Source organism: Panthera tigris, chromosome A2, assembly GCF_018350195.1.
Source record: "Panthera tigris isolate Pti1 chromosome A2, P.tigris_Pti1_mat1.1, whole genome shotgun sequence".
NCBI lineage: Eukaryota > Metazoa > Chordata > Mammalia > Carnivora > Felidae > Panthera > Panthera tigris.
This window is the reverse complement of record NC_056661.1, coordinates 148,396,278-148,540,456: the sequence shown is the minus strand read 5'-3', so window position 1 is coordinate 148,540,456 and position 144,179 is coordinate 148,396,278. Positions and strand designations below refer to the sequence as shown.

The following is a 144,179-nucleotide window of genomic DNA, read 5'->3' as shown; positions in this document are numbered from 1 at the left end:
TAATCAGACTTCTTTCTTAGGATACATGCCTTGAAGCAGATGTATTGGTTCACAGCCTATGAACGGTTTTAGATTCTAAAAGATAAATGGCCAAATTTTTGTGGCTCTAGACTGCACATAGTTGATTAGGCAAGGATTTTATAAACCAGCTATTATGTGCTGCAGCACGAGGAATACATTAGTGAAAAAAATCAACAGGGTCTCTCTCCTTAGAGAATTTATAGTTCACTGAAAGAGAGTTTAGATCTAACCTGAGAACTGAAAACAAGAATCTTTGTAGATTTCATGTTAAATTTCATGCAGAATTAAGAACTTGTCAGAAGGAAAAATAAGAACAAAATGAAAACCTTGACGCTCAGAATGCCACTTATGCAAATGACTCTAACAAATGTTATTAAAATTTGCTAAGCATTATACAGCTGTCAAATTGCCCAAAAATTATGCAATCACCCATAAGTTATGTGTTCAGTTAGTTAAGGTTTTAGAGGAGTATTAGAAATTGGTTTAATCCCAAATGGTACTCAGCGAAATAAAAAAATAATTATTTTACTTCCACAATTTAAGAATGAAAATGAATAACTCACACACGTCCAATAAGTTGTCTAGTTTTCCAAAACGTTATCTAGGAAAGGCTGCCCAAAATGCTAGGAATGGGAAAATTTAAGAGGCAGAGTCTACTGGGAATTTCTGTATAATGTGATGGGTTGAGCTGACATGGACTGTTTCCCCTCTTGTTCCAAACCCATAGATATTTTGGGGAACAGTAACAAGGAAGGAAGGGAGGGAGGGAGGAAAGAGGAAAAGGAGAAAAAGTAGGGTAGAAACGAGGAGGACATGTTTGTAATATATTTAACCGATAATGGATTAATATCCAGCATTTATAAAGAGCTCTTGAAATCCGTAAGGAAAACACAAACAACTGAATAGAAGAACAGATGACATGAACGGTATTTCACAGAATAAAAAACACCCAGTGGCCCCTAGACATGAAAGGATGCTCAATCTCATTCCTAATTAGGGTAATGCATCCTAAAAGCAGACTGATATATCATGTTACATTTATCAGACTGACATTGAAAAGTCAGAAAAAAGCCAGTGTAGACAAGGGTTGGTACAGCTGCAAATTGGTACAGCTGACTTGGAAGATAATTTGGCATTCTCTTTTAAATCTGAAAACGTGTCTATACTAGGACCAGAAATCACTCCTGGCTATACCTATAGAGAAACAGAATAGCTTTCCCTGCCTTTACTGTGTTTCTTTTTCTTTCTTTTATCTGGCTTTCTAAATCAAATATTGATTGGGTTTTTAAGAACCTGCCTCAATTACAAGCGAGCAGAGTTCTTATTGAGGTAAAATTAGTGGCCCAAGCAAAACCTTTATTTAGCAAAACTCATGGTTAGATCAAGAATTTTGCCACAATTTACAAGGACTGCAATTTCAGGAAAAATTAGATTGGATCTCGGCACCTAATCTCAAAGATCCAGTAAATATAGAACTTAAATATTCCACAGTGGCAATTGAGGATATTTTTGACTTTGCATTTGGTAGGAATTGCTATTTCTTATAGGAGTTAGAGAATTAGAGGTATGCATTAGGATAACAGAATTTTCAAGAGAACCCTATAAACTAGGGTGAAATTAGATTTGGGGCTTTAATGTCTCGGATTCTAATTTAACATGCTGCAGAATTCACGTCATCAAATTGCTGAACTAATCTCTCATGCCAACAACTGCTTGGGTTAATAAAAAACCGAGAGCTTTTCACATGTTAAGAAATAAGAGAAAATATAAAATCGGAGACCTTTCTCCTCCTTAAATGCAACCAAGTGGTACGTGACCTTAGCTGAGCCACTGTGATTTGATGGAGGCATTCTAATTAGTGGATCAAATTGCTCTCATTTTACATAGTTCTTGTTCAACAAAACTTGCTGCGTATGCTTTTTTTTTTAAAAAGCAGTGATACACCATAGACTCTGTCTGGTGCTAGGCTGATTATTATACTGAGGAGTTTTTCTTTATGTGTCAATTTCACCATCTTTGTAAACAACTTCATTATCAACACAGTTTGGGATTGGAATGCTTGCATTAATCAGACACTTTAGGTTTTTACACACGACCACTTTTCAAAAAAGTCTGAAAACAAAACCATACGATACCTATGCATTTGGAGATCAAAGCAACATATATGCAAATATGCAGTGTCTCACCAACACCGTTATGAGAAATCTTTAAGATGTTTAATGGGATTGGGGAGAAGAGACCATTTGATTCATGTACAGCCAGGGAATTTTATTCTGCCGACTATGCCAACTGGTGAGGAGGAAGAATTTCCTCTGCCCTTCAAGGTCCTTCCAGCTGGATTAAGTATCAGATTGACATGAGACAGATTAACAGAAGAAAATCAAATTTAATTTCCTAAGTGCAGGGACTCCACACCGACATGAGATTCCAAAGGCAGTCAGACAGAATGAGGTATATGTGTCATTGTGAACTAAGGAGAAGGGGGCAGAGGTCTGGGACTTTAAAGGGAAGGAATATAATACATACACAGGAAGATGAAAAAGAATAAATGTTTGATAAACACATGTTTTCTGGGGCATAGAAGACTTTGACCAGACAGGCCTTGCTAGGTTCCTCCCTGTCTGCCATAACCTAGTTTTATATCATAATGTAGTTATCTATGGTAATGGCTGTCTTCCTTGAGCCAGTCCTTTTTTTTTTTAATGTTTATTTATCTTAGAGAGAGACAGAGTGCAAGCGGGGTAGGGGCAGAGAAAGAGGGAGACACGGAATCCAAAGCAGGCTCCAGGCTCTGAGCTGTCAGTGCAGAGCCACTCGGGGTGGAACCCATGAACCATGACACCATGACCTGCGCTGAAGTTGGACGTTTAACCCACTGAGCCACCCGGGTGCCCCAGAGCAGGTCCCTTACCTAAGTTATTTTTAGGCAGTTGAGGGAGAGGTAAAGAGCTTTTGCTGAATCTTCTGGGTTTTGATTGTTTTTAACTCAAAAATAATCTTCATGCCAAAGTGGCCCATCTTGGGGCAGCCTTTCCTTGACCCCTACAAGAGCCAGGTCATTCTCTGGGTGCCCTTATGCTACTTCTCCCCCACCAGGGACTCTGCTTGGCCCCTGCACTGTGAGAGAGCCCCCCTGACCACAGAGTTGTTTGCTGTTTGCTGACTTCCAGTAATGCCCTAGTTTTTATTTTTTCCCCATTCTCTTTTAGTTTTTGGCTTATTCTACTAAAGAGAAAAATATGATGTATATATAAATATATTATAAATATAAATACATATGTGTGTGTTATGTACCAAGATATGTATTACTTTAGTGACTTTTTCTGGACCTATTTTTATTGTTTTGTTTTCTATTTATATTCTTACCCTGTTTTACAACTTATTTAATCCTTGGGTACTTTGTCTTTTAATATTTATCATTACATGTCTTAATGTAACACTTTAAAAACACTTATTTTGAAATCTTATTAAAATTTTTTTCTTTTAGTGTCTCAAATGCTTTTCATTTAACAAGTGCAATGTGAAAATTTGTCTACTATGGTATTTCTTATTTATTCTTTTCTTTTCAATTTGTTTTTCTTATTCCCAATTTCCTGGTTTTGAAATTCTTGTTCTTAAACTTTTAAGTATCTTCCTAATTTAATTTTTATCCTTCTATATTTAAATTATTTTATTTCTCACCTTGTATTAATGGAAGTGGAAAAACTGACCCCACATAACCCACAGGTAGAGTGATCATTTAAATTAGTATCTACACTAGGATGATTTGAGAGTGAAAGTGTGCCCCACTTATAATTTTGCTGGGACAATAGGCATAAAGTGAGACTGCCCCAAGCTGAGACACTTGATCACTCAACCCACAAGGGAATTTTTAGGTCTTCCCCTACCCCAGCACTCCCAGGCACCATGAAACAGAACAGTATTTCTGGTTTTCCATAATAGAGCCTTCCTATCTTCCAAACTGTCTTACCAAAAATACTTCTAGAAGTAAAAATAGCTATGTTTATAGAGCATTTATCATTCGATAGACATTTTACGTGGACAATTCTGGAGGGAACAGGGTGTAAACGTCCCCTGAAGGTAGATATAGCCTCTTTCCAAACTGAGACGTATAGCTATTCAGTCTGCCCTTCCCCTGCAATGTGGGGTTTTGTGTGCTCCAACACAGTAGTCTCTGATATTCTTCCTGTTCGACTTGGGGCCAGCCTTGCCAACAATGTGATACCACACAAGAGGGAAAAGTCAGAAGAAAAGTCTACTGGCAATGACTTCTCAATAGTCCTGGCTGACTATATATATATAAATACACACACACACACACACACCCCACCATAGGGAAGTGACATTGGAGAGGACCCAAACAGGCTGTCCACTTGCTCTCTACCTTCCTCTAATCACATATTCTTGTGTTTATTTGTGGGTTGACTCTCCTCCCTTGTTGACAAAAGGAGTTTCCTGGTACATGCAATTCCTTCCCTTCATTATGAGGGGCTTGGAAAAGATGGACAACACACGACTTAGCCCCAGCAGGGCTTCTTCATAAAATGGGAGAGCTATGTTTCTGAACACCTTCTCTGACAGAATCCTAACTGGACAGCTGCAGCCCTCTTAGATTGCCAGAAGTGCAGAGGGATCCATTCTACCTCCCCAAACAGATCTTGGCTGCCTCTGAGGAAAAGCTGGTCTCTTACAATAATTATTACTACCATATTTTATTGACTCTAAGATGTTATAAATTATAATATATAACATCATTTTATATTCCACCAAGAAAGAAAAATAATGCTGCCAATTCAACAATGGCATGCCATCAATTTTAAAATGTGCTTTATTTTAAAGATATTAAAATGCAAAAAATGTGCCTCCTAGAATCAATACTTTTTTTTCCTCCAATTTTCCACCACCTGATTATTAATTGTCTTCTAAAACCCACCATGGGGGATTGGGGACTTGAGGCTGGAAACCTGCAGAGTTTTGTACAACTGATTCATTACATCCCTTCACCCTGCCCCCATGCCACTCTCAGTTCTGTGAAGTGACATTTCCCTCAGTCCCTCCATGACTGAGCCTAGCAGTTGAAGAAACAGAGTTGAGTAAATTGTCTAAGGTCAAGATGACTTCACAGGTGAAAAGAAGAGTTAATACCTTTTCCTCTCAAAGTATTCCAAAAAATAGAAAGAAAGGAAGCCTTCCAAATTCATTCTATAAGACCGGCAGGACCCTGATACTAAAACCAGACAAAGATACTACAAAAAAGAAAACTACAGGGCAATATCTCTGAATATAGATGCAAAAACCCTCAATAAATTATTAGCAAACTGAATCCAACAATACATTCAAAAAATCATTCACCACAATCAAGTGGGATTTATTCCAGGGTAGCAATGGTGGTTCAAAATTTGCAAAATTAATCAATACAATATATCACATTACAAGAAAAAGGATAAAAACCATATGATCATCCTAATAGATGCAGACAAAACACTTGACAAGTTACAACATCCATTCATGACAAAAACTCTCAACAAAATAGGTTTTGAGGAAACATATCTCCATTCATACCTACATCCCTTTTCTACAAAAAGAAATACAGAAGTCATCCAAACTGGAAAGGAAGATGTAAAACTTTAACTATTTGCAGATGACATGATACTATATATTGAAAACCCTAAGAACTTTACTAAAAAATACTAGAGTAATAAATGAATTCCATGAAGTAGTGGGATACAAAATTAAAATATATAAATGTATTGTATTTCTATACAGTAAAAATGAGATGGCAGAAAGAGAAATTAAGAAAACAATCCCAATTACAATTGAGCCAAAAATAATAAAATACCTAAGAATAAACTTAACCAAGGAAGTGAAATACCTGTACTCCAAAAACTAGAAAGCATTGATGAAATAAATTGAAAATGACACAAATGGGTATTCCTTATTCATGAATTATAAGAATCAATATTGGTAAAATGTCCATACCACCCAAAAGAATACACAGATTTAATGAAATCCCTATGAAAATAACATTTTTTACAGAGCTAGACCAAATAATAGTAAAATTTGTACCAAAGCAATAAAGGAGAACAAAGCTGGAGATATCATTATCCCAAATTTCAATATATCCTACAAAGCAGTAGCAATCAAAACAGTATAGTACTGTCACAAAAACAGACACATAGATCAATGGAACATAATAGAAAGTCTACAAATAAACCTATGCTTTTATGGTCAATTCATCTATGACCACGGAGGCAAGAATATGCAATGGGGAGAAGACAGTCTCTTCAACAAATGGTGTTGGGAAAAGTGCTCAGTTATATGCAGAAGAATGAAAATGGACCACTTTCTTACATTGTACACAAAAATAAACTCAAAATGGATTAAAAATCTAAGCATGAGACCTGAAACATAGAAATATTTTCCTACATATGTCTCCTTAGGCAAGGGAAACAAAAGCAAAGTTAAACTATTGAGACAACACCAAAATAAAAAGCTTTGTACAGTGAAGGAAACCATCAACAACACCAAGAGATGCCTACTGAATGGGAGAGGATATTTGCAAATGATATATCTGACAAGGGGTTAATATCCAAAAAATATAAAGAGTTTATACAACACTACACCAAAAAGACAATCTGATTAAGAAATGGGCAAAGGACCTGAATAGATATTTTTCTGAGGAAGACATACAGATGACCAACAGACACGTGAAAAGACACTTGACATCACTAATCACTAGGGAAATGCAAACCAAAATCGCAATGAGATATCACTTTACACCTGCCAGAATAAAAAAAAAAAATCATTAAAAAAAAAAAACTGTTGATGAGGATGAGAAGGAAAAGGAACCTTTGTGCACTGTTGGTGGGAATGCAAATTGGTGCAGCCACTTGGAAAACAACATAGAGGTTCTTCAAAACATTAAAAATAGAATCATCGTATGACCTAGTAATTTCACTACTGGGTATTTACACAAAGTAAATGAAAGCAAGAAATCAAAAAGATACAGGTGCCCTATGTTTATTGCAGCATTATTCACGACAGCCAAGATACGGAAGCAGCACAAATATCCACTGATAGATGAATGAAGAAAATGTGGTAATATACATACATCTATATGTATATGCATATACATACACACACATGTATTACACACACACAACACTCAAATACAGAGCATAGAGAACAAACTGGTGGTTGCCTGAGGGGAGCTAGGTGAGGGAATGGGTGAAATAGATTAAAGGAGATTAAGAGTACACTTATCATGATGAGCACTGAAAAATGTATAGAATTGTTGAATGATTATATTGTACACCTGAAACTAATATAATGCTGTATGGTAATTGTAATACAGTAAAAATATTGCCTAAGGTCAGAACCTAGCAAATGGCCGAATCAGAATTTGAACTCAGGAATTCTGACCGCAGTCTCACATCACTGTGCCAGAGTGCTTCCCTACATATTTAGACAACGCTTCTAAAAATATGTTTTTGTTTGAAGGGGAGGGTGGCACGCGGGCTTTATGATTCTGTATTACATAGTCTACACTGGAGGATATCACAAGAAATAGCTGCGTCACATTCAAGACTATTTAATGCCTGGAAACCTGGAGGATGTGGCCCATGTTTACACAGTGCCCCCTTTGGGAGAAGTGGGGAGAAATGTCTCTGAAGTCTCACTACAGAAAAGCTGTGCTCCCCCAGGCAACCATTTGACTTCATCTTAAGGTCACTGCGAATCCTGACACTATGGAGGTGATCAGGCTCCCGTTTTCACAGTGACTACTGGGAAGCTTACTTTTGTGACCCATCTCTAATAATGTGGGCTTGCATTTGATACGTTAAACACGGTCTCTTTTTCTCTTTGCCCTAATATCCTTACTTTTTCATGTTCTGTTGATGGAGTTGCATGTACCACAATTTTCGTGGCCTCAAACCTTTTTGGAATGCAGTGGTATACAATACCGACAGACATTCTCATGAGCTCTTGAAAAAGGTAATGCTTTCTAGAAATGGAGGTGCAGGTGTCCAGGTTAATATGGTAGCATATAAGCAGCTACCTATTCTAACTTCACATTCAATGGATTCTGAAAGACGACCCCCTTATAAAATCCAAACAAAACAACAATAACAGAAGTAACTGGCACTAGGAATAAAATCTAAAGGTAAGCCCACATGCCCAAGTCCTGTTCTTATCCACTGCATGCAGCATCCTGGGGAGACCAGAAAGAAAAGAGAAAAGAAAATATACCCCGGGAATAGAATAAATGTTAGCAAAATGTTAACAGGTTCAGTCACCTGTCACCTCTCATTTCTTCTACTGGAATACAGAAATCAAGCAGATTCTTCCATTACTGGAGGACTATTTTCCGAAATATCCCCCTTCCCTCACTTTCCCTTTGGGCTTTAAGAATTCGACAAGGAGAAAATCATCATATACAACAACTGGTAGTAAATACCGAAACCACTGAAAAATCCAGAGAGGAATAAAAGAACATAAATACTGAATATAAGGCCGAAACAGCTCTTGAAGATTTATTTGGCAGAAAGAGGGGTCATCGCCTGTAAACTGAGTCCTAATTAAATTTATAATTATGGGGATAGTAAAGGACGGGGCGAGGGGAATACAAACATTTTAAATTCCACGAATCACGTCAGAGTAGTGGAAAACATACCTTCCAAATCAGTGTAAACGTAAAGAGCAAAATAAAGAGCAAAAGACATAAACCCACAAGTGAAACAGCAAAAACACACAGTCTCAAACTCACCATAAAACATATAAAATGAAGTGACAGAAATAGGACTGCATTTATCTGCATTCAAAAGAAATAAAAATAGCTTTGCTTCATAACTGAAGAGTCAGAGACTCCGAATGAGTTAAAGAACACCCAACTGTGTGGTTCTTACAACAGTGAGACTAAAATCAAATTACATAGAAAAAAATTAAAAAGTGGAATAAAATGTATCAGGCCAACAAAAATAAGAGGTGGCACCAATATTGTCAAAGGAAAGTTCAAAGCAAAAAGGATTCAATGAAACAAACAAGGATCCCTTTATATTGTAACAAGTTGAAACCCGTAATAACATAATAATCCTGAGCATTTATGAGTTGATTAACGTAACCTCAAAATTTACGTAGCAAAAAACTATTTGCTAAGAAGAGACAGAAATAAAACTACAATGACATGCTAAAATGCCAGTATCATCTATGACAGAGCAAGTTAATAAAGAAGATATATCTTAGTATAAATAATGTAATTAGTAAAATTGAATGTGTAAAGGTAGCAATATTTTATACCACATTTGGGCTCTTTCCATACTTTGGCTATTGTCGATAGTGCTGCTATAAACATTGGGGTGCATGTGCCCCTTCGAAACAGCACACCTGTATCCTTTGAATAAATACCTGGTAGTGTAATTGCTGGGTCATAGGGTAGTCCTAGTTTTAATTTTTTGAGGAACTTCCATACTGTTTTCCAGAGTGGCTGCACCAGTGTGCATTCCCACCAGCCGTGCAAAAGAGATCCTCTTTCTCTGCATCCTCGCCAACATCTGTTGTTGCCTGAGTTTAATTTTAGCCATTCTGACTGGTGTGAGGTGGTATCTCATTGTGGTTTTGATTTGTATGTCCCTGATGATGAGTGATGTGGAGCATTTTTTCATGTGTCTGTCAGCCATCTGGATGTCCTCTTTTGAAAACTGTCTACTCATGTCTTTTGCCCACTTCTTCACTGGATTATTTGTTTTTTGGGTGTTGAGTTTGATAAGTTCTTTGTAAATTTTGGATACTAGCCCTTTATCTGATATGTCATTTGCAAATATCTTCTCCCATTCCGTTGATTGCCTTTTAGTTTTGCGATTGTTTCCTTCACTGTGCAGAAGGTTTTTATCTTGATGAGGTCTCAATAGTTCATTTTTGCTTTTGTTTCCCTTGCCTCTGGAGATGGAGATATGTGTTGAGTAACAAGTTGCTGCGGCCAAGGTCAAAGTGGTTTTGGCCTGCTTTCTCCTCGGGGATTTTGATGGCTTCCTGTCTTACGTTTAGGTCTTTCGTCCATTTTGAGTTTATTTTTGTGTATGGTGTAAGGAAGTGGTCCGGGTTCATTTTTCTGCATGTCGCTGTCCAGTTTTCCCAACACCATTTGCTGAAGAGACTGTCTTTATTCCAGTGGATATTCTTTCCTGCTTTGTCAAAGATTAGTTGGCCATACGTTTGTGGGCCCATTTCTGGGTTCTCTATTCTGTTCCATTGATCTGAGTGTGTTTTTGTGCCAGTACCATACTGTCTTGATGATTACAGCTTTGTAATACAGCTTGAAGTCCGGGACTGTGATGCCTCCAGCTTTTTCTTTTTCAGGATTGCTTTGGCTATTTGGGGGCTTTTCTGGTTCTATACAAATTTTAGGATTGTTTGTTCTGGCTCTGTGAAGAACGTTGGTGTTATTTGATAGGGATTGCATTGAATATGTAGATTGCTTTGGGTAGCATCGGCATTTTAACAATATTTGTTCTTCCTATCCAGGAGCATAGAATCTTTTTCCATTTTTTGTGTCTCCTTCAATTTCTTTCATAAGCTTTCTATACTTGTCAGTATGTAGGTTTTTTACCTCTTTGGTTAGGTTTGTTCCTAGGTATTTTATGGCTTCTGATGCAGTTGTAAATGGGATCAATTCCTTGATTTCTCTTTCTGCTGCTTCATTATTGGTGTATAGAAATGCAACGGATTTCTGTGCACTGATTTTATATCCTGCAACTTTGCTGAATTCATGGATCGGTTCTAGAAGTTTTTTGGTGGAATCTTTTGGGTTTTCCATATAGAGTATCATGTCATCTGCAAAGAGTGAAAGTTTGACTTCTTTCTTGCTTATTTGGATACCTTTTATTTCTTTGTGTTTTCTGATTGCTGAGGCTAGGACTTCCAATACTATGGTGAATAACAGTGGCGAGAGTGGATATCCCTGTTGTGTTCCTAACCTTAGTAGGGGGAAAGCTCTCAGTTTTTACCCATTGAGGATAATATTAGCGGTGAGTCTTTCATGTATGGCTTTTATGAACTTGAGGTGTGATCTTTCTATCCCTACTTTTTTTGAGGGTTTTTATCAAGAAAGGATGCTGCATTTTGTAAAATGCTTTCTGTGTCTACTGAGAGGATCATGTGGTTCTTGTCCTTTCTTTTATCAATGTGATGTATTACACTAATTGATTTGTGGATATTGAACCAGCCATGCATCCCAGGTATAAATCCCAATTGATCACAGTGAATAATTCTTTTAATTCATTGTTGGATCTGGTTGGCTATTATCTTGTTGAGAATTTTTCATCCATGCTCATCAGGTAAATTGGACTATAGTTCTCCTTCTTAGTGGGGACTTTGTCTGGTTTTGGAATCAAGGTAATGCTGGCCTCATAGAATGAGTTTGAAAGTTTTCTTCCATTTCTATTTTTTAGAACAGCTTCAAAAGAATAGGAGTTAACTCTTTTTTAAATGTTTAGTAGAATTCCCCTGGAAAGCCATCTGGCCCTGGACTCTTGTTTTTTTGGGAGATTTTTGATTACTAATTCAATTTCTTTACTGGTTATGGGTCTGTTAAAATTCTCTATCTCTACCTGTTTCAGTTTTGGTAGTTTATATGTTTCTAGGAATTTGTCCATTTCTTCCAGATTGCCCAATTTATTGGCATATAGTTGCTCATAATATTCTCTTATTATTTTTGTATTTCTGCAGTGGTGGTTGTGATCTCCCCTCTTTCATTCTTGATTTTATTTATTTGGGTCCTTTCCTTTTTCTTTTTCATCAAACTGGCTAGGGATTTATCGATTTCGTTAATTCTTTCAAAGAACCAGCTCCTGGTTTCATTGGTCTGTTCTACTGTGTGTGTGTGTGTGTGTGTGTGTGTGTGTGTGTGTGTGTGTGTGTGTGTTTTATTTCGATATCATTGATTTCTGCTCTACTCTTTATTATTTCCTGTCTTCTGGTTTTGGGTTTTATTTGCTGTTCATTTTCAAGTTCTTTAAGGTTCTGTAAGGTTAGGTTGTGTGTCTGAGACCTTTCTTCCTTCTGAAGGAAGGCCTGTATTGCTATATACTTCCCTCTTATGACTGCCTTTGCTGCGTCCCAGAGGTTTTGGGCTGCCGTGTTATCATCTTCATTGGCTTCCATGTACTTTTTAATTTCCTCTTTAATTTCTTGGTTAACCCATTCATTCTTTAGTAGGATATTCTTTAAGTTCCAAGTGTTTGTTGTTTTTCCAAATTTTTTCTTGTGGTTGATTTTCAGTTTCATAGCATCTAAAAATACACATGGTATGATCTTGATCTTTTTGAACCTGTTGAGGGTTGATTGGTGACCCAGTATGTGATCTATTCTGGAGAATGTTCCATGTGCACTCGAGAAGAATGTGTATTCTGCTGCTTTAGGATGAAATGTTCTGAATATATCTGTTAAGTCCATCTGGTCCAGTGTGTCATTCAAAGTCATTGTTTCCTTATTGATTTTCTGTTTAGATGATCTGTCCATTGCTGTAAGTGGGGTGTTGAAGTCCTATACTATTATGGTATCATTATCAATGAGTTTCTTTATGTTTGTGATTAATTGATTTATATATTTGGACGTTTCACATTGGGAGCATAAATGTTTATAACTGTTAGATTTTCTTGGTGGACAGACCCCTCAATTATGATACAATGCCCTTCTTCATCTCGTTAGTCTTTATTTTAAAATCTAGATTGTCTGATACAAGTATGACTACTCCGGCTTTCTTTTGGTAACCGTTAGCATGATAGTTCTCCATCCCCTTACTTTCAATCTTAAGGTGACTTGAGGTCTAAAATGGGTCCCTTATGAACAGCATATAGACAGATCTTGTTTTATTATCCATTCTGTTAACCTATGCCTTTTGATTGGAACATTTAGATCATTGATATTTATAGTGAGTATTGAAAGGTATGAATTTATTGCCATTGTGTTGCCTGTAGAGTTGGAGCTTCTGGTAGTGTTCTCTGGTCCTTGCTTTTGGTCTTTTTTGTTTTGTTTCATCTTTTCTCCTCTCAGAGAGTCCCCCTTAAAATTTCTTGCAGGGCTGACTTAGTGGTCACAAATTCCTTTAGTTTTTGTCTGGGAAACTTTATTTCTCCTTCTAGTCTTAATGACAGTCTTGCTGGATAAAGAATTCTTGGCTGCATATTTTTCCATTTCAGCACATTGAATATATCCCGCCACTCCTTTCTGGCTGGCCAAGTTTCTGTGGATAGGTCTGCTGCAAACCTGATCTGTCTTCCCTTATAGGTTAAGGACTTTTTTTCCCTTGCTGCTTTCATAATTCTTTCCTTGTATGTGTATTTTGTGAATTTGACTATGATATGCCTTGTTGATGGTTGGTTTTGGTGAATCTAATAGAAGTTCTCTGTGCTTCTTGGATTTTGATGTCTGTGTCTTTCCCCAGGTTAGGAAAGTTTTTCACTATGATTTGCTCACATAAACCTTCCACTCCTTTTCCTTTCTCTTCATCTCCTGGTAGTCCTATGCTTTGGATGTTATCTCTTTTTAGTGAGTCACTGAGTTCTCTAATTCTTATATTGTGCTCTTTGCCTTAGTTTCCCTCTTTTTTTCTGCTTCTTTATTCCCCATAATTTTGTCTTCCATATCACTGATTTGCTGCTCTGCTTCATCTATCCTTGCCACTGTGGCATTGATTGAAGATTGCATTTCAGTTATGGCATTTTTAATTTTGTCCTGACTAGATTTTACTTTTTTTTTTACTTCTGCATAAAGGGATTCTATGCATTTTTAAACCCCAGCTAGTATTCTTATTATGATTCTGAATTCTAGTTTAGACATCTTGTTTATATCTGTGTTGATTAAGTCCCTGGCTGTCATTTCTTCTGTTCTTTCTTTTGGGGAGAAGTTCTTCATTTTGTCATTTTGGAGGAAGAAAAATAATTAATAAAATAAAAAATGAAATTTAAAAAGATTAAAAACAACACAAAAAATCAAATCAAATACCTAGATCCTAGGTATATTTTGGTCTGGTTGTTAGAAGAAGTTCAACTGAATAGAGAAAAAAGGCAAAGAAAAGAAAAAGAAAAAAAGGTAAGAAAACATTTAAGAAAATGTATACAATAAAACAGAATGAAATGAATTGGAGAAGGTAAAATAACATAAAAAATAAATTTCCAAAAAATAATAAAAAATGTAGTAAAAACATTTTTTAAAAATTTTTATATAAAAAAAGAAAGTAAAAATTTTTCTCTTTCTATATCAAAAAATAAGAAAAGAAAAAAAAAACACAAAACAAACAAAAAACCCCAAATAGATGGCCCAGTGAACAGAATGAAATCTGAATGAAATTACATCCAGTCTTCCCTAGAAGTCAAACTATGAAGCACTTTATAGTCTATACACTAAGCAGACGGAGAGACTTGTGGTGGTCCTCTAGGGCTTGGTTGGTGCAGGTGGATGGCGCTTGGCGTAATGGCTCTGTTCTCCATTAGGTGGTGCTGCTTAGCTTGCTGGGACAGATGGGTGTGGTACACATGTACATGTGTGCACATCTGCAGTAGAGGTGAAAATGGCGTCTCCCAGCTTCTCAGTCTCTAGCATCAGAACTCTGTGGTCTCTCCCACAGCAATCAAGCACCCCTTCTGTTTATCTGGCTTCCGTCCACTCCCCACTTTTACACTGTCTGCCTCTAAGCAGTCAGCCTGTCAGGTGGCACCTCCCTTCTGAATTTTATCTCAGATGGGGCTGTGTTTCCAAACTCCTCACTTCTGAGGGCTGTGCAACTTGGGCTCGCTCCAACCCTCTTGGGAAGGGACTCGCTGAGTAATGATGGGACAGGATGCTGCTGGCTTGCCCCCAGGAACATTCCTGCAATCATGCTGCTGTAGAGGCTCAGAGGTTGTGGCTGGATGCTTGCCCCAGAATAAGTTCATGAGATCGTGTAGTGGCAGAATTTCAGGGATTAGGGTAAATCACAACACACAACTCAGGTTAAGTTTCACTGCACCCTGGCGTTTTTGTTCCAATACCAGCAATGGTGTTCTCAAGGGACCACTGAGACCTTTGCCTGTGGGGAGGCCATAGGGCCTCCACTATCTGCCCTCCTAGCAGAGTAGCAGGGGAACTGCTTCTCCCTGTGTGGCCAGTGGGCCCCTCAGACCTCACTTTCAGCTCCTGGGGATTTGCCTCTCCCACCAGAGCCCTGCCAGGTATTGGGCTGTGGATTTTCTGATGATCTGCCCTGTTCATAGAATCCTAATGATATTGAAACCCTCTCCTTTCTCCTTTCTCCCTTTCTTGTTCAGGCACTTGTGGGTGCTTCCACTCTTTCTCTCCAGCTACTTTTGGGGGGAGTACTTTGCCTGTACTCTCCCCCCTTCTCTGTCCTCCTTCTGCAAATACTGCTCCCTACCCTCCGCAGTTTCTCTCTCTCCCCATTTCTGTGCCATGTACCTGCCGAGTTCTGGGGCTCAAGTTGTGCACATTATTGTGTTAATCCTCAGATCAATTTTCCAGGTGTGCAATCTGGTTTGATGCTGATCTAGCTGCATTTCAGGGATGAGAGAATCAGAGAACTTCCATGCTTCTCTGCCATCTTGCCCTCCCCCCACCCCCAGGCTCATTGATGATTTTTAAAAATTGAGTACACGCCAGGGCATAATGAACATGGATAAAGTTTGTAAAATATAGTAACATAAAACATATTTTCATTTCTTCATTATAATTCACTGAAACTACAACTTCTAAGGGAAAAAAAACCTCTCAAAATAACTGTCAGGCCAATAAAACCCCAAACTGTGATGATAGACCCTTTTGAACTGTACTATTCCATATGATAACCACTAGTCACATGTAGTTATTTACATCTAGATGAACTAAAAGTAAAATTAAAAATTCAGTTCCTTAATCACACTAGCCACATTTTAGTCTTTAACCATATCTTAGTCACTCCATAGCCACACGGAGCAGTGGCTACCATATGGGACAATGTATACATTTCTGGGCCTTTCCATCATCACAGAAATGCTTTTAGAAAACAGAATTTATGATAATTAATGGGGACCAAATAGTTAATATTTAATAGACATAGCTCTCACAAGAATATAAAACACTAACATCTCAGGATAAAAATGTAACAAAGCCATGAACAATAATTCATAACAAGGAAATACTAACCAAAAATAAGCATACGAAAAATATTAAACATAATCCAAATAACAAATCATTTGGCAATTATCCAATGAGTAGTGATAAAAAATTATAACACACTTTATACTAATTAGAGTGTGGTAAAACAGTCACTTGTAAATGGATGAAGGCAAATAAAAACTTTTGAGAAAATCATTCCAGAAAGCACCCCCCCACCATACTCCTCAGTCATTCTAGAAATTATCACTCTAGGAGCAGTGGTTCTGAAATCTGGCTCCACCTTAGAACCACTCTGGGGACTAAAAAAAAAAAAAAAAAAAAAAAAAAAAAAAAAAAAAAAATACAATGCCTGAGCTTCCATACCCACAAATCCCTATTTAAATGACTTGAGATGGAGCCTGGGCATGAGAGGTTTTCAAGCTTATGGCAAGTAAGCAGACCATGGTGTAGAGTTATAGAGATATAGAGTAATATAGAGATATAACCTCAGGGTCTGGGATGTAATAAAAATCTCATTTGAGTGCGAGGCACTTATGCCCACTGTTTGGTTTCCCATTATGAGCTGTACCAGGTAGCCTGTCCATGGAGTCTCTAGTATCCCCATGTGGTGGGAGCTCATCAGGAAAAAAAGACTGTGTGACTGTCAAGGCAGAGAAGGCCTGAGACAGTCCTCTAGCCCCGGAATGACACAAGGAAGAAGCTGGTTTATTACGTGCTTTCATGAACACAACAAAGTTACATAAAAAAAAGATGGCTGACATACCTGGAGCGGCCAGAATGAAGGGTTCCAGCAGGAGATACAGGCGTGGACGCTGGAGAGCAGGTAACAACCAAGGCTTTCATATTAATGCAGGAAACAGATGCCTCCTCCCATGTCTTGAAACTCTGTAACGTCTGGAAGTGGGATGCAATCCCAGGTTAAAAAAGTAAATAAAGGGGCGCCTGGGTGGCTCAGTCAGTTAAGCGACAGACTTCAGCTCATTATCTCATAGTTCGTGGGTTCAAGCCCCACGTCAGGCTCCGTGCTGGTGGCTCAGAGCCTGGAGCCTGCTTCAGATTCTGTGTCTCCCTCTCTCTCTGCCCCTCCCCTGCTCATGCTCTCTCTCTGTCTCAAAAATAAATAAAAAAACATTAAAGAAAAATTTAAAATGTTTTAAAATAAATAAATTTTAAAGAAGCAAAAGAGGAGAAATGGAAGTGGTTGACAGTGTTCTGATCTGACTGAGAATAAAATAAAATTTCTTTCGCTTTGGATGTGGGCTTAAAATGAAAAGTTTATGGTCTGAGATATTCTTACTCAGTACACATTATCTAGTTTACTCATCACAAGAATCCCAAACAGGCACTCCTGCTTTAAGATGATAATGGTTTGATTCAGATAGAAAATAACTTACATTTCTAACACTTTTTGCTTTATATACTTTGATGTTATGTGATTCAGTTCATAAGGACTCCTGACTGTTATATCTTAGTAATGGGATGCACTTGGTTTAATGTAAAGGGTGTTTTATGTATCATTTAATGATTTTTATCCTGACTTCTTACTTTGATTATAATATATATATATTCTGATTATTTTTTTATTTGTGGGATGTTACTTTTGATGCTTCTATAAGCATTTCTTTTATGTACCACTAATTTTTTTTTTTTTATAGTCAGCAGATAATCCAGGAAGGGAAGGAGGGAGGGAAGGAAGCGACAGAAACCCAATCACTGTAGGTTTTTTTTTTTTTTAAACATCTCAGTAGGAGTAGAAAAAAACTAAAAGGAAATAAATGGTTTGAATAATTAATATCATTAAATCATTAAATCATTAAATCAATAAATGGTTTGAATAATTAATATCATTAAATTAATACATTTCTCATTTTTTATACTCTAAAAAGAAAACTTCTTTCCTATACTTCTTCATGGTAAAATTCATAGTAAACCAGGAATTAAATGAGGAATTAAATGAAACATTTTTTCCAAAAAAGTTTATCTGCCAAAAATCTAAAGCAAATCTCATACTTAATTGTGAAGCATTAGAAATATACATATTTTAAAACCAGAAGTGAGATTAGAATGCTCACTATCAATGTCTTGTATTCAACATTGTATTGAAGATCCTCTCCAGTGCAGTTTTTTAGAAGAAAAAAGAAAAAGGAAGAAGAGGATTATAATAGGAATAGAAAGAAAAGGGGGACAAACGTCATTTTTGATGATGCTATGTGGATGGAAATCCTAAAATAATCTACAAAAGTGTTGTTAGAATAAATACCCATGATTTCTATACACCGTTCACAGAAAATATAATCAAAGGATATTCGAATTACAATAACCAGGAAAAAAAAAAAGGTACCTAGGAATAAATCTCAATCTCACTAAAGATACATGTGTCCTTTAAAGAGAAAATGATACAACTTAAAGAAATTAAAGAAAACCTACACAAATGGAGCATGTTTATAGACAGAGATATCCAATATCATAAAGAAGACAAGCTTCCTCAAATTTATGAATGAAGTGTAATCAACTCCAAGCCAGGGCATTTGCAGACTTTGAAAAACAAATTCTAAAATTACTTGGAAAAGCAAAATGCGAAGAACAGCCAAGATAATTTTAAAGAATATGAATATTCTTATTGTCCTACCATGTTGTAAGCCTTATTACAAATACATAGTAAATACAAGAGTAAGTTAGAGCAGAGAGCCCAAAAAGAGACCCAAGCATTTATGAAAACAATATATGAAAGAAATGGTTTTACAGATTAGAGAGAAAAAGGGATGGGACAACTGGGAAAAAAAAATTCAATCCTACCTCATATCATACACAAAAATTCACTCCATGGAAAGTATAGACCTAAATGGGAAAAGCAAAATTAAAACAAAAAGAATTTAGAAGAATATCTGGGAGATTATGACTATGGGATTGGGAAGGAATCCATAAGATATAAAAATTAAACATGCAAGCCATATAGAAAAACACTGACAAATTCAACCATATTAAAAACCTTTATTCATTAAAAGATACTATTTTAAAATGAAAAGACAAGACATAGCTTTGGAGAAAGACACCTGTAATACACATAGTTAACAAAGAATGAATAACCAGAATTCTGAAATAAATAAATCTTGCAAATTGATAAGAAAAATATAGTAATCCAATATAAAACAGGCAAAACATAAATAGGCAATTCACAGAAGAGGAGCCATATGGGGCCACTAAACTTACAAAAAAATATTCAACTTCATTAGTAATTGGAGAAATTCAAATTATATACAAAAATGAGTTAACATTAACAGTCAATGGACTAGCAATAAAAAGACTGTAAGTTCCACTTACTAGTGAAGATGCAGGAAAATAGGAACTCTCTTAGATGTTGGGGAAGGTGCATTAGAGTAACCAACATGGGAATATCTGGTAAAGTTAAAGATTTGCATGCCATCATTCAGCAACTCACCTCCTAGACAAGAATGTTTTTAGCAGCATCTTTTGTAATACGGGGGAAAAAAAGAAAAGAAAAGGAAGCAAATTTAGCATTAACAGGGAAATGGATAAACTGGTGTAGTCTTACAGTAGGAAAAAATAAAAGTCTTACAGTCAGAAAAAAATTAAAACTAAAACAATACAATCTACATGGATTAATTCCACACATATAACGTTGAGTAAGAAGTTAATTGCTGAATATATACAGTATAATATGAAGTGTAAAATCTTAGTGAACAAAAGTATATATTGTTCAGGATAGATACATATGTACAAAAGTCTTTATCAAGTTGAGGAAGGCCTCCTCGATTTCTAGATTTTTACCATAAGAAGGTGCTAGACTTCGTGAAATTTGATTTTTCTCATTTAGCCTCTTATTACAGTGGATTCCATTGGTTGCTTTCAACTACTGAACCAAGCTTGCATTCTTGGGATAAACCCCACTTGGTCACGGTGTATAATTCCTTTTATGAATTGCTGAATTTTATTTGCTAATATTTTGCTAAGGATTTTTTCATCTATATTCATGAATGTTAGTCTGTGGTTTTCTTTCTTTGTACTGCCTGTCTGATTTGGTACCAGGGTAATAATAGCCTCATAAGATAAGTTGGAAGCCTCCCTTCCTTTTCTTTTTTCTAGAAAAGACTGCAAAGAATTTGTATGAATTCTTCTGTAAATATTCGGTGGAATTCTCCAATGAAACCCATCTCCAATGAAGCCTGGAGATTTCTCTTTCAAAATTTAATTATAATTCCTCAATTCAGATTAATTCTTCAATTTCTTTAATGTATTTTTAGGATTATTCAAATAATCTATCTCCTAGTGTGTGAGCTGTGGTTTGAGGAATTGGTCTGTTTCATTTAAGTTGTCAAATTTATGTTTGTAGAGTTGTTTGTAGTATTATCCTTTTGATGTCTGCAAAGTCTGTGGTTTCATCCCATTTTACTTCCAATGTTGGTAATCGTGTGTGTGTGTGTGTTTTGTCAGTTTGACAAGAGTGGGGCTGTCAATTTTACTAATCTTTTCAAAGAACCACCTTTTTATTTTACTAATTTTCCTCTATTGTTTTCTGCTTTCATTTTCAATTATTTCTGCTCTTATCTTCGTTATTTTCTCCTGCTTACTTTGGGTTTATTTTGCTCTTTTTCTAGATTCTTGAGGTAGGATATTCTTGATTTGAAAATCTTCCTCTTTTCTAATGGATGCATTCAGTGTCATCAATTTCCCTTTCAGCACTCTCTTAGCTGCATCCCACACATCTTGGTATGGTGTATTTTCATTTAGTTTGAGGCAGTTTTAAATTTCCTTGAGAGGTTCTCATAGACCCACGGGTTAAAAAGGAGTATGCTGTTTAGTTTCCAGATGTGGGAGATTTTTCTGTTATCTTTCTCTTATTCTAGTTTGATTCTATTGTGATCAGAGAACATACGTTGTAGGATTTCAATTCTTTAAGTTTGTTAAGGTTTCTCTCATTGTTAGGTAATAGACCTCTCTGTCTCTGGTAGAAATCTTTGCTCTGAAGCCTACTTTATGGGATACTAATATCACCACTCCTGCTTCCTTCTGATTAATACTTGCATGATATACACAAACATCCTTTTACTTTTGACTGACTTACCTTGTTAAGTTTCAAGTGAGTTTTTTGTATAGCATATAATGGGGTGATGTTTTTTTAAATCTATTCTGTCAATCTCTACCTTTAACTGGTTTATTTAGACCATTTACTCTAAAGTTAATTGTTATTATATAAGGGCTTAAGGCTGCTTTTGGTTTTTTGTTTTTGGTTCTCTATTTTCTTTTTCCCACCTTTGTGTTACTAAAATGTCTTAAATTCCATTTTATTTATCTATGGTGCTTCTTGAATGTAACTCACAAAGTAGCTTTATTAGGTAAGTATTAAGTATTACATTATTCATATGACTTACACAGTCTATCAGTGTTAACATTTTAGGAGTTCCAGAGAAATGTAGAATGCTTACCTCCATAGGTCCCTTTACTCCTGTTTACAGTTGCCTTAAATTACACATAACTTCTACATATACTGGGAACCACATCAGATGTTATCATTTTTCCTCAATCATCAAACCTAATTTAGAATACTCAAGATGAGAAGAAACTTCTATTGCATCTATCCTTATTTTTACTCTTTCTATTGTTCCTTTTTCCTTCCTGGTGTTCCAACTTTCCTTTTATCATTTTCATTGTTTCAAGAATTTTCTTTAGCTTTTCTTTTAGGATAGGTCTGCTGGCAACATAGTCTCTTCATTTTTCTTCACCTGAGAATGTCTTGATTTCTCTTTCTTCCTAAAGGACATTTTCACTAAATATAGAATTTTAGATTGATGGGTTTTTCCCTTTTAGCACTAGCAAATGTTGATCCACTTCCATGGTTTCTGGTGGTACTGTGATTTCTAATGAGAAATCCACTATTATTTGACTTGTTATTTCCCTATAAGTAAGATATGTTTTCTCTCTCATTGCTTTAAGATATTTTCCTTTGTCCTTAGTTTTCAAAAGTTTTATTATGATGTGCCTTGTTGCAAATTTATTTGGGTTATCCTGTCTGGGTTTCATCATCTTCTAGAATTTGTAGATTTTTAGCTCTTGCCAAATTTGGGGAATTTTCAGTCATTATTTGTTTGAATACTTTTTTAGCCCCATACACTTTTTTGCTCCTGGATCTCTAATGACATAAACATTAGATCTTTTCATGTAGTCCTACAGGTCCCTGGGGTTCATTGTATCTTTTAGTCTATTTTCTTCCTGTTGTGCAGATCAGGTAACTTCAATTGCTCTGTCTTCAAGTTCACTGAATGTTTTTCACCTCCATCCTTTCAATTTTACTGTTGAGTCCATCCAGTGAGTTACTGTGTTGTTCAGGTATAAAATTTCCGTTTGGTTCTTCTTTATACCTTCCATTTATTTGTTAAGATTTTCTATTTCTTTGCTGAAATAGTCTTTTTCATTTTTTCCAATGTTTATAAGTGCTTCCTTCTTGAAGCAGTTACATGGTAGCTGCTTGAAAATCCACCAGATCATTCCAGCGTCTGTTTCACCTTGGCATTCACATATGTTGATTCTATTTTCTCATTCAGGTTGAAGTTTTCTTGATTCTTGGACATTTGGGACAGTATGTTATGAGAGTCTGCATCCTATTTAAATCTGTCTCAGCAGACCTTCTCTGACACCATGACTCATTCCTGCCAAGTGGACGTGGAAGTCTAAACTCTCTACTTGGCCTCTCTTGACACTTAGGGTGGAAAAGGGGGAATTATGCCTTATTGATACTGGGGGGCGGGGGTAGAAGTTTAGGGTCCCCACTAGGCCTCCAGTGACACCACCTTGGCTTAGAGGAGGAGGGCACTCTTTACTGTTCTCCACATAGCCTCCTCCACTGATGGTGCAAGAAGACAGATCAGTGGTAAAAGTCCTGGATATCCACAGGACCTTCTCTGATACTATCCTCCTGGGAAGGGAAAGAAGTGCCTCATTACTATAATGTAGGGAATGGAAGTCCAGGTCCCTATATGACCTTCAATGACACTGTGGGAGGTGGCTCTCATTAATATTGGGTAGTCATGCAAGGGCTGGCTGCCCAAAAGAACTTCTCTGACATTATCACAGCAGGGAGGAGAGGAGCCTCATTATAGCCAGAGAAGCCTTTGCTTACAGGGTAGGGAGTAAGGGTGGGGCCACAGTTTTATCCAGGGTGTTAGACTAAAGTAGGCAGTTACTGTCTAAAAGTTTTCTGTCTTGCTAGGCTACCTGTGTCCTAGTCCTTTAGCTAGAGAGAGGGAGCTTTTTGCTGGAGCTTTTGTTGTCTTTACCATTAATGTTTTGGGATTGTAGCTTCTCCAGCACCCAGTTCAGGATATTTGAGCTTAAAAAAAAAAAAGAAAAAGAAAAAAAGAAAAGAAAAAGAAACCCAAGGAACTTACCACTGTGTGTTACTCAGGCCCCAGGCTCCGCAGCTCATCTGCCTTCTTCCATCCACCTCTCCATCTCCTAATGTTTGTTTTAGATACAATTTCTAGGATTTGACTGTACTTTGTGGAAGAAATAGGGACAAGTACATCTCCTCCATGTTGTCTGAAATTGGAACTATTATTTTTATATCTTCTGGTATGTCTAAAATATTTCATAATAACTTTTTAAAAGATTAGATGATCCTGGTGAACATTAAAATATCCCACGCTCTCCCTCCTTACTTCTTCAGAGAGGATTGACTCCCTTTTCCTGCTCAGCCTGTCCTTTTCTTCACGTTCTGCCCTTCCCTCCCACCCCACTCCTGTCCCTTCCCACCAAGCCAGAAAAGAACTTCAAGCGGCTTCTGTTGAGACTGCTTAGGGCTAGGTGGAAGACAGATGCCAACAGCAAATCATGTCACATCCAAATGTGATAATGGGAGAAAGGGTTATTAAAGGGGGTTTTGATATTTTTAAAAGGGAAGTCATTAGAGGGTTTTTGGTATTTTAAGTATGTAACAAATAGTATAGTACTATATGAAAGCTCCTGTTCCCATGAATCATCATGTACAGAGGATTCAGAGAGGAGACAATATACCAATCCAAAGATATGTTTCAATGTTTTATGAACCAGGATAATCTTACTGGCACATATCAGCTGAATACTAGCCTTATCTATAAGTACCCAGTGTTTTGTTGTTGTTGTTGTTTTTCTTTTTTTTTCTTTCTTTCTTTTTGCTGCAAACAGTAGGTAGTGAAACTATACATATGATGAAAATTGTTTAGAAATATGTCTAATGACGAGAAGCACATAATCAGAGTAAGGAAAGGGTGAACTAAAATAAATATATGATAGTTCTTATTCCTTCATATTGCTAAAGCAAGTCAAGAACCATGAACCATGAAAAAGACATGAATTAATTCCCTTTGAGAGATGCAGTCGATATCCTATTGGTCATAAGTTAAATGGAACTCTACAACACTTTCATAATCAGAAGAACAAAATATTTCAATCCCCCTAGAGTATACACTAATGTTCTAAATGGGCGCATTGAAATTTCAAAAGCAGAATCCCAGTTGGATATATCCAAAAATCACTATGTACATAGCAATGCAGAGATCTTGGGAGATTTTGCCACCTGATGTTTCAGAGCAGGAAGCAGCTGGAGAAATCATTAACAGCTTAGGAGAAAAACTGAAATTACATTTCTAAAAGCTAAGAATAAATAATTTACATGAAAAAAAAGACACTACTCAGAGAATCACAAAAGAAATTGATTGAGAGAATTAAGGCATACAGAACATTCTTTTGTAGGTAATTGGTTGAGTGGGAAACAGGATCCATGGCCAGGTAAGACAAAGGGACTGGACATGATCAGAACAAGTTTTACGTGTTAAGATCAAATGTCAACCACTGGTCCACTTGCAGCCCTGAGGGATTGGAGGGAGGATGAGTTTGGTGTTGAGACCTGGTTGACTGACAACTGAGGTCATCATGTGTCTTCTGTGTTCGACAGACGCTTTTTCATGTGGAAATGACTGTTTACGTAGCACTGTAAAACATTAAGAAAAAAAGACAGTACATGTAGTTAACCTCTTGGTACACTAAACAAAAGAAAATAAACATTGCAATGTTGTAAGCACCACAATATTGTTTAGAGTTAATTCAAAACAAACTACAGGGAACAAATGATATCCAAGCAATAAAAAATCAGAGTTTTAACATATACCCTGTGCATGGTTAGACGAGACTGAGGTTGTGTAGACTTGCCCAATGATCAGAAGGTTGCCAAAGCAAGTAATTCCTATGCTACTCTTGTATCCTGCTCATACCCTCTGTAACACTGCCTGGCATCATATTCTTTTACAATCATTCTTAACCAGACTTGGCACAGACATACAAATGCAGACATGCACCTATATACCCTGAAGTCCTTCCTAGTAAAATCTCATATACTGTGCTCTAAGGTTGGTCTGTTCACCAAGGATGAAGACACCAAGGATGGGCCACGGAGCTAGGTTCCACTGGAGACTGTGGGAAGCAAGAGGACTTTGGAAGATAGAGACTGAAGGTTGAGCATGGTGGCTGCTGGCCGAGGAAGCTGAATTTTCACTGGGGAGAAGCAGCATAGTGGGGATTGAGAAAGTGAAGCACGGTATTCTACAGAGTGAGAAAAATGGTGTGATCTATACCAAAAGATCAAGAAGACTATCTATGGGGCATATGGAAGCAATCTGAATCACTGAAGGGAAATGGGCCTTTTTAAGGTATATTCACAGCAAGAATGTCATGCTCTCTGAGATATTATGTTAGCAGAGGACCAAAAAAAAAACAAAAAAAACCCCGGAAACCTCCCTCCTTGTTTGCTGTTTCTTCTTCTTCCCCACATACCGCCGCCCCCTCTCCGCCTATGTGGAGGTATTTTTTTAAACTGGAAAGGGTGACAAAAACATCTCAAGAGAAGAAAGGCCCTGAAGAAGAAAGAAGACAGTAGAAGAAGCCTCCTTTCTAAATCAGTTCACATTTCTACACGCAGGTAAGTTGTATCCCACGGTGCTGAAATAACTCCAGAAGTGCTTTTGGAGTGTTTGGTCTCAAAGAATGCAGGAATAGTGAGAAAAGTATTGGAGACAAATAACATTGCCATTTTTAAAATGGGAAGGAACCAGGATTTATAAACCAGTACACTTGACTTTAAACCTTAAGCATAACCTCAAGTTTATGCAAGAAATGGTTGGTGCATTTAGAAAATACCAGAGTGAGTAGTAAGTGCTGGAAGGGATTTGCAAAAAAAACCAATTATTTCAAATTAACTTAATTTCCCTTTTACTTGGGCAGGGGTCAATATATTTATAGCCCATAGATCTGCAGTATGTTTTAGCAAATAAAGTTATTGGAACCCAGCCCATGACCATTAGTTTGGTCCATACTGTCCATGGCTGCTCTCACACCACAACGGGAGGGTTTAGTGCTTGCAGAAAAGTCTGATCCTTTACAGAAAACTTGCTGACCTCTGAGTTAGAAAACACCACTGAGATAGTCTGTCTTAATTTCTGCAAGGCATATATCAAAGTTTCTCACATAAAGACACTAGAGAGATATGATTAGGAATCACATGCCAAGTAGAATTGAGTCTCCAGACACTTGTCACAGGGCACTACCCTTGGCCAAGTCCTGGATCCTATTGTTGACAGAGACTATGACAAAGGCATAGAGAGCAAACATGCTGGTTTTACAGAAACCCATGAAGTAATAAATATGGAAGATGAATCAATATCCAAAATGATCTAATTAAACTAAAATGTGGGACTGAGACCAAGATTATAAAAAGATGAAAATAGAAGTTGCATCCACGTAAGAAAAAAATAGATTAGATAGATAGATTGATTAGATGATGGAAACCTGGTTTGGCAGTTTGTGTGGAAAAGATATGAGAGCTTAAGTGACCCAGAACCAGTCGTGTGATGTATTGCTAAGAAGACCACCCCAGAGAGACAATGGCAAGATGGCAGGCTGGGAAGCTCCAGGCCCTTGTTCTCCCGTGCAAACACTGACCGACAAGACGAACGAAAACAACCCTGTAGGAGCTCTGGAAATCAGTGGAAGAGCCATAGCAAGCAAGTGAATGCCCAGCCAAGAAAAAAGCCGCATTAAAAGCAGGAGGGGGGCACCTAGGTGGCTTATTCGGTTAAGTGTCTGACTCTTACTTTCAGCTCAGGTCATGATCTCAAGTTTTGTGGGATTCTGCTCCGACTTGGGTTCCGTGTTGACACCACAGAGCCTGCTTGGGATTCTCTCTCTCCCCCTCTCTTTCTCTCTGCCTGCCCCCACCAACACACACACACACACACACACACACACACACACACACACCCCAGTAGGAAATTTCAAGGTTGGTCTGTTTGTTTTAATTCACCTTTGTCCCACCCTCCTCCTGCGAAAAAGAGAGAGTAGACCAATGTTCTGACCTGTCTGGGTCACCTAACTCGGGTTTCAGAGGGCCAAAAGTGGCACAGCTTTTTGGCAGATCTCACACAGGTGAAGCTTCAGGAAGCAGTGGGCATGGCTAGTTAAAACCCACAAGGTGGTCGTGGGGAAGACAGACCCACGTACGCCTAGCGTAAGAAATTACTACTTGAAGAATATAATAGAACATCTTCATTAGGCCCAAGAAGAAGCTGGGGTGAGACTCTTAAGGGGCGAGGGAAATTAAGACTTGAAACAGTACCTGTGTACAGCGGAGAATTGGAAAAAAAGTACACACACTGGTCCGGGAAAGGTACATGCCCGGAAAAGGACTGGAAAGACCATAAGCCTTCACACTGGGCTGACCCCGGGCTCAGAACACGCCCTGCTAATTAGTGACGGTCTTCTCCGGCCCTCAGTGCCATGTGCGGAGTTGGAGAGGTGGCTGTTTTTTCAAATGCTCAGTTTTCAACCGAAGATCACGTGGCACATAAAGAAAGAGGAAAACATGGCCCATTCAAAGGAACAAAAGAAATCTCCAGACACCATCCCGCAGAAAATTACCACAATCTTCTGCTCGTGTGCGTACAACGTTATAATCATAATGCCTGGTATCTAGCACTTCACTTCTTTCTCACACCACATCCAGAGGGCTTTCTTCTGGGCTCAGGCAGAACTTGGCCACCTACCCCGGGCTACAAAGGGCGGCCCCGTGCCAGCTTGCAGGTCCTCCAGAATCCCCCAGTGTACTCACGGCCCTATCTGCTGCTCACAGAGTATAGCCTTCTATCCCAACCCTGGGTTACTCTCTCCCTTTTTCACATCCCCTCTAGCCCTTCAGTCTCCTCGCACCGTTCAGGGTCTTTACTCGCTGTCATTCACGAACACTGCTGCTATGCCCACAGACGAAAAGGCAACGCCCGTCTTGTTGGTGCCTGGAGATACCCGTTCACATGTGTGTTGAGGAGGAAGGGGCACAGACGGGGTGACGTGGGTAGGCCAGAGCCTTAAAATCTAAAACCATCGGGATTCTGCCAGGTTCCCAGAGCAGGAGATGGGCCGGCAATCTGAAATCTTCCAGGTTTTTCTTCACCTTCGCTGAAAGAGGCCTAAGTCATCAAAGCCCTGCCGCAGAGAGCACAGGCCCCTTGGCCCCAGAAGACCCTTGCGGGCAGTGTATTCTAAGCCCATTGTGAGTAGCCTAAGTGACCCTGGACATATTCCCGACCTTTCTGAACTTTGTTTCTCATCTCTAACAATGGGAGACAAAAACCCAGTCCACCTCAGAGGAGAGATTCTGACTTAAAACACTCACTTAATTAAAAAAAAAAGCAGGAAACAATGGGAAATAGATATAATTATAACATTAATATTTATATGAGAACCATATGTAAAATACCTTTTAGGGTCTCATCTGCCTCACTTTCGCTTATTCCTGATCCTACGTATGAACAAATGCTGCCCTCTGGAGGCTGAAAAGACATTTCTTTGGACCACGGATAGGCACGAAATAATGTAGAATAGCTCTTGATGATGTGGGACTCCTTGCCACTGAAAAATGAAAAGTGAATGATATCTTTGAGATGAGAAACTACCAAGGGCCATACAATCTATGCCTGTGGCTTCACTGGGTTACCGTTACTGGGTCCTTTCAGTAGTCGGTGTACGTCCCTGTCGAGCTAAAATTTTCAGCGGTACCTGTAGTAGGAGGAACTAGATGGCAGCGGACAGAGGAAACACTGCGCATATTAGCATAAACTTCTACAATCTACAAACATAACCGAACACCTGTTAAGAGCAAGGCATCGTGGTGGATGCTGGGGTGTTCACAAGATGAGCAAGACACAGATACTAATTGCTAGGGCTTCGGAATCAAGTGCAGTTTGTATATGGCGGCTCCTGCTACTTCAAGGATAGAGGAAATGAAAGTGTATTAGGGGGCCTGATCTGGATCACGCAATGGGCACACCCAATGCTAGTTTTGGGGGGCTGTGATTTTGTTGCCCTTTCCAGGATAAGGTTGGGTGGGATTGGGGTGTCCGATGTTCCTGTCTTTGGGCCAGTGCACATCCTGCCACCAGGTTACCCCCATTTGGGGTTCGCCTGCTTCTTGGCTTCCTCCCAGGGGAGGCAGGTCCATGGAGGGGAGGGGAGGGGCTCAACATGCAGAGCACTGGGACGTAGCTGGGCTTTGCTGCTTTGTTCCCACCAAGATTCAACAGTCTTTCTGAATTTTAAAATTTATCCATTTGTGAATTAGTTTGTCTCCTGTCATTTGTAAACTGTCTTCTCCTCATTGATCTTTGGATGATCTATCTTCCTGTTTGCCATATCAATTTGCGTGAATTCTACAGATTGAATGTTAACACTTGTGTTATATTTTAAAGAGTTTGCTGTTTCCCTTTTACATTTGTTTTGGACCTAGAGAAACTTGAAATGCTTATAAAGTCAAAATGTACTCATCTTGTCCTCATTTTTTTCCTTATTTCTCCAAAAACATTTCCTTAACATTTTAAGCAACTTACTACAGCTGACCCTTGAACAATGTGAGGGTTAGGGGTGCTGACCCTCAGTGCGGTCGAAAATCCATGCATAACTTTTAACTCCACAAAAACTTAACTACTCACAGCTTACTATTGACTGGAAACCTTACTGATAACACCAACAGTTGATGAGCACATAATTTGTAGGTTTTATGTATTATGAACTGCATTCTTACTCTTCCAATAAAGGAACATAGAGTAAAGGTTATTAAGAAAATTATGGGGTGCCCGGGGTGGCTCGGTCGGTTAAACGTCCGACTTCGGCTCAGGTCATGATCCGTGGTCTGTGAGTTCAAGCCCCACGTCCGGCTCTGTGATGACAGCTCAGAGCCTGAAGCCCGCTTCAAATTCTGTGTCTCCCTCTCTTTCTACCTCTCCCCTGCTCACGTTCTCTCTTAAAAATAAATATTGAAAAAAATTAAAAAGAAGCTAGTAAGAAAGAGAAAACACTTTTACAGTGCAGTATACTGTACTGCAAATAATCCATATATAAATGGGCCCATGTAGTTCAAACCTGTGTTGTTCATGGGTCAACTGTATATACATATAATTAAAACTAAGTGATATCATACAGAAGGACTTATAATAAAAAGCGACAATCCAAGCCCTACCTCTCCCGATATCACTTTTACTCTCCTGAGAGCCAACCATTTCTAACCATGTCTGTTTTTAGATATTCTGACAATAATCTTATTGCTAAATGTTACTGACCTCTTTTGACTTACTGGTTTTAAACTTATCTTTGGCAGATACGGATTTCTGCTATGATCGGAAAGGATTCATCCTTTCCCCTATTTTCCCCCCAAATAGCTCTACCACTATTTTCACTTCTCCCGTCTGTCAGAACTACATCTCCATGTACTGAATTTAAAATCTCCATTTTCTTGTTCCATCAACAACAGATGATGCATATTAACTTTCCACCCCACCTCCTCAACTGTCATTAGAGCTCTACGTTTCACTGCCAATGTTAATGAGATGAAGTTTTATACTCATAGTTTTGTATTTTTATGATTTAGCCAAAGAACAATTTAAAATGTTGAGGGGAGCCTGGGTGGCTCAGTCGGTTAAGCTTCAGATTCTTGATTTCGGCTCAGGTCACGAGTTCATGGTTTGTGGGTTCAAGCCCTGAGTCGATCTCCATGCCAAAAGCATAAGCCTGCTTGGGATTCTCCCTCTCTCTGCCCCTCCCCAGCTCATGCTCGCTCACACACACACACACACACACACACACACACACACACACACACACACACACACTCTCTCTCTCTCTCTCTCTCTCAAAATAAAATAAACTTAAAAAAAACCCTAAAAAATAAATAAAATGTTGAAAACTAGTAGGTAATTATTTACTGCAGAGCCTGGTAATTGGCCATGATTATGCTTTCTTCTCTGCAGTTCCAATGTGATAACTACTATCTTAGCACAGAAGTACATTTCTAGGATCAAATGTCAAATTCAGGGTGACCTCCACTCATTCACACGTCACATTTAACTTACGTTCACATCTGGTAGTAGCAAAGGCTGACGCAAATTGGGTCTATTCAGGACAAAGCTTGTCATTTAATGAGGGTGTCTCTGTCTACCAGGGTGATATTATGATAGTAGCAGAGATCAAAAGTGTAGAAGCGAGTTTTAATGAGGTGTCCCCAGGAGTTCAAGGCCCCCTTCCTAGGAAGCGCAGTCCAATTAGTTGCCTGGGTGTGTCCTTGACCCAGGAGGAAATGTAGTGGGTGACGTAGGCATACTGAGGGACACGTCCAATGTGAGGACACTCATGCTGTCTGTGTTATGTTTGAATGGCAAGCAGAGGCTGTAGCACTTGGGTGGTAGTCCACGGCTGGAATCCAAAATCAGCTTTCCCACCCTGGGCACAGACACCGGCCTTCTGCTTAACCTTTCAAACCACAGCTGGGGCTAGATGGCCCCAACGTTCCCAGGCAGAGACAGTCCAGGATGAAGCAATGTACCTGCAGCCAGAGTTCTGCTTAGAAGTGTTGGGTACTTGTTATCAACAGATAGAAAAGTTGAACTCTTTGTTTGAAGGAGCAGGTCTCTCTTATCAGCTTGGACTGAGTTCTTGGGTTTGTCTTTTTTTGTTAGACAACAGTTTTTGGAATCCCTTCACAGAATACTAGTCCCCCTTCAGGTAGATACCCATGCTCCTACAAGACTTTGTTTTCCAATCTCTTGCTCCCACATAAGGTAACTGAGCTTATCTAAGAAGCACTCCCTAAAGAATTGAGATCAATATTTTTGGATTTCCCAGTGACTGAGCAGTTCTTTCCTCTTGCAGTGGGCAAGTGCCATTATTAACCCTGTTTGGGCGCTTCTGTCTAGAAGTATAATAAACTGAGTATTGTTCTCCTAAACACAATGTTAGATGCATTTATGTTTTATAGGCTAGATCTTCTACTCCAAACTATAGAAGCATAAAGATATTCTTCCTTCTTTTAGGAAAAAACACAATAATCCATAGATCTTATGGCCAAATCTCTAAAGTAATACAAATGTAGTAAGTTGAAGGAAGCACAGAAAGAAAATATCAAGAAACACATCACATGGATTTTTAATACATATCATATTAGTTTGTTAGGGCTGTTGTAACAACATACTGTGAACTGAGTGGCTGAAATGCATTGTCTCACAGTCCTAGAGTCTAAAAGTCTCAAGATCAAGGTATCAATAGGACTGGTTCCTTCTGAGGGCTGTGACAAAGAATTCTAGGCCTTTCTTCTAGCTTCTGGTGGTTTTCTGGCAATCTGGTGTTCCTGGGCTTCTACATCACCCAAGCACTCTTCTGTGTGTATGTCTGTGTCAAATTTCTCCTTTTTATGTGGCCATATTGCATTAGGGGTCTACCTTACTCCAGTATGACCTTATCTTAACAAATTACATCTTCAACAACCATATTTCCAAGTAAGGTCACATTCTGAGGGGGTTAGGAATCCAGCAGGTAAATTTGGTGGGAGGCAGGACACAATTCAACCCATAACACATGTTTTGGTCTCTTATTTTTGAAAAAGAGTATGTGTGCATTTAAAGCACACACCAGGGGCACCTGGGTGGCTCAGTTGGTTAAGCGTCTGACTCTTGATCTCAGCTCAGGTCTTGAGTTGTAAGTTCAACTTACAGGGTTGTAAGTTCAAGCCCCACATTGGGCTCCATGCTGGGCTCCATGTTGGCCATGGAGCTTAAACACAAGTAAACCTTTAAAAAAAAAAGGGGGGGGGGTTACAGAGCAAGTTCTGTCTCTCAACAATTACTCTTCCTTTGTATCAAAGAAAGCATTAAATGAAAATGCTTTGAAAGACAGATGTAAAAGAAGTATAAAGAAATATCAGAGTTGAAAGACACACGTCTATTACCACAAGTGAACATTCAGACTTGAGGGTAGGCCTGACCCACCCTTTTCACCTGGGGGACAGACGATGAATAAGCCCAGTGCAGCCTGTTAAGTACTCTTTTTCTCTCTCTGTCATGGTCTGAACGTGTCCACTCCCCTCCCTTCAATTCATATGTTGAAATCCTAATGCCAATAAGATGATTTTGGGGTGGGGTGGGGGTGGGACCTGCCGGAGTTTGTGAGGAATTGGATCAGAGCCCTAAATAAGAAGAGACACAAGAGCTCTTGCTTCCTCTCTCTGCTCTCCACCACGTAAGGAAGAGGCAAGACGGTGGCCATCTGCAAACCAGGAAGAGGACCCTTCCCAGAATGTGACGATGCTGGTCCCCGATCTCAGACTGCTTAGCACCCAGAAGCGTGAGAAATGAATATCTGTTGTTCAAGCAACCCAGTCTACAGTAATTTGTTACAGCCGCCTGAACTAAGACCTTCTCTTTCTCACTGGATTCTCATCAACCTAGTGCACTAAAACTTCAGAGCTTGAATAAATCCTCACAGATCCACAGTTTCAACACTATCAAAGAAAAGTTAACTTGCTAATCATAATACTAGGTCCCCAGTATCTAGCGAAATGTATAGGCTTGGAGGAACCATTTAGAAGGGATGGTTGTTTTTCATCATCAAGCTTATGAAAGGACATCCAAATGGTACAACAATAGAACTCAGAAATAAAGGAAAACATCACTCATTCTTTAAACTGTCATTCTTATCATGATACATGCCCTTATAAAATATCCTTTGCTGTGGGCAGAGTTTTAAAATAACTTTTTAAAGTTATATTAATACTTCAAAATTGATTAAGTGTTCACCATTGAAAATAAGGGAGAAGAACAAAGAAAATAAAAATTGGTCATAATCTCATCACCAGAAGATACTGTTCGGATATTTTCAGTATTTTTTTTCCTATACATACGCATGAATATCTTTAAACCTAATTATGTTGGATATACATATGCATTTCAATTTCAACACTTATTATATCATAGGCATTGATTTGTATTTAACTCCTTATACCTTAACTAACATTTGTTTTAACATGTGAGAAACTTAATCGTGTGTAATGGGCCAATTTTTTCCACTGACGAAATACTTCATCAAATCATCATGGATTCTTAATAGTCTTTTTAGGATATAAATATAAAATACATATCCAGTGCACACAATTTAGAAGGTACAGAAAAAGGATAAGAAGAAAATAAAAATAACTGATAATCTTAGAGAAATACCCACTGTTAATGTTTTAGTGCACTTCGTTCCCATCACATTTCTTGTCTATACATTGCATGTACTCAGACACTCCAGAGAGACTGCCAAACCCACACACCCCGTCTGAAGAGTTCTCTACTTGGTTCTCTGTCATTGGTCTGTCTGGCCCAGCCACAGATAATCGGATAAAGGGTGGGTGCTTGATATAGGTGCAACCAATGTGTAGACCAGCTTATTTCCTACAGATCTCTATTCAAGAGTGGTACCCCTGCCAGGTGGTTATTGACCCAACCAGCCAGATCTTTGCTTGGGAAGTTTGGATTCAAGACCTATGGAGAGATGGTCAATTGTAGAAATAGACGTGGCTGAAGAAGCAGCTTTATTCTGTCTATTACAGAATATTAAATAGAATGCTTGCTAAGGCCAAGCATTGAATTCAGTGGGGGAGTGTCTGCTGTGGTCTATATGTAGTCTTCACCTTAACACATATTCAGCTTTTGAACCACACTTTGACACATTAAGCAATGGAACCCTGAAATGCCCCCCTTTTCCTTTAATGTTAGACGTCGGCTGGTAAACATTTAGAAACACAGCACTACATTAATCAGAGATGTTGATTGCAGATTACAAACACCAACTCTGGCTAATTTTAATATTTAAAAGAGAGTTATTGAAAAGCTATTGCATAGTTTATAGACTTAATGGAAAATGGAGAAATCACACCTAAAACCCAGGCAGGAACCAAGGTAAGCCAGGTACCAAGTTCACAGCCAGGTCTCAATATGGGAAGAGATTGGTAGATCATCACTGCTTGCACTCCACCATGGATGCTTGATCTTCCACGACTGGTGTCTTGAATGATCTCTAACTGCCCTGCATCTTTGTGTCACTCCCTTAAGATTCAAAATCCCAGAAAGAAGCTTTTAACCGTATGAACACAGGTTATATGCCTGTATCCTCCCTAGAGGGCCAGGATCTACTCCTCTGAAATTCCAGAGTGGACGGTGGGGCCCTGCTTCCCAGTTTTAGGATTTCTCTGAGGCTTAGGGATGAGTGCCATGATTTTAACTAATCATCAGAAAAGAGCCAATTATATCCAACAAAACTCAACTCACCTCTTTTCAGAATATGGTCCAAAGGGGGTTTTAAAATAATCTTCAGAAAGGTCAAAATTTTTCTGTAATTCAAAAGCTGTAAAATAATGTAGACTATTGATAATAGGTGCTGGTACCAGACCCCTGAAATCAGAAAAAGAAAACCCGCAAGAATTTTGTAATGATACCAAACATATACACATGTAATACCTAAATACTGACCAATGTTATCCACATAAATGCAAATGCTAATAAAATCTATTTGGAACAACGTACTATACCAACTGCAACATTTACTCCAGAGCTTGTCTTAAAACACTAGCGTTATTATTCTAATTTGTAGATTAAGCAAATTTGTATTGTTTTGAATCTTCCTTATCCATTAAGTCACTAATATAAGCAAATTATCTTCCTACTGATAGGACGTATTCTACGCATTCTATTATAAATCCTAGTCCATTTGTTATGTGAGGCCCAGCAATGTATCAACTGCTATTAAAACTGAAATAGATATTTTTGAATTTTGTTTACAATCCAATGCTTTGAAATGATACCAGAATAAAATATCTCTAAAAATGCTAATGTTATAATCTCAACTGAACTTTAGCGGAAATATTTTTTCATCTCTACTAGCCTGTTTCCCCAGAGTGACTTGAAAGAATCATTAACCATTTTCAGCGAAAAAAATCCCATCTCTATTCCCCTCAGACTTGCTAAATAGAGTTGCTGTGTGCAAAGTAGGCCAATTGCACATAAATGCATGCAAATTCAAAGCATCTCTCTGTCCTAGTATGACCCATTTGGAGCTCATATTTCAAACTGCTTAGTTGTCTATCCCCAGTGTTTTCATAAGCATGGTCCTGCTGCTGGTCAGAGGTCACACAGACCCCAGTTTTGATGCTCTGGAGGACACTGCCTACCTCCTGGCCATCACCCCCCTGGCCCTTCAGTAGAACTCCATATATACGGCACAGCCAATCTTTTGAACCAGATTATCCAAAGATAGCCTACTAAGATGGAGAAAATTCATCACACTTTTTGGATAGGTAACAAATAGACAAAACTTGGTTTCATTTATATTGGTTGAAGACTTTCCACAGCTTAAAATTATAGACAATGAAAAGAACTGAAATTGAAAAAAAATTTTTTTAATGGCTTCTTTATTCTGCTTCCTTGAATCACTGCATTCTAAAAAGCTTTTTTAAATGCTATAATTAAGGTCTTGTCAATGTTCTTCCTAACTTTCTGAAAACAGGGACTTCACTTTATTTCTCAAATTTTCTAAAATGACATAGAAAAGAGAATTCAGAATATCAAAACCTGTAACATTAAGGGGCACCTGGTAGCTCAGTAGGTCAAGTGTCGGACTTTGGCTCAGGTCATGATCTCAGGTTTGTGAGTTTGAGTTCCTCGTCGGGCTCTGTGCTGACAGCTCAGAGCCTGGAGCTGCTTCAGATTCTGTGTCTCCCTTTCTCTTTGCCCCTACCCTGCTCATGCTCTTTCTCTCTCTCTCAAAAATAAATAAACATTAAAAAAATTTTTTAAATGAGACTACCATTACTTAAAAAAAAAAACAACCCTGTAACATAATGAGAAAATTGCAAACATTTTATAGCCATCATGACCTAGTTATTCATTTTGAGTAAATATTAAAGCCTAAATATGCCTCTTAATACACAACAATTAGTAGTACAGTAATTACTATAGCCATAACATCACAAAGACTACTATGCAGAATGAACTAAATAAAACCTTTCATATTAAGAACTGAGAATTCATAGATTAATAGAGACAATAATTCCCACCCTCATGGAATTTGCAGTTTAATATGGGGAGGATGCATTAAATAAATGACTTCACAAATAATTAATTACTATTGTTTTGAGAATCGTGATGGACGAGAACAAGATATTCAGCAAGATATAATTAACCTTCAGTTATGAACAGCTTTGGTGAAGGCTGATATATGTATTCAATTCCACCTGAAATACCATTTTTTAAAAAACCATCAGTTTCTAGGAGCTGTGAACATATTACATTTTCTTTAAAAATATATAAATGAAAGGAAAATACCACTTATAGAACCAGTTTACTACTCATTCACCGGATCTACTTTAGTACAGAGGCCCCCGGTTAGGTCGATGATCTGGGATTCATGGGGTCTATTTGGATCCTAGAGAATCAAGGTAAAGATGCCCAGGTGTAAATAAATGTGATAAATCGCTACCTTTGAAACAAAACGGTGTGATGAGGAGGAATCTTTCCCATCAGGGCCTGCCGGGCTGTCTCATATTGTCTCTCTATAGAATCTCTTTCCTAGGCAAGAAATATGATGAGAAAAAAATTATACTGCTGGTAAAAATACATCAGATGGTAAAAGTACCCATAATCACTGTCTTCTTACAAGAGATTGTCAAATATGTGGAAAGAAAAAGGGAAAGAAGGCCTAAATAAACAACTGGTATTGGTTCAGTGGAAAGAAAAAGAAGTTATAAATAAAAAATAGTTTTATGAAGACCACAGTTTAATGTATCGACTTTATTTGATATCTAAATAATAGTGTAGCAATTTCTTATTAATGTTTATACATATTTTTTTAATCTTTCCCATGAGATTATCTCTCAAGGATATATATTATTATTGTCTCTTTAGTCTTCCCAGATCTTGGCACACAGAGTAGTTAGCAGATGGGCTAAATACGACCCTGAAATAGGACAAAGCAAGAGGTCTTTCTCCCATGTTTCACCATCACATCACCATCATTATATACTTAACCACTGGATGGGAATATAAAAACATAAAAGACACAATCTCCACATTCAAAAGATTTATACTTTGGTGGCAAAGGGGGATTTAAAAAGATGGAGAAAAGGGGCTCTTGGGCGGCTCAGTTGGTTAAGTGTCTGACTCTTGATTTCGGCTCGGGTCATGATCTCACGGTTCATGAGTTCAAGCCCTGCATGGGGCTCTGTGCTGACAGTGTGGGTACTGCTTGGGATTCTCTCTCTCCCTCTCTCTCTGCCTCTCCCCCACTCATGCTCTCTTTCTCTCCCTGTCAAAATAAACTTTATTAAAAAAATTAAAAAATTAAAAATGAAATAAAAATAAAAAGATGGAGAAAAAAGATAGCACATGCTGGTTTATAAATAGTGCATGTATCTACATACAGATTATCTAACAGAGTGTGATCTTTTTAGCAACCGTCCATTTACAGGATTTGCTCACTTAAAGCAAATCTGACATAAAATTCTTAATTTACAGGAGAGATAGATTAGCAGGTGCTTATTTGTTTTACATAAAAGACCCATTTGTAAAGGGATTTATAATAGCATTTGTTTAAACAGCCATCTTCGCTTGCAGAAACTTACTATGAAATAAACCTGTTTCGACTTTAATGTCACTCCCAGCCTTCTCTCTACCTTGATATTTCGTTAAAATCTCATAGGAAATGACAACAAACCAGTATCCCAGTGGAAGAATAACGCCCAAGGCATGGTTGTGAGCCCATACCTCCAGGCTAACACCTAGTTTAGCCTTGGGGGCTAGCATCACATCAAGTGGTTTCATGTGTTTGGGGGAATTCTTCAAGAATCGATTTTTAGGGGTTAAGTTGATGTGATTCTAAAAACACCCTTGAAAACTGCTTAAATAACTCCACAAATACACCTAAATTGTTTCATACTACTATAAAATTACTATATATGGACCAACTCTGCTGTACTATTCACTCCCAGGTTATTTTGTTATTATTTTTCCTCAAATTATCTCTATAGCAGCACATATATTTTCTATTGTGGTTTTGCTTTATACCATCTTTATTTTTTTTCTATATTAATTAGTGGTTTAAATTATATCATGACTAGGAAGATGACAGTACCAGTGGAAGCACAGTTTGGATCTTTCAGAATTCCCACACAAAAACTAGTTACAGCAAGCAGACAGCAAACTAAAAAATAGATCAAAATATTTACAAGAAAATTAGGTGGCAAGATATCCCTACAACCCCTAAATAAAGGTGATCATAGCCGCAACACCGCACGGTACCAGTGTCCATGTGAGAGGAAGCCAAAGGAAGCAACAGGGGGACTAAAAGAGCTGAGAACAGGAGAACTTCAAAATGGCCAAAAGTATTCACTGGAAACAAAAGCAGCACCATTGGGCGCCACAGCTGGAATACAGGGGGGCCCGTTCTCACTCCAGTAGTGGGTAAGGATAAAGGGTCTGCAGTGAGTCCCGTAGGAGCTGGATCAACTGTGACTTTTTTGTAATGTTTTTATATGTTTGTGTATTTTTGAGAGAGACAGAGCAAGAGTGGGGGAGGGCAGAAGAGATGGAGACACAGACTCTGAAGCAGGCTCTGGGCTCTGAGCTGTCAGCACAGAGCCCGAGGGGGTGCTCGAACTCACAGATCGTGAGATCACGACCGGAGCCGAAGTCAGATGCTTAACCAACTGAGCCACCCAGGTGCCCTTCAACTGTGACTTCTTGACACTGACCCATTATGGTTCTTTTCTAAGACAGGACTCCACACTAAAGAAAAGCTGATGGGAGCAGAATAAAAATTAGTTAGGACAGAGGAAACAGAGACAAAGAAAAGAGAACATCTAGACCAAAGTGGTGGAGGGGAACAGAGCCAGAAAACCCCTAAAAGAAGACTGCTGTATATTTTAATACAACTTGAAAGAACCATGCTTCCTTATAAATGTTTGAGAGAACTAATTTCCCATAAAAATGAGAAACTTTTGGGACGCCTGGGTGGCTCAGTCGGTTAAGCGTCTGACTTCGGCTCAGGTCATGATCTCGTGGTTGGTGGATTCGAGCCCCATGTCAGGCTCTGTGCTGACAGCTCAGAGCCTGGAGCCTGCTTTGGATTCTGTGTCTCCCTCTCTCTCTGCCCCTCCCCTGCTCTAGCTCTGTCTCTCTCAAAATAAATAAACATTAAAAAAAATTTTTTTTAAACTTTCTAGTAAAATCCCAAAGCTATTATTTTAAAAAAGAGAAAATGGAGAATAACACTTCTACATACAAGGAAAGCATGCTCACGAAACACATAAAGTCTGTAATCTACCATTTCAAAATTAACTAAAAGACATTAAGGAAATGACACAAAACATTAAGGAACAAATAACTTACAAATTTTAAAAATGTTTATTTTGAGGGAGAGGGGCAGAGCAGAGCCTGACGCAGGCCTCGATCTCACGAACCACAAGACCATGACGTGAGCCAAACCACGAGTTGGACACCTGACTGAGCCAGCCAAGAGCCCCACAATTTTTAAAACTTCTAAGTGAGGTGACAGAACTCAAGAAAGAACTAGAAATAGGGGGGAAAAAAAAGAGTCACCTTAGAAATGAAAACTAAACCAGAAGGAATATAAGAGTGAATAACACGCACACATAATGCCTTCAGAGGAACAGAAAGTGAATGAAGGAAATTTTTTAAACTCAAAAAGAAATGAAGAAAGAGGTAAAAAGATTCAAGAGAAGATGACAAATATTAAAGACAGGCAAAGAAGATCCAACATACACACAGTAAGAGCCCTTGTGAAAGAAACCAAAACAAGGAAACCCGTTAGGTCGTAAAAACTACAATTCAAGTAAAGTATGACAGATGCTCATCGGCAGGCAATGCTGTCCCCACAGCCCCTTCTGGATCTAGCAGAGAATAAGCCTCGACAACAAAACTAGTAAAGACACTGGCCTGAGGCCTAATGGTAAGTATCAAGTGTGCACATACTTGAGAACTAAGACAAAATGAGAATTAAAAGGGAGCGAGCACATGACTGTGCACTGAGAGTGTCGCTGCAGCCCCGCCATAAACAAACTGGGGTGGAGAACATTTGCAAACAAAATGTTTTTAACCGTTTTCCGTTTTTATACTGGGGGCTAGTAGCATTGGCATTGTCATCCTGAGACTCTTCTATACGTGATCTAGAAAAAACAAGGGAGAAGTTTAGTGACATTGGAGTTCTATCATCTCCCACATCTTTCAGAATCAGGATTCTCAGTGTGGAAGAAAGATATGTCATAGAGGAGAAGATGAGTAAAAATCCTCACGTCTTGAATCTGAATTGGAAATATTAAGTTGAACTCATGAAATATTTTATCTATCCATAGAAAGGGCCTAGAAACAATGACCACCCCAATAGCAATGAGCACTCTGCTCTTGGCGACTTGCATTACCATCTTCTGCTTAAAGGAACCAGAGCTTCTTGGAGAATAGGGGGGTTACGGGTTGGAGTAGGTAATGAACCAAAGAGCGTAGAATATCTGGTCCTAACAGAAAGCAGGACGGCAACCCAAGTCGACATAGGTCATGTTAAAGGACACAGGAGCCAACCTAAAGAAGCTCACACTGGCCAAAGGGAGGATAATTTGAGTTTCGATGAGGTTACAAAATGCAGCAGGTAGATACCGTTCAATATGCACAAATCAAGAACAGAATGATCACAAATAATATTTAAAAATTAATTGGTCACCTTCAGAGACTAATTAATAGGAAACCATTATCTTGAAAAAAGCACTTAGACTGCTGATCCTATCTGACCGGTGTCACTTGGTGACCAGGTGGCAGAAGAGAGTAGCATCTCTTTGTAGTACTATTGCATCTAATAAATCCGGTGGATGCAGAAAGCGCTTTTCTTTTGGAGTCAAAACAGACATTGCTAAGCTGCGTGATCTTGGACAAGCTCCCTGAGATGAGCTTCCTCCCAGTCTCGAAAGGAAGTGGTGCTTAGTGGATGCTGGTGCCCAATATTTTGTCACCACAGATTCCCCTTGTCACTGGCTTTCATACAGTCAGGTACTTTGTAGGACTGGACTGGCCTCGTCTGCCCCATGTGTACATTTGCTAAATGGGCTTTGAGTGAATCAATCATTCAGCAACTTCTTTTCTGGAGAATCGGCTCTCAGTAAGCCGGCCTGCCCCACGAGTGAGGGTGTTCCCTAAGAGAGTCAGAAGACCCGGCTGAAGAAACATACAAGTGAAGGCCAAGTGAAGGTTGAAAATCGAGCTGCTTCTTTCTGGAAGGCAAAGATGTCACCCCCGTTCCAGAGCAGAAAGTGTTCACCAAGCCATCATAACCTTCACGTATGCGTTCCAGGGAGCCAGCCATTGAAAAAGGGGTTGTGTCAGCGAGGGAAAATGAGGTATAGTGTTATCTGACAAAACGCAAGAACTCTGACTTCTGTAATCAATAGTAATAAAGTGAGTCTTGTATAAACAAAACCTCTCACTGCATAGGGTTTGTTATGTACTTTTTGCAGCAGTAAGAAAAGAGCTGTGCACTTTTTTTTTTTTTTGTACTCAAACCTTAAAAGAAAATTGTGTTTAAGAAGTAAGGTTGATCAAAATTTTATTTACAGCTCTCCAGGAATCTTTCAGAGAAGTTCAAATTAATATGCTCTGGGAGTCACTCGGAAAAGTAAGTACCACTTAAGCTGAGAAGAGAGAAGAAATAAAGCAACAAGGATTGTATAAGCAAGGAATAAGGAAATAAACTGAATACTTTATTACCATTTAAACTCCTGTGAAATTATGGTCATATTCATTGAAAGCATTTTATATTGATAAGCTGTTTAGAGTCACAAGCAAGAAAAATGATGTTAGCAGATGTTTTTCAAAGTTGAAGAACAAAGAATACTATTCTTCGACATTTCTTTTCTAACAAAGACAAGCCATTTGGGTCCCAGTGATCCCAGAGATGAGGAACAAAAAACAGCCGTCAATATATTAAGCAGAGGTAATACTGAGACTATCTCCATGCTCCGTTGGCCCATTTTCTACTCAGAGAAAGAAGGCAGTAGTAGAAGGGCTAGAGATACGCTGACGAGAAGACACTAGAGGGGTCTCTACCAGATGGTACGTTCGGTAAGCACAGGGATGAGTTCTACTTCATTCTAGTGTCTAGAACAGGGTCTGGTAAGCAAATACCTGATATGTACTGAAAAGCAAATCCTGATCCTATATACCTGGTAGGAATTCAACAGATTCAAGACGTGTGAGAAGAACAGAAGATGCATCAGTGAGAAGGAAGGCAGGGGAAGGGAACGCGTTAGGGCAGGAAAGGGGAGGGGAAGGGAGCCTTCTGCAAATGGGAACGGACTGGATGGCTAGGACAGCAAAGGCTCTTCCCAGGCTTGCTAAATTCGCAATGACAGACTGAACTCAGCCTCCAACAACTATCACTCAGACTATGGACACTACTTTCACACATGGCCACACTTCCCTCAGCTCATTATTCCCCTTCTCCCAGATCTACATCCAGTGGGACAGGAAAGTAAATCCCAGGTCTTAACCGCTCCCACCCTACTGTGGCCTACTGCTGTGGTCTGGATTCCTGACTCTCTTCAAACCCTTCAGCCCGATTTGTGTAGTTGGACCTTGGGTTTCGATTTTGCAGCATCACGCTCGGACTACCCCCTTGTAGACTGCCCTTGATTTTTCAAGCTGCAGGAAATCCCACTCACCCCCAGAGAAGTTATGTAACTCACTGAGGCTTGTCCAGCTAACGAACAAACAAATGACATTCATTCTACTGCACCAGGTGCCCTCCTAAACCCCACAAGTGCCAGCATGCCTCACATCTTTTTCAACCTTTACCACCTTCTTCCCCCTCCCTAGATAAGCACTCTCCCGACTTTATGGTATCCACCTTTTTTGTTACACTTTTAGCACCTAAACACCCTAAGTATTATGGTTTACTATTGCCAATTTGTTTTCAAAAAATTTTTTTAATGTTTATTTATTTTTGAGAGACAGAAAGAGCACGAGCAGGGGAGGAGCAGGAAAGAGCGGAAGACACAGAATCCAAAGCAGGCTCCAGGCTCTGAGCTGTTAGCACAGAGCCCAATGCAGGGCTCAAACACAAGGACCACGAGAACATGACCTGAGCCGAAGTCGGATGCTTAACCAACTGAGCCACTCAGGCGCCCCTAGTATTGCCAACTTTTAAACTATGTGTTAATAGAATCACACAATACGTATTCTTTAGAGTCAATGATTCTTTGGCTCAACAGCATGTTAGCAAGATACATCCATGGAGCCAAGGTGGATCACTTTCATTACTGCACATATTTCACTCTATGAATATTCAAAATTTTATTCGGCCAATCTACTGCTAGCGGACACTTGAGTTTCCAGTTTGGAAACTGCTATGCACAAGGGTACCATAAACATTCTTGCACACATCTTCCGGTGCCCGTAGCCGCACATTTCTTTTGGAATACCACTGCTGAGGCGTAGGGTACAAATGCCCACCTATTCGCTAAAGCGTACAAAGTGAACCTTCTATCAGTTGTCTTACAAGAATTTCCACTGCTCCACATCTCAACAGTCAGCTCATAATTTCAGCACTTCTGGTTTATGCATAATGGTATCTCACTGTGGCTATAATTTGCATTTCCTGATAATGAGGTTGCCTATCTCTTCACCTGATTATTGGCCATCTAGATACTCTCCTTTGTGAAGAGATTCTTCCCTGAGCCATTTTTTCTTAATAGTTTATAAAAGTTCTTTATATATTCTAAATAAAAGCCTTTGGCCAGTTTTGGTTATTGCAAATATCATCTCCCTCTGTGTCGTTTGTCTTTTTTTCTCTTTAATACTGTTTTTTTTTTTAATTAACAAAAGTTTCTAATTTTAATGCTCCTCAACATTTTAAACGTTTAAACTCTTCCTTTGTAATTAGTATTACGTTTAAGGAATCTACACCTGCCTCAAAGTCATAAATATCTTCTTACATTATCTTCTAGCAATATTATTGCTTTGTCTTTCACATTAACATAGATAATCCACCTTAAATTTTGTAATCACACCTTGCAGTTAGAAACCGTGCTCAAGAAAAGGTGGAGTACTTGAATACAGGGATGAGACAGAAAGGCGTCGTGTGCACGGAGAGTTTGGGTGGCTATGAGCACAGAGGAAGACCACGGTCTTCAACATGAGAGGGAAGGAGCTTCAGAGAAACAGGACCCAAAAAGGAAATTTCCACCTATCCATTACTGTCAAATGGCTCCCTTGACAGTTTCTAAAGGCGAATATGAACACATTATATCTACAGTTAAGAGACACCAAAAAAGCCAAAAATTTGTACTTTTTTTTTTTTGAACAATTTACGATACAGGTTTTTGACAGGAAGTTGCAATTACTTTCTTCAATCCACTAAAAAAGGCTTCAGAAATACATAGAAATTTATGTTGGGAAAGTAAAATGAGGAAAAACAACATCTTCTCCAAAAGGTTACAGTGAAAGGTATGGGAGATCATTTACATGAAAGCCTTTCCAAATTACAAATGTGTGTCAGGGCTATTTATGTTCTCTAACATAACATGGTAACATCTCTATAGGCTTCTGCTGTCATGTTGCTCCTTTTGCATTGTTAACAGCCGTGCAGAAGGTTAATAACCTAAAATCTGATAAATGCTTACAATTTAAAAATAGCATTGAATTCATAAGCTTTAAAAGAAAATAAGGCACTAAAAATAACTTTAAGCGCATTCGCCCCATATATATGACAGCGTAGTTTAGTATTTTGCTAGTATTTTGTGTGTATTTCTGAAGAATGTAGCTGTTGGCTGTGGGGGGATGTGATTTGCTTCTTTGTGAAGCCATTGTTACATTGTATCTCTACCAGCTCCCACGGAAAAGATACCAGAACCTCCAGGCTGCAAGGGGTTTGAGCGATGTTACCATCCTGGATGGGTCACTGCCAACCCTCTAACACCATACACGTTCCAGACCAGACCAGACCACGGATGCTCTAGATTACAGGGCTGAATGGTTTCTCAGGGAGGTGACTGCAGGTAAGGAACGACCTGCCTAAAAGTTCACGAGGCTCCTTTTGACCACAAGTGGTAGGTAACACCTGCACCCCTTCTCCATGTACCACCACCAAGGTGGCCCCTTCTACCCTCGCATTGCCTTTTTATCATATCCTTCCCTCTCCAGTTTCTCCATACTGTTCATTAATTTCATACTGACATGTTGGCCAGGAATTATAGCTAAGAACACATAGTGGGGGGGGGGGATTCCCCCCCTCTGTTCTTCTTATCCTCTCTTGTCACTCCTAAATACCTGAGTGCCCCTGACCAGACAAAAGCTATCTTTAATGAAGCCTGAAAGTTTTCTAACAGGTAAAATTCAGACTGGTCGTATTGAAATAAATCATGAATACCCACTAACTGGCAGAGAGGTGTGAGTTTCTCCTCCGTGTGTGTGAGGTTGTTATGGCAGGACAGCAGAACTGGGATGCGAGCCGGTCGGTGACGCTGCCAGGACATGGCCCCATCGTGAAGGAGTAAGTACGGCCAAGGATTTGTGTTCTAGAGTTTACACTATGGATACGCCGTGTCCTGGGGACACAAAGGAGAACATACATTTGAAAATCTAAGCCCCAGGGGCGCCTGGGTGGCTCAGCTGGTTGGGCGTCCAACTTCGGCTCAGGTCATGATCTTGCAGATGGTGGGTTCGAGCCTCGCGTCGGGCTCTGTGCTGACAGTTCAGAGCCTGGAGCCTGCTTCAGATTCTGTGTCTCCCTCTCTCTCTGCCCCCTCCCCTGCTTGAGCTCTATCTCTCTCAAAAATAAACATTAAAGAAAAGAAAAGAAAAAAAAAGAAAATCTAAGCCACGACAAGCATAAAATCATACTATCCAAGGACAGGATAACAAGGGCAGAGAGAAAGGGGTAGACTGAGCTGAAAAGAGCTGGATTTCCCAGGATGGAAGGACCGAGGCTGGTCGGCTCCTCGTGGAGAGAGAGGAGGTAACTCCTCTTCCCCAATTTTCCAGGATGGGGTAAACCTCAAGATCCTTGAACTTGATCCAAAGAATGGGAGTGATCCCGGCTGCTAATGACTGATATTTGACTTCCCACAGATCCTGGTGAATGGGAACGATTCCAGATCTAATCTATTTTGGATAAATATGATGTTTCCTGCACTTAAGTCTCATGACACGAATTCCTTTTTTTTTGTTTTTACATTTATTCATTTTTGAGAGACAGAGCATGAACAGGGGAGGGGCAGAGAGAGAGGGAGACACAGAATCTGAAGCAGGCTCCAGGCTCCGAGCTGTCAGCACAGAGCCCGACGCGGGGCTCCAACTCATGAACTGCGAGATCACGACCTGAGCCAAACTTGGACGCTTAACCGACTGAGCCACCCAGGTGTCCCAACGAATTCCTATCATTTATAAATGTTTGGAGTGCACCCACCCTCTGTGCCTTTTAAGAAGCCCTCATCCATACCTGTGCCTTTTGCCCTGCCCCAGGTGACTGGACAGTCAGGTTCTCTTGCCTGCTACAATATGAATTCAAGAGACAGAGAGAAGTGGCCAGGAATTGTGAGCACACAGCCAAGAGGCCATGGAGAGTCAGGGCTGGTGTGCGTGAGAATGAGTTCATGTGCGAGGGAAGCCCGAGTGAGTGGAGGAGGCTGGCCAGGAGAGAGAAGACAACAGGAGAGAGAAATAGGGGCAGAGATGACAGGAACTTGATGCCTCTGGAAGGCGGAGGAACCCCAGCGCCTCACTTTCTAATCCTAGCGCTGGTCGGTTCCTGTGAGGTCTATACCTCATCCGTGCTCCTGACGCACTGTGAATCCACTCGTTCATGTTTTTTATATGGAACTACCTCTTACTGAAGCTGACTTGAATGGATATCTGTGTCTTGTACCCGCGACACTGTCATTTTATGACTTAATCCAAGTAGGCTGCAGAGCTACGCCTGTATACACTGCAGCCCGAGACTTTTCGTCTGAAGTAACCAGTCTGATTCTCTTGACCTGCCCGCGGCTCTGACTTTAGAACGTGATATAATTATTTGCTTAGAACAGCCTAGCCTTGGGGCACTTGGGTGGCTCAGTCAGCTGAGACTCTGACTCTTGATTTTGGCTCAGGTCACGATCTCACGGTTTGTGAGATCGAGCCCTGTGTCGGGCTCTGTGCTACATACAGCCTGCTTGGGATTCTCTGTCTCCCTCTGTCTCTGTCTCTGTCTCTGTCTCTCTCTCTCTCTCAAAAGTAAATAAGCAAACACTAAAAAGAGGAAGAGGAAGAACATTTTAGCCTTAAGGAAAAACAAACTAGGACCTGACAACCAAAAGCCAAGTCCTGTGGAATCGGTGATGACGGCAGTGGCCATGATCTAGGCCTCTTCAGATTCCCAGATTGTCCTATGAAACTATTAGGTGGAAAATGAGCACAACCTAATTTCCATGCAGAGCCAACAATGCACTCCATACTCCCGCACACACTGATTTTTCTGAGTTGTCAAGGAACTGAACTGGGGCAGAGTCACATGACGGCCTTGTGTGCTGCCAACTTCTACACCATGGCCTCTGAGCGGGCTCGCTCTGAAGGCTTGGCACGACACCACTCAGAAACTTACCCCAACAAGAAAGCGAATTTTCTCCCGAAATGCGTATTTTACCGCGTTTATTCTGTTGCAGCGCTTTTTCTATTCTTGTAACTAGGAGAGCTGACTTTTGCCTGGGAAGCTGGGGAAAGGTAGTCACCAAAGCCACACTGGATGCCCTTTGTGGAGCCCACGTCTATTCTCACGAGTGTAGAAAGAGGCCAAAAATTTGTCTTCAGCTGACACCAGAGAAGAACTTTGGCGAAAGTTGGTCTCAAAATGCCAAATCTCCTCCGGGCCCGACCCGTGCAGTGTTCAGTAGGGGCCCAGCCCCCTCCACCCCTCCGCCCCTCCGCCCCTCTGCCCCTCCGCCCCTCCTTACCACTGGGGTTTTTTTGGCTGAAAGTTTGGCCCACAGTTTCACAAAGTAGTTTCTGTCTGTAGCATCCAGGAAATCACACAAACTGGTGGCAGTGAGCTTGCTAGAAGCCTCTTCAGATTTCAGCTGGGGTGTCTCCACATCTGGGAGAGAAGGAAGCAAAGTTTAAAAATCAAAGGCATGAAGTAAGATAAGGGAACTTTCTGAAGGAAGAGAAATGCCGTATCTCTGGATGGGTCTAAAACACAGCAAAACTGAATACTGAAAATCTGTGCATTTCAACCTGAAAAGTGAGATAATTACAGAAATGTCTTACAAAACAAGGTAATAGTTATCACTGAATATAATAAAGTCAGGCCACAGCACCTAGTAGACGTGCCCGGGAGTATACTTAGTACTCATCAATGCAGGCATATAAAGGGCATTGAAGTAAACCTTGGCTCATACAATACCTTCCAGATATGTAACTGAGAAGTCACACTGATAATTACTTTCCATTCAACAAAATTCTTCTAAAAGGCTAGAAGAAAATAAAGCATGCAATGCTGAAAAGAAACTCAAAAAAAAAGAATGCAATGGATACTGATGGGGTCACCACTTAACAGAATTTACTCATAAATAATGCTGAAAGTTTCCTTTACAACATTAGAATGTCCAGCGACCTAGAATATAAAGCTAAAATTTTATTACCATTCATCTATAGAGAGCCCTAGTGTAAGTGCCTTTGGATATATACAAACATTAAAACTTTCAGGAATATTGCCTTAAAAATGCTAAAATAGGGGCACCTGGGTGGCCCAGTTGGTGAAGCGTCTCGACTCTTGGTTTCGGCTCAGGTCATGATCCCACAGTTCCTGAGATTGAGCCTCGTGTTGGGCTCTGTGCTGACAGCTCAGAGCCTGCTTGGGATTCTCTCTCTCCCTTCCTCTTTGCCCCTCCCCCACTCATGCTAGTTCGGGCCTGCTCTCTTTCAAAATAGATAAACTTAAAAAAAAAAAAAAAGAAAAAGCATTAATTTTTTTTTAAATCCTAAAATAAATGATTTCCACATGTCCACCGTCTGCTCTGAGCAGACGTGGGAAGTTCTCCTCACCCAAAGACAACAAAACACTAGATGATGTGTAACAAGAGACTTGTTTTGTACACATAGCGAAGCTGAGAAGCCAAGAAAGAAAAATTTCCTCGTGCTGGAAGTAAAAGTCCCAAGTCAGAAGAGTGGGAATCAATGCCAAGAAGTCAGAGTGCTTCGGGGACTGAGGGAGGCCAGTCCGTGTTCTTGATGCAGAAGACCTGGGCTCTTTGATAAGGGGGGGGGGGGGAGCTGGAAAGGGGGCATCTGGAAGTTTCGGCCCACAGATCCAGGGACTGTGCTCAGACAGAGTCTCACCTGGACCAGTGTCACCTGGACCGAGGGTGGAAACACCTGGGGGAAATCAGGCCTCTGATCCTGTGTTGCATGCTGGTATGGAATCTGAACTCGAACTCCTACCAAATTGTGTGGCTATCGTGTGTCAATAAAATAAGGAAAAAGCTGTTGCAGATGAGTGCAAGTAATCACGTAGGGGACGCTCAAGGTCCACACCCCAGCACCTGCCTAGAGTGAGAGAGACTCAGGAGGTGCAATGAATGAGCAAGTCTATGCCAGAAGGATTCCAGTCTTCTTCGTTAAATCTTCATGATGGAAAAGCGATTCGATCCATATTTGTTGAGCATGTGCCAGACAGTGCTCTGGAGGCTGGGGATATAACAGTAGACAGAAGGTCCTGACCTGTGGGAATTACATTCTAATATTGGACACAAATAACACATTCAGATAACGTCAGGTGGTAAGAAGTGCAACGAAGCAATGGGAAGCCAGATAAGGGGACAGAGTGAGAGATGGCACGATGGTCACAGAAGTCCTCTCTAGAGGAGCGACATCTGGACAGCGATCTAAAGTCACAGGAAAAGCATTCAAGTAGCTGAGGCAAAACCATCTCACATAGAAAGAGGTGCTTTGTATAAGGACCCAGAAGCGTGTTTAACATAATTGAATAACAGTAAAAAAAAAAAAATCGACATGGCTGAAGCAAGAGGGAGAAAGTGGGGTGGAGAGGTTGGATCCTGTGTTCATTTAAAAGAGAGCCAGAGCCAGAGCGAGAGAGAGAAAGAGAGAGCGAGTGAGTGAGCTTGTTCCCTGATGGGACCCTAAGAACAGAGAGCATTGTGGAAAAGACCAGGTGAATTTGAGAAAAGTTAAGACAAAAATGAAATAGAAGCTATATTCATTGAGATAATTTCCACAAAATTACCATATGTATGTATGTGTGTGTGTGTGTATGTGTGTGCGAGAGTGTGTACACACACATACACACAACATACACACAGGCACTTGCTCGAAATACAGTATTAGTGTCAGGGTTCCTTTTTCTACCTGAGACGGAAGCAATCTGTATTATGGTGTGCGAACAAGTTAAATTCAATCCGATGATACAATGTAGCTACAATTCCAACAATACAATGGCTTTATGGTTTCTCAATAATCAAACATTTGGGGTAACGATAATGTGTTTACATTACTATTAAACTACATTGTAATGCCACCACTTTAATGACTTGGAACTCCCATAATGAAGAGTTCCATACAGTTCTTAAAGGAGTTTCTAATGTCTTAAGAGATCCTGCTTCTCAATTTAATATCTGTGTATATTACCAACGTCCTAACACCTTGCAACAACTCTTCTTAACATAATCTTCCTCAAAGTATCTAAATTAAAGACAACCTTGAGGCAACATTAAATCTATATATACAGTCCATAAAAACAACCAAGTTCTTCAGTATAAAGGTTAATTTTAACACCTACAATGAAGCACAACTGAATTCAATGATGCATGACAGATTTTAAAGTTATTTTATGGATTAGTATCATTATTAAATGCAGGAAAATATAAATGAATTACCCGGAACAACCAGAAGTACATCTCAAATTAATTCTAAGTGGCTTAGACCTTGTATTTAGACTTCTATCCCTTTGCAGTCAAGTGAATTAAAATAATTTGCATAAATTTTAAAAGAAGCATAGAATCCAACCTAAATAACAAATGCGATGCGAGCCATGTACCTCAGAATAAAGCATTTTGAGTATATATTTAGTATCATATCATCACATAGACTAAACAAGGGCTTTTACTGCATAAAAGAGAAAATTAAAAATGTTGATGATCTGACATTACTGGCACAGAGCCATGTCAAGAGTAATAAAATTAGAATGTGGGGATCAGACAGTGAATATTTTGAGAAACAAAAATCCCTATTTTAATGGCCAATTTTTCTACATTCATAAGATTACTTATAGAGCAAAACAACTAAGTCCTTTTCCTTAAGTCTCAAAAATATGAGACTAAACACTTTAAATTATAAAGGTTTTAACATTTTTTTAAAATTTTTTTTTAACGTTTTATATTTTTGAGACAGAGACAGAGCATGAACGGGGGAGGGGCAGAGAGAGGGAGACACAGAATCCGAAGCAGGCTCCAGGCTCTGAGCCATCAGCCCAGAGCCCGACGCGGGGCTCGAACTCACGGACCGCGAGATCGTGACCTGAGCTGAAGTCGGCCGCTTAACCGACTGAGCCACCCAGGCGCCCCAAGGTTTTAACATTTAAACGAGACCTTGGGGAAAAAATGAATCAACACTAGAATTTGTCTCCTTTTGGAAACAATTAGAAATGCATGTCTTGGAGGGGCGCCTGGGTGGCTCAGTTGGCTGAGCATCTGACTTCGGCTCAGGTCATGATCTTGTGGTTTGTGGGTTCGAGCCCCGTGTTGGGCTCTGTGCTGACAGCTCAGAGCCTGGAGCCTGCTTCAGATTCTTTGTCTCCCTCTCTCTCTCTGCTCCTCCCCTGCTCATACTCTGTCTCTCCCTCTCTCTCAAAAATAAATAAACATAAAAAAAATAAAAAAAAAAAAAAGAAATGTATGTCTTGGAAATAGGCTTTTTCTTTCTAAAAAAATTGTTTTTAATGTTTATTTATTTTTGAGACAGAGACAGAGCATGAACAGGGGAGGGGCAGAGAGAGAGGGAGACACAGAATCTGAAACAGGCTCCAGGCTCTGAGCTGACAGCACAGAGCCTGACGCGGGGCTCGAACTCACGAACTGTGAGATCATGACCTGAGCCGAAGTCGGATGCTTAACCGACTGAGCCACCCAGGTGCCCTGATAGGCTTTAGTTTTCAAACAAAAGTTCTCAGCCAGATTTCAGTATCATTCATCTTTTCCCCCCACTCAAATGGGTTTAAAAAAAATGTTTATTTAGTAACAGTGAGGGTATTTTTTAACAAGAATAATATACTCCTACCATGATTAAATACATACACATACATAAAATATAAATACTTGTAAAATCACTGTAACAGAGTCTCAATACTTAAATATGTAACCATAAAAAAGGCCAAAACCAAATTAAGGCAAAATAACCTGTGATACAGTATTTATTTATTTTTAATGAGACAGTTACATAATTTGTAGTGGAAAATTAAAGAAAATCTCAGTTCATTAGGAAGTATTATCACAAAAGTAAATGTTCTGAAAAAAGCTATTTTTCTAGGACAGAATTAAATCTTGAAAGTCTTGTCTATCTGTGCTTCCAAGAAAGGAATAAAAGCAACCAAAAGAAAGTCATTTCACACGGTACCCATAATAATTTTCCATAGCAAAATAAGGTTTTATAGTAGGAAGCTACCACCCCAGTCTAAGGAAGTAGAGTAATCATGTTCATGTAAAATGAATATACTTATTAAGATATTCTAACAGTCAAGTGCTCTTTTCTTCAGTTTCCAATCAAAGGAATAATCAGTGACTTAAACAGGGAACGGCTTCTGTATCAGGACAAAGCAAAGTAGGTGAATGTGTATTCTCACCCAGAGAGAACGAGGTACAAAATAAAACGTTTCCTTCCATTGAACTTCACACTTTCAAACCTCCTCAGCACAGCTGAACTAATGGACTCAGTACTTGCATCCTGTATTTAGAATGTCCTGATTAGAACATAAAACTGGGGTGCCTGGCTGGCTCAGTGGGAAGAGCATGGAACTCTTGATCTCAAGGTTTTGAGCTCCACGTTGGGTGTAGAGCTTACTTAAAGGTAAGTAAATAAAGTTAAAATAAAACATAGGACAATAGTACCCTGAATTTCAGGATTTTTTTTTTTTTTAGTTTTTTTAATGTTTATTTATTTTTGACAGAGAGCAAGAGACAGAGCATGAGTGGGGGAGGGGTAGGGAGAGGGAGACACAGAATCCGAAACAGGCTCCAGGCTCCGAGCTGTCAGCACAGAGCCTGACGCGGGGCTTGAACCCACGGACAGCAAGATCATGACCTGAGCTGAAGTCGGGTGCTCAACCGACTGAGCCACCCAGGTGCCCCAGGGTTTTTTTTTGTTTTTGTTTTTATTGGATGAGTTTATTGTGGTAAGTTTCAAGAGTGGAAACATGATACATAAGATCTGCATGTGTATAGCGTTTGGGCAAGAGGAAGGAGAATCAGGAAATAGGAAAGAAACCTTCAGGGAGCTTGAATACACACGAAAGACTTCTTCTCCTTTAAGTATGATGTTTGATGAGGAGGCTGGTGATGGGACTTCCACCCAACTCCACGCTCCAGCTCCTGTTAAGTGTGAGGTACTTCCTGAAGGCTCATCCTTGAAGAACAACTCTTTCAAAGATGTTACTTCATTGGTCAATTCCTCTAGGAAAGACTTTTTTTTTGGGGGGGAGGGGTTTCTTCACTTTACTTTTCTTTGTCCATGGAAACTGAAGGTCTTTGGATGCAGTAGCCTGTAGAAGTCAGTCTTTGTCTCAACCCACTACAAAAGGCAAACAAAACGCCTACAGTCTGGTAGTCCATTTCTGAGTTAAATAACGTGACAACATTTACTGTCTAACCAGACTGAAACATAGAATATAAATGGCTTTGATTTTACCAATAAGGAAATAACAATAGTAAAGATAATAGATAACATTTATTAGCAGTGGGTGTTGTATGGAAGCTAATTTGACAATGAAGTTTTTTTTTTTAAAGTTCATATCTGATACGAAAAAAAAAAACATTTATTGAGCATGTACGATGGGCCAGGTGCTATGAAAAGTGTTTCATGTGCGTATCACAAGTAAATTTCATAATAAGCTCAGAGCTGGTGTTTCCCTAAACTCACTTCTCCAAGCTGCGTGTTAACGCCCATGAATCTCTTGATCTCAGTTACATTTTGCTTCTTCCCAATATTATTCTAATTCTGTTTAAGCTCCTTAATTCGATCAGGGTTGTTTAAAGTTTTTTTTTTTTTTTTAAAGGATTTTCAGAGAAGACCATCCTTTTTGCCAAATATGTCTGCCTACTTTGACCAGTGTTGTTAAATCCAATTCATGATAAAATGCTATTTAAAATGTTCTTCCTGCTTCCATGTTTACACTAACACTCATACTAAGGGTGTGCTCTTACTATGTGCCAGACGTTGGTTTTCAATATATGAACTCATTCAATCCCCACAATAATCCTGAGGTAGGTAGTGTTACTGTCCCTACGTGAGAACTTTGTAACTTGCCCAAGGTCACAACGCTAGATTGTATTAGTGCTGGAATTTCCAACGATTGACTGCTAGTGTCAATTTATGAATTCCTAAGGTTACAAACTTAAAAAAAAAAAAGGCCTCCAGCTTTTGCTTATCTTTCCTGCACTCTCAAAACCAGATTTGGTGGTCTGACATCATTGATCTATCATCAACACAAAGAAACGGTTAGGCTTTTCTCCTCTTTTCTGAATGTCTGGTCAATAAAGAAAAGTGATTTCCAGAATTATGTCTTTCGCATTGAACTAAGCTATTAATTAAATTCATTTATGAACACATTGTGCTAGGTAGTATATAAATAGTGCAATTATCTAAAGTGGAATTCGGGGCATCTTTTATGTTAACAAGATGATTTCAGGGAGCAAAAAGTCATGGAGCAAAAGGAAAGGGAGTCAACTAAGTACTTAGTGCAGAAAACACTATTGATCGAGATTTTTTTGGAGGTTTTTTTTTTTTTTTTTTAAACTTTACCTAAGAATTTATTTTTTTGCACGTGAAGTTTGGATACATTTTCTCTGGGGCCTACTACTGACAAAGACCAAAACTGCCAATACACTGGATCCTTGCTATTGTCCCAGAGAGAATTCCGCAGAAATCACGTCAACCCATCCCACTTCACGGGGAAGCATCTGGTCAACAGCCTCCAGGAACAGCAGCGGAGCAGAGCTCCAGAGACCTCAGGGTTTTCAAAGTGCAGGTTGCAGCCTGAATATAGAATCTATTTAGTAGGTTACGTATGACCAGCAGTTTGAAAAGTGAAGACTGAGGAGAACAGAAAATATCCGGGTGTATCACTGTAGTGAGGATGTTTTATACTTCTGTCTCCTACGTGCGTCTGCATGTAGGTCATGATATTGTAAAATCTATTCCCGGTTATGGGTTTTGGATCTGAAAGTTTGAAAGCCACTGTTCTAATGAGTACTAACTGTGTGTGATTTCCTAGTAGTAAGCCCTGTATTCAATAAGAGAGACTGCTGGGTTCTTCAGAGCCAGCCAGAAGAGCCAGTTGTAGTAAATGGATCATATCAAAAAGGGAACCTTAGATTTTATCCAGTGCAACTAATCAACCAACATACGGAGGCTTCCTGTACAATTCCCAGCACAGAGCCTGTAAGTTCTAGAGAAAGCCTGTTTGTTCCTTTGCGCATGACTTCTAACTTCTAGAAAGTTCTTCATTACGCCAGATTGAAGTAGAACATAAGGTTGCTCTTTCACACGACAGATTTTCATATGTGTGAATTTAATTCTATATAACCTTTTCCGAATAAACACAGGTTCATAGACAATTTAGAAAATAGTAAACAGCATAAATGAGAAAATAAAGATGACCACTAATCCAACAACCCAGAGCTAACAACTGGAACCATACTGGCTTTACCTCCTTAACCTGCTTTCTCCGTAATCTTGGAACAAATATTGAACTCTTCTCTATATTCTTCTACAACATGATTATGATGGCAAATAGCATCCTCGCATAAGGCTATTCCAGAACTTTTTCCCATAACTTATTTTTACAAATCTCAAATGACTAGACTATTTCCAGATTTTAGTATAAAGACTATTTCCAGATCTCATTATAAAGACATTAACGATGCTTCTACATCAATTTCTTCCCCATGGTAAGTCTTAGATTAGAATTACGAAGTTAAAGACAGTCAAAATTTAAAGGCTCTGAGGGGCGCCGGGGTGGCTCAATTGGTTAAGTGTCCCGACTTTGGCTCAGGTCATGATCTCATCGTTTGCAAGTTTGGGCCCCGCATCAGGCTCTGTGCTGACAGCTCAGAACCTGCAGCCTGCTTCAGATTCTGTGTCTCCCTCTCTCTACCCATTCCCCATTCACACGCTGTCTCTCTCTCTCGAAAATAAACATTAAAAAAATTAAAGGCTCTGACAGATATTGTAAAACGGCCCCCCTAAAAGTTGCACCCATTTACTTTCTCCGTGACGATATGGAAAGTGTGTTTACCCTGTACTTCACCAAGAACAGGCATTAATTTGCTTTCCATCTTTGCCAGTTTGGTATTCCCCCAAAATTTTGTTTTAACTTCTAGAAGGAGTGGAAGTTATATACTTTTTGACATATATTTTGGCCATTTTTCTTTCCTCTTTTCAGAACTACCCAATCATACCCTTTGACACTGAGAAAGTCAATACACACAGTAAAAAACGCTCACCATGGCGGAGTTGATGATCTTTTTGACTCCCTTCCTCGGACTACAAACGCAATGCTGCCCAGCTGCACTGAACTGGGGACACTTTTATATACTAACAAAACACAAAACTTAAACCATCATGAACCCCGCGAAGGGAGCTAGAGCTTCCTGTAAGTCAAACAAAGGGAAACTTGGCTTCTCATTTCCCTTTAGAACACTAATAAAAATGCAATCCCAGGGGTGCCTGGGTGGCTCAGTCGGTTGAACGTCCGACTTCGGCTCAGATTATGATCTCACGATTCGTGAGTTGGAGCCCCGTGTCGGGCTCTGTGCTGACAGCTCGGAGCCTGGAACCTGCTTCCGATTCTGTGTCTCCCTCTCTCTCTGCTCCTCCCCTGCTCACACTCTGTCTCGCTCTCAAAAATAAATAAAGATTAAAAACAAATAAGAAAAAAAAATGCAACCCCAAATGTTTAAGGAGCCTCAGAACCAGTTGCCCAAGGAGGAAACCTAGTATTTTTCTCAAGTTCTCACCTAAGTGAGGTATTGGTGGGTGTCTCTGAAATGCCCCACTCACAGCTCATTAAAAAAGGGGTAATTATCCTTTTTTTCTACCTCCCTTTTACCATCTGTCCTCCTCCTGGGTCCAATCCAAATACTTCCTCAATCTGTCCATTCCTGCCACAGTGCCTTATTTCAGGCCCTTACCACCCTGTTAGGACTATTGCGATAGCTTCCCAGCCGTGCTTCCTACCCTCTGTATTGACTACCTTAAATTTATCTTCTATACCAAGTCTAGACACATGCCTCTAAGATAAAAATTTAACTATTCAATGGTTCCCCCTCGTTAGAAGATCAAGTTTCCAAGCTCGTTAGCATAGCGCAAAATGCCCTTTGGATCTACCAATACCTACCGCTCTCCTGACATCCAGGTCCTTATAAGAAACGCTGTGCCTGCTCTTACCACCATGCTTAAGCACACGCTGTTCCCTCTTCTAAGAAACCATCACTCTGTCCCATCAGCTAATTTTGCAACCTTGATGACTTAGCTGAAAGAGGACCTCCTCTTGGAAGTGTTTTCTGACCCAATTCTCACGTCCCAGGCTGAATCCAGTGTCCTTTCTTGATATCCTTATGACATTCTGGAAAAGTTAATAAATGGGTTTGCCTGTCTATTGGACCCTAAACCTAGCCCAGCATGCTGCGAGGCCTCCTAGTGTCCTGATCACATGGTGTTGTAATCGACCCTCTTAGGTCTCCCTTGACAAAAGAGCTCCTTGAAGTGTCCTTATCATCCCACTATGTCTAGCAACTATCATAGTGTCTGGCACATAGTAGATGCTCAATCAACGTTTTGGATAACTGAACTAAATAAAAGTTATGACATGTTAAAAAAATTCCTTATTACTGTCATCTTTGACAAACCAGATAAATCAAACGGTAATTATTGGTATAACAGGCTTTTCCAAGAGGATTTCTGCATCCTGGATTTTAAAAATATCAATGTCCTCTCCTGGACTTGAAATAATATTTGGCGTGCATACAACAGTGTGGACACGTACCTCGTGTATATGGTAAGAACCATTTCTACAGGCATTTAGTCCTCAAATTTTTGTATTTTCTAAATACAGGATGCCAAACACAGTTTAGGATGCTGCTACACACATAGTAAGCACTCATTAAATATCTTTGCAACTTTTTAGGAGCTAAACCTTGGGTTGGCTGCTTTGATCGCAATTACCGTCTTCTGGGAATGTAGTCTCCGTATACCTGACAGGGGGCGGGAGTGCCTGATGGTTACATGTATGTGACCCTGTCTCTGGCCAGAGTAGATTAAGAATATTTAATTTAATTCAAGCCAGGCCCATCTGTCTTTCGCTGAATTTTTTTTTTAATTTCAGGATTAAGGAACATGTAAATTAATCCTTTTCTAGTAGTGGGAGCTGCCAGATGTAAAACCAGATGTAAAATTTGAAAGGTATTGGCAGCTATGTTCCCAGCCATGAAACAGAAATGAGAAATGACGAGAGTCCAGTCGGCGACAGAAAATACCGGAGATGACAGGAGTCCGGGTTTTTCGATAACTTGTCCCCACTCGGAGGCTCTGGTGCACCTCCGTTCTCCCCATGGTCTGCTGGTAGGAGATTTTCCACTCCCTTCCAGTAGCTTCCTGTAAGCTGGCTCAGGCTGGATTCCTGTCCCTTGCTGATGGTATGAGTCCTTAAAGAAAAAGGGATTCCCCTGAATCTTCTCCCCAGGAACCCTTTAAACTGATTCAACCGGGTGGTTTGGCATAATGAAGGCAGGGGCTAATTTACATGAGGTTCCTGTTCAGGGAGAGAAGGAAGGTATTCATTTTGAAATACATTTCAAGCAAAAGTAAGTTTCAGGTAACACAAGCCAAGCAAATCTGAAGCTCTCATCAATCACGGTGTCATATGCGTAAAGAACTTGCCCCGCTGCCCTTTCGAAGACGCTCACAAGTTAACTGTGGGTTTGGAATCTTTGCGGAAGTGACAAAGACCCAGAAACTGCGAAGGCTCCCTTTCTCAGAGCTCCCGGACCCCTCGAATATGCAAGCGGCATGCGAGAATGTTCTCGTCTAGAAGTGAAGTTTCCTAATGAGTAACACAAAACGTAATGACCACACGACATTGCTTCAGCCAGAGTCGGCACGCATATTGGAGTTCATACGAGTGTAGACACAAGGGCTCCCGGCTGACCCTAACCTTCAGGACCAGCTCTCCAGCTGGCACAGGGACACGACTGGCCGGTGGATCCCACTCTAGGGGCTGCCCTTGCGGACTACAACGGCAAGCCACAGGAAAGGCGCAGAAACGCACAGACTAAGAACCCAGTGGCTGGGACGGTGCTGGAGCCCACCCCCACGCTTACTGGGGGCTGCAGAGGGAAGCTGGGGTACAGACTCACAGAGCCCTGGCCACAGGTTTCCTTCCTGTGGCCACACTGGCGACATTAAAGACGGAGTGGCTCCGGCGATGGCTTAAACCTTGCTGCTCTGACTGCCCCGAGCTCGCAGCCTCCCCTTCCGGCTGCCCGGCTCCTCGGCAGACACCTGATTCTGGGCTGCGGCAGAGCTTCCGTCCTTGGGTGCTCCCCCGTGTTTCTCGGTGTGTTTCTCCTTGGCTTGCCGCCTGGAGGCACCATCCCTTTGGACAGAACTCTCTCTGGTCTGACTGGGCCTTCGATGGGCTTGGGTCTCTCTGACAGGCTGCTGGGTGGGGGCCTGCTCTGGGGAGTCCAAAGACGATTCTCTCTTCTGAAATCTTCCCCTCGTATGAACCTCTTCTCTTCTCCCTGGATGCTCCCGGGGAGCAGAATCATCTGGTCTTGACTCTACAGAGGACATTGCACTCCGGAGAGGACCCCTGTGCAGTTGCCTGCCACTGAGGGTGGCTTTATTTCCTTGAGATGATCCTTCAGAATTCTTTTTCAACGATGGCCCTCTTTTGGACCCAGCTACCTTCTGAACCGGGTCATCTGGGGGGAGCCTGGCACGGGCCTTTTCCCTGGAATAATGCACCTTTCCCTGTTTCTCTTCTTGGAACTGGGGATCCGCAGGCAATGGTTCAGCGTGGGGTGGCTCAGGAATTTCTGGCGCGTTGACTTTTCTTCTCTGGGTCCCCTGAGGACTCTGAGGAGGGCTAGGGTTCGGGTGATGGGGTACCTTTGGGGGAGTCGGCTTACTCTGGGATTCTGGCTGCAAGGCTATCTGATGGCTTCTAGGAGGTACCTTTTTCGGATGCCCTGGTCCTTTAATTGTCTCTCTTTGGATAGGGAGTTTTTTTTCCCTAGCTCCTGTCTGCTGCACCGGCTCTTGGTTTGGGGGTAAGGCCTGCACATCTGAAATCTTCTTGCTGGAGGAGCGGCCTGCTTTGGGGGCCTGCCTTTCCTTTGCAGGCCTCAAATCACGGTGAGCCCCCGTGTTGTGCGGCAGCTGCTGTTCGGAGAAGGGGGTGGGAATGTGCGGGAGCCTAACCACCTGAGTCCCCTCTTCCTCAGGAGGATCGGGGACGGGCTGCGGTGCATGCTCCTGGACGGGGGGACTGATAAGAGGGAGTTTCACCTCCCTGACCTTTTCTTCCTGGACTTGCTGAGGACCGTGGTCCTGATGGGGACTCAGACTTTGTGGTGGTTTGGAATGAGGAGGGCTGATGGGAGGAAGTTTACTGGGGTCTCCTTCCTGAGCTAGTGGAGGCCTCGACGAGGGAGTCACGGTTTGGTCTGAGGCTGTTCCGAAACCTTCCTCCCTGCTGGGTGAGAGGAGTCTGGGTGTGGGCCTCCGACTCTGGAGCGGGGCGAGGACCCGAGGCTGGGGCAGCCTGGTGGGAGCCAGCCAGCTTCTGGGGAGCAAAGTCATTGGGTTGTCCCTGCCCGGGGTCTGTTCGATATCTGTTGAGTCCTGAGGATGTGGCACTTCTGGGTAAGGACTGCTGACCCGAACAAATTCTGCCTTTGGGGATCCCTCCACTGGAGGTTGCCGAGAATCTTCCAGAGGTGGTCCCGGTATTTTGGCCCCGTTAGGGTGGGAAGGGTCTCTCGGAGGCTCATGATGGGCACCGTCGGGTGGCACATTGGCTGACTCAGTTTCCTCACCCTGGGTTCTCTGGGGGCTGAGGGATGTTGGGTCAGACTCCTGTAGAGCCTCAGATGGCGGAGGGAGAGCGAGGGTCCCCTCGGCCTCCCCTGACTCCTCATCCTGGTCTGGCGGAGCTCTGTGCGCTGCAGGCGGCTCAGGGTGCCGCCCCTGGTCAGGGCGCCCTTGGGAAGGAGTGATGGAAGCCTGCCCTATGTTACCTGCTTTCACCTCAGATGTCCGAGACTCGTTTTCAGGGAGATTTGTAGTTACGATTTGTGAAGAAGGATCCGGTTGTTGAACACCCCCTCCCCTCTGGTCTGGGGATAAGTCTCGGGCCTGCGGGGGAGGCTCGGCACTGACGCGGCTGCTGGGAGAGAGCGCGTGGTGGGCGGCTCCCTCCTGAGTCGGCGCTTGGTCCTGGGAGGGAGCCGCGCTCTGATTTTCGGGGGCCTGTGCACGAATCTGCATTCCAGGGTGATGCTCGGTTAACTGGCCATCCGCCTGCAGCTTTGCCAAGCGCCTTGGGGATGGGACCAGGTGGGCGGGCACCCCAGAGGGGGTCTTCTTGCTAGAGGGAGCTCCTGCTTTAATATAAAAAGAAGTTAGCTAAAGGCATCTGAACACATACTAAGTAACCATGCAGCTTTAGAAAGAACAAAGAATATCTTTTCCTTCTCGGATGCGCATAGGCCCTTGGAAAGAATAAAATGACACGTCCAGGAGCACTGTCACCGTGCCTTCCCCTTGGGGATACTAGGTGCCTAGACTCCTCTTAGAACTTGGAACCACCGTAGTCAACCGAAATCATGAGCTTCAATAAATAAACATAAAGAGGCTCATTCACAGAACCAAACCTTACATCCAGGGCTGAGAGTGGCAAGAACAATCTTTAAGTGAATGGGATTTAAAATTTTCACCACCTTACGTGCCACTGCTGCTTGTGGGGGTAGAAACTAGAGGATGGACATCTGAGCCGGGTGAAGTCCCGCTAGTGTCCTTGTTTAATGGCAGTCCCCTTCAGGAAACTGAGCTCCAGGAAGAATGATGTCAGTTTACCAATACCCAGGAGGCACGGGAAGCTGGACGGGCACTTACTTATGACGGAAGCCCTGCCATATTCTGGTGGCCCCTGTAACATCCTAGCCCGGTCCCAAGGACATGGCTCCGAAAGGCCACTGGTCAGAGGTGGCACACCAGTGTGGAACAGCTTTGAAGAAACTAGTCCCTGCTCACTCTGGGGGGAGACCTGATACTCAGAGGCTGCAAACCAAGTCAGACCTCCAAGGCCACCCAGGGTGGTCCATCCCCAGAAGTGAACCAGGCTCCTGGCCACTTTCCCCTCTCCTCCAAGAAGCAGGATGACAGCTTGGAATACTGTGGGCCCTCACTGAACCTCCTAGTCTGGGCATGTACCCTGTGCCTCCAATCGAACCACATTGTCTCTGGAGAGGGGCTGGGGAAGAGTGGGGACAAGGAAAAGCTTGCTTCTTGGTGGGGTTTCCGTGGGGCTGCCCTGCTCATCATTCCCGTCTCCCTAGTTTATGACAGTTATAAGTTAAACACAAATTTAGTCAAGAAACAAGGTCAAAAAAATAGAAGAACAGTGAAAATATCTAGAGTTGGCAAAGTCACAGAGATGGAAACAGATTAGAGGTTACCAGGGGCTGGAGACAAGTCATTGCTTAATGGGAATAGACTTTCTGTTCGGGAGGAATGAAAACTTTTGGAAACAGGTAGCAGTGATGGCGGTTATGAAACACTGTGAATGTAGTCGAGGCCATTAAGTCATACACTTAAAATGGCTAAAATGGCTAATTTTATGTGTTTTTGTTTTTTTTTTACCACAAAAAAGTAATTTAAAAAAACAGGAAGATGTAAGAACAGCAAAATCCAATGCTAAAGGCTCTTTCCATTTGTAAGCCCTCCCGGTTTCCCAGGATCAGACATACAAGGATTTTTCCCCCCATTTTTACAATTTAACAACTCACATCATTTGGCAAATGATACCCTGCTCTTTATTAGAGATAAAGGCACCACTTACAGACTAGTAAATTGCTCAATTTCCCCGTTTGACTCATCATCACCATCGTCATTTTCCTCCATCATTAGTCGGAATTCTGAATAATGATTTGCAAATATAATTTTATTTTATGATCTCTATAGCAAGAACTCAGGGTGGCTTTTTAAAAGCTTTATTGGAAGCACCAAATAAATATTCCAGAAATAGGTTGTATAAAGACAAATGGAGGGGAAAGACATCCCTGATACTGAAATGTGAATAGAGTGAGTTTTTTCTTTTTTATAAAAACTGTATTGTTTGCTCAGGATTTTTTTAGTCTTCATGCTTTAGAAATGAGTATTATCTGAATTACTATAGGGGAAAAAATAAGATAATCTGTACCATGGTTGATAAACATTTTTAATTAATGGTATATCTCAATATCTTGAGGTTTTATAATCACTCTGTAGCTCAAGTTACTATTTTGTACGTGCATCTAATGGAGAAGCAATGTATTATTCCAAATAACTAAAAATATTTTTCAACTGGTATGATACAGGATTCCTGCTTCCTTGAAAAAAATGCCATTGGCCACCAAATTTCTATTTGTACTGAAGTCTAACATAAAGACAGTCTAAGCTAACTGGGAAAAACCTCAGCAAATTCTAAAATATTCCGTAATATTTTACGTAGCTGGCTTTGTTTTTTAGAAATGGGAATTCGGGGCACCTGGGTGGCTCAGTCAGCTGAGCATCCGGCTACTAATTTTGGCTCAGGTCACACTCTCATATTCATGAGAACCAACCCCCTGTCGGGCTTTGCACTGACAGCATCTCCGCCCCCTCTCTGCTCGCTCGCTCGCTCTCTCTCTCAAAATAAATAAATCTAAAAAAAAGAAATGGGAGTTCTAAGTGATTTCTCTAATCAAATTAATGATCACTGGCAAAATTTAGAATACAAAACTAAGGCTTCCCATTTCTGGTGCAATTTTCTAATCGCTTGGACTGTCTTTCAAAGAATTCTTTTTATTTTCTTACCTTTGACAGCTCAATTATATATTGAAAAATATTCCACTCTACTAAAATGATCTTTTCTTGTAGGGGTCCCATTTACATCCACGTAAGTAATGTATGTCTTTACGTAAACCTACCTAAACTACAGAACTTAAAATCAGAGTGACCCAGCTCAGAGCGGAAGCAAGATAGAGGGGTGATCCAGGCCTGTGGCGGTGACCCTGCTGGGGCTCTGGTCCTTCTCAGGGAGTCCTGACGTCATTTCCAGGAGGTTATGGTTGGGCCCCGCTCTCCTGTGGGGAACCTGTGAACATCTGGCCCGTCTCCACAGCATGTACTTCGGAGCCCAGAAACTCAAAGAGGCCACTGGCTCTCCTCTTGAACCACTAGAGATCCTTTAACAGGTTACTCCTCATTAGAATCTTTAAATACTCACTTGAATAATGTCCAGACTTCACAAAATCACTTTATGTGCAAGTTTATCCTTTTTTTTTTTTTTTTTTGAAAAGTTTATTTTTGAGAGAGTGCGCTAGCAGGGGAGGAGCCAAGAAAGAGAGAGGGACAGGGGGTATGAAGCAGGCTCTGCACTGACATCAGAGAGCCCGATGTGGGGCTCGAACTCATGAACCATGAGAGCATGACCTGAGCCGAAGTCAGGTGCTTAACTGACTGAGCCACCAGGCGCTCTGTGTGCAAATCTATCCTTAAACCATAAAGTGAAAAAGGTAACTTCCTCCACAGATTAACTGTTTAAATAAAATGAGGTGTCTGGCTTCTTGACACATTATTTTCCAAAACACTAAACCTGCCAGGAAAATGGGGGTCTATTGAGGCCAGTAATTGATACATTTATTATAGACCCTCACATCTACTCTTCATTTAAAAAAATTTTTTTTTAATCTTTATTTTTGAGAGAGAGAGAGAGAGAGAGAGCGAGAGCGAGCAGGGGAGGAACAGAGAGAGAGGAAGACCCAGAATCAGAAGCAGGCTCCAGGCTCTGAGCTGTCAGCACAGAGCCCAACGTGGGGCTCGAACCCACAAACTGAGAGATCATGACCTGAGCCAAAGTCGGACGCTCAACCAACTGAGCCACCCAGGCGCCCCTCTCCCATCTACTCTTTAAAGCTGAGACTCTATTAGTTGATAACCAAGAGACCCAGTTTCCGTTATTAACTGTATCGGAGAGGGATAACGTTTTAACAAGCTCTGTAATTCATACTTCCCATGAAATAGGACAGGCCTAACCTAATTGGTGCAAATAAATGAAGTTTCATTATACCCTCTACAATGGGAGTCTGTTTTCCCATGCACACATGATCTGGTCCACTGATCCGCAAACGGCACCTGTCCCCGAGAACCGGCGTCCTGGTGGGTGCAGAGATGGGAGCGCTGGAGCCCCACTGGCTGTAGAGGCAGAGTCCCTATCGAGCGCCACAGCTCAGAGGCGCCCTCCATGCGACTGACTGGCAAACACCCTCCCTCAGGTACTCAGAACTGGTTGGGCCGCAGGATACAAAATCAATGTACAGAAATCAGTTGCATTCTTATACACTAACAATGAAGCAACAGAAAGACAAATAAAGAAACTGATCCCATTCACAATTGCACCAAGAAGCGTAAAATACCTAGGGATAAATCTAACCAAAGATGTAAAAGATCTGTATGCTGAAAACTATAGAAAGCTTATGAAGGTAATTGAAGAAGGTATAAAGAAATGGAAAGACATTCCCTGCTCATGGATTCGAAGAATAAATATTGTCAAAATGTCAATACTACCCAAAGCTATCTACACATTCAATGCAATCCCAATCAAAATTGCACCAGCATTCTTCTCGAAACTAGAACAAGCAATCCTAAAATTCATATGGAACCACAAAAGGCCCCGAATAGCCAAAGTAATTTTGAAGAAGACCAAAGCAGGAGGCATCACAATCCCAGACTTTAGCCTCTACTACAAAGCTGTCATCATCAAGACAGCATGGTATTGGCACAAAAACAGACACATAGACCAATGGAATAGAATAGAAACCCCAGAACTAGACCCACAAACGTATGGCCAACTCATCTTTGACAAAGCAGGAAAGAACATCCAATGGAAAAAAGACAGTCTCTTTAACAAATGGTGCTGGGAGAACTGGACAGCAACATGCAGAAGGTTGAAACTAGACCACTTTCTCACACCATTCACAAAAATAAACTCAAAATGGATAAAGGACCTGAATGTGAGACAGGAAACCATCAAAACCCTAGAGGAGAAAGCAGGAAAAGACCTCTCTGACCTCAGCAATCTCTTACTCGACACATCACCAAAGGCAATGGAATTAAAAGCAAAAATGAATTACTGGGACCTTATGAAGATAAAAAGCTTCTGCACAGCAAAGGAAACAACCAACAAAACTAAAAGGCAACCAACAGAATGGGAAAAGATATTTGCAAATGACATATCGGACAAAGGGCTAGTATCCAAAATCTATAAAGAGCTCACCAAACTCCACACCCGAAAAACAAATAACCCAGTGAAGAAATGGGCAGAAAACATGAATAGACACTTCTCTAAAGAAGACATCCGGACGGCCAACAGGCACATGAAAAGATGCTCAACGTCGCTCCTCATCAGGGAAATACAAATCAAAACCACACTCAGATATCACCTCACGCCAGTCAGAGGGGCCAAAATGAACAAATCAGGAGACTATAGATGCTGGAGAGGATGTGGAGAAACCGGAACCCTCTTGCACTGTTGGTGGGAATGCAAATTGGTGCAGCCACTCTGGAAACCAGTGTGGAGGTTCCTCAGAAAATTAAAAATAGACCTACCCTATGACCCAGCAATAGCACTGCTAGGAATTTACCCAAGGGATACAGGAGTACTGATGCATAGGGGCACTCATACCCCAATGTTTATAGCAGCACTCTCAACAATAGCCAAATTATGGAAAGAGCCTAAATGTCCATCAACTGATGAATGGATAAAGAAATTGTGGTTTATATACACAATGGAGTACTACGTGGCAATGAGAAAGAACGAAATATGGCCCTTTGTAGCAACGTGGATGGAACTGGAAAGTGTGATGCTAAGTGAAATAAGCCATACAGAGAAAGACAGATACCATATGTTTTCACTCTTATGTGGATCCTGAGAAATTTAACAGAAACCCAAGGAGGAGGGGAAGGAAAAAAAAAAAAAAAAAGAGGTTAGAGAGGGAGAGAGCCAAAGCATAAGAGACTGTTAAAAACTGAGAACAAACTGAGGGTTGATGGGGGGGTGGGAGGGAGGGGAGGGTGGGTGATGGGTATTGAGGAGGGCACCTTTTGGGATGAGCACTGGGTGTTGTATGGAAACCAATTTGACAATAAATTTCATATATTGAAAAATAAATAAATAAAATAAAATAAAATAAAATAAAAACAACTGGTCGGGCCGGGGAATGACTCGTGCTTATCTAAATCCCCGAGGGGCTGATTTCAAAGCCAGAACACCAACTTATTAATTTACAATGGGAGATGGGTCTGGCTCCAGGATGGGATGGGGGTGGGGGGTTCTAACATAGGAGACAGCCCCCCGACAGGGACAGGTCCACCCGGGGGACCAAATTAAAGATCAGAAGGTTGGTGGGTTAGCAAAGATTTAAAGCTGAGAGTATGATTTCCCCAGGAGAAACTTCCATCCGGCTACCAGAGCCTCACGAAATGTAACGTGCACCTTGCCGGGCACAGCTTTCTAAAGGACCGGTGCCTGATGCCCAATGCCCGATGCCCGATGCGGAGATGGGAGCAGTGCTGGGTGAGCACGCCGACGTGCTCCTAACCGAATGTCCCCTCTTCTAGCCTGGGCACAGCCCTCCGCTCCCCCACTAATGCCTGTCTGCACACAGGGCACACTTTACTCAGGTTTTCTCCAGGCAGTAAGTTGTCCCCTGGTCACCTGTCTCCTATGAGACACGCGGAGGGACAGCCTCACTCTGTTTGTTACCTGCTGTTGTTACCAGTTTCACACTGACCTCATTCCAGAATTCCAGGGGTACCTGACCTGAAATGAGTGTGTAAGATTGCAAAACAGCACAATTAGTTTGAACTCTGGCAAAATCATGGCCTGGCCTGCCTCAACCTGGCCAGGATACAACGTGGCCAGCAAAATCCTAACTGAGCAAGGAGTCACAAAGGCTACAGCACGTGAACACACAAAGTTGCGGAGTATCTGCACAGCAAGCAAGGGTCTCACATTAACATTTTAGAGTATTTGCTCTGTGAATGCACCTCAGTCCACTGGGGGAACTTTTTTTATTATTATCGCTATGGTGGTACAAACACACAGACATAAAGTTTGCCATCTCAACTATTTTTACCTGTACAGTTCAGCAGTGTTAAGTATATTCACAGCGTTGTGCAACCAATCCCCAGAATTCTCTTCATCTTGTAATTGTGAAACTGTGTAGCCGTTCAGCAAGGACACTCCGTTCTCCTCCCTCTCCTGGCCCCTGGCAACCATTCCATTTTCTGTCCTGATGGATTTGACTAGTGTAGGTCCCTCATAAAAGTGGCATCAGATAATATTTGTGGTTTTCTTTGACTGGGTTATTTCGCTTATCAGACTGTTCTCAAGCTTCATCTCTGTTGTACCAGATGGCAGAATGTCCTTCTTTTTGAGGGCTGAATAGTATTCCATTGTATGTATAAACCACACCGAGTATAGACCCAGAAGTGGAACAGCTACGTCATACGGTAATTCTATTTTCAATGTGTTGAGGAACCATGACATTGTTTTCCATAGGAGCTGTACCATTTCCCATTCCCAGTTTCTCCACACCGTTGCCAAGACTTACTTTTCTATCATCTTTTCCTAGTAGCCACCTTGGTGCGGGTGAGGTGGATTAGGGAGAACCTTCCAAATGCACCTCAAAATACTCAGGCATCAAAATTCTAAGTTAGGGCTTTAGAATTACTGGATTCCAAGGAATCGTACGCCTCTACAGCCTATGTCGTTCGCTGCACGTGCTCCGTGAGGCAGGTGGGGAGCATTCACTCCGTCTAGCAAGACAGTCCGCCGGAGCTCAGAACAGTGAACCAGCTTGCCCGAGGGAGTGGGCGACCAGCCTCACCTCCTCTGACCACACGCGTCCACCACACTCTCTGGTACGACATTTTGAGGACCGTGGCAACGCAAAGAAAAGGGGAAAGAAATCGACCAGATTGCCACAACGCTCAATACGAACCTGCCGAGCAGAACGCCGCCTCAGCTCCCTAAGGGAGCCAAACTTCTGGAAGGCTGAGTTCTGAACCCGGAGGCTGATCCTTATGTACCATGAACCTCGAAGTCACTGGCCAGCATGTCCCTGAAGGACAGTCCCCTGAGTTCCACTATGGCCACTGAGACAAGTAGAGGGACAGACCCGGAGGGCTGATCCACACAGCTCGTTTGCGGGGACAATCACACCGCAGGAAGTGTAGGGATTCAAGAGTTAGAACCAGCTTTAGGCTGGGCGATGAGCACCCACAGATTTGTTCTCCTCTCCACGAAAACAAAAAGTTCTGGCACAAAAGGGACAGGGTAGTACCTGCGGTTGGAGCCAAATCCTTGGACGTTTCCTCGGACAACCCAAGGTACTCTCTGATGAGACGACTCAGCTTTTGGTAGGCAGCATCCAGATCATCTACAGAAAATGAGAGAAGGTACTTTTAAAGCAACAGAATCATATCTAAACACAGTCAATTTGCCACTGTTGGTGGTAATGATTTTTCAAGCTCCCTCTAACTTTATGACTATTGTCATAGGCAGGATTCTAAGCCCCTAATGACACGTCCCCTTCATATAACTGCCTCCCGTGAGCAAGGGCAGAACCTGTGAACATGAAGAGATATTACTCCCGTGGTCATGTCGTGTTAAACGGCAAAACAGATTTTTGCAAATGGGATGAAGGTTACTTATCAGCTGAGTTTGGACGAGTCAGAAGGAAGACTACCCAGGTGGACCCACTCTTTTTTTTTTTTTTTAAATGTTTATTCATTTTTGAAAGACAGAGCGCAAGCAGGGGTGGGGCGGAGAGAGAAGGGGACACAGAATCCGAAGCAGGCTCCAGGCTCTGAGCTGTCAGCACAGAGCCCGATGAGGGGCTCGAACTCACACACCATGAGATCGTGACCTGAACTGAAGTGGGCCGCTTAACCGACTGAGCCACCCAGGCGCCCCGGGCCTACTCTTAATCACGTGAGCCTCATAAAGGAAGCCAGTTTCCTGGTAGTAGAAGAGGAAGGCAGAGGCTAGAAGCATGAGGAGAGTCTGATGTGCCATCACTGGCTTGACGACAGAGGGGCCCCGTGTGTAGGACGTGGGAGCAGCCTCGAGGGTGGAGGGCAACCCCTGGCAGAGAGCCAACGAAAGCAGCAGGGCCCCCAGCCCCACGGCCACAAGGAACGGCAGTCAGCCAGCAGTGAGATTATACTCTGGAGCAGATCCTCCCCCAGTGACCTTACATTTCAAAAATAAAACCTTGCTGAAAGTCACTGACCTGCATTGATCACTGCGTCGAAATATCCAGGAAACTGCTGATTGATTTTAACATAAAGGTCCACTCTGGAGACAGCAAATTCAATCTCTGAACGACTGAATAATCCTTTTCTCCGCAAGTATCCTTCGTATTTTTCCTTGTTCATGGGCACCACCAGGATATATCGAGGCTCAAAATAGGAATATTTCAAACTTCTGACACCCTGTTTGTTTAAAGAAAAGGTAATAAATTAGAAACAGATATACAATTTAGGTATCATTTTGGAGACATCTGACAACGTTGGCAAAATAAGTAGTCTTACATTGAAGGACTTATTTGTATTATTAGCTATTATTTTCCTGTAAATGTCTCAAAGTTGGATTATTCCCCTTTGTTCATCAGGGGATGATGTATTGTTATTGGAAATAAAACAGCTCATTCTACCCGATTATCCTTTAACTAATCACCCTAATATACATGATGGTTCAAAAAAAATGGCTAGGTACAAACAGGTACATTCACAGCACTGTCGCATCCTCATTTTTTTAAAGATTTCATTTTGAAGTAATCTCCATTCCTAACGTGGGGCTTGAACTTACAACTCTTAAGATCGAGAGTCACACGCTCTAGAGCCTGGGCCAGCCAGGAGCCCCACTGAAATGTACTTCAAGTCTACATTTCCAAGAGCAGCCTTTCAGCGCCAGGAGATAAAGATCTTACCGAGAAAAAAAAATGCTACTCTGTTACCTGTGCCGCCTTCGCCTTGGGACCCTTCTTATTCCTAAACCAGCAACCTGGTTGGCTGGTTCCTATTACATCTCACAGCTTCTACCCAGAGCAAGGGACAGCCAAGCTCAAGCCGCCGTGCAGCCAGCAGGTCCCAGGGAGAAGCAGGGCTGGATGGTGACTGTGGCTCCCCAGCTCCAGCAGACTGCGAGCAAATCCTGCAAACACTCCCTGAGCACCAGTTTCCTCACAGGTGCAACACAAGAGCCGCTCCAAATGAACTCTGCACTTCCTCCCCCCTCCATCCCATCATCAGTAGTTTAACTCAACGTTCAAAATCTTGGTTTTAAACATTCAGTGGGGGAAGCAATACAGGCTCTTTAAAAAACAGCTTCTGTCAGCGTCAGTGACAAGAGCAGTTTGGAAAAATGCTTTCCCTCGGGAGCATCAGGGAAACGAGACCTGGTTTATATAGAGTCGACCTCCTGGAAATGAGTCGGGGAAAGCTCGCAGGGAGGAAGAGGACAAAACAGAAGCCAGTGCCCAGAGAAGAAGGTAAAGGTCAGCAAGAGGCGCCAGGGAGTTTCTGCCTTGCCCGAGGAAGATATTTTTGGGAAAAGAGGTCTTTTTTTTTGCTTATTAGCACTGAAAGAAAGAAAACCTCCTTAAGGATGCAGAAGCAATCAACTGCGGAGAGGTGAGGACTGCAGGAGTTTGAAGCTAGAAAAATTAAAGGGCTGGAAGAAACATGACCAGTCTCACTGAAGCGAGGCTACACACCAACACCAGGAGCCGAGAAGGAATCACAGTCCCCCGCTCGGCCAAGTCACAAAGGAAACCAGTTCTAGAGAAGGCTCAGCAGCCATAGGAAAGGGCTGTCAGACCCACCCAGATTTTGTTTTCTCTAAGCTTGACCTAAGGGTATCATTTTTGTAACTTTTTTTTTTCCGACTACAAAACTGTTAGACCGCTCAGTGAGCGTACCTTAAATAGACAAGCAATGGCCTTTAAAGTTTTCACATGTTTAATAAAGCTATATATACATATTTTTTTAAATTAACTAATTTATTTGTTTTTTAATTTACATCCAAGTTAGTTAGCATATAGTGCAACACTGATTTCAAGAGTAGATTCCTCCATGCCCTTTACCCATTTAGCCCATCCCCCCTCTCACAACCCCTCTAGCAACCCTCTGTTTGTTCTCTATATTTAAGAATCTCTTACGTGTTGGGGTGCCTGGGTGGCCCAGTTGGTTAAGCGTCCGACTTTGGCTCAGGTCATGATCTCACGGTCTGTGAGTTTGAGCCCCACGTCGGGCTCTGTGCTGACAGCTCAGAGCCTGGAGCCTGTTTCAGATTCTGTGTCTCCCTCTCTCTCTCTGACCCTCCCCCGTTCATGCTCTGTCTCTCTCTGTCTCAAAAATAAATAAACGTGAAAGAAAGAAAGAAAGAAAGAAAGAAAGAAAGAAAGAAAGAAAGAAAGAAAGAAAGAAAGAAAGAATGAATCTCATGTTTTGTCTCCCTCCCTATTTTAAAGGTATATATTTTATTTTTTTAATTTTTTTTAACATTTATTTATTATTGATAGAGAGATAACAGAGCATGAGCAGGGGAGGGGTACAGAGAGGGAGAGACACGGAATCCAAAGCAGGCTCCAGGCTCCGAGCTGTCAGCACAGAGCCCGACGCGGGGCTCGAACTCACGAACCGCAAGATCTTGACCTGAGCCGAAGTCGGACGCTCAACCGACTGGGCCACCCAGGCGCCCCAAAAGTTATCTATTTTTAAAACAAATAAGTGAGGTAGTCACGGTTTTACCCTGGATATGGATTGGAAAGAAATTTCTGTATATTCCAATTGCAGGCGATCACTGGGGACAACAGGGTACGGGGGCAGAATCCTGAAATCTGCCAGTCTAAACTGCTCACAGCCTGGAAAGATCGTAACCGGCAAGCAACTGCAGTCACTGCCGGCATCAGCCACACATCTCCCACAGAGGATCAGAGAGCACGGCCAGCTGCACAGAGCCCCCGGGCCCGTAGCCTGTGAGAAGGAACTTTCCCTAACAGCACTTGAGATAAAGAGAGACTGCACCCTAAAATAAAAGGGATACTTTAGTGAGGAAATAACTTAGGAAATAAATCCTGAGGGGCACATCTATTCATAGCGTATGTGTGCTATGTCTCGTACTATAACTCCCGTCATCGAATTGTTCATGTCTGGCCTCCCCCATACGAACCATAAGCTTCCCCCCACCCCCGCGCCTGGCAAGTGTGCGACCTGCACACCGTAGCCCCTTCCTCAACCCCAAATATATACATACAAACTCACACACGTTAAAAATACAGAGTGAAGAAAACACTTACTTCTATCTCCATGTGAACACAGCTTGCTAAACCGTCTCTTGCAATGGCTTCTATGGTGTCCCTACTTAATCCATAGTTGTGATTCCCATAATTAAATGTCAGAATGAACTTCCCCTGAAATTTGAGAGGTACAAAGATTTTCATGTAACAGCTGCCATACTCAACTTTAATATAAATAAAATTGTTTGATGTCTTACTTTTATATGCTTCCGTAAAACCTATGAATATTAGCAATTATAGAAGGCTGACGATGGGTTTATGAAACTTAACACCCAAGTGTGGTAGAGAATTTAAACAGAATTCTCAGCTGGCAAAAAAAAAAAAAAAAAAAAAAAAAAAAAAAAAATTAAGTTTCTGGAAATACGGTCATCTGCTGACAAAACATCCAGGGAGAGCAAAGGTCTCACCAAAGCTTACGGTAGAACAGACCATTTTGCTTACTTACCTGCTTCCTTGCCAACTGGGCACCATAAGCTGCCGTTGCTGAGAAAGCAAAACTGATAGCCTGCCTTTTGCCTCGGCCACGTTGGCTACGCCAACATACCAGGTACCCCAGAGAAAGCTCCCATTCTCCAAAGCCTTGCATTCCCAGATAAGCCTGAAGGCCATGAATTACAGGGACATCCGAAAACCTTTGCATCCTGAGATAAGCCATGAAAAACAGACCCTTTCTGCTTTTCCATATAAAACATAGCTTTGTATTGAAACTGCCCCAAATGTTATTCAACAGAATTGCTGTGTGCCCTCTAGTCATTTGAGGTTTAAAGGCTGCCTTCTATCTGTATTCTGGAAGCCCAGTTCTTCCCAAAGCTGTACTCCTTTGCAGAACAGTCCAGGTAAAAAACAAAAAACAAAAAACATGGCTCTCAAAATTGGCTTTTTTCCTTTGACAATATTAGATTTATTAAACTACTAGGTCTAATCTAAACTGGAAAGCTCATGACCAAAAAAATAAAAACATGAATGATCTTGGCAACTGTGACTCCTCGTGCACAGGATTTTCATATAAATGATGGAATGAAAATCTGCAAGGCTGAATCCCGTCAATCGAATCCCATCGAAAGGCAGTAGCAGTGAGGGGCACCTGGGTGGCTCCGTTCGTTAAGCGTCCGACTTCAGCTCAGGTCACGATCTCACGGTCCACAAGTTCAAGCCCAGCGTCGGGCACTGTGCTGACAGCTCGGAGCCTGGAGTTTGCTTCGGATTCTGTGTCTCCCTCTCTCTCTGCCCCTCCCACACTCCTGCTCTGTCTCTCTCTCCTTCAAAAATAAAAAAAGTTACAAAAAAAAAAAAGAACAGTAGCAGTGAGAAGTCCTTTATACTACCTGTGCTTCCTGGGCCCAGAGGTTCCGGAGATTGGGGGGGATGGGAGACAGGCTATCTGTTGGAAGCCCGTGAGACACAGAGTATCTCCTGGGGTAGGTGGGTCTCTAGTGAATGAGTCTGCTATGGGTGATGAGGAAAATCCACACACCCCATAATCCAAAGAAGTTTATATCATGCAGTCTAAAAGTTTACAACTCAACAGTAAATATCCTTGATATTTTACTCCCTCAATGTCATACCTTCTTTGTTCTTTGAAACAAATACTACGTTATCTTTTAATATATATATTGTCATCTATATAGATAGGATAGATACCTGAATGTCCCATCAGGTATATACTTTGTCTTGTTTACTGTGACTCACCCTGTTTTCAAAATGTGCTCTTGAATCACTCTTCAGATATATACTATGAATTTGTTTACTTGTGTGTACAAGGGCCTCCCTCTGTGAATCCCAAACGTATTTTCTGGAAAAATGCAGAGTCGGAAGGAAGCCGGCACTGTACTTTTATATACAAAACAGGCCCTGTCGAACTTGTTTCTAAAGAACAGAGATGAAGTGGTCCTCCAGCTTCTGGCTGGTGATCTTCCATTTCTTTCTGCTTGCGGACATCTTCATAAACAGCAACAGTCCTATTGCAGAAGCCTCCTCCAATAATCCTATTTCCACAAGTCAGGGAGTATATCTGCAGGGAAGTGACTGAATTCATGTGTTTAAAAAAGATTCGCGTGGCCGTAGGCATGGGACACGATGACCCTCGTGTGGGTGCTGGGGGATATGCAGCAGTAAGTATGTGAGAGGGTGTGCGGCTCTGTAGGTCAGAGTGCATGGCTGTGACTGTCCACAGCAGGTGTCCAAGGCTGGGGCATGCCATGGTGGGACAGGCTGCGTGGGTGGGGGAGGGTTCTGCGTACAGAAGGCTGCGTGTGTTGGTGTGACTGGCGACGCTGACAATGTGTCACGAGTTTATAACCTGTATGTTTGCCTCTTCATGAAACAGTCTTAAGCTCACTTTCAAGAAAAGGAACTCAGGGGCGCCTGGGGGGCTCAGGCGGTTAAGCATCCAACTTCGGCCCAGGTCCTGATCTCGCGGTCCGTGAGTTTGAGCCCTGCGTCAGGCTCTGTGCTGGCAGCTCGGAACCTGGAGCCTGCTTTGGATTCTGTGCCTCCCTCTCTCTCTGCGCACCGCCCCCCCCCCCCAACTCACGCTCTGTCTCTGTCTCTCAAAAATGAATAAACATTAAAAAATGTTTTAAAAATCAAAAAAAAAGGAGCTCAGAAACAAAATTCAAGTTGAAGAAAATGACATTATATTGAAGTGATAGATTTTAGCAGAAGCAGTAAAAACAAGTACTTCTCAAACACACGAGGATTTTGCAGAGGGAGTCAAACTGTACGAGCAAATATGGTGTACAAGTACAGCGATTTCTTAGACTAGGGATTGAACCAGACTTCCTTATTACTGATAGGATAAGGTAATAACATCAGGGAATAACATAAGGGAATAAGGTATATAAATAAGTTATTTATTTATATATATAAGGTTATAAATAAGGTAATAACATCAGGGAAGCAGACGGGGTACTGAGAACAGGTGAACTGAACCAAGAAAAAATGTCTCAGACTCTAACAAGAGAAACCAACATGAATTTCATGAACTAGCTGCCTTTCAACCCAAAGAGCCCTAAAAGGATGCTTCTTACTAACGCTACTTACTAATAATGTTTCCTATCTCTATTAAGGCTTTTAGAAATATAAAATCCCAAAGTACTCTTGATACATTAAACTGAATTACCAAAATACAGCCCAAGGAGAGAAGATTATAAAGAATCTCTAGGATGTTCTTTTGACAAGGTTAGAGGGGAAACGGCCTAGGGATTTGTAGGACTTAATCACTTGGGTTTCTCTGTGAACACAAGAAAAAAAACACACACTATGTGTAAAGTTGGCCATTCAAAACTAAACTCGTGGAAACGGCAGATCCCGTGCTTACACGGACCACAATCATGTGCACGCAGTATAACGTGGAAGGTCAGGGCTGTATGTGTGTCCTACCAACTGAATGGGACACACCGTGATGAAATGGTGCTTAGGGTGACGACCACGAGAAAGCCCCAGTTTTAGCAAACGGGAGCGGTCTCTGGACAGAGCACTCCAACGCCGAAGGAGGCTCAGTTCACAAGTTTCGCACATCAGATCGGGTCTGTGAGAACTGCCCATCTTGAGTGAAGCCTCATCAATAACAGCAGCACCTGATAAACACAGATCGCGAGAACTTTTCGAAGTGCTCTTGTATTTCCTTAAAATGTCTACTCATGTAGCTTTATTGAAAAGTTACAATATTCCCTCCAAGATCAAAAAATAACGCAGCACGTGCACAAGGATGTGGAAGTGGTTTAAGAAAAAAAAAAAAAAAAACAATCCTAGGAGAACACCTCTCTCAACAGACACAAAGCGTTTCTCGATTTTATCACTAGTTCCTCATATTTCTAGCAGAGAACATGCATTTCTTGTGCAGTACAAAGGGGAACATTCTTACCATGTTTACCATTTCATCAAAAACTTCTTGAGAGATAAAATGATAATCGACTCGATCCCCCTCTCCAAAGTAAGGCGGTCTTGTGGTGTGACAGGCCCTGAAAACAGAGGAGATAACCAGTCTACTTCTAGCAGCTTGAGATTCGAAATGGAAAAGGTTTTGGTAAAAGTATGTTTTCAAAAGTTGAAATTGATCTGTGGATCGTGAATTGGGGAACAACATGGTTGTGAAAACGCTGCGGTTTCGAAGCTCTAGGCTACATTCAGCTGCTCTGACTCTACAGGGATTGTAGAAATTTGAGATCATCAACACCCGATGTTTACTTGTTGTTTACCACCTTGGAACCAGCCCCTCTGCTGCCACACTACTTTCAGCAATAGAACGATGTCTACTGCTCATATATTTCCACCCAAGTGTTTTCGTGTCCTCTCTGCTCTGTGGGCACTTTCCCACGCCCCTCCTCATTCCTCCACCTGGCTAGCCAACTTGTCTTCCAGGACTCAAGTTACATGTCCTCCCCAAGCCCAAAAGCCCACCCCCTATCGCTGATTACGCACCTCTTCTGTACGCGCCCATTACCCTCATTGTCTGCCACCGATTGTATTGCACCCAGGTCCCTGTTCAGGACCCCATCGCCTTCGTGCTGCCAGTACTCGATACCAGGGATGAGCCTCGCACGGGAACCCGTGAATGGAGTTCTCAGCTCAGTTCTCTGATCACTGACTGCAACAGCGCCCCCATCCGGTCCCCAGCTCCCACTTACTCTCTGTCACCAAAACTGCCTTCTTTTATCCACATATCTGGCTTTTCCCTGTCCTCCCCAGTGGGATGTAGGACTCATGAGGACAGACCTTTTCTTGTCCATCTTACGTGCGACTGTATTCCCCATGCCTGGCTCATAGCAGGCATTCACTAGGTATCCATAACATGAATGAGTAAATGAGACCTGTGGAGTGGATAACAGGTGTGATGAACTCTATTTTGCAGAGGACAATAAAAATGGCCAGTCTAAGGCCACAGAGCAGGCCAGTGTCAGTCCCAGAACTAGATGACAGGGTCCCAGCTAGCCCAGGACTCTCGATTTCCTCCCATTCTGACGTCTCGCGTTAAGTTCTGGGAACGCAGGCTGACTTTTATTATCCTGTGGTTTTAAAAGAGGAGATGAAAATAGCTAGACGTTCAACGTGTTATTTCATTTATTCCTCACAAGAAAAACCACGAGGCGGGGATTATTGTTTTCATTTTACAGACGATGAAACTGAGGCACAGCAATTAAGTGAGTGACTAAGTAGGAATGCCAGGATGACTCCCTGTCAATTCCTGTTACGATCATGCTAAGTGGGTAAAGTCACAACCCTCAAAAGCCTCTCCATTACAAAGCCAAAGCCAAGTTTTTATAATTCATCCCACTGTTTCCCTTCCATTGTAATCAAGAATTAACTAGACTGGTAAATTTTAAGGTCTTAACATTACATTTAAATTATATACCTGGGAAAGAGAGTATATTCTAAGACTGTCAAAACACCGCGACATTTGTTTTGTTGTGCGAATACACTGGCATCTCTTCACACACCTCGGCAGGGCCCTGAGACCCTCTGTCTATCGGTGTCCTTGACAGTCAGGAAAGATAAATCAGGGACTTGGCATCCCGTGCTGTACACCCTTAGCATAGCCTTTACGCACCATGCCGGATTTGCATTTTCCAACAAAGGGATTGAGCGGCAGGAATTTTTTCAGAATTTCTAAAAGGAAGACACAGCAAAGAAGTCATCTGAAGCTTCTAGGCAGGTAAATAAAGAGAAGGCTTCACTGACGTGGAGCATGCGGATGACAGAGCCTGTATCCGCCATGGAAACTTCTATTAAGAAGGACCTAAGATGACCTGTGGATTTTTGAATCCTGTCATCCAGTTTTCACATGAAGAAATGTTCGCTGTGAAGCATGCTCCCCAAATGCGAACATCTGAAAAAGGAAATGCTGCAGAGTGAAAGCACGGTTGCACTAAACTTACTTAGCCAAGAAATGATGCCAAATTTTAGACAAAGAAATTTGCTCGGGCCATCACCTTCAGTAGCCTTCTTCTCCCCTGTCTAAGGGCAATGCTATTCCATGAGTTTATTATTTACTAATGGATTCACTAGTTAAGTCATGGTGAACAGTTAACTCATGGTTTGCAAAGGGAGCCACACGAAAAGAACGGAGTTAGACACTGGTCCTGAGGGTTACGAGTGAGGTTAGACATTCGAAAGGCCCGTTCATGGGCCAGCTGTCGTGAAGGATCCTAACAAACCAAGTCTGTGGAGAGGAGATGATCAGGAGGGGAAGGGATCCGCAAGGTCAGACCCAACAATGGAATGGTAAAATATCCAGGGAAAAGTAATAGGAAGAAAAGATGTCTAAGACGAGCTAGCAGTTGGATGAGGAAGTAGAAAGGTTTTCAGTTTGATTCAGAAGCACACAGTTTCAGAATCTCAATTCTGGACCAGATTGCCTCAGGAAATAACAAACTTCTTGTTACTGCAAATACTGGGGCAGAGGTTTGGCTGTGAGCACATCTAAACTCAAGCACGTGATAGCATGCCATGTGTTGGTAAGTGAACTCTTTCAAAGGCTACCCACAAAAGCCCAGGTCTCCCTAAGGCATCCGGTAGGAAATTTAAATTGGTCCTAATGCTCAACGCAAATATGCGTCAATTAACTGCCGGACATCTAAAGAGATCATCAGCACATATGATTCTAGCACACGCTGAGTATCAAATCCCAGGAAGCCACTGTCCTGTCCACTTGCCCGTAACTACACATCACTTCCTAACTCATGCCATCACTGGCCGTTACTGTACCCCAGCCGGTCTCCCTGTATCCAGTCTTCCCTGCCCCACCCTCTGCCAAGCTTCCGGCCGGGCGCACTTTCTGGAATGCAGCGGTCGTCATGACACCTCCTACTTGCAGAGCCTTTACGATCAGACTCCTGTCTACTTTTCTGGCCTTCTCTTCTGCCGTCTCCCTCTGTGCTTCCAAGTCTTGCCATATTTCAGAGCGTACTTTCAGTTCAGCGAATGCACCCATCGTTCTTTCTGTCTGGAAGGCACCCGTTCAAGTTCCACATCCCATTTACCTTCTACTCTTCCTATCCCAGAGGCTCTTTACTTCCCTCATCCTAGGACCCGCCAAACTCCCTTGTTAGCCAGCATTTACCTGTCAGAATCCCATGCTAGACTGTAAGCTCCCAGGGCAAGACCACGTCTGTTTGTTTTACAGCTTACAGCCTGCACATGGCCCGTGCTCAATAAACAAAGATTAGATGAATAAATGAGTCATTCTACTAGTATGTCACATCTGTATAAATAGACATTAGACTAGACTGAATTTAGGTAACTGTAGTTCATAGATCTCACGTAGCTAAGTAGCTATGGTCTTTTACTTTACTGGACTCTAGTGCTAAATAAAAGCAAAATAAACTTGGTAGTCAAGATCATGAAAAAGGTTACAAAAATGGAGATTGCTGTAAATTAGAGGTCTAAGAAAGAAAATAAGGTTTTCCTTTCATGACTATTCATATCACTTTCAAGGCTTAAATCTGGAAGGTGCCCAGGTGTACTGGCATCGTTTTACGTTTCTCTCATTATTCTTTACTCGTCCAGGGAGCCACTGATTTGTGTGGTGATATTAAGGTTGGAAAGAGAGAGATTTTGAAGCCAGTCAATTCATATCTCCAGGCCACGTATAACTAATACAGGTAAAGAAAGAACATGCAACCTATTTCTAAAACCAAGAACAAACGGAAAAATCAAAACCTAAAACAAGTCCAGAATCTCTCAGCCACACCAACACTTGTTATATCATGATGTTTTCCTTTTCATATTTTTATATCTGGATATGCAACTTGGTGTGTGAGAATTTCATTGAATGTCTCCGTCATGGGTCAATGTAATGTAAAAAGGAAGACAAAATACCAAGAGACAATGAAATAGAAGGGAAAGAAAAGATTCAGGCAAATGACAGAGAAAGTGCCTTTGTGAATACTTACGTGTTTCATGATGAAACTGTATTCGTGCCTTTTTTTCCATGTAATTAAAAATCAATAAAAAATTACGTTGGGTAAAGAATAAAAAGATCTACACAAGAGCAATGACTTGCCCCTGAGGATGTGCTTTGGTTTTATCATTTGGCTTAATTAGAAAGTTGTTGCATATAAAGTAGTACTATCTTACTTTCCCAACAGATGAGATTTCTAGCTATCTACTATCTCTTTTTTTTTTTTAATCCAACGATATGAACTTTGATCCATGCCTGGATGGAATTCTTACAACGATGGGCCATTGAGCGAATGGAAAACAAACATTAAATCAGTCACAAACATGATGGATAAGTATCCTAATAAGTGGAAAACCAGGATTTAATAAAAATGAATAATTAGAAGGCCCATCCAGGCGAGAACACAGAAGCAGACTGGATCACAATCTTGGTGAGGAGTTAACGAACACCTCCGAGAACACATCCGATCCAGCAGGACCCACAACGTGTATCACAGACAAATATGAAGGACCTGGCTCCCAACATTCACCACATAATTAAAAGGAAATCTAATCAGAGAAAGCCTTGGTTCCTGGTATTTGGGTTTGATAAAAGGTTCCGGGTTTCATACTGGCACAACAGTCAGGATACATCTTTTCTGCCCTAGGTTGACCTTCCATTCATTGTGTTCCACTTATCATTTAAAACAGGTTCGGCACCTCTCTACAGGCAGCATGGTACACTATGCTTTTTTTTTTTCCCTACCGTTTTTAATTTATTTTTGTTACTTCAGGGTGCTTAAAATACATTAATGAATAAATCATCCTATATATTTGAATCCTCGAGTTGTTCAAATGAGGCATGTAATTTTAGATATCTAAATAAATGGACCTGTTTAAAATAGTATTTACATTGTTCGAACATGTATAGCTTAAGGGAATGGAAGGCATTAGAAAATAATTTGTATGTATTTCTCTGGCTGTCCTAAATATCTTCGCAGCCACCTCCTCCGGTCACCGACAAACATTACTAATCTAGAAGTAATTGCTTTGCCATATGTCAAAATGAAGGGGAAACCGGTTTAAAAGACCACAGTGGTTAACTCTGACTCCCAGAAACCTTTAAAAAGTCTGTAAAGCCAGCTGAAGACTTTTTGAATGGTCCTTTTTTTTGGGGGGGGGGGGGGATTGTCCTCTATTTTAACCAGACCATTAGGGAATCACAGAGCAAAACATTTGCTCCAGAAAACTGGAGTGTACTGAATGCTGACCCAGGGGAATGGAAAAATGCTGCCCTTTCTCTTTCCTTCCTCCTGAAATATCCCTCCAAAGAGGAAGATCCATGGGGCGCCTGGGTGGCTCAGTCAGTTAAGCATCCGACTTCCGCTCAGGTCGTGATCTCGCGGTCCGTGAGTTCGAGCCCTGCGTCGGGCTCTGTGCTGACAGCTCAGGGCCTGGAGCCTGTTTCAGATTCTGTGTCTCCCTCTCTCTCTGACCCTCCCCCGTTCATGCTCTCTCTGTCTCAAAAATAAATAAAGGTTAAAAAAAAAAAATTAAAAAAAAAACAAAAAACAAAGAGGAAGATCCGTGGGGAGGGAAGCAAGTGGACGGCAGAGGGTGGGAGCGGCGGTCCCAGGTACACACACCAGCCCACACACCTGGCGGCGCCGATCCCGAGACGCGCGGTCACGTCACGTGGTAACAGGATGAGCCCGTGTTCCAACGCCACCAGGCTTCACCAACAACACGTGTGTTTTCGAACCTTGGAGAGTGATTTCGGCTGCCAGGGAATGAAGTTAAGCGTCTGGGGAATTGAAGATGCAGGGTGTATGGCGGTGTAATCAACGGCCAAGAAGCTGATACGCCTCCTATGGACCTTTCGGAGCTCGCTTAAAATTAACAGCCGAAATGAGCAAAAGCCTTACCAGCCAATGAACATTACCATTTCACAGCCTTACCAGCCCACGAACAAACTCACCCGTATCTGAAGTAAGCGCTGAGCTGTCTGCAGAGGCGGTGAGCGAGCTCTCGTTTGCCACAGGCTTCAGGACCGGCCAGCACCAGCATGGGATAAGGGGCGTCCAGGCGAGGAAGAGTGCTGGAACACAGGCAGTCAGTGGGTGAGGGCCTGGGCCAGTCGGATACATACCCAGGGGGCGGGGTCTACACCACAGTCACACTAAAGTCAATGACTGAGCCCTTGCTGCATGCAGGCACTGGAGAGAAGCCTCGTCCTACTTTCCCGAGCAAGTTGATGATAATATGCCCAAAATAGCATTCACAGCGTAGATAACAAACAAAATCCAAATGTATGTCAGTTTACTTGAACATTTTTTTTAATGGTCTTTATTTTTTTTATATGTCTATTTATTTATTTTTGAGAGAGAGAGAGAGAGAGAGAGAGAGAGAGAGAGAGAGAGAAGGCACAAGCAGGGGTGGGGTAGAGAGAGACAAAGAATGTGAAGCAGCCTCTAGGCTTTGCATGATCGGTGCAGAGCCTGACGTGGGGCTCGAATTCACAAACCGTGAGATCATGACCTGAGCCGAAGTCGGATACTTAACCAACTGAGCCACCCAGGTGCCCCAATGATATTTATTTTTGAGATGGGGATGAGCAAGGGATGTGGCAGAGAGGGAGACACAGAATCTGAAGCAGGCTCTAGGCTCTGAGCTGTCAGCACAGAGCCCAATGCGGGGCTCGAACCCACGAACCGTGAGATCATGACCTGAGTGGAAGTCAGATGCCTAACCAACTGAGCCACCCAGGCACCCTTTGAACAACATTTTTAAAAGGAAAAAATATGGTAAGATGTATTACTTCTTGGTTGATAAAAGTATTTCCTCAAGAACTTAAAAACGAAAGTTCTGTGAGAAGTTTAACACCCATACCTACTGAATTAGAACACAGATATGCAATGAAAATGGTAACAATTAAAATTGACCTGAGCAATCACTATGTGCCAGGCACTATTCTAGGAGTCCTACATACATTACCTTCATGTAATTATTACAGGATGATAATGAAGATATTTCTATCATTATCCCTGCTGCACACATGAAGAAACAGAAGTCCAGAGAGGTTAACTTGCTCAAAGTTAGCAGCTAATAGGTAAGAGCTAATACAGGAATCTGGGCATGGCTTCTGGGCCTGAAAGACTAGAATAAGGAAGAAAATCTCCGGCTACCAGCTGGGCTGAAGTGTATGAATTCCACTCGTGCCACAACTATAGAAATACAAAATAAAATCTACTTTAAAAATATAAGGCTGAGGTGTGGATTCTATGAAGAAGAATGGAAATGGTGGCAGCATAATTTTTCAGTGTCTCTGAACATCCACAGAAAAAACAGAAAAAAGCTGAGAGCAAACACCCATGGCTGACATGTATAACAAAACCCGATGAAGAAGTATCTCCATGCACCACAAACCCACAAGCCTTGCACAGTGCTGGAATCTGTGCAGGGGGGCAAAAGGGCAGCAAATGACAGGCCTGAAAGAAAGGGAACCCCAAAAGAGCCAGGGGCATCCACTGCAAAGCAAGCAGGCTGAAACTACGTGAACAAAAATCTGTACATCAATGGTCATAATACCTGGATTTGTAATAGTCCCAAAATGGAATCACCCCACGTTTTTCAAGAGATGAATGGCTAAACTCACTATGGTACATCCATGCGAGGAATATGACTCAACAATAAAAAGGGCTGAACTACTGATATATCCAAGAACTTGGATGAATCTCCAGAAAATAAGGCTAAGTAAAAAATTTTTTAAAAAGCCAGTCTCAAAAGGTTATATACTACATGATTCTATTTGTATAACATTCTTGAAATGACAACAGTACAGAGATGGAGAATAGGCCACCAGTTGCCAGGGGTTGGGGGGAGATGAGTAGGGAGGTGGCTAAGGCTCTACAAGGGAAGGACAGGGACCCTTGTGACAAAACTCGTCCTTACTGATGCTCATATGATCTACACAGGTGATAAAATTGCATAGAACTAAATGAACACACGAGTCAACGCAAAGCTGGTGAAATGTGATCAGATTCGTGGACTGCATCAATGTCAATTTCCTGGTTTTGATATTCTACTATAGCTAGGCAAGATACCACCATTGGGGGAAACATACAGAATTTCTCTGTATTATCTCTTACAAAATCCATGTGAATCTAAAATGACCTCAAGGTAAAATTTTTGTTAATGATCAAAGGGAAAAAAATTGAAAAAGTGACAAATACTGAATATAGGCAAAGGATATCTTCTTCCTAAAAGAGAAAACCAAAGCAGAGGAACAGAAAAAATATTAAAGACTTAATTCATGAATACTCTCCTGAAATAAAAAATAGTAATAATAATTACAAAACTATACATTGAAAAAATACACAGCATACCTGGGAGTATTAGCCCAAAATGACCAGTAACGAATAACACTAAGACCCAGTCTAGTACATGATCAAACTTTACAGAAAAAGAAACCTATTCAGCTAGAAAAAGAGAATACCTGACTTACAAGGGAAAGAACACCGTGTATCAGATTTTGATGGCTGTTTTGCATCCCCCCAAAAAAGCGTAACATCTTTAATATATTCAAGGAAAATAGTGTGAGCCATGGACTTTAAACATAGCAAAAATGACTTTCAAGTATGAAGGGCAGAGAATATTATCAACATGCAAGAGTTCAAGGGATACCGATCCATCCCATAGTGCATCCTAAGGAGTCTACTGGAGAACAAGCTTCACAAGACCAAATACGGGAGGAGACCTCAAAATAAGGACTGTCAGTGAGCAATATACATGCGGTTATCCATACACCTGAGACCAAATGACAGCAAAGGAGGAAGTATGGGGTGTGATGGATATACGTTCTGACATTATAAATACGGTACACTATTTTTAAAGCAGGTGATTGACACTCACATAAAATATATACAGTAGGCAAATTCATAAGGCTAGAAAATAGATATGAAGTCTCCGGGGACTGGGGGTAGCAGGCAGCGGGCAGCTACTGCTTAGTGGTTATAGCTTCTGTCTGGGGAGATGAAAAAGTTCTGGAAATAGGCAGAGGTAATGGTTGCACAATAGTGTGAATATAATTCATGCCGCTCAACTGTAACTCTAAAATAGCTAAAATGGCAAATTTTGTTATATATACTTTACCACAAAACAAATGGGGGGGGGTGATGGGAAGAGTATAGGTGAAGTGAAGTATGATTTCAATGTTTTCAGTAATCGCACTGGTGGTAGGATTAACACTGATACTGCTGTGCTGCGACAGGGGATTTTCAAAAAGTAATTACGGGATATTCTCAATCCATCTTCCTATTGTGTCTCTGGCTTGGGAGGAAAGGATGATACAGATGTGATAGAGAGGAGAGAGGATACGTAAAAGTTCAATCAGGGGCGCCTGGGTGGCTCAGTTGGTTAAGCGTCTTTTGGCTCAGGTTATGATCTTGCAGTTCGTGAGTTTGAGCCCCACGTTGGGCTCTGTGTTGACAGTGAGGAGCCCGAAGCCTGCTTCAAATTCTGTGTCTCCCTCTCTCTGTGCTCCTCCCTTGCTCACGCTCTGTCTCTCTCCCTTTCAAAAATAAATAAAACATTTAAAAATTTTTTGAAAAAAAGCTCAATCAACAATCATCTTGAAATTGGATTGTATCAGTAGGAATTCAAGAGATATTTGTCATCTATCTGTAAATAGATACAGATAGATCTAGTTCGATATAGACTAGATATAAGCAGATTGAATAGACGTAGAGATATATAAATAGATAAACAGGATAGATAGAATACACCAATAGGCGGATGCATAGATGGGTAGATGAAGGAAGGAAGGAGGAAGGAAGGAAGGAAGGAAGGAAGATGGAAGGAAGATGGAAGGAAGATGGAAGGAAGGAAGGAAGAAGGAAGGAAGATGGAAGGAAGGAAGATGGAAGGAAGGAAGGAAGGAAGGAAGGAAGGAAGGAAGGAAGGAGGAAGGAAGGAAGAAGGAAGGAAGGAAGGAGGAAGGAAGGAAGGAGGGAGGAAGGAAGGAAGGAAGGAAGGAGGGAGGAAGGAAGGAAGGAGGAAGGAAGGAAGGAAGGAGGAAGGAAGGAAGGAAGGAGGAAGGAAGGAAGGAGGAAGGAAGGAGGAAGGAAGGAAGGAAGGAGGAAGGAAGGAAGGAGGAAGGAAGGAGGAAGGAAGGAAGGAAGGAGGAAGGAAGGAGGAAGGAAGGAAGGAGGAAGGAAGGAAGGAAGGAAGGAAGGAAGGAAGGAAGGAAGGAAGGAAGGTGGAACGAAGATGGAAGGAAGGAAGGAAAGAAAGAAAGAACACCTTCCTAGATCTGTCTGCTAAAAAGCCTAACAACGGGCAACTCAGTAGCAGTGATTACCTCTAGCCACCCAGATTGTGACTGAGAAGTACCTTTTCTCACTAAAACAAACCAGGGCTTCTGGGAGAAGTGGTTGATTGCAGAGTTTGGACAGGGCTTGTACAACACGAGCCTGGAGAACTTTGTCGTAGCAGAGAGCAAGAAAGCTATCAGCGACTACAAGGCTAGAGTCAAGATTCTGCCAGGTAACTTTAATGTTGTGTCCTCACCCCAGTCATGCCAGGGGAAGGGACAGTGGCTCCCCAATAATGCAGTGTAAAAGTCCTAAGGTCAAGAGTTAGGGTTCCCTACTGGCCCAGCCTGGGAAGGGCAACGGTAGGCCTGCCCCTGTCTCCATGAGTTTGTCACAGTGAACTCCGCTCCATTCTGGAGCATCTGGGGCTGCTTGGCCATTTGCTCTTGTCTATTCGAAAGCCAGAAATGATGAAGAAATACGTGTTTTTCAGACAGTGGTGTAAATTTCTTTGATACATATTTTTATATAAATGTACCCGAAAGCATGAAACAACTAGCAATCTCATAAACTAGGAAAGAAATACAATGAAGACATAAATGCCCTTCTTTTAAATCAAATGCGCCTTTCCAGATGTATGCAAATAAATGATAAATCATTTCACCTAGAGGGCTACCATAAATATATAAAACTGTCAATGTCTATATTATTAAATTACATGTAAAAACTCATGTCCTGGATGCAAAATAAAACATCGTGCTCTCTGTGGGAAACCAACCACGTGAAGTAGAGAAGCAAATACCACATAAAGAAGAGAAGCCATTTATAACGAAGAGATTGTTATGAGTATTTTTTAAATGCCTTCGGGTATTGACAGAATTTCTACAATGTACTTATAGCATAAATGGCCAGCTGCTCCAACAGACTGTTTAAAAAGAAACAGAGAAACTGTGGCAAATCTGTCTTTGAACTCAGAGGTGAGAGATCTGTTCATGTGCTCTAGCAAGCTGGGTGACTCACAAGCACAGTGGAGCCAGTATTAAGTCTATCGCAGGTTTCCCCTCAGCTAGCCGGCTTCCTTCGATGGACCCTCCAATAATCTGCATTCACGGATGTTCTCTGACAGGCGTATCTAGCATTCATTCACTCATAGCTAAGGAAAAATTCACAGCGGATAGAAATCGGCACGATTCTCTTTTCATGACACAAAGGTCTGTGGTTCTGTCCGACGGCAGGAAAGGGGACACATTTTGAAACGTCTCATTTCACGGTCCTCTGACCTAGGCCAGCCGCCATTCAAGGGGCCAGCTGAGAAAGGGAAGACGAATGTACTCTTCTGCACACTTGGGACGACACCGATGAGCGAACCCCGTACTCAAGCATATGATGACCATCACTCTGAGTCAGCCAAATAAAGACCCTTCCCTCGGAGATGAGAAAGGGGTGAGTCACAGAATGGAGGGCTAAGGCAGACGAGGACGTTGTCCTGAGCTTTCCGCCCTGAGTTTTACCCCGGGGACCCCAAACGAATACCTGTCAAAGATCCTCTGTGGCTGCATCACGCTGTTGAGGACATGGGTCAGGTGATCCTGGGCTGCGACCACTTCTGGGGGAGGGTTGTACCTATTCACTGCCGCAACCTTTTCCAGAATTAGAAATGCAAGAGGAAAAACATACATGTCTAAAAAGAAGACAAGTCTCAGATTTTAACAAAACATTCTAGACATGCAACCAGGTATGGAAAATAACTCATGCTCACGGACCTTTGTGCTCAGTCTTCACGTCTACTCTAACTTTCCTAAAGTCTAAATAATGACAATTATTTTCAAATATGAAATCAGAGGCGCCTGGCTGGCTCAGTCGGTTGAGTGTCCAGCACTTGGTTTCAGTTCAGGGCATGGTCTCGTGGTTTGTGGGTTCAAGTCCCGCGTCAGGCTCTGCTCTGACAGCCTGCTTGGGATTTTCTCTTTACCCTCGCTGCCCCTCCCTCACTTGTTCATTCTTTCTCTCTCTCAAAATACAAAAAATAAATAAACATTTAAAAATAAAATAAAATAAAATAAAATAAAATAAAATAAAATAAAATAAAATAAAATAAGGAGTTGGAGTCTTTGAGTTCCCTACTTCTTTATGCTTCCTGGTTTGGGAGGGGAGAAAACGAAAACAAAATCTCTAAAACCTGAGATTACACTTTTAGTGCGAGTTGCAGGAATGAAATACATAGTTCTAGATTCCAGGTCGTGGATACTGCAGGGATGTTTTTCTCATGCCATCTCATCAAGAACTACTTCAAAGATCTCAAATTCTACCCAGATCTCCTCTTATTTCAGAAAGCATCCTCTGTTCAAAGATAGGGGTCTTTCCCCCTTATAACGTACACGTCTCTATGCTCTGGTCCTTGTCACCCTCAAAATACATTAGCCTCATGTACCACACCTCTACTTAATGCATACTTTCCAGCTGCATTCCCTTTGCAAAACGTTACAGGGAAAATCTAGTAAGCGCCTCTGAGTTTGAGAATAATGATACACTAGCATCCCTAACTATTTTAAACCGCGATTTCAGAAAGGCACTTATGAAATGGAGTATCTGCCCCTCTACATATTTATACCTATTTTCATTCTCATCTCAGATTTGCATTTAGTGTAAGAAATCCCTCATTAGTGCAGATTTCAGCTGTCACCAGTCACTAAAGCATGACAAAGTACCACCCCAGGTAAGGTGGCGGGGAGGCAGGTGCATAGCATTTAAGGTCTGGTTACTCTGGAACTGTGTGTCCAGGGGGATCATGATTTTAAAGGGCAGAATTAAGGGTTTAAAATATCAGGACAGTGACTCATTTGAGTACCTTTTGATTATACGCAGCAGTATAGAATAAATTTCATCATTAAGTGACTGTTTAGAGCAACACAGAATCACACACTCTCCAAAGACGACAGTTATCCAAATTAAGAGACGGCCATCACGCAGCCACGCGCACACGCGGGGCACAGCGTCTGCCCCCACCGCCAATCTACTCACTGCAATGGCAGGGCCCTGGCCACAGCTGCGCTGATGCTCACAGCTTTGCAGGGGGTGAAACAAGAGAGTAAGGAACCGCTCCCTAAATCAACAGTCAATTCACGTATCATTACGTGTGCCATTTACCGCTGACATTGATCCTGCAGTGGGTAGCAGAGCCTCATAAACACAAAGAATGACATGATTACGTACCTTTTCTTCCACTTTAATTTTCTTCTGATCTAATTCTGTTAATTGTAGGAGCATAAAAATCACGAACAACCAATATTCAGACTTTTCCTATTTAAAATATCAAGAGGAATATTCAGTCGCCTGCCTTTACCACATGAATTAGCACCAGCACGCTGCTCTCCCGAGTAGGTCTTTGGGCTGCTACCCCACCCTCCACACACACACACACACACACACACACGTATCCCTCAAGGTGTCTATAGCTTCAGGCTTACCAGTCCCCTTATTAAATGCAGACCGTGCCTTATAGCTTACAAAGCTCTTCAAACGTGCCATCTCATCAATCTCCCTGTGACATAAGCAGGACAGGTATGATCACCTCCATTTCTAGCCAGAAACAAACTAACTAAGCCTCAGAGTGGTGAAGCGTTTCATCACAGATTTCACGGCCGGAGATTCAAACCCTATCTTCTAACTCCAGGGAGTTTCGTTATTGCAAATGATGAACGTTACTTATGATCACTTTGTCATTTACTTAGTATTATTTTGAATTAATTTATATCATTTGTTATTATTTTGTTTGGCAATCATAAATAATAGTATTTATAGAACAAAGTCCTTATTATTCCCAACCATCTGCTGTGTCAGGATTATCTGGCTTTTAAAACATAATTAAAGTTTCGTATCAAGAAGCTACATCTTTGAAGCGAAAGATATTTGTGGGTCACGCATTTCATAGATAAGAATGCACATGAAATGAATCTACAAAGGTATCTTTTCTGTCCTTCAATGTGTGAGCTGGGAGTGGGAGGGCTGTGTATATAAGTGAGTTAATGTGTGTGAAAGGGTTTGTGGTGTTGATTTATGCACACGAACAAATACTCCCCGTGCCTCTGAAACTGGGGCTTGATGGCCACTCTGTAAGTCCTGCTTGTTTCTTAACCAGAGACGCTTTTAGGTTGCCTGCCACTATTCCCATACCAAGGAGTGAATTTACTTTTTAATATTATTTTTCATTTTCATTTTTGCTTTTGTTTTATTTTTATTTTTTGCCTGTCTAGACATGTTCAGCATGATACACACAAACAGGAAGGTACTCAGAAGATACATACAAATTCAACAGTCTCTGGAAAGCTCAGTAAAGGGTAGAGGCAGCCAAGTGGAATGAAGGACAAATGGACAAAGAGGGAGGGACAGGAGAGCCAGGAGGGAGGATCCATTGATGAAAGAGAGGGGCTTGGAAAATAGCAGTGGAACTTTGAATACCAGAGGGGAAGAATCCCTAGGAAATATAGCATTTCGTCCTATAATCATTTCAGGGCACCACCAACTTCACGACTATATACAGACAAATTACTTTAGGCATCTGATCTTAGACTTTCTTGCCCCTGTTACAAAGCAGGACCCGGAGCCTGTCTATGCCTCCAGCATCGTGCACTCTATCATGCAAAAGGGCATTGCTCCAATCTTAGTAGCTCTGTCCTGTAACCTTTTATCACCAGCCCGAATGAGTCACATGTGACCACAGCAAGCAAGGAACTAACTCCACGCTCCCCTGTCACTGACGGCCGGTGCTACTTTGCCAAACCCTCCTGTTTCCTGAGTGACAGAGAATGAAGGTAAATGCAGCCTATTCACGTTCCAGATGTTCCTTATCAAAAGTACTTCTTGAAGAATTCCAAGAAGGTCCTCACCCCACCTCCCCCCATATAAATATCTCTTACCTGAACTGGATTTCTTAGAAAGTTGACAACTCGAAGGAGAGGTAGATTTTCAATGTAATCTATCTCACCCAGCTCAGCAATCTGTGTAATCAAAGAAACAAAATATTATCAAGAGACTAAGTATACAACCAATAATATAAAACAATGTAAGAGAGCTAGTATGGATCCTCTAAATTCAACTTACTTTAGAAACTGCTCTGTTGCTGATCCAATTTCCTAATGCAGAACGAGAAAATTCCTGCAGGCCCCTTCACTAAATGTGAACGCACAGGGCCACATTTTCTTTTTTCCTCTCTGGCTAAAGAATAGTGTGCTGTTCCTCATCTCAGCCATTATTTATTCTAAGGCAGAAATCACTGAGTATGCAAAATCAGAGGAACAGTACCAAAAATGCATGCAAGGGCTCCCTGGTTCTCCTCACCCCTACTCCTCCCCAGCCCTCCCTCCCTAGGGCTGCCTCTGCTAGACCGGCCGTTTGTGACTGGTGAAGCCTTGTTACTGAATGTGCACATGTAGCCAGCTCCATTCTTTTTCCAATAAGAGAGAGTTATTTTAAGGAAAGATATAAACAGAAAACCGTAAGACACATTTCTCGACATGGGTGTTGACCTTAAAATTTTTTGTTTAAACTGCACCCTTAGGTTTTATACTCTTTTCTGTGTGGGTTACGTTTCACCACTTTAAAAAGTGAGAGGAAAGGGGTACTTGGATGGCTCAGTTGGTTGAGCGTCCGACTTTGGCTCAGGTCAAGAACTCGCAGTTCTTGAGTTCCAGCCCTACGTCAGGCTCTGTGCTAACAGTTCGGAGCCTGGAGCCTGCTTCGGATTCTGTGTCTCCCTCTCTCTCTGTTCCTCCCCTGCTTGTTCTCTCTCTGTCTCTCTCAAAAATAAAAAATAAAGATTAAAAAAAAATTTTTTTAAGTGAGGGATTGCTTGACAAATCCTTAATTTGACCAAAGTAGAGCACAGATTGCAGAATTCCTGAATTTCCCACTAAAGACAAAGAGTTTTACTTAAATTTCCTGTAATTAGCATAATTACAATTTTATTTCAAATGTAAACATTAAACTTTAAAAATTACTTAAAAAATTAATAATCACATTTTCATTTCTATTTCTCCCCAAGCCATTTCTGCGTGTACGTGAAAGCACTCCAAAGGCAGTCACCAATAATTCCTGAGCTCTCCAAACACAAAATGCTAAAATGAAACTGCTCCCGAAGCTAAGTCGGGGGAAAAAACATAGGCACCATGTTCAAAGGATGCCATTTTGAAAGACATAATAGGAAAGGTAAAATCCGAGTTACCATACAGAAGCTGCACACACTAATCTGCTGACAGCAGTGTTATGCTATTGGACACAACTCTTGTCAATACAATGACTAGATCCATTAGATTGGCATCTGGATCATCTACAAGACAACAGGATCATTTTCTAAATATTGTGATATTCAGGAAGGTGGAAAAATACAACTGGTTCACCCTGCTCGGTCAGAACTGTTGAACAGTTGGATTGATTTTCCCGTAGCACACGGCTCTTATGCTTGGACCCCACACAAATGTTAGGTGGAGATGTTTTCCTGCAGTGAACGTGTCTCACTAACACGTGCACTTAACACGCACTGCTGATGGGAGTGGAAATTGACATGTTCTTCTTAAAAAGGCAAGCTGATATGTTTCACGTGCATAAGCCATGAACCAGCTATCCCACCTCAAGAGGTTTACAGTGAAGATCATCAGACAGGCAAAAATTAGATACAAGAACGTTCAGTCTAACGTTTTTTTAGTAAAAGTTCAAAATTTTCTAAATTCCTAAAAACACTACCATTATGCAATTAGATGAGTCACAGTACAGTCCCATAATGGGAACGCTGTGCACCCACTTGAGATGATGGTGACATCTACGGTGATTGACATGCAAAGATCTTGAAAGGTTGCCAACAACATGAACACCATGATCACGGACTACATAAAATTATATTATAACTGAACTGTCAGACCAGGGATCACCTGGTCTTTTGAGAGTCAAAGGACAGGGATCCAGCTTCCCCCCTGGTCCTAGGAAGAGGCTGTTAAGGGCACAGGACAGCAAGTATGCAGCAGCCTGTTCCCACACATGCTGAATTAGCAACGTGCATGGTGGTCCTGATGTGCCCTCCCTCTCTCAATGACCTCACCCCAGAGCAGAACCACCCTCATGTCTTCTCAAATGCCAAGACCCAAGGCTGTGTGTGTCATAGACCATTACAGAAGGTGTAGGGTACAGCACTCCAAACGACTTAAAGTGAAACATTGCCAGAAAGATTCTATTGTTAAAGGAACATCACCCATCTGCTGCTAAGAATGTCATAGCACGGTTGATCCCCAGATTCCAGATGCCCCTCTTCTCCTCGGCCCTGTTGGTTACTCCCCACCCTTAACGGCCTGTCAACTTTGAATTCCAAGGGAAAGCAGTTTAATTAGTTCCCATTTGGCCATAGCCTTCTAGGCTATGCTTTCCAAATCCAAGCATCCAGACCTAAAGCCACCTGTTCAGGTTTTTCATAGGTAGATAGATAGACTTGTGAAATAATGACACAAAGACTCAGAGAAGTAAAACAGCATTCCCGACGTAACTCCAAGACCAATGTCTTGCTTCTAGAAGAAAGGACTGAGGTTATAATAGAGTTGACATTTTGGGGATAAGTTTTAAATGGTAGAAATGACATCAAATCTAACAAGGACTAGAGAGAGTGATAAGGGTCCTCCAAGTAACCAGCTGATTATAAACACTGGCAAAGAAAGTTAAAAGAGATGTTGAAATGATCGTGTGAGGGTTTAGCAAGGTGTTAGCAGCTAAAACCAAGTAAATGATACTGATGAAAGTGTTAAGGTACAACATCAAATGAATCATATGAGAAGCAACAGCTATGTTATGTTTCTGTCAAATGATAAATTTTCCATCCCTGACATGGTATTCTCAGTAGTCCTGGAGAAATCTCTGAGGAAATCTTTGGAAGGCTCACAGAACATTTCGAAGCACTGTTGGTTGCTCCCCAACCTGCCTGTGGGGAGCCAGGGAATTGTGTTATTGTTACGGACTCCTTCGTTGCCAAAGGGTTTCCCGCTTTGGGACACATGGCCATTTTTCTTTAATGGGAGGCTCTCTAACATTTGAAAATTATAAACTCCTTTACTCGCTAAATGATGCCCCCTTTTTTCCTTCAACTTTTTCAAATGTAACTTGAAAAGTCTCTTGAAATAGAAGAGAACAATATATTTATTCATGAGGTCGTTCTAGACCAGCGCTTTCCAATATGGAAGTTACTAGCCACACGCGGCTACTTAACACTTGGAAGATGGCTGGGACGAACTCGACTGGACTGTGAGTATAGTATACACACCCAATGTCAAAAACTTAGTATGAAGCAAGGGGTTATAAAACGTCTCATCGATGATTTTTTTTTTTTGTAGATTACATGCTGACACGATAATATTTTGGAAAAACTGGGCTAAATAACATAAATTATTAAAATTACTTTCACCTGTTTCTTCTTACTTTTTTAGTGTGGCTACTAGAAAATTTAAAATTGCTTGTGTGGCTCACCTTTATGGCTTGAATTATATTTCTATCAGAAAGCCCCCTTCTAGAGCACTGCACCACGTGCTTTTCTGAAGGAAGGGATGTTAGCATTTCATTTGCTGTATTATCTGTCAGGGTTGAGAACACTGAGTCTGGACTCAAACTATTCTATATTTGCATCCTGGCTCTGCTATTTGCTAGATATAGAACGTTGGGCATGTTACTTAACTACTTTGTGCCCCAGTTTCTTCATCTGTAACATAGTGACAACAATAGGGTTATAATGAGGATTACATGAGATTATATACGAAAAGTGCTTAGAACAGTGCCTTGTGCACAAGTACTCCACAAGTATCTCTAGATTATTTTATGACTGCAGGATTACTGTTATTACCATTAGCCATTACTCCTTTTTCCCGAAGTCTGAGATGCATTCAGTTGGGATTCGATGAATGCATCCCAGCTTTGTAACACTCCTTGGACATATATAACGGGAGAGCCATTTTCACGGCAAGTTCATGAAAAGATACTAGAACCGTACAAGACAGAGACTGTGCTGACTTCGTAGGATATGTGGCATGGTGAACAAAAGTGGAATTAACTTTAGGAGTTGACCAAACAGTTTAATATACAAATCAGGTAAAAATAAGGAGGAACAGTTTTGTCAGTGATTAAAAATCCACCTTTGCCCAGACCTAAAGATGGCCTTTTCTTGCTGTTTAAAGTAACAAGTGATGCAAATTCATCAGACACAACTGGTAAGCACTATCACACCTGAAGACAGCAACGTCTCCACAGCATCACATCTCACCCCAGGAAAGAACAATGTCCTTTCCAGGGTCAGCCAAAGTTTGCATTTTCAAGAAGAAATAAACATTCAACTTCCTTAGGAAGTCTTTCCAAACAATATGATGAAGTACTCAGTTAAGAATAAAATTATTTCATAGACCTTAATGCATAAGTGGTCAGACATACTGGGATTACAAGCACAAATGCTTTACTGAAAATAAAGTGTAATCTATTAAGAGTGAAAGCCAATTTACGTAACCTGTGAAATAAAGTGGGTGTTCAGCCAGATATGGAAATTTGAGTAAATCCAATCCTCAACTCCTACAGATTAGGAACATACACTATTGTTACCAACAGAAGATAGGAATTCACTTCCTGTGCCTCTTCTATTTAAATGACAGGCCCAGGCAACACCAGCCTGAGGCTCTTCTCCTTAATTTTTGTTGATGTTGTTGTTTGTTTATTTTTGAAAGAGAGCGAGCACTAGCGGGGGAGGGGCAGGGAGACAGAGGATCCAAAGCAGGTTCCACGCTGACAGCAGAGAGCCTGACGCGGGGTTGGAACCCACAAACTGCGAGATCATGACCTGGCCTGAAACGGGACGCTCAACCGACTGAGCCACCCAGGCGCCCCCTGAGGCTCCTCTCTTGTCTCCAATTTCCCTGCTCTGACATCTCAGACATTCCCACTGGCATCCTTCTACACAAAATTTTACACAAACACCTCTGCTTCAGAAAGTCATGTCCACTTGGTTGCAGCTTAAACCCTTAAAACAGTGTAATTAGGAATCATCAGATTTTCAAAAATCAAGAATTGATTTATTACAAACAAACAAAACAGTCCTGCAACTACTGCTCCAGGAGACTTTATAGAATAACTTTTTTTTTAATATGAAATTTATTGTCAAATTGGTTTCCATACAACACCCAGTGCTCATCCCAACAGGTGCCCTCCTCAATTCCTATCACCCACTTACCCCTCCATCCCACCCCCATCAACCCTCAGTTTATTCTCAGTTTTTAAGAGTCTCTTATGGCTTGGCTCCCTCCCTCTCTTTTTTTCCCCCTTCCCCTCCCCCATGGTCTTCTGTTAAGTTTCTCAGGATCCACATAAGAGTGAAAACATACAGTATCTGTCTTTCTCTGTATGGCTTATTTCACTTAGCATCACACTCTCCAGTTCCATCCACGTTGCTACAAAAGGCCATATTTCATTCTTTCTCATTGCCAAGTAGTATTCCATTGTGTATATAAAGCACAATTTCTTTATCCATTCATCAGTTGATGGACATTTAGGCTCTTTCCATAATCTGACTATTGTTGAGAGTGCTGCTATAAACATTGGGGTACAAGTGCCCCTATTCATCAGCACTCCTGTATCCCTTGGGTAAATTCCCAGCAGTGCTATTGCTGGGTCATAGGGTAGGTCTATTTTTAATTTTCTGAGGAACCTCCACACTGCTTTCCAGAGCGGCTGCACCAGTTTGCATTCCCACCAACAGTGCCAGAGGGTTCCCGTTTCTCCACATCCTCTCCAGCGTCTACAGTCTCCTGATTTGTTCATTTTGGCCCCTCTGACTGGCGTGAGGTGATATCTCAGTGTGGTTTTGATGTGTATTTCCCTGATGAGCAGTGACGCTGAGCATCTTTTCATTTCTAAGCCGGCATTTAAAGTAACAGCCCCTTGAGAAACCAATAACGGGTCCTAATGTGTCCTCTGACACATAGACACTGAAACCGTGACAGTTCAAGTGTGACATTACCTTATTATCCTCGAGGTTGATCACTTCCAGGAAGTCGTGGTTTTCTAAGCCCTGGAGGCTACTGATCTGATTGTGGGACAGATCCACGACCTGCAAGGCTTTTAGTTCCTCCAAACCGGTCATCTTCTCAATCTGGTTATTGCTCTAAAATGGGTAAAATACATTCAGTGCCTTAAAAGCTTCAAGTAGGAAAAAGTGCAAGGCCCAGTTTTCATTCTCGATACCGCCTAAATGTCTGAAAGTCAGCAAGCCGTGCTTGTTCCCTTGCCCTCCACCATTTCTACCAAACACTTCCCTGAACACAGAGGCAAACACCCCAGAAAGAAATCCCAGTTTTTCAGCTGGAAGATTCAGAATGCAATATTTTCACTAAAGTTAATGAAAGATGAATGTTCAAACAGTAGGAAAGGCAAAAACCTAGGTGGTGTAAGCTTTTAACATTGTTCGCCTAAAGCCTAATGACAGCATATCTCCATGTTTATCTTCAGAAACAAAATATAGTGCAAATCTTTCATTGCCATCACGTGAAACCACCTGAATAGCGCGACTCTCCCATATACTTGGTTTTCAGAAACATTCTAAATATAATCACTTCATACCACGAGGGCTGTGGTAGTCCGATTCATGCCTTGAGTTACTCATGCTCTTGTGCTGTGTCCCTCCCCTTGAGTCTAGGCTGGACCTCTGACTTGCCTTAACCAAAAGAATACAGCAGAAGGGTGCCAGTGCCCAGTTTAAGAATTGAGAAGGCCTGGCCACATCTCCTCTTGTGTCTTGGAAACTGCCATGTAAGGACCCCGCTCTGTTTGGGAAAGAATGTGTGGAGAGGTCACATGGAGAAGAAGCCATCACACGGAGAGGGGCCCTAAGACTAAACAGAGAGGAAAATTCCAGCCATCCCAGCATCCCAGCTGAGCCCAGCCCCCAGCCAACTGCCAGCTGAATGGGGCAAGAAGCAGCAGCAGCAGCAAAAGCACCCTGCTGAACCCAGCTCAGCTTGTAGGACTGTTAGTTAATAAAATTTCTACAGGCCACTACACTGGGGGTGGCTTGTTATCCAGTAATAGATAACTAAACCTGGTTCTTCAATGATTCACACATAGGCATCTTCCCAGACAGTGAGCGTAACACAAAGCAAGATTCAAAGATCCCCTTTCCCAACCCGCATGCCCCCATAACAACACATTACAGTGGCAACAGTAGTCTGCATTTTCGTGAGCATTTTCCAACATACGATTCCTTGGGTTCCCTAGCCTTAAAGAACATGCCACAGTAAAATTACACTTTTAGTTTGAGAACCATAAAGACAATTTTGAGGTTTCAATTAATACCATATGATGCCCATCTTTAAACGCAATACTTTTAACAAGTACATAACTGAAAAATTAAATTATAGCATTGTCTTCCAGCTACAATATGTTTCCTGGTACATTTAATAGCAAGAGCTCATTTTCATCCTATCTTTCATAACATTTTACTTCAATAATGAGCAAGATTTGCATTCATTAGTTTAATTCTGTGGCTCTTTATAATATGTTCAGAGAATGTTGATAATCTACAAAGCTGGGTGATAATACATGGGGGGCTCATTAAACTATTCCCCTTTTTCATATGTGTTTGAGAAATTCCATAGTAAGAAGGGGAAAATACTCATACCCCCATTTGCCTAAGTTAAGCAAAATTTCCTACTGTTCAGAGTTCAAAAAAAGTTCCAGAAAGTGTAACAGAAAAGAAAAAATTGCACTGAAGTTAACATAATATCCATACTAATTTAATGTATTGAAATAGGACCTCAATATCCTATTTAAAATATGCCCACATATAAAATTTATATACAATACACTTCTTCCCGAAGAACTTTGAAGTGCTGTAGCTGTGGAAGACAGACTGTAATAATTCTTCACAGCACCTCTCATGGCTTTCAAAGTGGTAAATGCATGGGCACAGGGTAAGGCAGAGAAACGTTTAATTAGCTAGCCTACGGCCACAAAAGAAAGCAGAACTGAGAAATATTCAGGATCACAGAATTTCTGAGTTTAAAGTCGTCTAGTCAAACCCTTTCTCCCACGCTGAAAACAGACACGTCACCCCTCAAAGTGGACACCCAGTTTTAGCACACGCAGTTCTTTTCGCCTTTTTTTTTTTTTTAATCGTGATTAGCAGCGGAAAGGGGGCCTTTAGAGAGAAGCTATTTCCTTTAAAAGACGAAATGAGAAATATTCCTCATCTCCCCAGTTTGGAAAGGAAGAAATAAGCGGCTCTTACTAAGACAAAATGAATTTTAAAGTGTGGAATGCATCGCCCTTACTTGCTAAAAGAAGTGGTTGATAGCACAGCCCATAAGTGAACCACATTTTCCCCTTACATTTAGTATAAAAGCTGATGGTAGAGAATTAACAACTGGTTTGTATAGCAAGTTGTTCTTTTTTCTCTCTCTAAAAAAAAACAAACAAACGTAAAATGAATTTTTGCAGTAGTAAAGCAACTGGTTTTCTCGTTCCACAAATTAAAAGATAAAAGCATTAACAAACTGTTGAAACAAATGTGTGTCGTTTTATTTTACATATTTTGGTAACATTTGTAAAAAGAACCCTTACTATTCTCAAAAATTTTAAGGAAAATGAATGAGGGCATAATTTGTATTTTCTGCTTCATCTTGGGTGATGGGGGCAGCAGGGATTGGGAACAATCCCCTTAATTTATTTGTAGAAAAAGTCTTATGTTTTTTTTCTAAAAAGTGCTTGAGATGGAATTGTCAAGGTGGATTACTTTACTTGTTGAAACAAACTCTTACGATAAAATTGCTATGTGTTGTTATGCTTAATCATGGGTTCAGCTCTCCTCCCCTTAAGCACACCCCCATATCTCTTTCCACATGGCAAGCTCCACTCAAAGTTAACGGGAATGCGGATACAAAGAGAGATGTACAGAAAGGCTAAGGTTCTTTTTTTTTTTTTTATCTTTTTTTAATGTTTTTATTTATTTTTGAGACAGAGACAGACAGAGCATGAGCAGGGGAGGGGCAGAGAGAGGGAGACACAGAATCCAAAGCAGGCTCCAGGCTCTGAGTTGTCAGCACAGAGTCCGACGCGGGGCTCGAACTCGCGAACCGCGAGCATGACCTGAGTCAAGTCAGACGCTTAACAGACTAAGCCACCCAGGAGCTCCTCAAATTCATTTTCTTTCATGCTTTGCTAACATGCCTCAGGGGGACATAAAACATAAAATCTTAGGGAAATTATTAAAACTCTCCATGCCTGTGGTCCATTGGTACTAGAACCAGTCCTTGGCCTTCACCTACCTCGCTGTAAGGAGTGAAGGCTCTTGAAAAAGCACTTCATGCTCCAAGCTCGGGGAAAGAAAATTAACACTAGCCAACATCCGCTATCTCTGGTTAAATAAGACAGGTATAGTATATTTTAAATGTCGCAGATAACCCAAGATGTCGTTTCAAACAGCAGTTCAACACTCTCCTGTGGGATAGTTCATGTAAGAAATTAATAAGCTACCAGCCTCGTGGCTTAAAATCCTCCCTTGCCCACCAAGGGCAAGATATAATAAAAAATAGCAAAGCCATCCAAGGGTAAGAAGTAGGAGAGAGGAAGAAAGGAAGAAGAATCCTAAATAATCCACAAACTGTATTATCAGCTCCCAAATTAGTGAGCTATAGTGTGATTTCAAAAACACTATATGTATCTTTGGAACTCTTATAATTCTGATTTTTAAATACACTATCTGCATTTTCATTCACAGTCACAGAGCACATCATAGAGCTTAAGAAGAATGCTCTCTATGGGAAAACACTTAACAATTTCCAAGTTCTGACTGGAACTGTTCCTTTATTCTGAACACCAGTTCTGGTCTCCTAGAATGGCCAACTAGCATATATTAGAACAAAAGGGTTGCCAAAATTCAGTGCCCAGAGAACATCTTGTGGTTCATTTGAGAGCACTCAAGTATTAATAGCAATAAATATTATGCTTAAATGTGCTTAAATGTTATTTCTTCACGGAGACGTTATAAAATGTGTTTTTAAAAGTTGTTCCAATTATTCCTTTCTTTGTCAGTGTAAAACGTGAATCCTTTAAAAAACTGACTTTGGATGCCAAATTAGAAAATCATTTTACCATAGCATGAAATATTGACCCTACACACATACACAACCACACATAACACACACACACACACACACACACACACACACACACAGCATGGAAAGGAACACACAAAACTGAAGACAGTAACATTTCCTGAAGTGATTAGCTCTTTATACATTCAAAAAACCCGAGGTATCATTCATATACTTAACTGAAACATTAACTAGAACCTTCCATCAAGAACGACTTTTGCTTAGACTCACCAGACAAAGAATTTTGATGGGCAACATGCCTAAGCCATTAATTGACGTGATCTTGTTCTTGGCCAGACTCAGGTGCATCAGGCCACTGCACATCTCCAGCCCGCTGATTTCCTCTATCTCGTTGCCTATGCACCGTGACTCCGTTTAAGGAAAATGTTATTAGAAACATTTTGAAGACAGGAATAATCAGTGTCAGTCCATCATTAGAAAAATCAGACAACAGCATGAATAAAGCAGTAACGTATGCTCTATACAGGATGAACACTATCTTGAAATAATTTTTTTTCATGATAGAAGTGAATACTGGCACTGCTTAATTTTTTTTTTTTTAAGACACAGCTTTTGAGTGTGCTCAGTTACATTTGCATTCACGCGTGACTCATTTAATCAGTGAGCAAAAACATTTCAGGGTGCTTCGAAGCTGCCTTGTTGGCAGTGTTTGCCCTTGGTTCCTAAGTGGTCTCCATGAGAAACTCATGTGCTTTCCCACAGGCAGGACTTCTGAATACAGGGCACCCTGTGGGCGACACACACCAAGTTATCATCCTCATAACCAGGGTACCAGCCAGAGAGAGGTCATCTGTGGCAAAGGGGTGATAAAGGAACCAGTATCCTGATACCGACAGGAACAGCCTTTTCTATCCATACTGGCTTCTCCTCTCCCTTTAAAATAAATGAGGCCTAAACTTAGTCTTTATTCCCTCATGTTAAGTTTCTAGTCATTTTAAAGTTTATTTATTTATTTTGAGAGAGAGAGAGAGAGAGTGAGCAAACAGGAGAAGGAGAAAGAGAATCTCAAGCAGGCTCCCCGTTGTCAGCACAGAGCCGGACATGGGGCTCGATCTCACAAACCGTGAGATCATGACCTGAGCCAAGATCAAGAGTTGGATACTCAACCGACTGAGGCGTCCAGGCGCTGCCCCACCCCACCCCCCAGTCATTTTAAAATTTAATTTCTTTTCTTGTATTCCATCTTTATGGTACCGAAAATTGCAGTCCCAACGTCACCAATTCTATTCACCTCTCTCTGGTCTCTATTTGGCAAAGTTCCAGGATTTGGTATCATCTCCCCATCAAAGCTCCTGTGTCCCTTCCCAAGTAGCCAAAGACATCACCACTCTCTCAGCCACCTATAATCTTCAGGGCATCCAATCAATCAGCAAGACTTGGCATGTTTCGCTTTTAAACACCTCTTTAATTATTTCCTTCCTTTTCATTCACTCCTCTGCCAACTTAATTCAGCTTTAGCACCGATGGGTACTTCTAACATCCATTTCTTCCGGCCTCAAATCACTTTACACGCTGTAGTCAGGTTACTTTTTTCAAAATATCGATTGGAAATCTTGTTGCAATCAAATTCTCACCGGACAAATTCCAAATTCCTCCCTCTGGCATCTAACGCCCCTGACTTTAAGCAAAGCCTATGGCTCCAGTTTCATCTCCATTATAATCCAGTGAGGATTCCCCATTTCTGCCAGGTCGGTCTTGTCAGTAGTTCTGGAATGTACACCAAGGACTTTCTGACATAGTAGTGTATCTTTTTTTCACATTGCTTTCCTACCCTTTCTAAATCCTGCCCATTCTTCAGGACTTGATTTCAAATTCCACTTCTTCTCTTCCTTTAACATTTACCTCTTTAGTTTTTTAAAGATTTTTTTTTAATGTTTATTCATTTTTGAGAGACAGAGCATGAGTGGGGGAGGGGCAGAGAGAGAGAGAGAGAGCGAGAGAGTGAGTGAGTGAGTCACAGAATCTGAAGCAGGCTCCAGGCTCTGAGCTGTCAGCACAGAGCCCGATGTGGGGCTTGAACCCACAAACTGTGAGATCATGACCTGATCTGAAGTCAGACACTGACTGAGCCACCCAGGCGCCCCTTAAGTATTTCTTTTTGAAAGATCACCTTATCTTCTTATTTCTTACATAGGTACAAATGATAGGCTAGGAGAATATATTTGCAACATGTATAGTAGATGAAGGATTACTATTCAGAATACATAAAGAATGACAGTAACTTAATAGAAAGAGAGAAAAAGACAGAACCACCCAATAGAAAATGGGAAAGAATACGTTGAGAAAATTCCCAACAGAGCATATCCAAGTGGCTGATAAACACGGGAAAAGACACTCTGCTTCACCCTTAATCAGGAGAATGCAATTCAAGATGCCATTTTCACCTATCAGTTTAGCCAGGATTTGAAAGGTTCTCAAGAACAGATTCTTTCCTACTCCTGAGGCTTTATTATGCTAGAGCCACTTTGGAAGAAACCTGGGAGTATTGCTGCAATTGTAAAGTTGTCACAGTAATTTCAATTCTTGACAGCCACTCTAGACAGACCATTTCTTCCTCGAAGCCTCTTCTGGTCAACTTCCAACCCCCCCAAGTATCTCCTTCCATTAACTGAAGAATCAAAGAATTTTTTAAAGGGGAAGGAAGGGATCCTTAAGTATCCAAAAAACATTATCTTGCCTCATAATTCTTTGTAGTTATCTTAACTCTACTAGTTATTCGTTATGTGACTTCTCTATGCTCAGAGTTTTCATCGGTAATGTGGGAATAACACCAGGTTGCTAGGAAAACCAAAAGTTTGACTACGGGAAAAAAAATCAGAAAGTATATATGAATGAAGTTCACAAACCATAAAGTATCTCATAAATATAAGGCATTGTTATCATTACCAAATTACAAGCACATGAGGCCAAGGAATCACATCCTCTACCCGTTGGCCAATGGCAAAAATGGAAGATTCAAGGCCAGGATCTTTTCTGAAAAGACCTAGGCTAGAGAAAGAGGCAAATCGGAAACTAGAAGCAATGGGCAGAAAATATTGCCAAATGAACCAGAAATTCCTAATTTTTCTTCATCGGTTCCAGATTCAATCCTTGGGCTGAAGTGTAGTTTTGCTGGTCATCAAATATGCATTTTCAAATCTTCTTTCATAAAGCTTCCTGCCAGAATAGCTCCACAAATAAACATTTATGCTCCCAAACACCATGCCCTTTCTGCTTCCATGTTCTTTGGGCTGCTTAAATAATCATTCTAGAGCTAGAACAAAGACCAGATTTTCACAGATACAGATGGTAACAAAGGATGTGAAATGGGGAAACAAGAGATTAAACTCACACACAGCTATAAATGAAATAAAATATCCTCGGAGTAGTGATCTTTGGCAAGAAAAATTAGGCAAGGAAAACTTCAAATGACCACCTGTCTCAGTTTAGCAGAGGAAGCAATATAGTCTTTAAGTCCTATGTCAAGGGCACTGGTGTCCTGGTAGCTCTGCTCCAACCAAAATGAAGATACTCTAAATGATGGCGAAAAGTAAAACAAATGCTTGTGGGTAGCTGGGTCAGGAAGCATTCCCGCGGGAAGGAGGCAAGGATCAGAAAAGGAGGAAACAGGAATCCTGAAGCCATCAAGAGATGGGGGATCAAAAAGGAAAGCTGGTTTATTGTATACACAGTAATTTTCCAAGACACTGGAGACTATCCCCAGTTCTCTTGGTATCATCCGGCTTACTCTCTAGCTTTGATTAACACAACAAATCAATTTTATGAAGTTAGTACTGCAAGGGCCCAAAGGAGGAGGAACACAGATGCCTCATGCAAACGTGGCCCTGGCTTCTGCAGCTACCGTTGGGACCAAGGCTTGAGGAACTGACTGCATGTCTCTGTTGAGACATAAGTTCATTTCAGAAGAACTGTCTATTTCCCAACTCTTCGCTCCCCTTTAGATTTCGAGGAATTTCAATCACGATAAATTAATCAGGTTCTTGAGTGAAGAGTAGTTTTTACAGTGGCCCAACAGCTCTCCCCACCCCACCTCCATAATACCACGGTCACATCATCTGTGACCACCAGCAGGGATAATAGTCAATCTATAGGACTGGTCCCTACATAGCTCTGAGTTCGCAGCTTGTTTTCAGGAATATCTTTATCTCTCTAATCTCTCATTCTCTTATTTTAAGGACCTTCGTGAAATGTTACTTGTCCTTCCTCTGAACATTATTCTTTTGTATTCTTTCATGTAGGTCTTGGGACTTTCCAATAAGAAATATAATCTGATAAGTCACTAAGCCATTACAATGAATTAGCTTACTGGCTTTACCCTTTGAGGTATGTTTTAATTTCCAAGGGCCACTGTCAAGAGAAAGGGACTCAAAGAACTCAAAATCATTATACTGCATTCCAGCTCTAAAGTTTTACATTTCTGTGAATAAATCTTTTACAGCGGAATTTTAGGTCCTCAGAAACTGAGTGAAGAAACCCAAAGGCACGTAAGCATAACTTTACAGTGAGGGAAAGGCCCCACAATCTATTTTTACATTTTGGTGATGATGTCAGCAGTTTGCAGGGCTTGACATGAATTATTCACCAGTTCAGTATTCGCTCTCATTCATTTGTCTACAATCATAAAATATGGCTCTGGTGTACAGAAAACAGTTACTGAGAAATAAGTAGGAAATCCATCACAATTCGCTTAGTAGAGAGAACCGCAATGATGGCTTTAATCAAAACCAATCCTGAAAGATCTATATCACCTTACCATGTGAAAAATGTTCTTCGCTATAGGAGTGAATCTCTCTGTGAAACACACATACACATTAAATGGCTAGAGGATAAAAGTAGTAATTACTCAATGAATTGTAGCCTGGGGGAAACAACGGAATTCAGAAGACTAGTGTCAGTTCGACCACTGACCAAATGACCTGGGACAAGTCACTGAGCCTCCCTGGGTCTCAGGAAGGGGAACAAGTGCACTTTTGCTTAAAACAAAAACTTCCATAAAAGAACAGTTGGTAAGAATCTCTAAAGTCAGTCTGGATCTTAAAATTCTGTGATCACTTTTTAAAAATTCCATGGTTCTATAGTCATAAGACAAATTCCAATGAACAATCAATATTTATAGGTAAAGAACACAGAGCATTCTTTCTCAAGACTGAATACATTGACTTATACCTGCCAACGTTTACCTCTTCTGATTGAGACGATTGGCAATCAACCATCACTTCACCACATAGGGAATGACAAAATAGCATAAGATAAACTAAAAAGTTGAGGTCTTAAAGTTAATAATCCATTTTGAGGCATTAGTATGTTGGCATTACCAGCTTGATTAACCGATCTGTTATTACTATTTTTTTAATGTTTATTTATTTTTGAGAGAGAGAGAGAGAGAGAGAGCGCGCGCACGCAGGGGAGGAGCAGAGAGAGAGGGAGGCACAGAATCTGAAGCAGGCTCCAGGCTCTCAGCTGTCAGCACAGAGCCCGACGCGGGGCTCGAACCCACAAACCGCAAGATCATAACCTGAGCTGAAGTCGGCCACTCAACCGACTGAGCCACCCAGGCGCCCCTGATTTGTTCTTATTTTAAATAAGTGCTTTTTAATGTTGGTAATTACAATTTTATTTACGTTTTAAACAAAAGCATGCTTGTTCCCCTCAAACAGAAAAGACATTCTCACTAAGGAAGGCTTGAACAAATATAAAAAGCACAAAAAAGAGAAGAGCCAAACTTCTAAAAAGGGCACACAGAATGGCTGCAGGTTAGGAGAGCCTGCCCTGCGGGGTACAGCAGGGAGCACTGGCTAGCTCAAAGCTTCGGGTCTTCGAGGGCATTCCTCAGTCCAGCAATAGCAGCATCACCTGAGAAGTGGTTAGAAACGCAAATTCTCAGCCACCACCCCAGACCCCCTCAGCCAGAAGTTCTGAGGGTGCAGGCCAGCAAGAGGTGCTTTCACAAGCCCTCCAGGGGATGCCGATACGGCTCGGGTTTGAAGCTTGGCAAATAGCTATTTTCAAAGAAATTAATAATCTTCAGATTTAAAACATGTTTGATGGACACAGGTACAGCATTTGCCCCCACATGGCCTGTTTATATTTATTTTTAAAAATCTAATGAACACTTTTTTTTGAGAGTGAGTGATCAGGGGAGGGCAGAGGGTGAGGAAGAGGAAGAGAGAATCTCCAGCAGGCTCCAAGCTCAGCGAGGAGCCCCAATGCAGGGCTCGATCTCACAAACTGTGAGATCGTGACCTGAGCTGAAATCAAGAGATGCTTAACTCACTGAGCCATCCAGGTGCCCCAAAAATCTAATGAACACTCTTGAAATCACCCCCACCCCCACCTCCAGCCCAAGAAGGAGAACATGAGCCATAATCTCCCTCTGCATGCCTCTCCTGTTGTACCCGCTGCCCCCCTCTTGGAGACCACCACTGTGCAAACTATTTCCTCTTCCTTTTCCCCTTTGGTTTTACACGAAAATTGTACTTAATTTTATTAAGATGCATCCCTATTGCTGCATGGAGATCTATTTCATTTTCAGTACTATATGATATGCTAGGATGAGTATAACATAATTTGTACTTTCTCTTATCAATGAGCATCTGGGCTGTTTCAATTTTTTGCTATTACAAGCAGTGTTGCTCTGAGCCTTCTTATTCAAGCCTCCAGATACACACGTGCTCAACTGCCCACATGTAGGATTGAAAGCGCTAGGCCATGGGGAATTTGGATGTTCAACTTTATAAAAAGAGTATAAAATTGCTTTCCAAGCAGAACTAATTTCATACCCAAAGGAAGAAAAAAAAAAAAAAGATCCTTTTGACCTACATGTTCTCCAACACTTGATATTTTTAGATCTCTTAAATTTTATCAATTGAATGAATATGGTATCTCAGGTGGTCTTGGGATGCATTTCTCTGAACACAAATGAGACTGACAGCTAGTCATATGTTTATTAGCCTTATCTGATTCATTTTCTATAAAGTTCTTTTTATACATCTTCTCCAGTCTTCCGGTCTGGAAACACGGAATATATTTCTCTTTAGTTAGGTCTTTAACACTCTTCAATAAAGTTTTATTATATTTCCCCCCCACACAGGTCTTATTCATTGTTAATAAGATTCATTTTTATTGCTCTTGTAAATGGCGTCTCTCTTTTAAGTTGTATTTTCTAATTGCTTGCGATGTAGAGAAATGCAATTCACTTCTGTCTATTGAAGTCACATCCAACTGCTTTGCTGAACTCTCAAAACTATTATTTCTAGTAGTTTATTACCAGTTAGTTTTGATATTCTCTATGGACAGTCATATCATTTGCAAAAAAAATGACTTTAATCTTCTCCTTCCAATCTTTACACTTTCAGGTTTTTTTCTCTTGCTTTAGAGTGCTAACTAAAACCTCCAAAACAATGATGGATAGAAGTGGCGACGGTGGTGATCTTTGGCTTGCTCCCAATTTTAAAGGATGCTTAGAACATGTCCCCAGTCAGGACAATGTTTGTTTCAAATATTTTTGTAGACATTACCAAGTTGAGGAAACTCCCCATTACTAGCTTACTAAGAGTTTTTTATTGCAAATTAGATTTTATTAAATTTTCTGTATCTATTGGAGTTTCTATATCTACTGATCATATGGTTTATTTCTCTTAATCTGTTAATGTAGTTACTGACATTTGTGGCCTCTCTAATATTAAACTATCCTTATATTCATGAGATAAACCACACTTGGTCATGGTATATTAACTTTTCTCAAATACTGTCAGATTCAGTTGCCAGCATTTGTTTAGGATTTTTATATCTAGATCATGAGTGAAATGAGTCTGCCATTTTCCTTTCCCTTATTCTTCTTTGTCTGCTTCTGGATATCAAAGTAATCTCCTTAGAATCAATTGTGAAAATTCCTTCTATGCTTAACCTTGAAAGAATGTGTTCATTATTGGAAGATCAGTTCTTAAAAATTTGGGTCTGGTGGATTTTTTTAATATGAGGGTTTTAATTTAATTAATTTATAATGAACTGCATTTATAGTTACAGGACTACACAGGGTTTCTATTTCCAAATCAGCATTTTGGTGATTTTTCTAGAAATTTTTCCATTTCATCTAAGTATTCAAATGTACTGGCATTAAAAAAGTTGTTTAACAATTCTTTTTTATTGTAAGGCTTTTCATTCTTTTCAAAACTCTAATCACATACACAGTATGACACATTTGAACAGAACAAAAGAGGCATATTTGGTACTGTTTAAAAAACTAGCTTGTCTTTTCAAAATGGTAAGCTAAAAAGTTTATTTCATTAATAGTTTATGAAGAGTAGCTTGTTTTGATTACTTGCATTTGCATTTTAAAAAACACAGCTGAGGGGTGCCTGGGTGGCTCAGTCAGTCAAATGTCCGACTCTTGACTTCAGCTCAGGTCACGATCTCATGGTTCAGTTTGTGGGATTGAGCCCCGCATCGGGCTCCGTGCTGATAGCACAGAGCCAGCTTGGGATTCTCTCTCTCCCTCCCTCTCTGCTGCTCGCTCTCAAAATAAATATATAAACTTAAAAAACCCACAGGTGAGAAATGACACCATGTGACATTTTGATTATGTGTCCATGTTCTGAATTTCAATTGGTTCTAATGTAATAATTACAGCTTTTTATACTTTGGAGATAAGCCTGAATTGCTACATCTAAAGTCAAGTTTAAAGAACAAAAACAAAAAACAAACTCTAATTCCTTTCTTCATATTTGATATCAGTTTTAGGTTAGTCATAATAGTTTAATAGTTTAGTTTTTTACAAGGAAAGATAAATGTATATAGAACTTAAGACTTTCATGATAGAAATGCTTCAAACTGCACCCTCTATTTTGAGCCCACAGAGCCCAGACTGTCAACTGACAGAGCTCATTCAGGGTACCCTGAAGATTAGACAGAACTCTGGAAGCTCACTCCCTTCTGGCTGGCATGAGTTTGGGGGGAAGCCGGCTTCTAGACCAGTCCTTCCCAACGTTAATGTGCACTCACATCACCTGGGGGTCTTGTTAAAAATGCAGAGTCTCATTTCAGGGGTCTGGGGCAGAGTCCCAGAGCCTGCATTTCTAAGAAGTTCCAGGCAATGCTGATTTTGAGGCCACCAGTCTTCCTGGAGCAGTGTTCTTCGAGGCGGCCTGAGTGGATTTCTGAGCCAGGCGGCTTCTGGACCGTCTGCCTCCACCTCCCTACAAATTCAGTATGTACGACTGTCATAAGTCAAGTGGAAGTTCTACGGCCAGGTGCTGCTCGTGTGTACTACTTGTAGTTTGCCATCAAAACATTTCATTTTGATCATTTTCTCATTAGGCTACATTCAAGAGAACTTGCCCTCTTCAAGAGCACCATCTAAATGCCCACTAACAGTTCATTCTCACACCCCAGTTCTAAAGAGCGTGGCGCTACGTTTTAAGTGTCCCATCATACGTGAAAAAGGGTTTTGTTTTTGTTTCCAACAAAATACGTCTTCAAGAAAACACATCTTCTGTTCTCCCCACGTCTCGGTCTCATTACAAGTGTAGTGTTCTAACTGCTGCTCTGTCCCTGGAATGAGGCACCCAAGGGCAATCAATCCATTCCCCGCTCGACCCTGAAAAATCCTCAGGTGGCTAGAAAGATACTGAGAAAGAGAAGGCGCTGCTCCCTTCTCAGAAAACATCAGTCTCTGGTGTAAAGAGGCTGAAGCTCATTAAACTCACAGATCCCCAATTAACCCCTTAGGCTCTTGAGGCTGGAGTGGGCCTGCTTTAAGGTATTTGCTCTGTTTGCACGGGAGCCTGACTCATGCAAAAGAGACGGTCCTGAGGCTGTTTGCTCATCAAAAGTTGTTGGTTTTGCTTTTTTTAAAAAAAATGAAAGTATATTTTAAATGCAATAGAGAAGCTTGCTATTCAAAGGGAGCTTACTATAAATGCTTTTGTAAAATAAAAAAATCACTTATATTCCTTTTGGTCATGGCTGGATTTTCAGATATTGAATTTAAATAAATGAGGGCCCAAGTTTAAGTAAATTTGAAGAGTTAGTTAAAACAGAACTTCTTGGAGCGCCTGGGTGGCTCCGTCAGTTGAGCATCCGACTTTGGCTCAGGTCATGACCTCATGGTTCATGGGTTCGAGCCCCACACTGGGCTCTGTGCTGACCGCTCAGAGCCTGGAGCCTGCTTCAGATTCTGTGTCCCCCTTGCTCTCTGCCCCTCCCCTGCTCGCGTGCACGCACGCTCATGCTCTCTCTCTCAAGAATAGACAAACATTAAATTTCATATATTAAAAAAAAAAAATAAAGGAAGATCTTTTGGCAAAAAAAAAAAAAAAAAAAAAAAAAAGAATAGACAAACATTAAAAAAGCAAAAAAAAAACCCCAGAACTTCTTATCTGGTTCTACAAATAAAAATAAACCTATGTTTATCAGAAGAATAACTGTCTTACTTAGCTTTTTGGGTGTAAGAGGCTCTTGACAAGCCTGGCTTACGATCTTACTCCTTGGTAAATACACTATCTTTCTTCCTTTTGCGAATATCAATTCTTAATCCCTCAGGTGCATCAGCCATCTCTAGCAAACTGTGTATCTGCCGCCACTTCACGCCATCGAAGTATACGCTTATTAATGGGCCTATGACGCCCGAATTTCCCCTTTGTACATTCAAAGGATACTGTCCAAAATGAGTTTAGTGAGAGCCTGGTAAGCCGACAAATCACACATTTCAGAAATTTGGTTGCAGGAAAAATCCACCTTCTGATGAGAAAAAGAGAACGGGATGTCAAAGTTTTTTTTTCGTTCACTTAACCACAACAATTCATCGCACAAAAAAAATACCCTTCTGGGTGCGGGGTTAGAGTTTAGAACTGAAAATACGCCACAGCTAACACAGCTATTTCCTTACCAGATCCTCGTCTGCTCACTCTGAGGGGTACTGGGGAGGAGCCCCTTCCCTGTGGCCGATGCAGACACCGCGACAACCCAGACGTTTTCGATTCCTGACGTTCCTCTCTCCCTTTCCAGCAGTTACTTCAAACTTTCTTAATCTCCCTTGAAGACTCCCCTCGATTTCACTCTTACCACCTCGTCTTTCATTTTGTCTACTGCCCAGGAAGCTGAGCTCACTGAGCTCACATTCTTATCTTCCCTGTGCCTTTTCTACTCCACACAAGTGCCAGAAAAATCTTTCCCATTCATCCCTCAGGGCTACATCTCATCCACTTAACACCCTTTCTCAAAATTGACTATTTTAGGAAAGCATTTTCAGCAACATCAGTCGTTCCTATTCAAAAACCAGGGGACTGAAAAAAACGTGCAAGGACTTTAACTTCTCACCCACTAGCAAAAGATGAACAAAAATGATTAAGAAATAAAACTTTTCAAAACACTCATCCCACCCCCAAACAAGTACTAAGATTATTTTATCAATGTATTAAATACGAAATACTTTAAATATTAAAACTTTTCCATACTGAATACTAAAAAACATGTTGGAAACACAAGTGGCAGAAGAAAACGGATCAAGTCAATTACAGACACCATGGCAACAGGACCACATAGTAAAACACAAATGTGCGGACCATGTGAAGAAATAGTAACGTGCAAACAAAATGCTGTTAGTATGAAAAAACAAACAAACAATGGGAACACCACATTTTATGCATCCATAAATTCCAACAACTAGGTAAAAGGCAGACCATGACCAAAGTAAGAAGTCAGTGTGGCATGATGGAATGAAGTTCCATATTTGCTTTTGTCTTCTGTCTAGTTGTGATGGACTTGACATAAACTAATGATCTAGGCTTTCTTGTAATTAACGCTTTTTATTAACACCGTTCTTCTCGTGCCACAGCTGCGCCTGCTCATCTCTAACTCTACCCCTGTGGGGGTGATACGCCAATATTGTGCCCTCTACGCGGCTATGATGCCAGCCTGGCTGAGAGACCTTAAAGGGTCCTGAGATCGCGGACTCCCCCTGGGAGTTCCAATGGACCTGAAGTCTTGCCTAAAGTCCCATCCGTCAAATGAACCTTGTGTACCCGCTAAAAGCAAAAGCATTCTGGGAAATACCAAGAGTGTTTGAGAACAAGCCTCTGTTCTTCAGAGGTATGCCTTCTTGGCTGGTGGCACAAGGCTCACAGATATTAAGTGGAAAGGAAGCAGAGCTTTTCAAGGGGGTGGCCTGTTGAACACAGGCCTGACTTACTGGGAAAGCACAGGGAGGAATCCATAAGATAAGGTACTGAAAACACAGGAAGGCCGTGGTCATTGTCCCCAGGCTCACGCAGAGTTCGTGTGGGGCTGAAGCACCCCGCCAGGGCAGTCTGGCAATTTGCAGGCACTTCCCTAAAGTTACCAATAGATTAGCTCGTTACTCTTGGGGAGCTCAGAACCTTAAAGATGGGGTATCTGAGATGCTTTTGTTAATTCGTGAAGCCTCCTTGGGGGAGGAGGAGGTAAGGATGTGAATGGAAGAACTTGCAAGGAAGTTTTTCTCAGGGATGGGGTCACGCTGTTGCCATGACTAAGTGACCTGGGGCTTAGGACAAAGCAGAAGGGGGCAGCAAAGGAGGGAAAAGAAAACAGCCCTGCAAATACAATTCGCGATAACCTGGAGACCATGTGGCCCCACACCTAGTACAAACAGGTACCTCGTGTGGCTTATTTGGACAAAGGAATGTCACCTTGGCAATCACTCTAATTTCGAAGGAGGAAAAAAAAACCCACTACTGATAGAAATGGAGTGAACAGAAGAAAAATTAAGAAAAGTGTCTCACTGGCAATACAGGTGATGTGAGGTTCTTGATTTCACACAAATTTTCATATTTGTGCAAGCTTCGGCAGAATACTTAGGATCTAAGGCAATTCGGTTTGTAAATAAAATAAAATAGATAATAAATGGCAATAACTGATGCCCATTCCTTAAACTACTTAATGAAATATTTGAGTCTACTAGATTATTAATCCCAAGCTTGTGGCAATGGTTCCCAAATTTGCTGGTACATTAGAGCCACCTGGGGTTGTTTTAAAAATTCCACGTCCGGGGGGCACCTGGGTGCCTCTGTCAGTCAAGCATCCCACTCTCAATTTTGGCTCAGGCCTTGAGATAGAGCCCTGACTGGAGCCTCATGTTGAACTCAGAGCTGAGGGTGGAGCCTGCTTGGGGTTCTCTCTCTGCCCCTCCCCTGCTCATTTTCTCCTTCTCTCTCTCAAAAATAAACATTAAAAATAATAATAATAATAAAGTTTACTTATTTTGAGAGAGAGAGAGACAGAGCATAAGTGGGGGAGAGGCAGAGAGAGAGGGAGACACAGAATCCGAAGCAGGCTCCAGGCTCCGAGCGGTCGGCACAGAGCCCGATGTGGGGCTCGAACCCATGAACCGTGAGATCATGACCTGAGCCAAAGTTGGACGCTTCACTGACTGAGCCACGCAGGCCCCCAAATAAACTTTAAAAAAACAATAAAATAAAATTGGTGACAGTTAATAATTAAAAAAACAAAAAAAAAAATTCCAGGCCTGGGCCTTACCTTGGACCTCTTGAATCAGACTCTCTGGCACCGAGATCCAGCCATTAGTTTTGAGAAGTCCCCAGGGGACTGCAATGTGCAGAAAAGTCTGGGAACCACCAGTCTATAACCTCTCTGCTGAAGTGTGGCCCATGGACCCCCAGCAGGGGCATCGCCTGAGGCGGTTGTTAAACACCCCAGTCTCAGGCCTGACTTGGGATGTCCTGGCTCAGAATCCCTAGTTTCACGAGAGCCCCAGGTGGTCTGTGTGCACATGAATGCACGAGACACGACATGGAACAGGCTGCTCACAGGGTTAAGTTCAGTGTCAGAGGCAGGAGCAACCTCAGAGACGGATGCAGATCTGAAATCATTGCTCAAAAAAAAAAAAAGAAGAAGAAAAGAGAAAAAGAAAACGAGGGGAAAAAAAAAAAGGTTGGATCAATAAGGAGGCAAAATTTGAGCTCCCAAGGAAATTTTTACAGATTTTCCAGGCATAAAATTTTTTTTTTTAATTTTTTTTAACGTTTATTTATTTTTGAGACAGAGAGAGATAAAGCATGAACAGGGGAGGGGCAGAGAGAAAGGAAGACACAGAATCTGAAACAGGCTCCAGGCTCTGAGCTGTCAGCACAGAGCCCGACGCGGGGCTCGAACTCATGGACTGCGAGATCCTGACCTGAGCCGAAATCGGACGCTTAACCGACTGAGCCACCCAGGCGCCCCAGGTATAAAATTTTATACTATGTTAAAAATACACAAATAATTGCCAGTATTTAAATGTGGGGGAGAGACCGAAGGAAGTCTGTTGCTTCAGCCTGAACACTATGCTTTAGCAAAGCTTCCTGAAGAGATTATCTGCAGACAGACCACTTTCCTTTTCCATAAATGATACACACATCCCCTTTTATTTCATTTCAGGCCTTTATACGATTTACTCTCCTATCTTATGCTCTCAAAATTCCCTACTTCAGTGCTGTTTTGCTTGTGAATGTCCTTTGCAGACCGGTTAACGTATGTAATTAATGTATTGATAAACTCTACCTTGAGATTTTTGGGCGGCTTGAAATTGAAGAACGTAGTCAGTTTGTTGTGAGAAGCATTAAGTTCTAGAAGGTAAGGCATACAACTCACACAGGACAAATCTGAGGGGAAAAACAAATACAGAACAAGATAAGCCAATAAAAGAAAAATTAGACTAAGCCGTTAAAAACAGCATGTGTTACATCAGAACATTTTTTAATTACACCAGTTGCAGGCACTTTATTTTTCCAAACAAGTGAAATGGAGAAAAATAGGAATGTGCAAAACACACCAAGGGTAGAAAGCTCTCCATGAGCTCCTAATTTGAACCTTCTTCCCCAGGGCCTCCCCACCACTCCCATCCCCCTTTTCAAGTGACCAGTGCACCTCCCATGTCCCAGCTCACTCTCCGTGCACTAACAGCCAAATGCTTCAAAAAGTACCAGACTTGGAGCCAAGGACGAGAAACGAAAGCCTTAGATAATCCTCTTGATATTAGCCCCTAAGTAACTGAATTAAGTCTTTTCAGAAAGACCGAAAATGCCCCAGTTAGAGAACTTTCTTTGATATAAATTCAATTTTGTTGTAGTTGGACTGAATCCTAAACCTCATTAATTATTTGAAGTGATTTCAATTATTGCTATTATTTTACTTGGACTCTGGCTTGGTTTGGAAGCATGTCAGAGTTTTCCATTTTATCCCAAGCAAAGATTCTAAACCTCGAATACCAAGTAAAGGGTTGGGCTCTGACGCTGGTACACATAAAACACAAAAACGGTGACGTGCTGTGCGGCCTTTCTCTGCCCCCTTAGGGCAGAGGCTCGCTTCTGGGCAGCAGGAGTTAGAAAAAGACACAGGGGCGCCTGGGTGGCTCAGTCGGTTAAGCGTCCGACTTTGGCTCAGGTCACAATCTCGCGGTCTGTGAGTTCAAGCCCCGCGTCGGGCTCTGGGCTGATGGCTCAGAGCCTGGAGCCTGCTCCCGATTCTGTGTCTCCCTCTCTCTCTGACCCTCCCCCGTTCATGCTCTGTCTCTCTCTGTCTCAAAAATAAATAAACTTAAAAAAAAAAAAGAAAAGAAAAAGACACAGAAGACTCCTAGGAGGAGGATTTAGCAGGAACACCTGTTTCCACCTGAAAACAGTCATAATAACAGCATCCCCTGCTCTTTCTCTCTTTTCATTCTATGTCACAGGAGCAGCTATTAGGATCACTCAGAGGAAGGCCCCTGCTGGGAGGATGGAGCCCCCACACCTGAAGCTGAGCCCACTGTTTCGCCCTGTCACCAGGTGGCAGACACACCCAGAGAAGGGGGCAAGGCCAGCAGCGAGGGTCCTGCCCAGGAGCAGGTGAAGCAGGCACCATGAGCGACAGCCACCGGGCCCCGCCCCTTTCACAAGATCCCCACCAAATTTGACTTCATTCCTCTGCTCTAAGTCACACCCTTTGTTAGCCTGTCTTTATGGAACTGTTCTAGGACAGACAAATACACTGAGACTTTAACACTTTGGTGGCAATTGATGCCGTGAAGGAAGGCCGCCCGGAAAAGGACACCTGAGAAACGGCCATTACTTCGCAAGTCTTGCCCATTTGTCCTTCTGAGCTCAGCTCCATGTCTAGCAGTCAGTAGTGGCCTCAACACTATTACCGTCCAGCAGCGCGAACCTCCCTGGAGCTGGTCTTTCTGTGGGCAGGTAGGTGCCGCACGGAGGAGCTGTCTTAAGCAGAAGCAGCAGCTACCACGCAGATGGAGATAAGGAAATGGCGAGTACGTCTCACGCTTTATGCACCACCAAAGCCTTCAAATCACTCTGACAGGGAAAAAAAATGCATGGTCTAGGTTGCTGGGCTTCTGACCCACGCAGGCCCAATGATCCCCACTCGGTGCAGTGACCCCCGTGTCCACCAGATGGCAGGAGTTCCTTGCGTCTACGACGGTGGTTCTCAAAGTGTGGTCGCGGACGGGGAAACATCCGCTTCCCCAGGGAACTAATTTAGAAATGCAAATCATCAAGTCCCACCCCAGAGCTACAGAATCAGAAACTGAGGGTGGGGCACAGCCATCGGCGTTTTAACAGGCCCCCCAGGTGACTCTGATGCAAGGTGCAATCTGGTCTACATCATAACGTTTCAGAAAGCTGCGCCCTACAGTTGGTTCTCAAGCACTTGATGAGCTACAAAAATGGGCCGTAAAAGATTAAAGAAGACTGATGTGAGGAAAGCGCCATTCGCAACTGTGGATGCCAGGGTATGAAGCCCCCACGGCTACACGGGGCAATTCCTTATCCAGGAAAGGAAACCAACCTTGGAGTGGTGGGGGGCGGGGCAGCTCCTGCCAGAACGAATGCTGAGAACTGTTTCCCAAGATTGGATACCTGGATTTGCTTTAAGATAACCCTGGGGAGGGACCCTAGGGTGGCCCAGCCGCCCCCTCCTGATCTCTGCTCAGGTCCTGATCTTTGCTTCAGGGATGGAGCCCTGGCCAGGCACTTCACTGACAGTGGGGAGCCTGCTTGAGATTCTCCCTCTCTCCTCTCTCTCTCTGCCCCTCCCCTGTTGGTGCAGGCTCGCGCTGTCTCTCTCTCTCTCTCTCAAAATAAATAAATAAATAAATAAACAAACAAACAAACATTTAAAAAATAAATAAAACATTAAAAAAAAAAAAAACTAAAATAGCCCCCGGGAAGGTGGAGAGAGAGGTATAGGTGAAACCAGACGGGCCATGAGCCAATAAGTGTGGAATCTTGAATGTTCATTACAATAGTCTCCGATTGCACTTTTGTAATTTTCCATTAAAAAAAAAAAAGATTTAAAACAACTAGAAAAAAAGTAATAAGTCTTTCAAAACAGTAGCATTTGAGGAATAAACAATGCTGGAATATTTCTTAGCCACTGAAAAGCAAGGCTGAATTTTAATTACTGCTGTCATAGGAGGGGAAGAAATCAGACACGAGCCAGGGAAAACCGCATCGGCAACATTTAACTGTCACAATAAAGGCCAAAGAAGCTAGTGGAAAGACAATCAGTGAAGAAAACAGGTTCGAAGTAACAACTGCTGACTTCCACCGAAGTGTAAACAACACAGACACTGGCCACTTCGGCTTCAAATAAGACCAGAGAATTAGAAACAAGAATCAAGTTCCGAAGAAGATGTGACTAATTTCATTAGATGTGAGCAAGAGGTCACAACAAATACGTGACAGGGAACTACAAATGGTGAGAGTTGAGAGAGTCAACCACATGTATAGAGACGGCAGAAGAAGAGAGGAAAAAATAAATGTGTGAATCCCTGGTGCTCAAATAAGAACAGAGGTAACTGGCCAGAATTAAAATGTAGAAAGGCAAAATAAAGAAAAGAATCCATTAAAGGGGGAAAAAAGGGGGGGGGGGACGGTGGGGACCAATTCATCTGCATTGAATAAACTAATAGTGGGAAAGACAAGGGAATCATCAAATATTCAGGAAGCATTTAAGAAGTAATGAGCCATCTCTTTCAAGGAAAAAACAAAGCAAACATTCAGTGGGCTACTCTTCAACATCACTGAGCGCATTTCAACGGTAGCATAACGTAATGTTTGCTGACCGGTGCCTCTTTCTTTACTCATCAGTCATGGTGACTTTTTTTTATATGCCAAGTAGAGCATCAATATGCAAATGAATCCACAATAGCATTTACATCAAGTTTGGTGGAATTAAACCATATCAGGTGCCGCAAAGCTTACATTTGGAAATAACTGAATGATCCATCAATCTACTAGAATGAAAATTACATACCTTCAATTTTATTTAGCGAAAGATCCAACTTTTGTAGGTGAACATATTCACAGAGAATGCTAATGTCAATTAAACCACAACCCTGAGAAAAGAAAAGGAAAAACGCTTTAATGTTGCTTCAGCCTTCTCATGACACGTAGAAATAATAGATGACAGAAAGAAATCCAGAATTTCTTTCAAAAGTGTAGTAATTAAATGAAAGAACTAAATCTGAAGCCTACTACTAACAGGATCTCAAAGCAGACTACAGACTCCTTTTAAAAATGCATTTCTCTGAAGCAGAACGTAGCTTGGAAAATTAGTGGTATTAGCAAGAACAAATACATCATGAAAAGGCAAATTAAAGCAATGTCACATAGACCTTTAGAGCAGAGTTTTATTATTAAAAAACAGAAACAAAACCAAACCAAAAAAACACATCACGTAATAGCAGTAAGGCCAAAGCCTTTCTCTAGTAGAAGGCAGATGCCTGGAATTTAAATGAAATGCTAAAGAGATCTCCTGTGTAATCAGGAGATCATTAATGACATTATCACCTACACTTAGACAGGGTCCTCCTATTCAAAGCTCCTCCTTCACAGTGATCTCCTCTGTTCAAATAAAACTGAGATCCATAGGGCAGACTATTCCCAATTTGGAGATGAGGAATATGAGGGACAGACAGGGATGTAAATAATTTAAAATCACACAGCAAGTTAGCATCAAAGTAGCTGATCCAAGTCTCCTGAATCCTTCTCCAGGATTCTTTCCACAGAATCTTGCTTCTAGAGAACTTCAGGATGGAGTGGAGGGGAATGTGGTCCCTTGGAACAGACTCTTATTACTGGTTTATGTTGCAGTGTCAGAATCAGAAAAAGCCAGCCAGTGAAGTATCATGATAAGCAAGTTCTCTAATAGAATGATGATAAAAATGTTCAATGAAGGTGTAATAAATATGTACTGAAGGGGCGCCTGGGTGGCTTAGTCGGTTGAGCGTCCGACTTCGGCCCAGGTCATGGTCTCACGATTCGTGGGTTCGAGCCCCGCATAGGGCTCTGTGCTGACAGCTCAGAGCCTGGAGCCTGCTTTGGATTCTGTGTCTCCCTCTTTCTCTGCCTCTCCCCTACTTGTTCTCTCTCTCTCCCATGCTCTGTCTCTGAAAAATCAATAAAAACATTTTTAAAAATTTTTTTAAAAATATGTACTGAAAACCTACCAGGTACAAGGCATTGTGCACAATGAGAAATACAGTGCAATGGTGGAGTAGACCTATACGGTGCCCCTAAGAAACTCAGGACTTTGGGAGGAAAGCCTATGTACATAAGTAATAAGAAAAATTAAAAAATAACATGTAACCTAAGATACAAGGCGGGGGGGAATCACTAAACCAGGAAACCCTAAAAAAGTGTATTCAGTAAGACAGGTTATGAAGGCAAAGTAATTCAACATGTAATATCTCAAATGTAAGGAGGTCAGCGGCAAAGTAAGTTAAGTGTCAGTCCATCTTGCTGAAATAAATTTCAAAGGATTGCTTTTTTTTTTTTTTTTTGGTAGATCAATTTAAGTCATAGCACTACGTACATAAGTAGAATACTGATTGAAATGGACTTGTATGGGGATATATTGGATGCTGGAATGATGTACCATCCCGATGCCTAACATAGGGCAATGCACATAGGATGCTCCCTGTAAGTTATTGCCTAACTGTCTGAGTCATCCACAAAATGTTATAAAGTGAAAAGAGTAAAAGATTACAGCCTTAATAGGCTGTCCTCGAAGGATAGGCAATAGAACTGGCACGGAAGAAACGAGCTTAACATTTCTTGGATAGTTTACTAGTTCAAATCCAAGACAGAACAAGATTGCGACTGTATATGCTTTGTTTGCTGTGAATTATATTTAGCCAAATTATGGTACAATAGCAAAATTTCAGTGTGCTTTTTTTCACCTATATATCTGCATTTATTGTGTGGATCTCCAAGGAATATTTAATACTTTACAATATAAGGAAGCAAAAAGAGTTAAATTATTTCTCTAGGACTATAAAGAAACAAAAGGAAGAGTCTGTACTATGCTCTTACAGCTTCTCTTACGATAAAAGTGCCAAGATTATGTGTTAGTATTGATATCTTGAAAATTGATGAATAACAGTATGTCTGGAAAGTGAGTTATAGCTCAAAGCTACTTGTTTCTTGATATGCTTGGGAGTGGGAGCGGAAAGTCAATACCAAAATACTTTGTTCCCTTGGATTTAGATATTAATTTTAGTCCTGGCACTGATCAGAGAGAAAATTCTTAAAGAATTTTTGATTGGTTTCACAGAGTTAAATTCAACTTCTGGAAAGAAAGCATTGATTACTATAATACAGACTACTTAAGATAAAAGCAAGAGTCTAAAGGGAATGGAAACAAAGGAATTCAGGGCCTGATTACCGGATTGCCCAGGGCTCTTTGATGCCTAACATTACAGAAATAACTCTTCTTGTCAGTCTCCATCAAATGCAAGACTCTGAGATCTAGGGCCACCCCAAAAGCTATGAGTATCAGGAAAAATAGATATGGTCCAACCAGTATCAAGACGTAGCCAACCCATGGTGATCTTGTCATACTCACTGATAAAGTTAGATTGAGGTAGACCTGCTCAGTGCCAGAACCTGAGCGCCCCAACTGGTGAAGGGCGTTGGCCACCACCTCCTCTCTCAGGACCCCATCAAATTCCTCCTGCAAAAAAACCCACAGACAAACAAACACCAGAGAGGACAAAGGACTTCCATTAGAAAAGAAACAATCCACGTCCTTATAGACAGCACTTACCTTGTATATTACATACTCAGGAGCTGACCCCTCCAAAATTTACCAGCCCTGAAGAAAATTCTGTGTTGAGGACACATACATAGGACATATAGTTAAATAAATATCTATCTAATCCGTGCTTTCATTGCCACTGCATTTCCAGGCCATCACTTGCTTTAGGTATTCACAGTGAATGAACACAATGGCAGTGGAAGCGTCACCATTAGTGGTGACAGCTACGTTGATTGCTTCTCTGTTCCAGGCGCTAAGAGCTCTCAGTAAGCAACTCATTGAATCCTCTTGACAACCCTGAGGTAGGTACTCTTAGTTCCATTTTACAGATGAAGAAACTAAGGCTTCCTGGGGTTAACTTGCCTGAAACCACATAGCTAGTATATGACAGAAACAGAGTACAAACTTGAATCTGTCTGACTCCAGGGCAATTCCAACCGCTGTACTAGACTGCTTGCCTACACCCAAAAGGATGGTTACATCCAAATTAAGGCAATTACTTAAAAAAAAATTTTTTTTTATGTTTATTTTTGAGAGAGAGAGAGAGCGCGAGCACGCGTGAGACACAGAATCCGAAGCAGGTTCCAGGCTCTGCAGAGCCTGACTCAGGGCTCAAACCCAGGAGCTGTGAGATTATGACCTGAGCCGAAGTTGGATGCTTAACCAACTGAGCCACCCAGGCGCCCCAAGGCAATTACTCTTCTAAATCTGGTATTCTTGCTGGAAAAAATAGGTTCTTGATTTGCTTTCTATTAGCTAATTTTGCCAGATTCATACAATTTACAAGATTTATGCAAAGGGTAATAATCATTTCCATAAGGAGGTTGGCCCTTGGTCCATAGAAAGCCATGAACCAGTGGTGACTCCACATGCCCTCTCCCCTGCACCCTCCCCCCAAAGAAAACAAACAGAAGAGACAACAGGTAGATCAGTACTATGTTTGAACTGACTTCAACTCTACAATGACCAACACTTTAACACTAACACCAGCATGAGGACACAAAATCCAGTAATCCCATCAATCACACCAAGATAACTAACCATGACCAGCATGGGGACCATGATGGCAAAACACCTTTTCCAGCTCTGTACTCATTCAGGAATCAACAATGATACTCAGGCCGCTGGTACTGAAGATGCAAGTACATAGGTGTATGCTACTAAAAAGAGGTTCTCCCCTGCCCCCAGCCCATTTCCACTAGCCCAGAGGAGCAAATGTCGCTCATATGAAGATAGGGCACAGGCTTTGGGGCTGGGCAGGCTTGGCTTGAACGCCAGATCTGCCATTTTGAATTTACAACTTTGCCCATATTCTTCATCTCTAAATAGGAAATTTTATTACCTTCTCTCCATGTTTTAGGGAAAATGAAAAAAAAAAATAGTGCATATAAAGCTCTTAGTGCCTTGCCTAGAACTGTAGAAGTGTTCCCAATAAATGAGTTGTTTCTACTAATTGATGAAGTTAGAAATTCCACATCTTCATGTTTCATTCTTCCTTACCCATCAACCTGTTTACAAATGGAAGAAAGACACTCACTTTTCTTTTTTTTAATTTAAATTTTAGATAGTTAACATACCGTGCAATAGTGGTTTCAGGAGAATTCAGTGATTCATCACTTGCATATAACACCCAGTGCTCATCACAAGAGACACTCACTTTTCTAAATAAAGTTCCAACTTCTTATATAAACCCTGAGTAGGATTAGAGGTGGGGGTGTTACCTTCCCTCCAAAACTTTCCATCTAAACCTCTTATGTTTACCTGACCCACCCCTCTTTTTCCTGGATGTGAAAAGATATTACACCTCTGACTGATAGGAGGTAAATGTCTGTTTTTCAACATAGCCACTGATACGGAGACTGGCTACACCGTCAGCATGTTCCCAGATTCCCATAGCAAGCCTCCCCATGGCAACCCCCTCACACCTTCTTTGAGGTTCCTGCCATTTATCAGTATCACACCTTTCCCTTCTGATCTTGGGTCATTTTCAGACCTTTACAAGCCCTACCTTTATCTTGGATGGCTTCAGAATGCCTGAGGATGGCCATTCACCCCTACTACTCCCAAGCACATGCACGTACACATGTTTCTTTCTCAACTCCAGGCACTTTAAATGATCTCTACTCAAGTTCCGCCACTCACTCCCATGGCCATGCCCTGGACTGGGCCATACCTAGTTAGTCATCATGCTAAACTGTTCCACCTTAGAAACCTCAGACCCTAGTATCCTACTCTGTGATCCTACAACTACCTGTCCTTCCACCTTTCCAACACCCACTCCCCCTGTTCTGTGAGGATGTCAAGATCTCCAGTTTGTTCCTCTTTCCCTTTCTCAGAGTCTATCTGTCCCTCCTCCTCCCTTCTCTACTTGGTATGCCATGGGCAATTTCAGTGTCTCTCTACCCTCAAGTCTCTGACTGCTTGTCCCTTGACTGAAACTACCGTGTACACGCCCAAACCTGAATCAAGTTCACAATCAACTACTGTGCTGAGGCGGGACGGTGTCATGTTCATCATTCATTTGGGATAAAAATCTTTATAGCAGGCCAGGCACATGCCAGCCAGGATGCTGGGCTCAGTGGACAGAATTATGAATAAGACATAGTGCCTATCCTTAAGGGATTTACAATTCAATCTGGGAGCCAGACAAGTACACAAGCAATTTCAATAGTTTGATAAATATTACAATACAAGTGAGCAGGGTGCTTTGACTATAAGCAGGGCATCCATTTTATGTCAGTTCTAGTGGGGATTAGGAGGTTAGCAAAGGCTTGCTGGGGGAGAAAGCAATGAGGTTGAGACCCAAGTAACTGAGTTGTTCTGGCGAAGGGGAAGAAAGGGCAGGAAGGAGGACCAGGAAGGGTACTGCAGGCAAAAGGGGCAACGTGTACAAAATTCCAAAGGCAAAGGTGTGCATGGCCCACTGGGGAAACGACGAGCAGCTCAAAACAGCTGAAGCATAAAGTGGGAGGGGGAATACAGTGCATGGTAGCTGGTGGGCACTCAAACATGGCTAAGTGAATTCATAAACCTCTCCTGCCTTTGAGCTGAGTGGGCTGGGAGAGGCCTCACAACCATGCATGCTGGTACCACTCCAGAGTCAACTCTTAGCTTGGCCTGGTGCTGTTCCAGTCCTCTGCTCTGTATCAGCTGCCTTCTACCTCTGACCTTGGCTACCGAGTCTTCATCCATTCCTCCAGCCTTCAGGTGCCTCTACTCCTTAGTCCTTGCTCTCAGCAGGTGCACTTCTTCATTTCCAAGGCAAAGCAGAAGCAGTCAGGCATCAACCCCCTCAGCGTTCTGCACCTGTTCCTGGGCAGTGTTCTGCCCTTCACTGGGGTCTCAGAGGCAGACTGCTTTCTTGTCCACACTCAGGGCCCCCGCCTCCTGTTTCCTCAGGGACCTGGCTCAGGGACCAGCCACTTACCTGGGCCCGGGCCCTGTCACTTCTCCAGCTGTACAAGTCTGTGAGTCTCTTCAATCCTACACACTGCTTTAGCTACAGTTTCCCTAAATAACCAAGCTAGAGCAGAATTGCTTTTTCATCCTTTAGTGCCCCCTTGCTCACCCCCCCTGTCACTCTTCAACTCCCTTCAGTTGGGCTTCTGCCTTCACATTACAAAACCACATGAGCCAAGGTCTCCAACTGCCCTCAAATGGGCAAAGCCAATGAGCACTTGTTAGACCCCTTCCCACTTAACCTACTGGCAGCACAACTCATTTCCATGGTCTTGAGACTCTTTCTTGCCTTGGTTTCCCATCACACAGCTCTTCTCTTCTTCTTCTCCTTCTCCTTCTCTTACCATTTCTTTCCAGCTTCCTTCCCTGATTCCTCTTCATCTGCTGGCGACTTAAATACCTATACCCCCTGGGGGTCTTCCCTTGGCCCTCATCTCCTCTTTCTAGATGGCCTCACAGACTCCAGTGCTGAGTATCTCAGGTCTCCTACGCTTAGGCCCCCTCCCCTGATTTCCAGACTCATGTGATGCATAAAACCAACCCATTCATGCACAGCTGTACCTGTCCCCGTTTCCTATTGTGGTCAGTGGCCTTAACACACCCCCAGACCATGCCATAGACCTAACAGTCATCCTAGACTCACAATATTTAATAACTTAAGTATTTTAAATGTCTTCATTTTAAGCTCCCTTTCCATCCCCACTCCCACTGCTTTGATCCAGACTCTTGTTTCTCCTCCATAGACATTGCTAGAGCCTTCTCATTGACATCCCTGTCTCCAGTCCTACCATCAGGGCAGTTCTAATCTAATCTAATCTAATCTAATCAGGGAGGCTCCTCTCTGCTCAGACACCCAAGTCTACAGTCTGTAAAACAGCATAAAACCCTCCACAATCTGACCCCCACCTCAGCTGCTCTCACCTGTAAATCATCAGTAGGAACAGCTGCCATCTCCCTGCCCACACAACCCCATCCACCAAGACAAGGGTCTGCTTCCCTCAAAGTCTCCCATGATCCCTGCCATCCAGGTGTCATCTGTACACAGCTCTGTGGATAACGCTTGAGATGCTGAAGAGCTGTGACTTACATTCCTATCTGACCTTGAGAGGAGGGACCACGGATGTCCTCAATTATGTTCTCATCTTCTGTCTTTACTATTGCTATTATGCATTACCTCTATAATTTTTAGGAACCTGCTCTTCATCAGACACTGTATCAAGAGTTTTAACAGACTTTCTTATTCAATTTGCTATTTATAACTGCCCCATGAGTAGGTATCATTTACCCACAGTTACTAGCAGAGTGCTTTCGATGCATCAGACACCTGTCGTGGGGCCAGATGCTTCTGCCCTATATAGTCAAAGTGTGCTTCCTACGTAGCAATCTTTCAGTGAATGTGTGTTCAAAGTCAGCTAAATTAACCAAATCACTTAATGAGCTATGCTTAGCAGATAAAAAACATGTGCATTATGACTTGTATCAGTAACAGTAAAAATAATGTATTTTTAAGTATTTACACACATAGGTTCTTGTTTAATTCTCACATCTCCTGTGAGGTAGGTATTATTAGAATTCCCAGATTACAGATGAGACATAGAGGTGAAATAAATTGCTCAAAATCTCAAAACCAACCGAAGGCTGTACATAAATCTTTGACTGCAAAGGCAGTGTTCTGAACAGTCTGTCTGTGCTACCTCCTTACCTCCTTAAGTTCACCAGGGCTCCGGAGACTAATCACATTATAGGCACTCAAGAACCACTGGGACCATCACAGCATTATAAACCTTAACCAGGCTAGCAGATGGACATAAATCTCTGAACATGAAAGTCTAAATCTTTGCTTTTATAAGCTTTCAGTTTATTCGGCATATTAAAACTTATTCAATACCATAAAATGCTAAAGCAGGAGGTCAGAACACAAAATAAATATTAATACTTAGAATATGAGTGGAGGAAATAATAAACTTTTCCACACACAGCCTACAAGCCAGGAATAACCAGTTCACGTCAACCCCCACTATGGTTTGTTAATGGCATACTGAAGACAGATTAACACCGGCACTAATGAACCCCACAGCCCAAGAGCATGCGTTAATTAGAATAATAAAGTAAACCGGTGATTCACCTGCGAATTCCTTTGGGGGAAGCTGGTAGAAACCATGCAAACATCTCAAAGTTGTAAAAACACTGCTACAGTTTTGCAATAGACACGGTGAAGGGTAGCGAAGTACATCACCAAAGGATGAATAAAATAAGAAATAATTTTCTATTGCCCACTTTAAGAAAAACTAATTGTGTAACAAGCCCATATAGGTGGAGGTAGAAGAAGAGGAGAGTCTAAATGGGAGGTAAGGGCAGGAAAGTGAGCCAAATGTTGAAAGTGGGCAAAAGGATGTTACAAAAGAAGGGAACCTAAGTAGGAAAAGAGTGCAGTTCATTAATGGTAGGACTGGAATAACACGGGACCGTGCAAATTACAGAGGCGTGAATAGGAAGAAAGAGGACAAATGAGGAAAGGAGTCTGTGAAAGAGAACAGGAATAACAAAGAAATACATGCTAAGAAAATGGGCAAAGATGAGAAGTGGTGAAGCCAGAATGTCACATAATGTCACAGGGGATACTGGGAACATTCTATTTCTCTGTAGTCTATCTACTTTGGAAAAGAATTTGGAGCAGTTTATACTATGAAGGAAGAGGAAAGGGGAGAGGAAAAACCTAAAAAAAAAAAAACAAAACAAAACAAAACTATTAAAATTAAGAAAAATACTGATTCTGAGTTTCCTGGCAGCCAAGACAAAGAGGAAAATCCAATCGTTTATTCAAAGCAAGCCAATCAATGTGTGTTTTTGAAGGAAAGCAAACAATGTCTTAGAGACCAAGGGAAGGAAGTGATAAGAGGTAGAAAGGGACCAACTCCCCACTCCTCCCACCCCTGCAAAAAACCCCAAAACCTAGGCCAGGGGGTAAAAAAGGAAGAGGATGATGATGAGTGTAGGAAAGAAGTAGAATTGGGTAATGTTTAGAAAAGGTATTGTAGAAAAGAGAATTTATATTAAGGTGAAGGCAATTAATGTGAACGTCAGGCAATACAGATGGGAATTTAAGAAACATTCCCCACCTGTGAAAATACTACCACAGTGAGCCAGCTGCTCGAACATTCTAAGGGTCTTTCTCTGGTGGGTGGACGGGTGGGTGTGTGGGTGTGCGTGTCTTGCATAATGCATTATATACCCCTGGCAGAAGCAATACATTAAACTTCTAAGTCACTTAATGTTTGAGTTCGCGCTTATCAGATTACATCACGAGAGTAATTTTTTGTTTCCTCGAGGAAGGAGGATGAAGGGACTGCAAGCTGGAGAGTGTTGGAGCACTTCACAAAAATCACAGAAAAGGGTGTAGGGGATGCCAAAGACGAACTCTGCCTCTTCACCATACTGTCGAAGCACTTTTAAAAGCTAAATGTAGAACTCCCATACAAATAGGTGGAAACTGTTTCATGAGGACGCTGTGTAACTTGACTCTTAAGAAACCAAAGGTGCTACTGAGAAATAAAGGAGACGCGGGGAAATATTCCAGGCCAAGGGTGAGGAGGGAAGAAAGGGGCGGGAGCCTAGGCGCGGGACATTGCCGCCTGAGTAGCAGGGCCGGACGCCCGGAGAAGGGAGCGAGCGGGGGAGGGGAGGGGGGAAGGCACACCTCCAAATTCAGCATCTCGGACTCTGAGGACTCCTCGGATTCCACTTCGCCCTCGCCCTCGTCCCCGCAGTCCTGTCCGTCCGCGTCCGACTCCACAGAGCGGTGAACGAGCTGCGGGAGCAGGTAGGAGGAGGCTCTGTGGAAAGTACCTTTCCGTCTCTGCCCCATGGGGGAAGAAGACCAGCAAGACTGACGCTCTTCTTCTGAGCGCGACAGTATCGACTGGGCTCCACGTCGTGAACTACCCTGGAGAGAGGAAGGCATCGGCCACTGGGGATCGCTCCCGGCGGTCGCCATCTTGTTTACCGGGTTGCCTAGGAGACTGCCGCCAGGGGAGGAGGAGCCGCAAGGGATTCTGGGCTGTCATCTCCGCTCCTCCGCGCGTCCTCGCTTAAGGTCTGCGCCGTCCCTGGAGCTTGACTTTTTCTTTGGTTTTTGTTTAGTTCGTTCGGTCGCTGGCTTCGTTTCTTTTTGCTTGTCTTTCTCATTTTCACCTTTTTTCTCCGCACCCCTTTGGTCTCCAGTTGTTTTCTCCTGGCCTGGTGGCCCCTCTTAGAGAATTTTCATCCCCCCCTAAGATCACCTGTGAGCCTACTTCCCGCACCTGCCTCATTCACAAAGGCTCTTTCCGCGGAGTGGTACTTTGAAAGTGTTAGTCTGATGCTCTCTGTTGGAAAGCTAATTAACACTGAAATTTTACTCTATGCGGACCGCGGTGTTAGGAGACGAGGTCGTGCATAAATGAAATACAAGACATGGTTCCTGTCCTTCTTACTTAATTGCGGGTAAGAAAGAGAAACTACAAGACGAGGACTGAGGGCTGATTTGCAATTAATTTACATTACCCGCCCCCCTTCCCCCAAATGATAAGCCATGTCCTTGGGGAGAAACACGGGTTATGGTCTAACAATCCAAAGAAGAAAAAAACGATTGTCAAATTGACACTGTATCTGAAAGCCTCTGAAAAGCTATTAACATCCCATAAATAATTGTATTAGTCAAGTGACCTGCATTGGTAATTATTTTTATCTTGTTGCATAGGTTCCCTGTGCAGTTTCATAAAATACTCTTGCAAGATTACAAAGCATGATTTTATGCTAGTGTGATTTTATGTGACCCAAATCCCATAGCCTTGAGCTCCACAAAGTAGACACTCTATGGAAAAGCAGAATAAAAATTATAGTAACTATTATTGCCATAGCGATGACAATAGAAATCCTTGCAGGGAAGTCGCCCTCATCTTCCTGGCCTTACAGGGCCTTTTCTCCATGCTTCAGTGAAAGCAGTTGCAAATACAAAATGATCCTGTCAATGGCTGTCAGGGGAGAAGGAGAAAAAATCCTTATGGACACCATCCATTGACTATTATCTTTCTCAGTGCTTGAGGGACCGTTAAAACTGACATAAAGCTTTCAGAATTACCTTCCTTCATTATCTTGCTAGTCATAAATGTAAAGGCCACAATGAAAGTATCTCTTTTTGCTTGGCTCATCTCGCTGCTTGCTTATTTCTTTTTCCAGGGGGTAGAGACTCCTCCAAGGGGTTTTTTCTTCACTGTCACCCCCGCAGGACCTGGCTCTAGATAACTGACATAGGGAAGAAGGGGGCAGAAAGTATAAAAATGGAAACCCAGTGTAGTTTTGGTTTCTTAAAATAACTTAATCAGCATTTCTAGCAAAGCAAGATTTGCCAGTGTTAATCTATTGAGGACAATGCCTTAAGACAGAATTAGGACCTGTCAAAGAATAATTTTCAAAAAACATGATTCTCATCCAAAAAACTGAATGAAACATGGGAAATTTTATTCAACTCATTAAGTAATGAGAAAACCAGTATGATGGTTACAGGGTATTCAGAATACACAAAGAAAGGCATTCTGAAATAAGTTCACTAAGTTAAAGGGGGAAAAAAAACTGGTTAATGCCCTGCAGGATATAAGACTATACCTTTGGAATCAGGTATTTCTAAGTGTTTTCTTTTCACCTTCACATTTACCCTATGTCTATCCCCATTTGACAGATGAGGTAACTGAGGCCCAGAGAAGTTAAGTGACTGGCCCAAATTCAAGTGGTGGTGCTAAGATCCAAACCCAGAATGTTCAATTACCATTAGTGCAGATGGATAATGTGAGTTAAGGTAAAGGGACACAAGGGGTGTCAGAAGCATCGGTTAATGTTCTTAAGGATAAATAAAAGAATTCACTCGAATGACCCTTTCATATATAATCATAGCATGTCAGAACTAAAAATAATTTAAAAGCTTATCTTATTGAATTTTCCCTTTTATAGAAGAAGGAATTGATGGTCCACCAGAGACAAAAACTTGCCCCAAATCACCTGACTTGTTAGCAGCTGAGCAGGAATTTGGACTTCTCGTTGAGTTTGGACTTCTCGTTGCTCAATCTTTGCTCTTGCTACTTCACCAAAATGCTCCCTAAGCTGGAATTGTATGAAAAGAATCCCTACTTTGGGATTCTGGGCATCAAAAAAGAAGGCATGGGGCGCCTGGGTGGCTCAGTCGGTTAAGCATCCGACTTCAGCTCAGGTCACGATCTTGCGGTCTGTGAGTTCGAGCCCCGCGTCGGGCTCTGGGCTGATGGCTCAGAGCCTGAAGCCTGCTTCCGATTCTGTGTCTCCTTCTCTCTCTGCCCCTCCCCCGTTCATGCTCTGTCTCTCTCTGTCTCAAAAATAAATAAAAAACGTTAAAAAAATTAAAAAAAAAAAAAGGCATTATCTCTATAAAAGTTGTGTTACCAGGTAGAGAAGACAGAATTAGGCAGAGGGAGAAGAGGTGAGGGCAGGGAGTATTTTGTCTAATCTCTTACTAGCATAAAACATCAGTAATTGCTTCCATTTATGCAGGGCTTATGGTAAACGAGGCCTATGCTCCGTGCTATACATATCTCAGTTTATTATTCCAATTGCTCTCTGGAATAGGAATAGATACCCCCATTTTACAAGGGGAAGAATGATGCTCCAAAACGCCAAGCAAATTGCACAGTCACACGGCTTGTGTCTACACCAAGATTCCAACTCAAGTCTTACTGGATCCCAAGCCTCTGATCTTAACCATTAGTACTCTGCCTTCTCGGAAGTATGAATTAGTTTCTCAGGAAGTAATTGTCAGGCACAGAGAGCCTGGCCTTGGTGAGATACTGAAAATTTTAGTGCATGCGCATACGCGTGTGTGTTGGGGGCCAGGCAGGAAGACCCTAGGGTTCTGGGACCAGGGAAGTAGAGTGGGGTGGGCAGGAAATGAGATATAATAATCCAGGAGAGGAGGGTCTTCTGTGATAGCCCTGGATCCTTTCCACTGTGGATGAGAGGAAGGAGAAAGTGGAGTAGTATCACCATGGTGCTGAACGGCACCTCTCTTGGGGACATACAGAATAGGCTACTGGGAGGGCAGAATCAAAGCGGTCAAGAGCTGCAGTCTGAAAGAAGGTGCTAATTAGAGCTTTAGCTACTAGGTAGCTTTGCCCCAATAATATTATTTACCCTTACTCTTAACTTTTCTGTGTGGAACAGGGGTCTCCCCCAGTCTGGAGCCAGCATGCTAACGTAATTGACAATGGGAAGAAAAGGCAGGGACAGACTCTCTGTTTCCTGTATTTAGGGAGAACACATTCCCAGGAGTACAGATGTCAGGCAAAGCAAGGAATGTGTGCCTCTATCCCCTTCATGTACCCAATTTTGCACCCCCTTCCCAATTTTGTGTGACGAAAAACAGGCTGGACAGTGCTCCTCAGGAATCTGAGGTGGCAGCACCTTGAACTCATGGTGCTTTTTATGGAATACTTAAATTTTTACAGAATATCATGAAATGGGAGGATAGGCCATAGGAGGCACCATTGCTATGACAATAACAATGAAAACATAAGCACAACGAATGTTTATGAGTACTTACTATGTGCCAGGTATCCTTATAAGTGCTTTATATATATTAACTCATTAAATCCCTGTAAGGACCTTACAAAGTAGAGATTAATATTATCCCCATATTATAGATGAGTAATATAGGCTAGAGAGGTTATAACTCACTCATCCTACTTTGTCACACAGTTGCAAAGCTAGGACTCCAAAGGACACAGCTTGGTTTCCCAGCCCACATCCTTAATCAAAACACTATACTTCCATTCAACCACTTTAGTAAAAGCTTGTGGGGATGTTATGGATTGAATTTTTGTGCCCTCCCCTTCCCCCACCCAAATTCAAATGTTGAAATCTAATCTCCAATGTGATGGTATAAGGAGGTGCGGGGTCTCAGAGGTGATTAGGTCATAAAAGTGGAGTTCTCTTGAATGGGATTACAAGAGGCCAGAGAGCTAGCTTCCACTGTCTGCCCTCTGAGGGTTCAAGGGGAAGGTGGCAGTCTGCAAGCTGGAAGGTCCTCACCAGAACCTGAACGTGGCACCGTGGGCATCAAGATAAAAGGCATTATCTCTATAAAAGTTATGTTACCAGGTAAAGAAGACAGAATTAGGTAGAGGGAGAAGAGGCAAGGGGAGGAAGTATTTTGTCTCAACCCTTATTAGCATGAAACATCAGTAATTGCTTCCTTTTATGCACTTGCAGCCTTCAGAACTGGGAGAAGTAAATTTCTGTTGCCTATAAATCACCCAGTCTATGGTACTCTGTTATAGCAGCTCAAATTGACTAAGACAGGGGAGACCCTTGAAGTTGAGATAATTTAATTCATTAACATCATACCCTTTTATGTTCTCTTATCCCTTTCTAAGAAGAAGAGACGATTCTTCATAAGGAAGTTCATTATCTAATAACAGCCTAGTGGGACTATAGACATTAAACAAATAATTACACAAATAAGCATTTAATTTCAATTGCCATAAGGCCTAAAGAGGGAAAACACAGGAGCCATGAGAATATAACCTGGGGCCTTGACACAATATGGTGAGGAAGGATCCTTCAAAATGTTAGACACTTTGTACCTCATCATGATTATGAAAAAGGTTGGGGAGAGACAATACAACACATGAGGGACTTCATTTGTTGTCTTTGCAGAAATCAATGGCATCCAGATTATGATGGTAGTAATTAATTGGGCCGGTAGAGCCTGATAAAGTCCAGGTAGGACTTGACTAAGCCAAATAATATCTGTTCTAAGTAAATATCAAAGGGATTTCAGGGGGTGCCCCACTAATAGGTACTCTGTATTAAAAACTGGTGTTGAGATCAAAGGTAAAAATTGCAGTCTGGGAAGAGATAATCTCAAAAGCTCACAGGCAAGGGCAGACAAATCAAGCCAATGAAAAAATTGTTTGAAAAGGAATTGTAAGCATCAGGTCATGAATAAAATCTGAGCAGGGGGCTAGACAAGGGTTACTGAGAACTTCTAGCTCGGATTACCTTTGCAGACAGAACGGTGGATCTCGTCAGGGCAGTTACAACAACATAAGATCACAATGATTAAAATGTTCAAATGACAGCCAGATGGGACTGTGTGAAATCTTTTGGAAGAAGACACGAGGACTTGTGGCTGTTATACCAGGACGTTCAGAAGAAGATCAAAGAAGACCAGAAGGAATTCAGGAAGACATCATGTCAGGAGGTAGCAGAAAGGAAATAGAGTTTGAGAGACATGAGGTTTAATAACCAAAGCATCTCAATGGCACTGAATAATAAAACAGAAGGAAGAGCAAACAGGGGACGGGTGAATGAACAGTGCAAGAAATCCCTCCATAAGCCACGCACTGCAAACACTGAAATGCACTTCATCTAGTTAAGAGCCAGCTTGAAATAGTGGTGCTTTGTGAAAGGGCAAATCACGCAGGCTCTGATGGAAAGCACAGGAAACACTCAGGTAGCCGATAACTGACTGATCACACAACCCATGTAAGAGGGTCCTGTTTCAGGCACTGGGATACATCATGATCTCTTTATTCAAGAGATCTGCATTATGGGTAGCAGGATATAGAGATTTAGAAAATGAATTGAAAGTACCCAAGAGAAGGTAAGTCCCACCTGACTGATCTGGAGTTAGTGTTTTAGGCCCTCAGGGAGGCAGGGAGTTAGAGGCAGGTGCAGACCATGCCTTCCCTTTGCCACTCTTGGCAGACAGGGTTCACTCCTCATGGCAGATAAGGCAGGCCAGTCCGTGGGAGTTGTCAGTTGAGACAAATCTGTATCCCCCAAATAGGGATTCTCAGAAACTTCACGGATGAGGTAAGAGACGAACAAGACCTTCAGGGAGAAAAGAGACACACACACGAGGGGGAGTGGGGAATCCACTAATGGGAAGCGGCATAAGCTGAGGCAAGGAGGCGGGCCTGGATGCGTTTTAGGAAGAGGCTCTGAGAAGGAATGGATATGGAATAAAACCTGCTCACAGAAAGTTGGGAAGGGAGGGTGCTGCCTTCTTGGAAGAAGAGGGGCATGCGTGAAGGAGCCGATGAAATTCCCTCGTGTGTCAAAATATCTTAGGATCGAGGGGATGAGAGTAAAGAAAAAGGGGAGAAGAGATGGGCCTCGCAAGAGATTCTGACAGCCACGAGGAGGAGGCAGGAACTGTAAAATCCTTGCTTTTACACGAAGTCTGTTATGCACAGATGATGCTTTCCCATGAGAGTAACGGGAGGCTCTTGGTCTCTAACGTACCATATATTGTAGGCACTGTACACAATTTACATCTACACCTTGTGGCCAGACTTCCTCAGCTACCTTTCTCCACGGAGGGTCCCACCCTTCGTTGCCAATGTGCCTTGTGCATAATAAGCTTTATAAAAAGTGCTTTATAAAAAGTGCAGGTATTGACTGCTCGATAGCGATTATACTGAATGCAGCTGCTGCTTCGTTCCTCCTGAGCGAAATGACATCTGTGCAGATGAGTGTTTGGAATTAAATTAGCAGGATGCCTGTCCCAGAAAGGAGAGCCTGGACTCCAAAGGTGCCAAAGAAACAAAAAGACGCACATCGGAATTCCAGAATTCAAAGGATCTAATACGACTTCTTTAAGTCACACCTGGGATCTGATCCAAGCCAGTCCTAATGCTACCTCCCAAGGTTACAGGGAGAGTTAAATCAGAGGAATGTGAAACTGGGGGCTTCAGAGTGGTAGCCTGCAAAGGCAGCCACAGATTCTTCTGATCCCTGTATGCACACCCCTTGCAATCGGACTTCAGCCCCTCCCATTAAAAGGTGGAGCCTATTTCTCCATTGTAAAGAAGCCAGGACCAGCCTCCTGGATAGTGACAGACAGGGGGGCTAGTTCCCTGGGGCTTTGGCCAGCTGCCTTCCATTACCAGACACTCAGTGAAACCAGCCTAGATCATCCAGTACCAGCCGACCTGCCAACTGACCCAAGATTTCTGAGGGAACCCAGCAAAAACCAGATGAGCAAAACCCCAGCAAAAACCAGCCCAGAAGAAGCATAAGCTAAATAAACGGTTGTTTTAAGCCACTAAGATCTGGGATGCTCTGAAAGGCAGCAAAAGTGAACTTATACATATAGTGTCTGGATTGCCTACAGTCTCACCAGACTGGTTAATAACACATTGAAGTTAGAATCTTTATCTTGTGACTTTCATTCAAGTGATTATTTTCATATTGGCCTCTGCTACTGTATTATCTTCCATCATAAACAAATCTTTGCTACTATAAAGACCAAGAAAGAAGCTGCAAATCTTTCCAACAATGTAGGCATCTTAGGGCTTTCTAGAGAAACAGAGCCAATAGGATAAATATGTGTGTGTAAGATATATATGGAAAATAAGAAATTGACTCACATGATTTTGGAGGCTACAAGTCCCGAGATCCGAAACTGGCAAGCTGGAAACCTCAGAAAACTGATGATATACATTCCAGGCCAAGAGCAGAGGAAGACACAAGCCTCCACTCAGTAGAGAAATAGAGTTCCCTCTCACTCAGCCTTTTTGTTCTATTCATTTCTTCTTGGATTGCATGAGCCCCGCCCCCCATATCAGGGAGGGCAGTTTGCTTTACTCAGTCTACTGATTCAAATGTTAATCTCGCTCAGAAACACCCTCACACATGCACCCAGAACAACATCTGACCAAATGTCTGGGCACCTCGTGGCCCTGTCAGGTTGACGCATAAAATCAACCATCACAGAAGGTAACACTTACGAGTGGTTTCTAAGAAAGGGACAGAAACAAAGTCCTTTGGGAGCTGTGAAAGGGAAAGAACAAATCTCACATCTTTTGCCTTCATTGCAGGTGGCCCTGTCCAGCCAAGTGAGCCTCAGGGATGATCTGAACACCATCCTTCATTTCTTGTCTTCCTTAGGTCTGTGGTGACGCAAGCCACTGAGAGCATTAAACAGTCTAGGGGGTACATAAAAATAATAGTAATAATAATGATAATAAAAATGGAAAGGGCCACACTTACATAAAAAAGTACAAGTAGACAAGAGGTAGTTCTAGAATTCTATTCCCTTAAAGTGAAACATCATATATTCAGAAGAGGAAAGAGGATGATAAGGAGAGAAATCATACCTGGAGTCATGTCACAGGGCCCTTTAGGAGTCATAGGACATCGGCAAAGTGCGTGTCTAGAGAACAAGAATCGATAACCATCGGTTATCGGAAGAATAGGACAGTATCGTGACCTTTGGCCTCTCACTGCCTTTAGATACCCAGGTGAGCAAATCTGTGTTTGAATTATTTATCTGCTTTGTAGACTCTTGCAGATACAAACAGCTCTGTATATGCATAGTATTTTCGTTATAAATAACTAGAGGCTTAGGGTATTTTTCAAAGTTCATTAATTATTGAGGTCCCTCAAGCAGCTCGTATTACTCTGTCATGTTTTGATTTTTGTTCTGGACCAAATCAAGTTAGAGTGCACCTTGATTGTGAGTTCACTCAGGAAGTGATTTACAGCCTTCATAAAATTCTTTTGCGCGAAAATCATGTTGGAGAAATTTGATTTTAACTATTTCGGTACTGAGTTCTTCACACTACAGCTTTAAAAACAAATGTGGTAAAATGCACATAAAATTCACCACCATAACCGTTTACAAAAGTGTACATAGGGTTCAGTGACGTTAAGTATGTTTCCATTATATTGACAACCATCACCACTATCCGTCCCCCAGAATCCTTCCATTGTGCAAAACTGACCCTATACCCAGCAAACAGTAACTCCCCATTTGCCCTTTACCCCAGTCCCACCGTTCTACCTCTGGAAACCACCGTTCTCCCTCTGTCTCTATGAATTTGCCCGGTCCAGGCACCTCAGTGGAATCAAAGAATATATGTCTTCTTGTGACTCTCTTACTTTACTTAGCAAAATGTCCTCGAGGTTTATCCACGTTGTAGCATGGGTAGAAATTTTCTTGTCAAGTCTGGACAATATTCCATTAGATGTACAGACCACATTGTGCTTAGCCATTTATCTGTCAGGGGACACTTGGGTTGCTTCCATCTTTGGGCTCTTGTGAACACGCTGCTCTGAACTTGGGTGTGTGGGGACCACGCCGTCGTTTCTCCTGTGTATATGTATCTAGAAGTGGACTTGCTGGGTCAGATGATGATTCTCTTTGGAAATTTGTAATGGGCTGCCACGCTGTTTTCCACAGCGGCGACATCGTTTTACATTCCTACTAACAGTGCACAAGGGTTCTAGTCTCTCCACATCCTTACTGACACTTGCTACTTTCTGGGTTTTGCTTATCTGTTTTGTTTTTGGATAGTAGCCATCCTAATGGGTGTGAAATTGTATCACCTTGTGGTTTGGCTTGCATTTCTCTAATGATTAGTGATGTTGAGCACCTTTTCATTTGTGTATTGGCCATTTGTGTATCTTCTTTGGGCAAATGTCTTTCATTCCTGTGCCCCTTTTTAAGTCAGGTTGCTTCGGCTTTGTTATTGTTTTAGAAGTTCTTTGTATATTCTGGATACTAATCTTGTATCGGATATGTGATCTGCAAATATTTCACTCATTTCACTGTGTTTTCACTCTGTTGATTGTGTTCTTTGATTCACAGAAGTTTTAAATTTGTATTTAGTCTGGTTTATTTGTACCTTTGTGGCCTGTGCTTTTTGTGTCACCTCTGAGAAATGACTGTCATAACTAACATCTTGAAGCTTTTCTCCAGTGTTTTCTTCTGACAGTTTTATAGCTTTACCTCTTATGTTTAGGCCTTTGATCCATTTTGAGTTAACTTCTGTATATGGTATAAAGCAAGATCCAGCTTCATTCTTTTGCATATGGACATCCAGTTTCCTCCACACTATTTATTGAAAAGACACTATCATGTTTTTTAATGTCTAAAATTATCAGGGCGCCTGGGGGGCTCAGTCGGTTAAGTGTCTGACTCTTGGTTTTGGCTCAGGTCACGATCTCATGGCTTCGTAGGCTCAAGCCCCACATCGAGCTCTGTGCTGGCAGTGCAGAGCCTGCTTGGGATTCTCTCTCTCTCCTCTCTCTTTGCCCCTCCCCAACTCATGCTGTCCCTCTCAGAATAAATAAATAAACTTCAAAAAAAAATTACCAAGAGAAACAAAGACTGGGGAGCCGGGCTGGCTCAGCTGGTAGAGTGTGCGATTCTTGGGGTCGTGAGTTCAAGTCCCACGTTGGATGTGAAGATTACTTAAAAAAATCTTACCAACAATAACAGGAAAGAAATGAAGATGGTCTGTCTCTTTAGGCAGAGAGTATTACCGCTGTACAAGATGGTCAGGCATTACCAAGCACATGACCAGTACTGATTTAATAATCTTTGAAGCATAGGCACTCGTTAGTCTCCATTTCTCCCATGCCCTTTCTGTTCCCTTCCAGTCTCCCTCCCCAGAGGGACTGATCCCTGCAGATAATATCATCTGGCTCCCTTGTCTTTTGTCTTTTAATTCATTTTGGCAAAAGGGAGGGCAGGCGAGAGAATGGTCAGAGCTCCCCTATACTGCTGCATCCCTCCGTGACTCTGGTTCCTGTCTAGAGCCCCTCTTCAGTTCTCATCAGGCTGTGGAATATTATTTGCTTCCCTTGATCCTTCAGTTCCTGCTTCAGTGAAGCCCTGGGAATCTCAGCATCCGTTGGTGGTTTCCTTGACTCTACTCACACCTTTGTGAACAGTCTCTTTATTAAATTCTATTCAGAATCCTGAGTGGGCCTAAAATTTCCTGC

General features: G+C 41.7%; 1 protein-coding gene across 3 annotated transcripts; it reads right to left on the bottom strand.

Moving 5' to 3' along the window:
- Nucleotides 1–24,851: 24,851 nt before the first annotated feature.
- Nucleotides 24,852–133,534, bottom strand: LRGUK (leucine rich repeats and guanylate kinase domain containing). 3 transcript variants are annotated; one of them, XM_042972793.1, is made up of 20 exons: nt 133,078–133,534; nt 125,730–125,837; nt 123,138–123,219; nt 119,388–119,488; nt 115,508–115,589; nt 105,063–105,187; nt 100,703–100,846; nt 94,593–94,673; nt 92,890–92,976; nt 91,210–91,316; nt 85,344–85,463; nt 79,353–79,449; nt 75,488–75,601; nt 72,419–72,620; nt 71,468–71,563; nt 49,547–49,686; nt 38,041–38,129; nt 35,835–35,957; nt 28,964–29,115; nt 24,852–25,150 (listed from the first exon to the last, which is right to left on the bottom strand). In XM_042972793.1, exons 1-20 carry the CDS (start codon nt 133,372–133,374, stop codon nt 25,005–25,007), a joined length of 2,493 nt encoding a protein of 830 aa, XP_042828727.1. In that variant the 5' UTR covers nt 133,375–133,534; the 3' UTR covers nt 24,852–25,004. The 3 variants fall into 3 exon arrangements, with proteins under 3 accessions (XP_042828727.1, XP_042828732.1, XP_042828737.1); XM_042972798.1 differs by lacking the exon at nt 92,890–92,976; XM_042972803.1 differs by lacking the exons at nt 105,063–105,187; nt 115,508–115,589.
- Between the last annotated feature and the right edge of the window lie 10,645 nt (nt 133,535–144,179).

Bases quoted from the DNA above. Each gene is read 5' to 3' on its own strand.
- LRGUK (XM_042972793.1), bottom strand. From the start codon at position 133,374: ATGGCGACCGCCGGGAGCGATCCCCAGTGGCCGATGCCTTCCTCTCTC. The intron at 115,590-119,387 runs GTAGAGTTTATC...TTTTCTCATCAG, and splicing joins AGCCGCCCAAAAATCTCAAG to AAGGTGGATTTTTCCTGCAA. The intron at 38,130-49,546 runs GTAAGGAGGGGC...TTTCTTGCCTAG, and splicing joins CAGCCAAAAAAACCCCAGTG to GAAAGAGATTCTATAGAGAG.